The sequence below is a fragment of the Peromyscus eremicus genome, chromosome 1, assembly GCF_949786415.1.
Source record: "Peromyscus eremicus chromosome 1, PerEre_H2_v1, whole genome shotgun sequence".
Taxonomy (NCBI): domain Eukaryota; kingdom Metazoa; phylum Chordata; class Mammalia; order Rodentia; family Cricetidae; genus Peromyscus; species Peromyscus eremicus.
This window is the reverse complement of record NC_081416.1, coordinates 49,088,826-49,233,004: the sequence shown is the minus strand read 5'-3', so window position 1 is coordinate 49,233,004 and position 144,179 is coordinate 49,088,826. Positions and strand designations below refer to the sequence as shown.

At 43.2% G+C, this 144,179-nt stretch overlaps 6 protein-coding genes across 6 annotated transcripts; 4 read left to right on the top strand and 2 right to left on the bottom strand.

The window, feature by feature from the left end:
• Positions 1 to 103: 103 nt before the first annotated feature.
• LOC131909033 (olfactory receptor 5AN6) lies at positions 104 to 1,051 on the top strand. Its single transcript, XM_059260296.1, has one exon. The coding sequence runs from the start codon at positions 104 to 106 to the stop codon at positions 1,049 to 1,051; it is 948 nt and encodes a 315-aa protein (XP_059116279.1).
• Positions 1,052 to 33,851: 32,800 nt separating this feature from the next.
• LOC131920100 (olfactory receptor 5A1-like) lies at positions 33,852 to 35,001 on the top strand. The gene is made up of 2 exons (XM_059274769.1): positions 33,852 to 34,089; positions 34,301 to 35,001. The coding sequence occupies exons 1-2, from the start codon at positions 33,852 to 33,854 to the stop codon at positions 34,999 to 35,001; spliced, it is 939 nt and encodes a 312-aa protein (XP_059130752.1).
• A 6,911-nt stretch (positions 35,002 to 41,912) lies between these two features.
• On the top strand, positions 41,913 to 44,301 carry LOC131897237 (macrophage-expressed gene 1 protein-like). Its single transcript, XM_059248170.1, has one exon. The coding sequence runs from the start codon at positions 41,913 to 41,915 to the stop codon at positions 43,971 to 43,973; it is 2,061 nt and encodes a 686-aa protein (XP_059104153.1). The 3' UTR covers positions 43,974 to 44,301.
• Positions 44,302 to 63,299: 18,998 nt separating this feature from the next.
• On the top strand, positions 63,300 to 66,741 carry LOC131909020 (macrophage-expressed gene 1 protein). Its single transcript, XM_059260271.1, has 2 exons — positions 63,300 to 63,417; positions 63,696 to 66,741. The coding sequence occupies exon 2, from the start codon at positions 63,725 to 63,727 to the stop codon at positions 65,867 to 65,869; it is 2,145 nt and encodes a 714-aa protein (XP_059116254.1). The 5' UTR covers positions 63,300 to 63,417; positions 63,696 to 63,724; the 3' UTR covers positions 65,870 to 66,741.
• A 4,689-nt stretch (positions 66,742 to 71,430) lies between these two features.
• Dtx4 (deltex E3 ubiquitin ligase 4) lies at positions 71,431 to 102,411 on the bottom strand. The gene is made up of 9 exons (XM_059260258.1): positions 102,149 to 102,411; positions 93,115 to 93,838; positions 87,883 to 87,944; positions 86,623 to 86,784; positions 84,455 to 84,516; positions 83,422 to 83,574; positions 80,459 to 80,620; positions 75,670 to 75,759; positions 71,431 to 72,124 (listed from the first exon to the last, which is right to left on the bottom strand). The coding sequence occupies exons 1-9, from the start codon at positions 102,357 to 102,359 to the stop codon at positions 71,891 to 71,893; spliced, it is 1,860 nt and encodes a 619-aa protein (XP_059116241.1). The 5' UTR covers positions 102,360 to 102,411; the 3' UTR covers positions 71,431 to 71,890.
• Positions 102,412 to 118,557: 16,146 nt separating this feature from the next.
• Positions 118,558 to 140,237, bottom strand: LOC131919324 (serine protease FAM111A-like). Its single transcript, XM_059273869.1, has 4 exons — positions 140,100 to 140,237; positions 123,244 to 123,341; positions 122,759 to 122,834; positions 118,558 to 120,303 (listed from the first exon to the last, which is right to left on the bottom strand). The coding sequence occupies exons 1-4, from the start codon at positions 140,235 to 140,237 to the stop codon at positions 118,585 to 118,587; spliced, it is 2,031 nt and encodes a 676-aa protein (XP_059129852.1). The 3' UTR covers positions 118,558 to 118,584.
• Between the last annotated feature and the right edge of the window lie 3,942 nt (positions 140,238 to 144,179).

Sequence of the window (144,179 nt, the reverse complement as noted above, 5' to 3'; positions counted from 1 at the left end):
AACAAGGAAGATCCATAATGTTAAATAATCTTTTTTAATTCAAGTATCTGTCTACAGGTTTAAGGTTTAAACCTATCTATCTGGTTTAAGGTGCTCCAAGACGATGACCGGAGGGAGGAATAGTACAACCATCACCAAGTTCATTCTTGTGGGATTCTCAGACTTTCCCAAGCTCAAGCTGGTTCTCTTTGTTGTCTTCTTGGGAATTTATCTCTCCACAGTGGTGTGGAACCTGGGCCTCATCATCTTGATAAAGATTGACCCTTATCTACATACACCTATGTACTTCTTCCTCAGCAACTTGTCATTTTTAGATTTCTGGTACATTTCCTCTACAACCCCTAAAATGCTCTCAGGATTCTTCCAGAAGCCTAAATCCATCTCCTTTTTGGGGTGCACCATGCAATACTTCTTCTTCTCAAGCCTGGGTCTGGCTGAGTGCTGTCTTCTGGCAGCCATGGCTTATGACCGGTATGCTGCCATTTGTAATCCTCTGCTCTACACAGCCATCATGTCCCCTTCCCTCTGTGTGCAGATGGTGGCGGGAGCCTATATCACTGGTCTCTTTGGTTCACTGCTACAACTGTGTGCTATACTTCAGCTGCATTTCTGTGGGCCAAATGTTATCAACCACTTCTTTTGTGACCTCCCTCAGTTATTAGTCCTCTCCTGCTCTGAAACTTTCCCCCTGCAGGTTCTGAAGTTTGTAATAGCAGTGATTTTTGGGGTGGCATCCGTCTTGGTCATCCTGATATCCTACACTTATATTGTTGCCACAATTTTGAAGATCAGCTCAGCAGATGGCAGGGCCAAGGCTTTCAATACCTGTGCCTCTCACCTGACAGCAGTCACTCTCTTTTTTGGATCAGGACTCTTTGTCTATATGCGCCCCAGCTCTGACAGTTCTCAGGGCTATGACAAGATGGCATCAATCTTCTATACAGTGCTGATTCCCATGTTGAACCCTCTGATTTACAGTCTCAGGAACAAGGACATCAAAGATGCTCTTAAGCGATGTAAGAAGAGGTGCTTTTCCCATTGCCACTGTTAAAGATCTGTCAGGATCAAGACTCTGTTGACTGGAATTCTTTATACTTAATGTAATTCAAATATCCTGATGCTGTGGTGGAACTGCAAGTGAGTCACTCCATGGAATTCCAGGGCTGGCACATGCTATGTGAATCCTGTGTCCTGTCTCCTCTTAGTCTTGAAGTTGATTCCTCTCCTGTGCCAGCATGGCCTTACAGAGCAGTTGATACACCATTTCCTTTTTTTTTTTTTTTGTGGTAACAGTCTTTTGTTCTTAAGTTCTCAACTCTTATTCTTTCTTTCAGAACTTCAGATACTAAGCCAAAGAAAAACAGGACCAAGCACAAGGCCAATGGTCCTTCTCAGTCAACACATCTCAAACAGGATAATGGCTGCTTTGTCTGCGACATCAGACTCTTGAGATGTGTCCTGGTTGATTTTTTTTTTTTTTTCTGGTTGCTAGTTCTTTTTTTTTTTTTTTAATTTTTATTTTGCAATACAATTAAGTTCTACATACAGGCACAGATTCCCTTGTTCTCCCCCCTCCCGCCCCCCTCACCTTCCCCCCCGCCCGCCCCCCATTCCAATCTCCTCCAGGGCAAAGCCTTCCCCACAGACTGAGATCAACCTGGTGGACTCAGTCCAGGTAGGTCCAGTCCCCTCCTCCCAGGCCGAGCCAAGCGATCCTGCATAGGCCCCAGGTTTCAAACAGCCGACTCATGCAATGAGCACAGGACCCAGTGCCACTGCCTGGATGCCTCCCAAACAGATCAGGCCAATCAACTGTCTCACCCACTCAGAGGGCCTGATCCAGTTGGTGACCCCTCAGCCATTGGTTCATATTTCATGTGTTTCCGTTTGTTTGGCTATTTGTCTCGGTGCTTTATCCGACCTTGGTCTCAACAATTCTCTCTCATATAAACCCTCCTCATTCTCGCTAATTGGACTCCCAGAGATCCACCTGGGGCCTAGTCATGGATCTCTGCCTCCAGATCCCTCAGTAGTTGGATGAGGTTTCTAGCACGACAATTAGGATGTTTGGCCATCCCATCACCAGAGTAGGTCAATTCGGACTGTCTCTCGACCATTGCCAGCAGTCTGTTGTGGGGGTATCTTTGTGGATTTCTGTGGGCCTCTCTAGCACTTTGTTTCTTCCTATTCTCATGTGGTCTTCATTTACCATGGTCTCCTATTCCTTGTTCTCCCTCTCTGTTGTTGATCCAGCTGGGATCTCCCACTCACCCAAGCTCTCTTTCCCTCGACCCTCGCCCTTCACTACCCCCACTCATGTCCAGGCTGTTCATATAGATCTCATTCCATTTCTCTGTCATTGGGCGATCCCTGTGTCTTTCTTGGGGTCCTGTTTTCCAGGTAGCCTGCCTGGTGATGTGAGTAGCAGTCCAGTCATCCTTGTTCCACATCTAGTATCCTGTTATGAGTGAGTACATACCATGTTTGTCTTTCTGAGTCTGGGATACCTCACTCAGGATGATTTTTTTCTAGGTCCATCCATTTGTCTGCAAACCTCATGATGTCATTGTTTTTCTCTGCTGAGTAGTATTCCATTGTGTATATGTACCACATTTTGTTTATCCATTCTTCAGTTGAAGGGCATCTAGGTTGTTTCCATGTTCTGGCTATTACAAACAATGCTGATATGAACATAGCTGAACAAGTGCTCTTGTGGTGTGGTTGAGCATTCCTTGGGTATATGCCCAAGAGTGGTATAGCTGGATCTTGGGGGAGATGGATTCCCAATTTTCTAAGAAATCGCCATATTGATTTCCAAAGTGGTTGTACAAGCTTGCATTCCCACCAGCAGTGGAGGAGAGTTCCCCTAGCTCCACATCCTCTCCAGCATAAGGTGTCTTCAGTGTTTTTGATCTTAGCCATTCTGACAGGTGTAAGGTGGTATCTCAGAGTTGTTTTGATTTGCATTTCCTTGATGATTAGGGATGTAGAGCAATTCCTTAAATGTCTTTCAGCCATTTGAGTTTCCTCTGTTGAGAATTCTCTGTTTAGTTCTATAGCCCATTTCTTAATTGGACTGTTGGGCATTTTGATGTCTAATTTCTTGAGTTCCTTATATATTCTGGATATCAGTCCTCTGTCAGATGTGGGATTGGTGAATATCTTTTCCCATTCTGTAGGCTGTCGCTTTGCTTTGTTGACCGTATCCTTTGCCCTACAAAAGCTTCTCAGTTTCAAGAGGTCCCATTGATTGATTGTTTCTCTCAGTGTCTGTGCTACTGGTGTTCTATTTAGAAAGTGGTCTCCTATGCCAATGCGTTCAAGACTACTTCCTACTTTCTCTTCTAGCAGGTTCAGAGTAGCTGGATTTATGTTGAGGTCCTTGATCCACTTGGACTTAAGTTTTGTGCACGGTGATAGATATGGATCTGGTTGATTTTTAAATCAACTTGACACAAGCTAGTGTGATCCAGAGAAAAGAACTGTAATTGAGAAAATACATCCATCAGGTTGCCTGTAGGCAAGTTTGTAGGACATTTTCTTGATTAATGCTTGGTGTGGGAGGGCCCAGCTCACTGGGGGCATTGCAACCCCTGCACTGGTGGCCCTAGGTACTATGCAAAAAGTAGACTGAGTAGTGGGGAGCAAGACAGTAAGCAGAGTCTCAGCCATGGCCTCTGCTTCAGTTCCTGCTTCCAGGTTCCTACCTTGAGTTCTTTTCCTGATTTCCCTTCATGCTGGACTACAAGACATAAGCTGAAATAAATCCTTTTGTTGTTGGTTGTTTTTTTACTCTTTGACTCTTTTGGGGGCTGCCATCAGCTCCCAAATAAATACAGGCAGAGGCTTATTCTTTCTTATGAATGCCCCGCCTTAGCTTGGCTTGTTTCTAGCCAGCTTTTCTAACTCAAATTATCCCATCTATCTTTTGCCTCTGGACTTTTACCTTCCTCTGATTCTACATATCTTTTCTTTACTTTTATTCTCTGTCTGGCTATGTGGCTGGGTGTCTGGCCCCTTCTTTTCTTGCTCCTTGATCTCTTCCCACATTTCTCCTCCTATTTATTCTCACTGCATGCCAGCCCTGCCAATCCTTTCTCCTGCCTATTAGCTGTTCAGCTCTTTATTAGACCAAGTAGGTGTTTTAGATGGGCAAAGTAACACAGCTTCACGGAGTTGAATACAACATGAAAGAATGCAACACATCTTTGCATCATTAAACAAACACAACATAAACACATGTAACACGTCTTAAAATTATATTCTACAACACCCTTTCCTCCCCAAGTCACTTTTGGTCATGGTGTTTTATTACAATAGAAACCCTAAGACATGGTACTTAGACAAGTTCCAAAAAAATGAAGATATGAGAATGTGGAGAAAGTGTCATTCTAAACTTTGACCTGAATTATCTGCCAAGAAAATATGTAATAGAGGGTTTGTTCTGGAACTTGTATTCTAGGCTTTTATTTTCAGAATGATACATAAATAGCCTGCAAGTGAATGGAGAAAAGGATTTTAATGATATGACTCTACACTTGGGTGAGATCATATCTTTGTTTCAGTCATTGGTGATCTATCTGGAATGATGTTGTGTGATACTGTTACTGGGGAAACCTGAACAAATATCCTCTCACCTCTAATACAGAACTGAGGACAGACTGAAATACTAATACCAAAGTCCAACTTGGTGAACCAATGAGTTTTATTGGGGTTACTTACAAGAATATGAGGGATGGATTACTGACATAAGCAGAAATGACACAAAGAGAGATGTATCACCAAAACCCACCCCAGCATGGATGACAGATCACAAAATCTGGGAACCTGGAGCATACTGCACAGACTGCAGATAGCTCACCAAGTCTGAAGGTGTTCTTTCCAGGTGGCACATTTGTTCTGAGCCTCTTCCAAGCAGCTCGGCTAGTCTCTGCACGTTCCAGGAGCCTGGGATTGTTTGAGAGTAACTTTTAGCCATTTTTATTGCTTATAAACTTTTAGTAAGGGAGGGACCCAGTGAGTTTAGTCAGTTTCAGGGACTTCCTAAAGCTATTTTGAGTTGTTTACTTCCTATATTAAATGAACTTCCCTGCAGAATGAAATGTTTCAATTTCTTGGGAAACTGCTACACAATAGGTGAGTGGACATTTGTTCATGTCTCCCAGAAAATGTTTATAAAACCCTTGGTGCTCAAACATGGGGCATGGCAGAGCCCAAGCTTAGTTAGGAGGAGCACTTTCACTGTCTCTGCTGTGGGTGATGAGGCACGAAACTGAAGCTAAGTTTCCTGACGGTGGAGCAACCATGGGGCAATTCTAATGCAGCCATTCTTCCTAAGGTGGCATAGAATGGCATGCATGCATCTTTGCTGCAGTAGTAGTGGCACCATCTCTGCTATGAATGAGAAGACATGTAACTAAGACAAAATTATCTGAAAGTGGAATATCTGTTGGAGGAAATCCTAGAGTTACTGTCTTCCTATATGTGGAATGGAGTGTCAAGACTCCCTGTAAGTATGAGGAGTGAATATGTGGATGCCTCTCAAATGACTGGTGGACTGAAATCCCTGAAAGCAGCCTTATTGGGTGGGATTGTAAATAGACTGTGGCATCAATTACGTGGACCTTGCTCTTGGAAATAACACATGTAACCAAGGCTGAACTATCCACTCATAAAGTACTTGCCTGTGTAAGCAATAATTTCGATGAGAAAAAGGCACGCAGATGCTACCCTCCACAGCAGCCTCTGAACTGACAGAAGAAAAGGAAGATGAGGTGGAGATGTTGGCTTCATGGGTTCTTTCTGGGAGATATAAGGGAAAGAGAACACAACTTAGATCCATGGTAAATATACCCTCCTGGGATCCAAAGACATGTAACCCAGGGGAAGAATTGGATAGTGAAGAGGGAGAGAGTGAGGGAGACATGATAGAAGATAATGTAAAAAGGGGGAAATCCACGGTACAGCATGCAGACGCCCTGTACAGGAAACTATGATAATCAGAGACTATTTTTGTCTAAACTGCTTGAATTGGGATAGACTTTAAACAGGAAATTAAAGAAGCTCTTGTAGGATATAGTATGTTAAAATCGTGAGGATAGATGGGATCGATCTGGTTGCTGTGGAAATGACACAAAGTTCCAAAGACAAAGGCTGAATAATGAGTTAACATGAGAAAAGTCAGTATTTGACTGCCTGTCTCATCTGAGCCATATGGAACACTGGAAAATTCTAGGGCCCCATTTGTTGAGAGCTGTGCATCTTAGTCTCTGATCAGCATATGACTACCTGTCCAGTGGGTTTCCTCTGGGCAAGGCACCTGTGGAAACAGACTCTCACTTGGCAAGGACCACTAAGTAGTCCATGAGATAGCATAGGAATTTACAAAATTCATTTAGTTTGCAGGCTCTTTTCTTTCTCATTATATTGGTGATTCTTTGGGTGGTTTTTAGTTTTACTTTGTCAGTCACACATGCAACAGCTGTAATTTTCCCTGGAAATTATGTTCCTTTTCAAATATTTTCCCCCATGTTTCAGTAGGGGACTAATGCTTTTCAAATCTCTTATCTGGAATTACTAACTACAACTCTCAATCTTGGGAACTTTTCTGACTCAATAGAGATAGTTAGGTATATAAGAGAAAATATTTGGAACATTAACCATGTCCCACAGTTCTGGAAAGGAGAGTAAGCACAGAATAGAGAAAAGACCTTAGGAATATACATAGTGCCAACTGTCAAGAGTAAGTTCTCTGGACACCAACCACAGAATCATTGGTAGAATCTGGTATACACCAAGAGGAAAAACTACAATGTAAAATGCGGGATGGACAGATCCTTCTTTATCATTCATAGAAGCTTATATTGGTGGAAGAAGTATGATATGGTGAGATGGGGGAAAGGTGCTTTGTCAAACCCTGCCTTTTACAGAGAGATTGAGACATTGGACCCTCTTATGGAAAAGGGAATTGTCTAAAAACATACAGACATGAAAGAACTGTCTGGGTTTGAATATCGTTGTCCTTAAAGCACTATACGCACGTCTATTACTTTTTAACTTTGTAACCGCAAGCGGCGGCCAGCTGACATAAGTGCTGCGAGAGCAGGATGTGTCTGGCTCGATATTCAGTTAAGCTGCAAAAATGCTGAACTCTGTGTCTAGAATAAGGCTGTGCAGGGGGTGGGAAGGTGTATTTGGGGAAGCATAGAGGGGAACAATGGGGACTTTCATAATGATCATGATGTATTCCTTAAATTGTCATGTATTTCTTAAAGTCAACAGTAGAAGCCAATAATAAAGCTGTCTGTGTAACCCTGGTTAAAAAAACCCAATTCTGTTAAGTATAAATAAAGACGGCCTGAGCTATTTGGGGCCAGTTGAGTGCAGTCCACTTGGTGGTCAGTTTTTCATGCATCAGTGTCTCTTCCCCATGAGGCTGGACTCCAGCAGAGTGGCACCACAAACAGGGACCTGAAGGTGGTATGTATTGGGACTGAAGGGGATAGGATCCTGTCTAAGGGTGCTGCAGACCTGCCAGGAGAGCCCCTGGTTTAGGGAAGGACAGGTAATCAAAGAACTTTGGAGAAGTGAGTGCCCTGTTCCAACAGAAATGGGACAGTGTGGTTCAAAGGAACCTGCTCTTTATACAGATTTTATTAAGCATATGGTTAAAGCAAAAGGTTTAAAAGTTTCTACTAGTCAAGTCATCGAGTTTTTACAGTCTATTTAGAAAGTTTGTTCTTGGTTTCCTACAGCGGGAACACCCCTGTTATATCATTTAGGATCTAAGAAGGAGGCAGCAAAGTATCATAATTCTGATTGGCACTCCCTGCAATGCCTGACTATAAATCACCCCACACGACCCCCTGAGAAACTTAAAAAGGGGCCAGTGGTGGATCTCTGTGAGTTTGAGGCCAGCCTGGTCTGCAGAGTGAGTTCCAGGACAGTCAGGGCTACACAGAGAAACCCTGTCTCAAAAAGAAAAAAAAAAAGGTGGGGGGTGGGGCTGGGGTGGGGGGAGGTGGGGCGATGCAATGGAATTTGCTGCCATTGTGCTGTGTGTCAGGCCCACTAGCAGGATGATTCATTGAGGAAAGAGAAGAAAGAATTAACTTATGAGATGCTTATGGGTGTGGGCAAATGGCTTGGAATGGTTGCTTGGCTGAATTAACCAAGAAAGCCTTGCTGACAGTGTCTATGGTGCTCTGCCATGACCCTGACACTAAATTAGAAATTCCAAAAGGCGATCCCCTGTTCCTACTTTAATCCCAGCACTTGGGACAATCTTACTCATTCACCTCTCCAGCTGTTTGCTCCCCTTCCTGCTCTAACCACTAGTCTCTCCTCCTACTCCCTGCTTTGTTTACTTTTACTGTGACAGCCAGACAGGCGTGCCAGGAAGCTTCCTTTTGCCCTACTGGGCTCCCATCATGTGGAACATGGAGAGGGATTCCTTTTCTCTGTGATTTGGGAAATTTCTCTCTGAGAAATCTTTCAGTCCGTTTGGAGACAACTGGGCTTGAAATAAGTTGCCACTTACATCCTCTGCTTTCTCTTAACTATTCTCAGCTCTTTCCTGGAATTCCCTCACTTCCTGCTAAGAGCTGTCTGCACTCTCCAATTCTCATTTAAGCCTAAAATTCTTTCCCTTGTCATCTCTCCCTGCTTTCTCAGGAGACAGCCTTGGTAGTTTGGAATGAACATTTTCCCTTTTCACCTGTGGGGCAACTATTTTGGTTTCTTTGCTGAGTCCATTTTTCATTCATGGTGCATTATAAAAGGGTCGGTAAGGTTACCAGTCTCTCTATGGACTGTATCTATGATTAAAAGTTTTACTTTGATACAAAATAATTCAAGATAATTATTTTTAAAGGCTAATCCTAACAGAGATGACACATAAAGTCTTGGTATTATAAAAGCTATTAATTTAGTGTAAACTGTTAAGGATAATTAAAAAATACAAGTTAATGGTTAGTCACCTTATAAATGATCAAATTCTTTAATATGTTCAAAATTATGCTATAGTCTTGCTAAATACTAATTTTATTAATTATAAAAATAAACCCTACTTAGCCCTCTATATATGTTTTCAAAGTTAAGCCTAAAACAAGTAATTAAAAATAAAGTTTCTATTAAAATATATGCTTCAGAGATCTACAAAATACAATATTTAAGTTTCCAATAATAGACAGAACTGCCCTACTTAGCAGGAATCCTTAAGGTATTCAAAAGGAAAAAAAAAATTGGGCATGACAACTCTATCTGGATTATGGTAACACTAACCACTGGGTGAAACTGTCCCATGCCTCTCTTGTTGCCAGAGCTTTGCTCAAACTGTGGACACTTTTGGGCTGATCACCCTACTTTGCCTGGTCAAGGTGAGGCCAATGCTTTAAGTAGTTCCTCTACAGAAAAAAAAAAAAATCTCAGACCTGGTTCTGACAACCAAAGGCCTACGCTGCTCTGTATGACAGCTAAAGATCACAGGTTGTCCTGTATGACAGCCAAAGAATTATAACTACTGCCCCTAACGAAACTATGGAGATCACCAGAGCCTTGGTTAACCTGTCTAAGGAATGTGTCTCAGCCATTTTAATTGATACATAGACTATTTAGATTATATTTCCAGTTATAATTTGTCCTTTTCAGATCTCTGAGGATATTGACTGACTGTAGCTTTAAGAGCATCCAGAACCCAGTTCCTTTTGCAAGACTTCAGGTGCCTTCTCAGTTCTCTTTTTTTGTAAAAATCAGGTCACAAGGCTCATTTCCCTAAAGCTATTACTAGGTCTTAAAACAGTTTGCTTTGCTACCAGATTCCAAAAAAGAGAAATCCAAACAGGTTTCAAAGTAACTTTTTACTATTCCTTTATTTAAAATAACTTGCTTAACAATAAATATTTTAGTAATCAACCACCTATGTCTCATGGTAAGCAACTGAGTAAAAAAGGTGAAAAGTTTATACAAGGTCTAAAGATATAAACATAAGCTATAAAGATCTAAAACACGTTTTAGGTCTAAATATATATGTATATATATGTGCATATATATATATAACTTAAGGTATGTAAATACAAGTTATAGATGTCTGAGGACATGAAGGCTTGGTTGATGAGGGTCTAAAAAGTGTTTTGAGGTATGTGGATGTAATTTATGAGGGTATAAAAAGATGGCTTAAGGTATATAAAAATGTTTCAGATTTTTTTCCCTCACTATGCTATTTTTACATTAAAACTTCAAAGGTTTAGAGTTCTAACATTAACAAATTAAGTTCCGATAATCTGTTAATCTAGCTCTGATAAACACTGACTACTATTGTCATAGTCACAAGCTTAAGATTTTAAATTTCCCTTTGGTTGTTTTCTAAATACAGAGTTAAAAATGTTTCTCATTGGACTAAAACATTTTTCTAATCTATATACACCCAGTCTTCTAAAAAATGTTAATGCTTTGAAACAAATTTATTTTAGGTTCACAAACTTTTACTATGACTCAAAGGCATGAGTCTACTGCCTTTCCTACAATGTGAATTTTAGTACAGACTACAAACAACAATAACGCTAACATATCTAAAACTTTTGCCTCTAAAAATAAAGGTTCTTTTAAACTTCAGGAGATCGACTTGGATTCTCCTCTCACAGGTCAAAGTGATTTCAGATAAGTATTGCCAATCAACAACCTATTTCCCCATCTACCTATTCCTGGTGGGGTGGGAACTCTTCTCCTTTCCCTGATTTTGGAACACCCCTCCTCCAGCTGCCAGGACCATGGACCTGGAAGTTTCAAAAGTACACTTAAGAAAAAATCCCCCCCCCCCCCAAGTCCTTAACTTTATTTCCTGCCTTTAATATATATCTTTTCCCTATGATTTTGGCCAAACATTGACCTCATCCTGTTCTTCAAAGACATTTATTCAAGTTATTTACAGCCACCAATTATACTTATGTTAGAAGGCTTCTATGATCCTCCACAATCATAAGTGGTCTTCAGGCCTGTGTTACTGCTCCTTTTGCTGTGCTGACAGGTGGAGATTTTGGTTTTTTTGCATATTGTAAAGACTAAAGACTTCTCCAACTTTGCCTTCACATCCCTAACCTCAGACGGTCTTGCAGAGCCTAGGCAGCGAATGGAGCCGCCTGCTCTTCCAGGACTTGGCCAAAATTCCAGTCTTTTGGGTCCCCAGCGATGCGTCAGTGTCAGCAGGAAGTGGTCACTCACTCAACAGGAGGGCTGGGATGTTGAGTTCCAAGCCAGGGACATAGGACTGAGGATCTTGTGATGGATCAGGGCGGTGAAGTCACTCCTCCATCTCTGATTTTGGCTGTGATTGCTCTGCTCCCCATGCAGGTACTGCTATCTTTATTACCAATGTGTGCTGCTCAGGAACAGTTGTGGACTTACGTCCTGGAACCACCTCTGTTTCACCCTGCAGCTTGGGATTTTGAGGAAGTGAGAGTGACGGTTCATGACTCTAAGCTGATAAGGGCAGATAGAGAAGCTGTTGTTCATCATAAGATTTCTGGTCTCCTAAACTATACATGACATGCAGATGCCTGGCCTATCTGCTTCTCAGTTGATGTCACTTCTGAGCCTGCATGTGTTTCCCTCTCTTGTGGGACAAAGGTGGCTGACTCCCCTAGAAGAAATAAGGATAATAAAAGGGATATTTGTTTTATTCTCTTTTGTCTCAGGGGCTGATGAAACCCTCCCAACTCAATTGGCTACCACTAAAGAGAGAGCTCCCCCAGGGGTTCCCGATTGCTTGCCCTAGGACAAATACAATTATTCATGGGAGTCTATTGGTCCTGTTAAGGGTGTCCAAGTTGGTTTCCTTGTGTTTTTCTGATAGGGTGTTGTTTGTTCCCCTGGGGATGTCCAAAATAAAATTTATGATGGGTCTGTTTCTAGTCCTGCCCATGATTATACATGATATCTAACTATCAATAAACAAGGATTTTCTCAGTGGAACAAACAATTTTTAATAGTAGGAAATCTGTATTGGTTTACACCTGAATGGGTTTTCCCTATGTTTCTGGCCAAACATTGACCTCATCCTGTTCTTCAAGGACATTTATTCAGGTTATTTACAGCCACCAATTATACTTATGTTAGAAGGCCTCTACAATCCTCCATAATTGTAAGTGGCCTTCAGGCCTGTGTTACTGTTCCTTTTGCTGTGCTGACAGATGGAGATTTTGGTTTTTTGCTTATTGTAAAATCATATATTTCCTGTTATTACTAACTGTATTGATCATACATTTACCCCAGGTAATTTCCTGATTGTTAGACAACCTCTTTTTGTTTTACTTCCTATAAACTTACCTTTTCCTTGGTTTGATGATCCTGATATTTATGCCTTAGAGACTGTTTTCCAAGCTCTTTTTCATCCAAAGTGATTTGTTGCAGCTTTGATTTTTGGGCATTACTGCCCTGATATCTATTGTAGCTTCTGTGGCAGCATCTACCACTGCTCTGGTACAGCAAGTTCATAGAGCTGATCATGTTAACAATTTATCAAAAACGTTTCTCTGGCACTTGTTACACAGAAAGGCATGGATTAAGTGTTAGTGGATAGGGTTAATGTTTTAGAAGAGGCTATATTATACATGAGCACCTAAATTTGAAATGTATGTCAGACTCACGGTCTCTTGTCATGCAGCGTAAAAATAGATTTGTGTTACTCTCTTGCCATATAATGGCACTGATTTTACTTGGAAGCAGATTCAGGCACATATTAAGGAAATTTTAAATAGTTCTGATTTAGATATTAATATTCATGATTTACATCATCGGATTTCTACTATCTCACATGCTCACTTACAAATTCCTTCTCCAGAAGGAATTGCTGCCTCCTTCCTTTCTTCTATCCAGTCTTATGTTTTTTTCTGAGGATTTTCGGCCTTTTATTGTTAATCTGGACATCACAGTAAGATTATTTTTGATCCTTGTTGTTCTTTTTCCAGTCATCATCAAACATTTGAATTCTGCATTGCATGCTGTGACCTGTGACACCTGCCTCATTATTTTAAAAAATAAAAAAGGGGAGATGCTGGCAAAAATGCAGTTTAGTCTCAGATCAGCATAAGACTGCCTGTCCAACAGGTTTCCTCAGGGCAAGGCACCCGTGGAAACGGATTCTCACTTGTCAAGGACCAGTAGTCCATGGGACAGTGCAGGAATTTGCAAAATTCATGCGGTTTGCAGGCTCTTTTCTCTCTCATTATATTGGTGATTCTTTGGGTGGTTTTTAGTTTCGCTTTGTTGGTCACACATGCAACAGCTGTAATTTCCCCTGGAAATTCTGTTCTTTCTTTAATATTTTCCCCTTAGATTCAGCAGGGGGTTAATGTTTTTCAAATCTCTTATCTGGAGTTACTAACTACAACTCCCAATCCTGGAAACTTTTCTGACTCAATAGAGATAGTTAGGTACATAAGAGAAAACAATATTTGCAACATTCACCATGTCCCACACTAATGGAAAGGAGACTAAGGCATGCATACACAGAATAGGAAAAAGGCTTTAGGAATACACACGGTGCCAGCTGTTGAGAGTAAGTTCTCTGGACACCAACCATAGAATCATTGGTAGGATCTGGTATGCTCTAAGATGCAAAACTGGAAGAAGTATGGTATGGTGAGATGGGAAAAGAGTGCCTTGTCAAAGCCTGCCTTTTACAGAGAGATTGAGACATGGGGCCCTCTTGTGGAAAAGGGAATTGTCTAAAAACATACAGACATGAAAGAACTGTCTGGGTTTGAATATCGTTGTCCTTAAAGCACTATACGCACGTCTATTACTTTTTAACTTTGTAACCGCAAGCGGCGGCCAGCTGACATAAGTGCTGCGAGAGCAGGATGTGTCTGGCTCAATATTCAGTTAAGCTGCAAAAACGCTGAACTCTGTGTCTAGAATAAGGCTGTGCAGGGGGTGGGAAGGTGTATTTGGGGAAGCAAAGAGGGGAACAATGGGGACTTTCATAATGATCATGATGTATTCCTTAAATTGTCATGTATTTCTTTTTTTTTTTTTTTTTTTTTTTTTGGTTTTTCGAGACAGGGTTTCTCTGTGTAGCTTTGCGTCTTTCCTGGAACTCACTTCGTAGCCCAGGCTGGCCTCGAACTCACAGAGATCCGCCTGGCTCTGCCTCCCGAGTGCTGGGATTAAAGGCGTGCGCCACCACCGCCTGGTTAAAAAACAAAAAACAAAAAACAAAAAACAAAAAACAAAAAACAAAAAACAAAACAAAACAAAACAAAACAAAACAAAAAACAAAAAACAAACAAACAAACAAAACTCTGTTAAGTATAAATAAAGATGGCCCAAGCTATTTGGGGCCACTTGAGTGCAATCCACTTGGTGGTCAGAAGCTTTCCTTGTGCCGAGGCTCCTTCCCCAGCTCAGGACCTGAACTTGAGCTGAGGCTGGACCCCAGGACCCATGAATATCAGGGACTAGAGAAGAATAAATGAAAAACAAGCATTATCAAGAGAACAGTTCACGGAAGCCACACCTCCTTCAGTGTTGTACCTGCCCATAGTTGCCCATAGTCTTGTGTATAATCCTCACCCATGGTCCTACAAGCAGCCCTTATAAAGACAATGATTCACCAAGTTAGACTTGAGTGGAATTGGTACAATGGTCTTTCAGCATGCTCTATCTGGGGTAAAAAGATACTTGCTCATCTTCTCCAGGCAAAGTTCATACACCATAACTTCTATAAAGCAACAAATGGTACTGGGTGGAGTAATTTTCAGAAAATACCTTAAAATATATTTCTGAGCAAACAAAAATGGAAATTTCTAGCACATAAATTTGCATAATGTGAAAACAACAATCCTAAGAACACATATAGCTCTGAAGATAGCTTTCACACATGGGAGGAATCTATTTAACTCTAAAAATATTGGGTCCTGACAGAACATATGGAATTCAAGAAAATGGGGCTACCTGAGAGCCTGATAGGAGACCCATTCACACGTCTAAGAGTTCAATGGAATTACACCTCAGTGTGTTACAGAATTAAGAGAAGCCTTTGCACAAGAAAGAAAATTGTGATTCTCTCAAGGCTTTCATTTGGGTACAAAGAAAAGTAAGCTGAGATTTTGTAACCATGCTTCCTAGTGGAGGTGTGTGCTCTAATGTCACATGATCTGTCAGGGGACAGAATTTGTAATGGAGAAACAATTTGACAGCATTCTGATGGTGAACATCTTTAAATACAAAGTAATCGAAAACACAGTTAAATCCTCCCTTAAGACTCTTTTTTAAAGACATATTTTAATTTCTATCTAAGTGTTTGTATGTGTGATGACACCTTATGCAGGTGTCTGCAAAGGACAGAAAAGGATGCTGGATCCTCTGAAGCTAGAGTTGCAGGTGTTGTGAGCAGCCTTACAAGGGTGCTAAGAACTGAATTTGGTTCCTCTGGAATAACAACCAGTGCTTTTAAACAATGAACCATCTCTCTGGTCCCATCTCTTAAGATTCTTATCAGACTTTCTAAGCCTAGAATAAAAAACAGTTCTCTCAAAAAAATTTCTAAAGAAAATTAGATTATGCAAACCTCAAAATGTGTAAAGGCCAAGAAGACATGCACATTAAGCCTAAAAAACATTTATGAACAAAAGAGATAGCTCAGTGGTTAAGAGTGTGCTTGACTTCATTCCCAGCAGCCATGCTGGGCAACTCACAATTGTTTGCAACTCTAGCTTCAGAGAATCAATCACTTCTGGACTCTGCAAGTATCTGCACTCATCAATGCATAACTCTCTCTCTCTCTCTCTCTCTCTCTCTCTCTCTCTCTCTCTCTCTCAAATAATACTAACAGTAAATCATTTTAAATTTTTAAGATAAAGAATAAAATATAGTTAAGAGAAAAAATGAGGTTTATTAACGATTTCTGCATCTGGTAGTATTGTGTATATTCATATGTGTATGTATGGCCCTCATATCTAGATTAACTGAAGGACTGGAACTGGAATAAATTTTATATGTATTATATGTCCTCTGACTTTGTGAAAATGTGGCATCAGCTAGACCCAGATAAAGTACAACTGGGCAACCAGGGGAGTAAACAAGTGGGTTTTACAGAGTGGAGGTGGGAGGAGTCCTGATGAAGCTGTAGATTACTAGGCTGAGTACACTGTGTAGACTGTCTGGGTGCTGAAGGGTTCAACACCAAGTCAGAATATGACCCAACGGGTCTGAAAGATCACCTTCCTGGAAGTTCTAGACATCCTACAGATTGTGTTCAAGAAAACAAATGGCTCATAGTAAAAAGAAATACAATATGCAGCTCCAAATGCTCATAATCAGGAGCCTGGCCATACAAACAGAACTGCGAGATCCTGACTGCCAGAAGGGAAGACCAATACAGAAGGAGAAGGAGGAAGGAGGGATAAAGAATACTAATGGTGTTTGACATGAGCCATATGGAAACATAATTTCCCATTGACTTAAAATGCACATATATTTTAAATGAAGCTACATCACTTGGGATGATAATGCTAACCCAAAGAGCCATTTAATGACAGGCATAGGAAACCTCCTTTGGAGTTGTTGGTCAGGGTAGCCTACGAGACTCCCTAAACAATGTAATATATTTCTGTGGTCCTTGTTTCCCTCCCAGAATTTGCAGGTAAGACTCTATTGCTGAAGACAACACACACTTTAGATACAGGACTTTGAAGAATTGAACTGGAACTGACCTAGAAGCCTTCTCCCTGAAGACTATCTCTCATAATATCTGAAAGTGTTATACAAGTTGTCAAGGGAGAAAAACAAACACTACCCTACCCAGCTGTACAGTCTACAAGCTACAAAATTGACCAGTACAGTAAGTTATCCCCAATAGGTTCAATAGAGGCACTTGTATCTTGGGGGTAACTGAAAGCCATCTAATTGGACTTAAGGCCCAGTCAACAGGAGGGAATTCATGCACGGCACTGTAAATCCAGCCAATCAGCCATGGTCGGTGGGGTCATTGCCATAGAGGAGAGTTTACTACTGCCACTTCCTTAAGCCATTGTAGTTTGGTTTCTAACTGCATTCTAAATACTTATCCTTATTTCTACAGATAAGTATAAATCTCATCCCTTGTCAAAGAAACTTCTTTGCTTAGTAAACAGAGTCCATTACAAGAATGTACAACTAGCAAAACTGCAGAGAACAATTGGCAATGGATTGCCCAACCTCAAACAATATATTTACAACATAGCCCCCACACTTAAAGCTCAGGAAACGTCATAGAAGAGGAGGCAGAAAGACTGTAAAAGTCAGAGATTCAGGACTTCTGCTGTGAGATAGTGTCACACACACACACACACACACACACACACACACACACACGAGTTTTGCCCATGAAATCTCAAAAATATGGTTTCCAAAACAGGGCAAAGACAATGACAATACCAGTTGACATGCCAACATGGATGGGGAAATCTCACAAGGACCCACTCCTGGATAAAGAGCTACCTGCAATTAATGGCCTCCAAGAGAGGGAGAATCAATCTTCTCTAAAGATAAGCCTCCGCCCGATAGATGATTAAATCTGAGGTGTCATCCCTAAATGCATATATATATATATATATATATATATATATATATATATATATATATATATGCAATACTAAATGGACTTAGCAGGCTACATACACATATATATTACATGTAACGATAATTAAAGAAGATGTCATGAAGTTGAGAGAGAGTTGGGGGTATAGGAGAAAACGAAAGGAGAATTAAATGGAAATGATATAAATACAGTAATCTTATGAAATTAAAAAAATTTTGTTAATAAAAATCTCCAGATACTGGGAGGGGCCCACAGAGATCCATGGAGATACCCCCACATCAGACTGCTGACAATGGTCGAGATACAGCCCGAACTGACCTACTCTGGTGATGGGATGGCCAAACACCCTGGTTGTCGTGCTAGAAACCCCATCCAATGACTGAGGGATCTGGATGCAAAAGTCCATGGCTAGGCCCTGGGTGGATCTCTGGGAGTCCAATTAGCAAGAATGAGGAGGGTTTATATGAGCGAGAATTGTTGAGACCAAGGTTGGATGAAGCACAGGGACAGATGGCCGGACGAATGGAAACACATGAACTATGAACCAATGGCTGGGGGGTCACCAACTGGATCAGGCCCTCTGAATGGGTGAGACAGTTGATTGGCTTGATCTGTTTGGGAGGCATCCAGGCAGTGGGACCGGTTCCTGTGCTCATTGCATGAGTTGGCTGTTTGAAACCTGGGGCCTATGCAGGATCGCTTGGCTCGGCCTGGGAGGAGGGGACTGGACCTGCCTGGACTGGGTCTACCAGGTTGGTCTCAGTCTGCGGGGGAGGCTTTGCCCTGGGGTGGGAATGGGGGGTGGGCTTGGGGGGAGGGGGGACCAGAGAGGGGAGAACGGGGGAGTCCGTGGCTGATGTGTGGAATTGAATTGTATTGCAAAATAAAAATAAAAATTAAAAAAAAAAGAAAAAAAAATCTCCAGATACTGGAATTATCATTAAAGAGAAAAAGGCAGTTGAAAATATACGATAAAACACAGAGCAAATGTCCCCTAAAAAACCTCATCTTCTCTAACAATGTCTTCCAGACACAGCAGGACTGATGTACATATGAACTCACAGAGACTGGCCGCATTCACAGGGTCTGCACAGGGTCAGGCGAGATGGGGCCCTAGCACAGGAAATGGAAACAGCCTCCCACTCCTAACCAAGAAGCTATCTTCAATTGATGCTCACTTGCAAAGGAAACATTAGTTTTCTCCAGTGGAGTCTCACTGCAAAGTGTATATCCACAACGGGAAGCAAAGAAGAAATGGAAAAGGAAATAAAGAAAGGCAGGGTGAGGGGAAAAAAAGGGAGGAAGCAAAGGGAGAAAGGAGGAAACCAGGAGGAAAGAAGGAAGGAGAGGAAGAAAGGGGATGGAAAAGCAAGGGGAGAAAGAAGGTAAGAGAAAGAGGGAAGGGAAGGAAAGATTGGACCTGTATCAGATCAAAGGTGTGCAGCTTGGGCAGGTGTCATCCTGAGGTGAGTATGCTTAGAGTTGTGCTAACAAGGGAACAAAAAGAAGTAATCCATGCAAACAATAGATTTAAGCAAAGTTTTAAAATCAAGTAAATTGCTAACCCTTAAATCATCAACTAAAAAAGAAACTTCCCTTCATCAGCAGAAGACACATTTGAATCAACCATTCAGAGAAATACACAAGCCACATGTTCTGTGTCACCCATGGAGCTCTGATGTCTCGTATCTCAAGCCTCAGAAGAGCCGTGACCACCTAAGACTATGGGATTCGCAGCATCCCCCACCTATTGTGTTATGGAGCAGTCTGTACGTGTCAGTCATTGGAAAAGAGTGTTCTGCCATAGAACGAGCCAAATGAGGAAGGCAGGAGGAGTAGCTAGAAGTAGATAGGGTGAAGCTAACGTAAGTTCCCCGGAAATAGTCATTGCTTTTTATGAGTTTGAAACATAGCTTGACCTGCACCAATTTGGGTTACTTTTGGGCTATCTAGAGGAACATACAATTAACCAATGAACAAGAAGCACTGCATAAAACAGAGCAAGGTTTTCCGTACAACTTCTTCATTTGACATAGCGAGCTATCAAAATATGAAATCCTCTCAGCCCGAATCAGAGAAGCATCTTTGTGCAGTGGACAGTGGATAATACGGAACGTTACAACTGACCAAAGTACAAGGAACAAGTGTCTGTGGAGTGTCCGGTCATAAATTGGACATCTGTATTGTACCATCTTCCCCAAGACTCAGAAACCATGGAGGAAGATTCTAAGACCCAAAGGTTGAAGAAGAAACGGTGTCTTCTGGACACAACAGGACTGTTGCACTCAGGAACCCACAGTGGATGTGGTTACCTGCACAAGATCTGAACAAGATCAAGCTAGTAAACATGACTGCATGGAGCAGGGGCACATGAGCCTCCACTCCTAGCTGAGGAACTATCGACAGCTGATGGCTGCCAGAGGAGGGAGACTCAGTTTTCTTCCAGGGTGTGGTCCTTGGTAGGTTGACAAAGTTCTAGTGGATGGCCCAACATTCATGCCTTTATGGGCAGCACTAGGTGGACTCAGTGGGTTATATGACATGAAGTTGGGAGAGAGACATGGGATGAGTTCAGAAGTTGGAGAGGGGAGAGGGGAAGGGAATATGATAAAAATAGATTGAATGCATATATGATATTCTAACAAAACTAATTTAAAAAATTAATTTGAAACTCTGCTAGGCTTTTATTAACCAGTAGAGAGAGGCCCATCCTGAGACTCTCCACTCACAAATAGCACAGACAAAGGCATGGGAGTCTGTGTGTAAATAGTGCTTAGTTCCAAGTCTAATGTTTTGTTTTTTGTTGGTTTTTTGAGACAGGGTTTCTCTGTGTAGCTTTGGCCATCCTGGAACTTGCCCTGTAGACCAGGCTGCCCTCGAACTCAGAGATTCATCTTCCTCTGCCTCTTAAATGCTGGGATTAAAGGCATGTACTACCACTGCCTGGCCTAAGTCTAATGTTTTAAATGATACTATGCTAAATTTTATGTGTGTGATCCTTTGGGTTTTATATCCACATAGCATCTTCATGACACATACAGGTGAGATAGCAAAGGCTCAGCTCACACTTGGTGAGAGTGACCTAGCAAAAGAGCTGCAGATAAGGGTCCAGACACGAATATGCACCAGTGTCACCCAAGGGGAGAGAGAATATGAACATTCCTATCACATTCATGCAAACAGCATACTATTTTTTCTAATTAGTTGCTAGTTCAGATGATATTATCCCTACAAATGTCTTAGCATGCATTCCTGAGACATCATGCATATATTGTCCTCTCTTCTTTGTGTTGTGTGGGCTCGTGATCTCTTATTCTCATACCTTTAAATAAGTATCAAAACTCGAGCTATAAAAAAAATCCTCGAGTTAAGCCTCAATCATTGCTCAAATGGCTTCACCCTTTGACTTCCCCAATTCTGCAACATGAAATCAAAATGGCCCCCTTTCCTATCTCAGAGGATGCCAAAGGAGACAGTTTTGTTCTTGAAGTCGGTGTTAAAGCACCTCAATGTCCTCTGCTGCTAAAGTATGCTAATCCATTATAAAGTAACAGAAAATGACTGTCCCTCATGGCACATTCTGTGACTATTCTTCACAAAAAACGACTCCCTCCAAAGTTTGCAGCTGCTATTTTAACTAGAGTTATTGTATTTTTTTTTTCAAAAAAAGTTCCTTTGTAGAGTAAAAATCAACACAAAATGGGGTCAAAGATACGAAACTTGGAAACTGCGAGTAGGAAGCACTTCAAGATGTAGGCAAAGGCAAGAACTTTCTGGAAATGACTCCATCTGCACAGGAAATCACCCCAAAGCTTGATAAATGGGAATTACATGAAATTAAAAGCATCTGCTCAGCAGAAGAAATCATCACCAAAGTGAAGATAAAATCCACAGCATAGGGGAAATCCTTGTCAATTATAAGTCAAACAGAGAATTAACATTTAGGATGTACAAAAACTCCCCAAATTAAACACCAACATTCTCATCCCATATCTTCTAGTCAACAAATGATCTAATTACTAGGGTATAACTTAATTCGGTTGTTTATTTGAATTGACATAGCACAAAACTGCCTTCTAAATATGTATACTTATACCCATAGACAATTGACACTATCTCTCCTAACTACAGAAGCCTCTTTTTCCCCCCCCAGGGAACTTCAGGAGAAGCTGAGATGCATGGCTGCACAAGGTTCTGAGAATAAGTGACTGCTGAGCTCATTTATCCCATCTCCTCTAAGGCTCAGGGAACATTGTAGAGAGAGAAGAGAAAGAATGTAAGAGCCTGAAGACAAGGAGAAGGGCTGTGAAACATCATCCTCTGGGCAAAACGCAGTTCTGGGTTTTCAGAAGAACGGGCCAGTCAACAGTCGTGCATGGATAGAAGAATTATGTCCTACATAGATAGTCAGGGAAATGGAGTCATTGACTTCAATTGTGTACCCCTGATGATGTCATCAGGTTTCAATAGTCCCAATCCAATGGTCACACAGACAGGGCTTAACTGAATGGCTTACACAATAAAACAGAAAGTCATGTATCTGGGGAAAAGACCGGCAGGGGCAAGTGGTGTTCTTGAGGTGGGGGAGTAAGAAGAGCAAGTAGATGCAGTATATATGTGTATCAAATTGTCAAAGGACTGATTTGATAAAATAAGGAACTGCCTAGATAATTCTCTGAAGAAGAAACACAATATATATTTATAAAATCATTTAATATCTTTACCCATTAGGGAAATATGAAAAAAATTTGCTTCAAGATTCTACCTCACCTCAGACAGAATTGATACTATCAAGAAATCAAAGCCTGAAAGATACTGGCAAGAGAAAGAAATCCTTGTTCACTGAAGGTGGGCGTGTAAGCTAGTGTAACACTATGGAGATCAGTGTGGCGGTTTCTTTAAAAACCAAACATAAAAATACATATGGCCTGGCTATACCACTCCTGAGTATATTCCCAAAGAACTCAACATACATCAGAGATACTTATACAACTATGTTTGTTGTTACATTATTCACAATAGCCAAGAAACAGAATCAGCCTTAGATGCCTATCAACAGCTGGTTGGATAATAAAAATGTAGTAATACACAAAAATAGTATTTTATACATCTGCAGAGAAAAATTAAGTGGTGACATTTGCAAGAAAGTGGGTCAAGCTGGAGATGGTTATGTGAAATAACCCAGATTCAGACAAATACTGTGAGTTATCACTCTTGCAAATTCTAGATTTTAATGAATGTGTGTGTGTGTGTGTGTGTGTGTGTGTGTGTGTGTGTGTGTGTTGAGGCTATAAAGGGAACTATGAGAGAGGAAGATGAAATCTTAGGGATTGGTGGGAGGGTAATGGAATGCATGGGACATGACAAACAGCGGGATAGCTACTGGGGCAGGGAGGTAGAAAAGCTCTCCTTTGAAATTCCACATCTACCTGATGCCAGATACTGTGACAGGCACTGAAATGCAGTGATGAGCAATCATTCCTAAAGGACCACAAAGAGAAATGGCATACACAGACACAGCTATTATCTGAGCCAGAAATTGATGAGAGGTAACAGGTGCCCATTAGGAGAACTGAGAAGAAAGGGAAGGCATAGCTAGTTGAGAGGGGTCAAGAAAGGCTATCCTGGGCTCACCTATACTTAAGCAGCACTCATGTATATATCCTCCAAGTAGAATCAATACAGATATTAGCTAGGAATAAAGAAAATGGGGATATATATATATATGTATATATATATATATATACATACATACATACATATATATATATATATATATATATATATATATATATATATATATACAATGGATGCTTTTATTTAAGATTCCCTCCACCATTTTGTGTGTGTGTGTGTGTGTGTGTGTGTGTATGTATGTGCACGCTCATGTGCACATACTCCAAAAGACCAAAAGAGAGTGTTATATCCCCTGGAATTGGAGTGACATGTGGTTGTGAGCTGTTCAGTGTGGGTTCTGGGAACTAAACTTGGTCTTCAGGGAGAGCAGAAAAAGTTTGTAACTACTGAGCCATTGCTTCATCCTCACAATGGAGTGTCACCCACCTACAAAGAATGAAATGATGTCTTTTGCAGGAAAAGGAATGGATTTAGAGATCATAGTATTCAGTGAAGTAACCTGACCAATAAAAATAAATATTTTCTATTTTCTCTTATATGTAGAACCTAGAACATATCACACACACACACACACACACACACACACACACACACACACAGGATATGAAAATATAAGAGGGACTATCTGGGAAGGGAAGGATTTGGGTAGGGAAGAGAGGAGCAGGAGATGAGGAGGAGGAATAAATACAGTCAAAGAAAATGATATATTTGAACAAAGGTCGTTATGATGCCCATCACTTCATATAATAAACATACACCAATTAAAACAAGTGGTTGTGCTGTGTGTGATGGCACACACCCTTAATTCTAGCCCTCGGGAAGCAGAGGCAGCAGATCTCTGTGAGTTTGAGGTCAGTCTGGTCTACAAAGTGATTCTAGGACAGCCAAGGCTACATAGAGACCTTGTCACAAACAAACAAACAAACAAACAAACAAACAAAGAATAGTTGTGCTAACATAGCTAGGGGGCATGACAGGGGGTTGACCAGAAGTTCAAAAGAGCTTGTGTGCAGCAGTGAAGGTCATCTTGAGTTGAGAGACTGTTAGTTTCTAACCTGTTATGCCCACCAAAAAAACATCCTGACTAAGTTTAATAAAGTTCCTGGGAAAATGAAAGAAGTACAAAGCCTTTTTGCAGGAAGCTCTTGCAGCAGAGATGATAAGTTTAGGACATTGGAAGGATATAAAAGCACAAGAAGTCATGAAAAAAAAGGTCTCGGTGAGATATCCATGATAGGAAAAGGATATCCTAGCAGAGAGACATCTTGGGTTTGAGATCTTAGCAAGTGGTTTCCCACTATGGCGAAGTCTGGGGTGCACCTCACTGGCATGTCCTGCGTCTGAGATGGGGCAGTCTTAAGTCAGTGGAGACAGAGTTAAAGACAGTGAGTGCCCCGCCAGGGGATTCTGAGAGACAGCCGCCTGGAACCACGGGCTTTGTGTTTCTGGTTCCCATCCCACCTGCAGTGTACTGTTCATAGAGGACATCAAACCACAGAAGGCTAGAAGTGTGCAATAAAATGAAACTGTTCCAGAGAGGAAAGTCAACTTACAAATATGTGGAGATTGCAATTTGGTCTTGAAGAGAGGACAAGAAGTCATCCTTGGCCAAACCTAGTCATGTGATTGCTTCTAAGCTAATACCCAAACACACTGATGATTAGTTTGACAAGAATAATGCCTTCAGATCATAATCAAAGATACAGGCAGTGTGCAGAAAGAAACTCGTCTTTGGTGGTTACTGCTATGTGTCCCCCCCCCCCCCCGCCCTCTCTGCTCCATCTGGCAGAGAGAATTTCATGGTTAATTGTTTGGGGCTGGTGACTTTGTCCAGTGGGTGTAAATGTTTGCTGCAGAGGCATGAAGACTTGAGTTCTGATCCCAGCACCCATGTAAAGCAAAGCTGGATATGGCCACATGCCTGCACCAGTAACCCCAGAGCTGTGGCAGGAAGAGACAGGAGGAGCACTAACTAGGTCTTGTTATCTATCTGCCTAGCTCCAGGTCAGTGAGAAACCCTGTCTCAAGAGAATTATTTGGAGAATGATAGAGCAGGACACTTCAATATGTAGCCCTGCATACACATTACACACATCACCACACACACACACACACACACACACACACACACACACACACACACAAAGACAGTGACTCACTTTGTATTTTCAGTGCTAAGTAATAATTACAAAATAAGCAGATGCTTGAAATGTACAACTGCCATCTCTCCTTTTCCCTACTAGCCTTCCCAAACAATCTATCTCCATGTCAACCCAAATGTCTTCCATTTGCCTGGGTCTTTGTGGCTTTCTATAGACAAGGCCTTTCCCACCATCTGAGCTCCAGCTGGGCAGGCCTCTCCAGGGACATCCATTAATGCTTGCCTCCAATCATGGCTGCCTCTTCTTAAAATTGAACCCCACTAGCAAAATGTCACTGTTAAGATCAAGCAAGTTGAGGGCGGTTGTACTTTTCCAGAGACACATCATGTTCAGCTCTATTTTAGGGGACGACTCAGTGTTGCAATGCCAATTGTGCAATGGAGGCTCGATTCCCAATAGCCACAAGCTTGTTGTATTCCCAGTTTCCACATGGCTCTTTAAAGAAAAGTTAAGCAGGCTAGGCTCAGTTGGTAAAGCACCCATTGCAGAAGCATGAAGACCTGAGTTCAGATTCCCCAGCACCCACATAAAAGGTGGATGTGGTCACAGAGGAGACAGAAAAAATTACTAGAGCTCACTGGCTAATCAATCTAGCCAGTCAGTGAGCTCTGGGTTCACTAAGTGACCCTGTTCCAAATGACAAGGTGTAGGGCAATAGTGGAAGACTCTTCATCCTCAACCTCTGGTCTCATACACATGCACACACATATGCCCATGCACCCCAACACATATACACATACAATGAACACTCACATGCAGTATTCTACACACAAAAAAAGAGAAGTGGAGAGTGGCCTGTCAGTGGGGGAATCTCACAGTATTGTGGATTTCCAGAAGAGGCTCTTCACCTTCACTCTGAGAAGGATCAAAGGAACAGTCTCTTTGGAGAACAGATAATAGGCCCATTGTGTGTGGTGCCACAGATGCTTGGCAGATGTGGCTCGCAATTCTTTGCTTGGTTTTCCCATGACTGCCTACAGCACTGTTCTGAGCAGATACAATTTCATGGAACTTTTCCCCCTTTGCCCTTTGATTTAGCAAAATATATATAGATGAATTGTTATATTATTTTCAACGATCTGAGACACACAAGGCTCTGAGGAAAAGTGTAACAGCCTACAGACATCTCTATATGACTGTTCTAAGTCCTTGTCTGATCTGTGTTCTGTTCTTGCTGGTGTCTTTTTTAGGGAGCCATCTTCTTTCATATCCAGAGTCACAGGAATTTCTGGCCCTGCCAGTGACAGGATATGACCTAGTGAACAGCGTGGGCTGGCTCATGCCCAAGAGTCCCTCTTTATGGCCCCTGCCCTTCTCTCCAAACTTGCTCTGGTTTTGCCAATCTGTACAAACTACTGACTGCACTTACTTTTCCATTTCCTTTTTTAAAAAGATTTTTACATTTTTTTTAACCTAGGTATATGCGTCTACCACGTGTATATGGATGCCTGTAGAGGCCAGAAGAGGGCATCAGCTCCCTTGGAGCTGGAGCTACTGGTAGTTATGAGCTTCCTGAAATGGGTCTGGGAACCAAAGTCTTCTGGAAAAGCAGCAAGTACTCTTAACTGCTGAGGTGTTGTTCTAGCCCTGCCCCCATTCCCTTCTATTCTTGCTAAACTTACCTGTCACTTTCTTTAGTACCCAGCCTCACTCAAGTACCTACTGAGCCCATTGCTGCACCACTATTTGAGACTGCCTAGCTCCATTCTTCACTCTATGAACACAAGCTTGGAAGACCACAGTTTCCTACCTTCTTTCCATGTCTGTTCACACTTTTCCTCTTTGATTTCCTAAAGTATATCACTAAGCACCAAGGCCTCTGAGGATGTTTCTGGGACATTCACAAGCAACAGACTAAATGCACATTCTTCAGTAAAGAACAACAAGGTGTGGAGAGAGAAGAGGGAGTAAAAAATACCAGTTATAAATTTGTGCCAGGCTGTGAACAATCAAATCAAAGTTTTCTGACCCCCTCAAACAATTGCCTGGGGGCAAATTGCATGAGAAGAGATCTCCCTCATGGTTGAGAATGGTTCAAATAGGAAAGAAAAGAAGAGGAGGGAAAGAGAGAGAGAGAGAGAGAGAGAGAGAGAGAGAGAGAGAGAGAGAAAATATTTTTTTCTGAAGGAGGAAGGGAGACAGGAATTGTAAACACTATAGTCTTCTACCACCCCACCCATACACATTTCACTCTGCAATAAGAAAAAGAAACCAGAAATTTGTTTTGGTTTTGTTGTGGTTTTCTTTTTCCTAGAAAAGATTTAATTACATAGAAACTACCACTTTAACCATGATGCTCCATTCTTTAGCATCAAGCTTGAAAGAGTCCCCCAAATGTAGGCATAGGGCCAAGAGCTGGGGATCTGGGGGAGAGGTTATACTTTGTTTGGCTTTATAGCATGAGCTCCTGGCCCAAGCGAGGGGAAGCTGCTCAGGCTGTGGGAAGAGAAGCAAACTTGCAACAGACTTCTCTCGTCTTCATGGAAGTCAAAGCGCAGCCAACACAAATCGGATGAGGCACAATCCATGAGAGAAGCCCAGTGTCCTGTGGGTTTGCACAGTGCCCACTTACTTCTATCCTGGCTTGCTCCTCCCTGCAGTACACAAACACTCACATCTTTTCAAGCCAGATGTTTGAGAAGTCAGAAGCAAAGTACCCACAGGAGGGAGGTCCTGCTCTGGTCAAAACCCAAAACTTTTCTTTAAAATTCCCACTCGTGGGTTTTTTAAGGCTATTTTTGTTGTTGTTGCCATCTCTCTTCTCATGAGGCAGTGTGGTGCAGAGGACCAAGAGTGGCCTTTTGATACTGGAAGGACTTTGTTCAAGTTTCTGCTTTGCCAAGAGATGTTTGTGTGACCTTAGGCAAGCTACTTCTCCAAAGTTCCATTTTCTCATGTGAAAATCCACTGCAGATGGCTTTTCTTAGGGGTTCTCTGAGGATATGATGAAGTAAACTATGCAAGAGACACTGTTTGCTGTCCATGCAATGAAAAATGTTGGCAACCATCTGTGTCTTTTCCTCTTTATTTTGGTGAATCAGAATCCCAGAATTTAAAAAAGAAGCCACAGAGTCAATTAATTTAGATTCTTGAATGCTAAACCCCTTCATTGCCACACTCTGTGTGTACTAATCCCTTTCTGGGACATCCATTTCTCTTTGGGACTATGCTATTGTTTTCCTAAAATCAATCTCTCTCCCTTTCCCTCTCCCTCTTCTCCTCTCTTTCTCCCTCTCTTTTCTTCTCTCTCTCTGTCTCTCTCTGTCTCTGTCTCTCTCTCTCTCTCTCTCTCTCTCTCTCTCTCTTTCTCTCCATTCTTTTCTGAGGTTTGCACTAATTTATTCCTAGTTCTGACGTTGCATAATTCAAGTAGGCCACAGAAAACACCCACCTTTCTACAAAGGTAACTGTTACTATAGGGAGCTGGTGCCCATTGAAGAGCTACAGTAGAATTGTGTTCACTGACTCCAGGGAGCTCTCACTGGAGCCAGATGAGGGACTGGGAATATAAAGAAAGTAGGGGGAGTTGCTGATACCAACTTTATTCAGACAAAGCTGGCATCCTTTTTACTCCTGAGCCCAGGTAGCCAGCCACACTGCCCATTAGGACTCTTGGGGACATATCTCCACCTAGAGAGACTCAACGGCACCAGGAGACAACCTGATTTTCTTTAAATTCCCCCATTCCAAGCCCTTCTCTTGGCAGTCAATTTAACATGGCTACATCCAACGCTTACTTATCTCCTCCAATATGACCTGTCTTCCAGGTTCTGGCAGGAAAGGGCTTTGTTCTCTCTTTGAGTGTCTGGCCTCAGTCAGCTAACTGAAGCACAGAGTTGGAAGGTATTCCAGGTGAGTCACCCTTCCCCACTTCCTTGAACTGGTTACCTGTGAATCCTTGGATGGCAAAGCCAGTGACTAAGAGGGAAAGGCGGGCCAGGAAAGATGCTTGGAACTTTGGTCTTACTGCTCTGAGTTTAATGAAGGGAGCTGTGTTTTGACTATTTGGGATTTTAGAATTTGGAAAGTGTATTATTTCTTCGAAAGGTTTCTATTACTTACAATTTGAAATGCGAAGAGAAATGAACTAAGTTAATCATTTTTTTTTTCACCTTCAGAAGAGGAGGAGGTTAAGATTCAGAGAAGGAAATATGCTTTGCAAAGGTCACACAGTAAAATGTAGGCAAAATAATAATAACAGAATTTAAAAGCCAGTGCTTTTTATGTTGCTATAGACTCTTAGGGGTGTGCAATCATGAGTGTGTCTGCAAAGCAAAGGGTCTTTGTGTCTCCCATTGAGACGCCAGGCTTTGGAAGGTGGAGGGTAAAGGGCTCTTCCTAAAGCATGAGACACAGGTTCTAATTTCTCCTCCAGTACTAACCAGCTATATTGACATTCCCTTTATCCACTTTAGTGGGGAAAGTCTCAGCTGGCTGATTTCCAGCTATGATATTTTATTAGCTTGAATATATTCTCAATAATTTTGTATTTCCTGGAAATGTGTGGAAATTTTGTATAGCTGGAAATGTGTGGTAACGCTTATTTGGCCAGTGAACAAAATATCCACTGGGCATCTGTAAAATCCAAGCACTCTGATAAATGATGGAGAGAAAGTGATCCATGTAAACACTTTTTCCTCTTGTTGGTCTTTCTATTTCATTCACCACATCCTACAGAACCCACTAAACTACAGGTGCATGCTGCGTGCCCCTCAGAGAAATCATTTATTTGGAAATGACCACATCACAGATCTATTCCTTTTGATCTTGACACATTAACTTCATTGTTAAAAGTTAATCACGCTGCCAAGATTGAGGACAAGAAAACTCTTCATAATCACTCTCAGATTCTGGTCCTGTCCAGTCACATGGGCTGGGTGAAAGATCACACCTCATGCAGTTGTATGAATGGTAGAGTACCATCAATTGCTCAGATCCACCTCCAGATGGGTTTAGGCATCAGGAAAGACAACAAACTTGGGAGTCAAGGAATTGGAAGCTTAAATGTTGACTCAACAGTTTAATAATTTTAATATATCTCTTGTCAGCAATATATATTTTTAAAAATTATAAATTGATGCCATTCAGGTCTGCTAGGTGCAAAGAACTTGGGTTATAATGCCATTCCATAGCTTATAGTTAAGGAGAAAGGATCTAACAAAAATACAAAACATGCTAAGCGTTGTGAAATGAGCCAATATGATGCTATACAGATTGATAACATGAAAGGAAGTGCCAGTGTAACCATTGCTGTGCTGCATAAATGCACATAGACTCAGATACACAGACACACAGACACACACACACACAGACACACACACACAGACACACAGACACACAGACACACACACACACACACACACACACACACACACACACTTGCGTTCAGTCTGCAGATGCAGATGAGAAGTAGGCTGTGTAGAGATGGAATGATTTTGGTCAGAATCCTGATAGGGCTGATCACTAGTGAAATAGTGAAATTATTTTTTTCTATTGCTGTCCATATTTTAAAGTTAAGGGAAATCACAGGAAGAGATTTATGTGTGATGTGTCAGGAGTTGAGGATATAGCTCAGTAACAGAAAACCCACCTACTGTGCAATAGGCTCCAGAGCCAATTCTCAGCACCACTGGCTTGTCCAGTGTGATAAAACTGATGAATTGAGATGCAGAGATTAGAGACTAGCTCTGCTTTGTTTGATTTCCAAGCCCTGCTTGGAGTAACCACAAATAGGATAATTGCTGTAGAGATCTAAATAAGCTCAAAACCACGGGGGTGGGGGGTGGGGGGGAGAAAACACCACCATCACCACCACCACCAACAACAAAAATTTAACAATTGGTGGTAGCACTCAGGCCATGACAAAGATAGAAAGTAGTATTATAAGGGAATGTAGTGGGCCTCGTATACTCTCCTATATCATTGTCTGTAGATAACTTAGGTAGAAACAACCAACCTGCCTACATAGGAATTGTATAAATTAATTAGTGGTTAACTCTTACCATATTCTAAACATGTAAGCCTAGAAACCATGTCTCAGGGCTGAAATAGGAAAGAATCATATGTATCTGGGTAAAGTAAACCTTTGATAATCACAGCGAATGTTGCACAGTAAAGATGGGCAGGCCTTGCCAAGGGTTTAGCCCCGTGTGGTTTCTTTTTCCTACAGGGAAAGGCTTAAAGGAGCATCAGTTTGTAAATCTGCCTGTCTCCAGCCAACTGTTGTTAACCTTAGCTATATATTTTAGAGCAACTTTCTGGTCATCTCTCTCTGTTCCCTTTGCTTCCCAGTCATCTTCCTTACTACGTCTGTAAATCCATTACGCTCTGAGTTACACTGAGGTCACAAGTGTTTAGTTGTGTAGTCACACTCTGAGTTACACTAAGGTCACGAGTGTTTAGTTTCGTATTTGCAGCTAGTTACCTGTTTACAGTAAGGAATCAGAATGTTTAAGAATCCACAAAGATTCATGTTCTCTCTCTTGACTGCAGGGAAACTGTCAAGCTCTTTAACATCGTATTTATCCACTAGATATTTGGGAGACCCTGCTCTGTGCTAGGTGTAGGTTTAAGTGTTTGGGGTATTTAGTTAACAAACAAGAAAAGAATTATAAAATTAACTGTCTTTGTTACACTTCTGTTCTAGTGAAGGACAGAAAAACCAAGAAACAAATAGAATCTATGCAACATTCTAAGGTGATTGCTTCTGTCTAAAAATGGAACCACATAAACGGACAGAGCCACATAAATGGATTGGAAGTCTGGAAGTGGGGAGAGGCTGAAATTAAACAGGAATGTACACATGTATGTGATGGCATACAGTTTATGGGATTACATATGTATGTATACTTGCACGTTTATGATTTTGTGTGTTTGAAACAAATGTGTCTTTTTCACCTAAGCTTTCAATGATCTTTCATAATTTGTCTCCCCACCTCTGGCTTTCAGAACTTCCCTTCTGTGTCTTCTATTCCCCTTTTTATATGCCTTAAATACTAAGCTTGCTCCCCTGTAGTTCTGCAAATGTTCTCCTCCTGCTTAAAATGAGTATTTCAGATCTCAGAGCCACTCCACCCTCAGCCCCACCCCCAACTCCGCCAAGCCTCTCACAGTGTCTTCCATCCTGGCACTCCTTTACTTACCTTTGCAGTTCTCCTCACAGAGAGTTTAAAAAAAAAAGCACTTTACCTACTATCTCCAGGCTCCAGGACAGTGTATAAAAGTTTCTCTAATAGCACTTGTTAGGCTGTGCTAATGATCACCTGTTTTCCTGTCTGTGCATTTTGTTGAGTGTTCTGCACTTAATATAATGTGTTACTAATATCTACATCATCAGCATTTAGCTCTAACAAGCACAGAGTGCGAGATGGTCAGTTGTTGATAATCTTTGTACAGAAAATGCATTCAAATTTCGCATGGTTAACGTTTTTCACTCTCTGGTTTAGTCAGTATTTTTCCAAGTTTTATCTCTATATGCTTCACACTCTTGAGATAGAGGGGAGAGGATAAGAAAAAAAAGAGGGACACACACACACACACACACACACACACACACACACACACACACACGACGGGGTCCTGTTCATGAAATCTGGTTATAACTATAATGATAAAACTGCAACAGGAAAATTAGTTCTCTCCAACGGAATCTCACTGAGTATATATAACACATTTAAGGATAGGTCCAATGCCCAGGAGTAGACAGCCAATACAAAATGAACTCAATAGTGTTTTGTAGATTTTTTTTCTCATATACTTTGTTTGGGCATTTTAAAAACATCCTACTGTTTTTTGTCTTTGTGTGTGTGTGTGTGTGTGTGTGTGTGTGTGTGTGTGTTTTGTGCTGTTTTATTGTTCTTCTAATTATTTATCTTTTTTTGCCTATCTGTTTTCTAAAGAAAGAGAGCAAGAAGGTGTGGAGTTGAGTGGGTAGGGAAGCATAGAGGAACTGGGAGGAGATGTGGGAGGGGAAACTGTAATCAGAATATATTGCATGAATTTGCAATAAAAAACAAAACTAAGAAACACAATTACCTCTGCAAGCATTTTGAGTTTTGATATATTTCTTCTCTTTAAAAAGAAAAGAATACATGTCTAAATCTAAGTGATTTAATAGTCGAGTGCAACATATTGAACAACTTAAAAGAAGAGAGAGATTGTCAGCCCAAATACTACTACTAAGTAACTCCCTCCATTAACATGGTAGTTGTGTTGGTATTGATGCAAAGACTACTATCTTGATATACTTTTACATTAACAAGTTCATCAGATAAGTGGGATAGTGACCTCCATATGCTGTGGAGGGGAATTCTGCATCAGACATTTATTTCGGGGAATGTCTTCTGGTTGTAGGAGTCTATGATTCTTTGACAAAGCAGAAGAGTTTCTTCACCTGGATTTCGATTGCCCCCAGGATTCTATCTCTGGGACTTTGAAGACGGCAGAGCTGATACATGGCTGTGGGAAGGAATATTAGCATGGTGACCAATTTCATCCTTTTGGGATTTTTAGAACACCCCAAGCTGCAGGTTATCCTTTTCCTGTTGTTTCTGGGGATCTACCTGGTGACCATGGCTGGAAACCTGGGCCTCATTTTCCTGATCAGGACGGACTCACACCTCCACTCTCCCATGTACTTCTTTCTTAGTAACCTGTCCTTTGTTGATGTCTCATACACTTCCTCCATAGCCCCTAAGATGCTCTGTGATTTCTTTTTTTTTTTTTTTTTTTTTTTTTTTTTTTTTTTTTTTTTTTTTTTTTTTTTGGTTTTTCGAGACAGGGTTTCTCTGTGTAGCTTTGCGCCTTTCCGGGAACTCACTTTGGAGACCAGGCTGGCCTCGAACTCACAGAGATCCACCTGCCTCTGCCTCCCAAGTGCTGGGATTAAAGGCGTGCGCCACCACCACCCGGCTCTGTGATTTCTTTAGGGAGCAGAAGACTATCTCCTTTGTAGGCTGTGCTACACAGCTTTTCTTCTTTATTGGAATGGGAGGCACTGAATGCTGTCTCCTGGCAGCCATGGCATATGACAGATATGCTGCTATCTCCAATCCTCTACTCTACCCATCCCTCATGTCACCCATCATCTGTGTGGGGATGGCTATCACAGCATACACAGGAGGGTTCCTCACTGGGTTGGTCCAAACCAGCTCCATATTCCAGCTTCATTTCTGTGGGTCTCGAGTCATTAACCATTTTTTCTGTGATTTGCCACCCCTGATGTCCTTGTCTTGCTCTAGTACTTTTTTTAGCCAAGTAGTGAACTTCCTGGTCGTGTGTGCAGTTGGTGGGACATCAGCCCTGGTTGTCTTGGTCTCCTATGGCTACATCATTGCTGCTGTCATGAAGATTCATTCAATTCATGGGCGGATGAAGGCTTTCAACACCTGTGCCTCTCATCTAACTACAGTGATTCTTTTCTATGGCTCTGGTCTCTTCTCGTACCTCCATTCTAATGCTGGCTACTCAGAGGACAAAAATAAGGTGGTGTCCATATTCTACGGTGCAGTGATCCCCATGTTGAACCCTATCATCTACAGCCTGAGAAACAAGGAGATCAAAGAAGCACTGAAGAAACTCAAGGAGCAGAAGAAGCGGATGTCCTGTCTCCGTGCTATAATTTCTTAGGTATAAACAGAAGAAAAAAACAACTTAGGCCTTTTGTTAGATGTAAGTAATAAAATAATAGTGTGGCTCAGAAAATTGATAGTAAGTTAAAGAAACTATTTCAAGAAAAAAAACCCTACCTCAAATTGACATATGTACTGGACAATTGTACTCAATGGATATTTATTTATTTATTTACTTCTTTTTTATGGGCTGGTGTTAGATTTTACATTTGGTCATTTGGAAGGTAAAATAAATATGGTTTTGATGGTACTCCTCTACCATAGAGTACCAGGTGCTAAGTTCAAGATGCCATGTCTTAGGGATATGAGCCAAAACCTAGTTGTAGGGACATAATTCATTAATGTGTTCATTACAATAAAGCATGGTTCTTGCCAATTCACTTACCTATTGGGATATAGTGCCTGTTCCTCTTGTCTTAGATTACTACCTATCCAAGGGTTGGTGCTAATCAGAAATATTAACTTTGGATTAGGAACTCACAAGTCCCCGCTGACATGAATTCAACAATGATGACTCAGAGGCAGTAGAGTAGTAGGGTGTGTATAAACTATGTTTAGGAAGAATCAAGGATAATGGATGTACAGTCATAAAGTCTTTGGAGGCCAGATACAAGGAGCTAAGACCACCAACATTTATATCTATAAGCTCATGATGAGGAAAGAGTAGGGATAGGACATATGAGAGGCCCTACACTGAAGTATACAGGGGTTACCTGCAGCCAAAGATAGTAATTGATATGGCCCAATGCAAAATTGCAAATTTACTTAACTATTATAAGATATTTTTGGAGAATTTTTAAAAACTCAGTTGTATTCTCAATTATGGATTTTGTAGATGATTCCATGTTACAATATCAAAAGTTTGGACATACTTGTAAATAGAAGGGCATGAGGTTCATGCCGGAAATCTTGTGACTAAGCATGATCAGTCGGAAAAGAAAAACTTCATCTGCTCACTAGATCAGTTTTCACTCTTGACCTCATATGGCTGTTAGTTTGTGTCCTGTCTGCAGTCTCCCTGAATCTTGATGTCCGGCTTTCTTGCTGTTCTGATAGCCTTGACTCAATTTCTACATATTCTCTAAGAAGTGTCATCACTTCAGTGGTGTCTGCATTCCAGAGCAGGATCCCAAATAAGGCACTTATGTTGGAGAATTTGCTGCAGAATGGAATATGTCACTAAAACCATCTTTAACCACATTTTTCAAGATAATTCTAGAGTAAATGGTAAATGGAGTCTTATTTCTTTCATGATTGTGTAAATAAACCACAGTGAGTTACAACAACCAACTCTGAATCACATCTGTCCTGATTATCAGTATTCTGCCTAGTACTCTTGCATTCTACAGTGTTCTCATTTGATCATTTCTACGACTAGCTGAATAATTAGCAATATCTATGTGGGTGGAGATGATTTAGTCAGTATTTTCCTTTGTCAAGCCTTCCTTGATTCTAGAGTCCTACAGACCAGGTATGGAAAAATTCCACTATGGAAATATATTCTGATAAAATACTATAGGAACCCCCTAATTCCATCTGACACTATGTTTTTTTTTCTGATTATGTCTTCTCCTAAGTTGTTAGCATCCATGCCTAAGCTCTCCTTAACTCTTTCCTCCAAAACACTGGGTAGAACCTTCCATGAACTATGTGCTTAATAAGTATCTGTTCAGTAAACAAATAAATCCAAGTTTACCTTGTATTTAGAGATGTGAACCAAGGGAAGGAAACAGATTCTTACTAGAAGCTTATGATATGCCAGGCATTATAAACAGCATATTTAAAAGTTGAGTTTCAAGTCAACAACATACACAAATCCCTTTGTTAAAAAATTCAGGACTGGATAGATGGCTCAGGGCTTAACAGTACTTGCTGTTCTTCCAGAGAACCCAAGTAGAGAGTACTATGGAGGTTATTACAGGTTAGGAAGTGAAGAAGGAAAGATAAAAGAAGTTAGATAATAAGTCAAATAGAAGGAATTTATAGTTATCTTTAGCATGTGTGAAATTGATGGTAATTTATGTTTTACTCTCTTTTATTAAAAGCCCCAACATAAAGCAATGGTATGTTTTGAAAGGATGAAATGTTAATAACCTGTTTTGAACATTAAAAATTATGTCTTGTATCAAATTATCATACAATATCTCATAAAAATGCAGTTACTATGTGCCAATTAAAACACAAAGACAACTAAATAACAAGAGTTTAGGACAAACCAGTGGCTACTTAGATGCAATCATTAAGCAGTATTCAAGTTATATAAAACCCACTGTCCTAGCCTTAACTTCTAACATTCTTTCCCTGAGTTTCAGATGCCTATCTCTTCCTTGAGTAGACCTTTGCAAGGTTAAGTCACAGGTGTTGGTCCCATCATTGAACAGTTTTCATGGATCATCCCATAGATGATGGTCATACCTTTGGACAGTCTGGTTGTGGATGCTTCAGGAGTCTAGTAGTGAATGTTGACCCCCAACTCTGATTAACCCCTTTTGAGGTCAAATCACAGAGCTCGATTCTACCAGTTTGCAGGGCTTCACATGCCTAACATACACCTCCATATTGGTCGCACCTCAGCTGTCCTTCAGGGGCCAGGCTCTAATGCTCTTCTTCCTCCTGTGTGTTCCCTTGCAAGGCCAGATTATGGAGTCTGGTCTTGTCTTCACCATCAGTTTGACAATGCTGGCCCTGCCCCTAGACAGTTGCCTGATGTCTGGCAAACTGATGCTTAGAAGCTGAATCTGTGTTACCCTACAGACTCCAACTAGGTTTCCACCTACCTGAATACCATACAGTTCTGATGTAAAGTTTCTTCCTATGGTCTAGAATAATTCTACTGGCTACCCTTTAGCTTACAACGCTGGTGAAAGGTGTTCTTGGTTTCCCAGGAGTATGGTTTATAGATAGTCTGGGCCTGCTAAGCCATGACTCAGCAGGGGTCTTTTTAAAAATGATGTCTTGCTGTTGATTTGGTAGAGGGCTGAGTAGGGAGGGATTCAGAGACTTTTCTGTTATTGAGTACAACCTTTCTTTCTGTCCCTTTCTCTTTAAAATGTCTGTTTGGGGAGTATAGTGTCAGTTTTCTAAGGACCTCTGTCTTAGGCCATAGCTCTGGTTATGCTTTTAGTGGGAAAGGAGAGCTTGCTCCCTAGACCATGCAAATCCATCCAGGACAGGCTGGATTCTCCATGTTCTGCTTTGTAAGTTTCCTTCTTTACTTTGATGTTAAACTAGAGATTCCTGGCCATCACCCATTTCTTCTGTCTGACAGCTGCTACCCAACTCTCCCAAGTTTATTCACTAAAGATACAGGCATGACATCTGTCATCTTCTGGAAATTGAACTAGCTTTTTACATAACTGCAAAGAAGCATTTCCTATCACCTTTCTCTTTCTACCCTCCATAATAAGAGAGATTGCAAACCCACTGGGCTCGTCTTTTAGTAGACAAACAGTCCTGGTGGGAGAACTCCTGCTGAAGGGAAAGAGTGGACCAGGCAAGTCCAAGAACATCAAGTTAGGCATCAGCTATTGAGAAGAGAAAAATGTCACTGCCTCACTGGTACATCCTTCAGTCTAGACTGGAGTTTACTGGAGCTACAGAAGTCCCGGCTCCCTGTTTTGTGTGCTGAGTTTCTAATGAGCCTCTCAGATTCTTGCAGAACACATAAAATGGGATGATCACGGCCCATGAAATCATCCCAGATGGATGATGAACTACAGGGATTGGAAACATCTATTCTGGTTCCAAGCCTGCACAGGATGAACATCACACATGAATCATGGTTCCTCATGACATGGTGTCAGAAGCTTGTACTTGGCTTCCGGTTTGTTAGAGGAAATGCAAGTGCCTTTTAGCACCTTAGATGCATATCTTGTGTGAAAGAATCACTTCTCTCTGTTTGAGGCCAGGGTTTAGTGTGTAGCCCCTGGCATTTACTCAACCTGAGAGAATATGTTCTTGCACATATAACTTAATGCAAGAGAGCAAAGGAAATTGTTAGTGGAAGGGGAGAAACAGGAAAATGCCTGTTAAGAACCAACTTACTGCCCTGGTGTGCAGATTTGGGTTGTGTCCCAAATTCCCATCATTTACATGAATTGAAAACACAACTCACTAAGCAAAAGAATCACAGAGTCCATAGGCATTCAACAGCCTCAGGCATATGAAAACCCCCAAAGTGATCTGTTTCTTTTTAAAAAGTTATGCATTTCTTGATTATTTTACTGAGTATTGTTTGGCAGTTGCTACTTACTTTTTGCATTATTAAAAACTAAAACAAAAATAAAATTGATAAAAAAATCAAAGCAATTGAATAATCCTTACCAATCAGATTCATTACCATGAATGGGCTGGTGTAGATGCCTCTAGTAGTGGATATTTGTAAATATCTAGTAATATTGAATGCATTTCAGCATTATTTAATATGTTATTAAAATTGTTTGAATAGGTTGTGTTGTAGGGCTAGAGATATGGCTCAGCAGTTAAGAGTGCTTTCTGTGTTCTCAGAATACTGAGTTTTGTTCCTAGCATTCAGGTCAGGCAGCTCATAACCATCTGTAACTCCAGTTTCAAGGGATCTGATGTCCTCTTCTAGTCTACATGGGTACACACACACACACACACACACACACACACACACACACACACACGCACACACACAGAGAAAGGGAGAGAGAGGGAGAGAGAGAGAGAGAGAGAGAGAGAGAGAGAGAGAGAGAGAGATACACATAAATAAAAATAAGTCATTTTAAAGAAATTGTGTTTTCTATAAAATGTTTTTCTTAAAAATCTTAGTGTTTATTTTCTAAAATTTAACTATTTTACTAGCATATATCAATTATACATAATGGGATTCATCATGGCATCTTCATACATAATATACTCTGGTCATATTCACTTCATCTTGCCCTCTTCCTACTAAAATATTTTGTCATATAACTCTTGCTGGCTTTCATAACTATATTAATTTTCATTGCCTATGCCAAAGATGAGAAGGAAGACTGTAGCAAAGAAACAAAAAGGCAGACATTAAGTGTTTAGAAATATTTAGATTTAGAACTGCCTACATTTACCTGCTGGTATTCTTTCAGAAGAGTGAGATCAAGAAAAGAGAAACAAAGAATGAGAAATCGGTAGCCTGTCTCCACATGAATGTAGGAGGGAGAGTATTCCACTACTGATGAGCATCCCTGAAACAGTGTGAAGAGGAAGACTCAAATACAGAATTATTATGACTGCTCAAAGGCATTTGATGGGAGGCTAGTACCTCCCTCTCCTGAGGTATTAGCACATAACCATCTGATTATAAACTAAGGACAGCATCCTCTGAGGTGCCTGAGTTTTCCAGCTAAGCATAGGCTAGACATTGTTCACAAACTCACCCTTTTTTGTCAGTTGGTATAAGTCAGTTTCCCTAAGCAGGGTTCTGTGCCTGAACAGACGCAAAATGTGGTATTTCTGTATTTACAGAACACAATTATGGTTTGAATAGTGACTAGAGTAACTCAGCTGTGAAGGCCAGAAACAGGCCCCATTCCTTCTAAAGTTGCTTCTCTGCTACATCAGTGATGACCCAGGATTATTCAATTCCCTGAAAACTTCAGGTCATACAGGTGACAATATCGATCTATGAATTGAAACATGACTGCATGTTGGCTGTGGTGTGGTTTGGGGAGCCATGACAGTGCAATTCAAAGTGTTCTTAGTTCCTCTAGGTTCTCTGACGATGAGTTAATGTACAAAGGCACATTCTAATTATCCTAAACAACTGGGGGAGCTGAGCTTCCTTTAATCCTGATCCTTCACCACTGGGTCTGAAGCATCTCTCCAAATCATAGTTTAATAGAACCGGCATCAGCACAAAAAGAAAGAGGCAAGGAAATAAAATTATGTTCTTCAAAGCACATAAAGATAAACTTTAATTTCTTTAATATTATTAGGAAAAGCCACATTCCTTTTTATATACCTATGGTGGGTTGAAAATTTTAAAAGTGCAAAAGGTACACTGGCAAATTGAATATACAGAACAGAAAAAAAGTGTTTGTACACAGGCATACATACTTCTTGGTCACTGTATGTTTTTGAGAAATTAAAACTGAGAAAATGGAGTGGCTTTTGCCTTCTTCGTGATATTTTTTATCTGAAAAGAAACAACTGCTGTGTAAGGTTACTCACTCACATGGAATGCTCAGGACAAGTCAGGCTGAAGTGTCCCAAGCATACTGCAAGCAGAACTATCTTCATCCTTAATCTCATCCCCAGATAATATCATACATACACCAGGACATGAGAGCTTGTAGCAATGAGACATCATAAAACGTGCATTAGTGCTACTCTGCCCCATTTTTTCTGGGAGGACAGCCTCAGCCTCAGTAAGCCAATGAGAAACCTAAGGCTTGTCCACGAGGTAGAAGTACCCTGGATCTGGTGCAGATAAAAGCGTGTCAAGAAGGGCAGATGTTGCTACTGACCTCTTCATTTTCAGCAAAAGAATCTGGCACTGGAGGCTGACAAGAGAACAGAACAGTGAGCCAAGAGAGTGGACAAAAAGCCAAAGCAGCCTTTCCAGGTAAAGAATAAGGGAGATGTGGGGTCTGCTTCTGAGGACTCATCACTGCGGCAGAGTAAACAGCTAGGTTGGAGAAAACAAGGGCATGAAATGTGGAGATATGTGTTCACATGTATGGTATACTGTATTTTGTTGCATGTCCTAGTGGTCTTAAATACTCCAACCAACTCTCCTTTGCCAATTTCGCAGTTAATATAGCCTGAAGAGCAACTTATGGTTTTTAGGAGAATTGTTGAATTTTTCAAGCAACTACTGTTTAAGCAACTGCTTTCCTTCCCATCTTTCTGTTTGTCCCAGGCTCTCTGGTCCAGGACTGGTGTGTGACTGAGACTGTCTGCATCATGAAAAGCTTCATTGTCACAATACTCATCTGGACCACAGCAGCACATGCTGAAACAGACAAGCTTCTCGGAGAGATCAGTGAGACTGGTTTTCTAAAGTGCCAGAATGCTTTGAATATACCTGTTTTGGAAGTGCTACCTGGAGGTGGCTGGGATAATCTGAGGAACATAGACATGGGAAGGGTGATAGACTTGACGTACACCAACTGTAAGACCACAGAAGATGGACAGTACATCATCCCCGATGAAGTCTTTACTATTCCTCAGAAAGAGAGCAACCTGGAGATGAACTCAGAAATCCTGGATTCCTGGGTGAATTACCAGAGCACCACCTCATCTTCCATCAACATGGGACTCGATTCTCCTTTCAAAATCAACGGCAAGTTCTCTACTGAGTTCCAAAGGATGAAGACCCTTCAAGTGAAGGGTCATGCTGTAACTGCAAGAGTTCAGGTGAGAAACCTGGTCTACACAGTGAAAAACAACCCAAATTCAGAGCTCAGCTTGGGGTTTAAGAGGGAGCTCATGGAAATCTGTGACCATCTAGAGAAAAACCAAACAAAGATGGCCACCTACCTGGCAGAACTGTTGGTTCTCAACTATGGCACACACGTAATCACTAGTGTGGATGCTGGGGCTGCACTGGTTCAGGAGGATCACATAAAGTCCTCCTTCCTTAAGAACAGTGAGGGAAACCATGCTGCTGTGAGTATATCTGCTGGAATTACCTTCAAAAAGATGGTGAACTTCAAGCCTGAGGCAGACGTTGGCTATCAGAATGGGTTGACCATAGGCTACCTTGCTAACAGAACCAACTCGAGGATGCAGAGCATCGGAGGCATTCCATACTACCCAGGCATCACCTTAGAAATCTGGCAGAAGGGCATCACTAACCACCTGGTGGCAGTAGACCGTGCTGGGTTGCCTCTGCATTTCTTCATCAAGCCCGACAAGCTGCCTGGTTTTCCACACCACTTGGTGGAGAAGCTATCAAAGATAGTGGAAACTGCTGCGAGAAACTACTACGCCTTTAACACATACCCAGGCTGCACAAATGTCGATTCCCCCAACTTCAATTTTCAAGCCAATACAGATGATGGCTCTTGTGATAGTAAGGTAGCCAACTCCCCCTTTGGAGGCGTTTATCAGATGTGTTCTCAACTCACATGGTATGGTGAACTCTGCCCAAAATTGGAGCAGAAGAATCCACTCACTGGTGATTTCTCCTGTCCCTCTGGATACACCCCTGTCCATTTGCTGACTCAGATCCACGAGGAGATTTTCAAGCACAGGGTATGTAAAAAGAAGTGCACCCTCAAGATCTTCTGCAAGACAGTATGTGAAGATGTCTTCCAAGTGACCAAGGCTGAATTCAAGGCTTATTGGTGTGCAGCCACTGGCCAAGTACCTAAAAACTCAGGACTTCTTTTTGGGGGAGTCTTCACTGACAAGAGCATCAACCCCATGACAAATGAACAATCATGCCCAACCAGCTACCTTTCACTGAGCTTGTTGGAGAACCTCAAGGTATGTGTTTCTATGGATCATGAGTTGGGGCACAAGTTTTCAATCCCCTTTGGTGGGTTTTTCAGCTGTACAACGGGGAACCCCTTGGTTGATTCTTCAACATCCAAAGACTTAGGGGAAGAATCATTTCCGCAAAAGTGTCCTGGGGGCTTCAGCCAACAGCTAGGTATTATCAGAGATGGATGCCAAGTGTCCTACTGTGTCAAGGCTGGGGTCTTTACAAAAGCATCCCTGGCCCCTGTTAGACTACCACCTTACACTCAACTACCCGTTATGAGTCAGTCTGATGCCAGCTCCGTTGGAGGGACAAGGAGTGAGAGTGCCAAATCCTGGATTAAGGACTCCTACACCCAGGAGTTGAGGCTAGAGGAGCCATCAAAAGGCATATCAGCAGGAGCCACTGCTGGAATCACAGTTGGGGTGATCCTAGCATTAGGGATTTTAATTACCTTGGCCATCTATGGCAACTGGAGGCTTAAGAAGAATAAACACAAAGGAATTGCAAGGGCTAGAGCCCTCCCTGATGGAGTGTAAGGATCCACATCCAGCTTAATTCTTTCCTAAAGAAACAGTTTCTCTCATCTCCAAGCATCGGTTCAAGCATCTCTTTCACTCCTTTCTCCTCCATGTCTGCCCTCCTAAGAAGTACAGCAACAGTTGCAACCAAAGGAAAGTTTTATAACTTTGTGACTGTGTCCATGTCTCTCCATTGGGAATTAAAGAATCTATGCCAACAAGGAAGAGGAAGGAAGACTTGTAACTAATTCAGCAAAAACCAGCCCTGGTTCTCAGCGGTAATGGGAAGTGCTCATTCCCAAATAAGCCACAGGTTGCCTTCATCTGAATCTCTGTGTGAAAAGAGATGGGCTGGGAGCAACAAGAGATTTGGGATGAAACCGCATTTGATCTGAAGTTGGCAGAAGTTTCCAACTTATGTGCTGGAAGACTTTGCCTTCCCTGTATCTTGTTTTGGGTTTTATGCTCCTAGAGGCAGTCAGAACTCTGAAAAGACACGGACAGTTCTGTTCAGGCAGTGTTGTGGAGCCTCCTGAACTCTGAATTGATGACCATGTCAAACCCCTGTGCACCTGGAAGGATTTTGGGCTCATAGCAAGTCCACTTTCTATGTCTGCCCCACAGTTAGGATTTATTTTGCCCAGACCACTTTTAGACTTCTGAGTAGTGTCAACAAGTCTTCAGAAAATATTTTAACTTACAAACTTCTCACAGGAGGTCAAAAGCAAAAGGGTGGTGGGAAACTGGAAATAAATGAAAAAAAATGTAAAAACTGAAGAGGACTCCAATGTTCTAGGAACTGGCTGATTTCTTCTAGCCAACTGATGTCTACCTTATCATAAATTAGACATTGAAAGGGACTGCTATTTAGATAGGTCATTTATTATGGTTTAATGGTTTAACCTTTTATGTTACCAAAATTATAACCCTTTCTTCTTCTGTGAATGACATTCACCCTTCATGCCTTCTCATCACAAGTGTGGGAACAAATACAAAGACACATGCATAGACACACCCCATATTCCAACAAGTCTATTTTCCTAGGGGTGAAAAATGCAAAAGTCAAAATAAGCCCCCATTTAAGTATTAATTACTCCCTAAAATTAAAATTAAAAACAAGAAACATTATGCCCTGTCCTTTTAGTTTTGGCTTGCTTTCATTTTTAGAAACAGGGCTGATGTGATAAAAGGTTTATGTCATTAAGTTAACTGGAAAAGGCATCCAGTACCACTTGTGACATCTATTTCAATTGCAGGATGACTTCCTTGGGGCATCTGGCAGGGTACATGATTGATATCTGGCAATAGTTGGGGTTTTGCTCAATTTTAATATCTGACTTATTTCTCACAACACAGAAATCCCTCCACAGCTGCTTTAGAAATTATGTATCTGTTCACCGCAGCACATCATCAATATTATATTATCTATGAAAGATAATATGTTCTCTCCTTAATGTTTACAACCAAGGACTTGTGCACACAGTAGGCCCTTCTCAAGAGCTCCAAGTTTCTGCCTGTGGGAATGTGGGGAAAATTCCTCATTCATTTCCAGCTGAGATACAGAGAGGAGTGAATAGCTGAATTTGAACTCTGCCCTCCCAAGTGGGCTGATTCCATAACTTCTTCACCAAACTTGCCCCTTTCAGTATTAAATGTTCAGTATTAAAACTTTTCCCTCCATGCTTTGTGGGTTCTGAGTGAGTTTTATATGTTTCAGCCAAGCTAATAATTTTTCTTAAGTACTGACTTTCTTCTGTAAATTCTTTTAAGGATTACTGAATTGGCAAAGCACAGTAGGAGACTCCTAGACATTTAAAGTACAAACTTCTCGTTTAGACAAAAGTATTTCACTAATATATTTCTACTAACAAAGATGTATGTAAATATTCATTAAAATGTGCACCTAATAACATTCTGTCTGAGTGCTCATCTTTATGATGTCAGAATTTGGGGTTTCTGCTTCACTTTCAAGCCATTTCACAAAGCCACATCCTGAACCCCAAGTGGGACTCCTGGCTCTGCTGAGCTCTGGGTTCCTAAGGTTGGAGTCTGTGACAAGCAAGGCCTGGCTTCTGAGAAAGCCAGATCCTGTAGGATATCAGAGATGGAGAGAGAGTTTGGCGATAATGGAAACTCTTCGTTTCTCCCTTATTGTGTTCTAACCAGTGTTATAATCATTAAAACTAAACATTTACTTGAAGGAAAAAAAAATCCACCTACAAATGATGAAAGCATATACTCTATTGTAGTCAAGCAAAGTCACTTTCAAGAATTTAGCATTCAGGCCCAGAGAGATGACTCAGCAGCTGAGAGCACTTGCTGCTGTCTGAGGTTGTATTACTACTACCCACACAGCAGCTCACAGCCCTCTGTAACTCCAGTTCAAGGGGACCCACTGCAGGCAAAACACTCATCCACTTAAAATCAAAACAAGTAACTCTTAAGAAAAGAGAAGTTAACATTCCTGGTTTTCAAGATAACCATTCTTCCACAGTTCACACTTATTTCCTTTGCCATGTGGTCTGTCTAATTGGGAGTCAAGCCAGGTCAAGTGTGTGGGTAGAAGAGATGTGGAAAGTTTTAGAAAATAAAAAGGGAGTTTCCCTTTATCTAGCTATTTGGATTGAGGTTGCCCACACATAGAGGAAGTAACCCACATGCTTCTGAGACAGGTGCCAGACCACTTCTACAAAAGCAGGCCCTCAGGAGTAACAACAATTTGTGCTTGTTCATTTGCAGTTTATTGTTCTGCACATACACCTCATGAGCACCAGGGGGTGATGTCCTCTCATAGAACAACACCAAGAACTTCAAATCACAACAGTTACACACAGAACACCTGACATCTGGACATTCACCAGCACTCTCTCAGACACCGCCATTCAGATGCTGTTGGTAACAGACAAGCAAAGGAGGCAATATTTGTTCCCTGTTCTGGGTGGATGTGTTCTCAATGCTCTCATGCCGCTGCATGCCAATCTCCTCTGAGAAAAAAAATTTCCATCTCGGAGGGAAGCTTCATAAGACACAGAATATTCTAAGGGGAAAGCAAACATTCCATCTTGTATGTCACACTCATCCCTGGAGGTGGGGAGAGGTCAGGGCAGGAACTGAAGCAGAGGCCATAGAGGAACACTGCGTATTAGTGTGCTTCCCATGGCTTGCTCAGCCTGCTTTCAACCAGGACTAAAAGACCAGGGGCAGCCTTGCATCAATATGGGTCCTCTTACATCAATCATTAATCGAGAAAACACTTCTCAGGCTTGTCCACAGGCCAATCTGTTGGGACATTTTCTTTAAGTTGAGTTCCCTCTTCCCATGACTCTTGCTTATGTCAAGCTGACAAAAAAACTAACCAGGACATTCCCTAAGCTTGGGAAATAAATAACTCAAACGTTTCAGGAAGTCCCCAGAATTGACCAGTGTGCTGGTTTGAATGAAAATGCCCCCCAATAGCCTCCTGGGGAGTAGCACTATTAGGAAGTGTGGTCTTGTTGGAGTAGGTGTGACTTTGTTGGAGGAACTGTGTCACTAAGGGTGGGCATGGAGGTTTCAAATGCTCAAGCTAGGCCCAGTGTCTCACTCTCTCTTCCTGCTGCCTGCAGATCCAGATGTAGAACTCTCCACTACCTCTTCAGCAGCATGTCTGCCTGTGGGCTATCATGCTTCCCACCATGATACTAAACCTCTGAACTGTAAACCAGCTCCAACTAAATACTTTCCTTTACAAGAGCTGAAGTGGTCATGGCATCTCTTCACAGTGATAAAACCCTAACTAAGACAACCAGGTATATATAAACAGTAAGGACTGCTGAGAGACATTCTCAGACAAGTTGACTACCTAGAAGAGGCTCAGACCAGCTAAGCTGCCTGGAAGAGCCAGGGTGATCCCTGCAGAGTCACCTGGAAGAAGTTCACATCACCTGAAACGGCTAGAAGAGACAGTCTCCAAACTGTTGGGCCACCTTCAGGCTGTACACTGTGCTCTAGGTTTCCAAGTTCTGTGAGCTGTCACCCATGCTAGGGTAGGTGATGCTGTTGTCTTTGTGTCATTTCTTATCCTATAGGTAAGCCCTCACTCATATTCCTGTAAGAAAACAAAAACAAAATACAAACAAAAAAAAAAAAACCTCCTTGGCTCACCAAGAGAGACTTTGGTGGTATCCATACTTCATTGGTCATTAGTTCCACATTTGGGATGAGTAGACATTTATTCTTGCCTTTCCTGAAACAGTGTTGCACAACATAATCACAAAGCAGAGCAAGACTGGGGCAAGGAATTTTGAACAAATTTAAAACCACAAAAAGTCTGAAGGTTGTAGTTGAAGTTTTCCTGTGTCCCGCCTGGTCCACAGCTGCTGAGACCCAAGTAAACATACAGAGGCTTATATTAATTAAAACTGCTTGGCCATTAGCTCAATCTTACTACTAGCTAGCACTTATACTTAAACTCAGCCCATTTCTGTTAATCTATATGTCACCATCTTTTCCACGGCTTTACCTATGTGCCATTACATGCTGCTCCCTGGACAGTGGGCTGGTGTCTCCTGACTCAGCCTTCCTCTTCCCAGAATTCTCCTTGTCTGCTTATCCCACCTATACTTCCTGCCTTGCTATTGGCCAATCAGCGTTTTATTAAACCAGTGTACAAAAGCATTATCCCACAACAGAATGTTACAAAAAGGAGAGGGGAATGGAAACACAAAGGCACAGACAACCACAGATACACCACGTAACTTCAAGGGATCAGCATCTCCCAAGGTGTGTCTCCAATCCTATTTGTCATCTCTGGAGCCTCGGAGAGGGAGCACATGGCTGCTGGTGCTGAGACTGTGAAAGGAAAAGCGTGGGGCCCCCTGCTTGGCCCTGCGGAGCACATTAGGACTTCTTTTGGGAAACAAAGTAGCTAGTGCCCAGGGATTGATCTCCTTAAAATCGCAATTATACTTTTATGGGTTGGCATAAGAGAAGGGGTAAGAGATTCCTCCTGACCCTATGGGACTTTCTGAGCCAGGCCAGGGTACTTGGGGCCTTAAAGGATGTAGGAGGGACATAGGCCACTGGTCTTATGTTCAGTGTTCCAGGGGTTAAGAACTGCCCCCGAAGTCAAGAAGACCTGTATCAACACAGATGTGACTCTAGTTCCCATTAATCCAAACCAAGGAATTAGCATAAACACCGTGTGAGTGTCTTAGGCCTCTCAGCAAGAGGCAAAGCTAAAGACTCAGCGACAGATACCACCACAAGCTGGGCAAACCACCTCACCACAAACGGTTCTGGTGGAAATAAAAGTAAGATGCATAAACCACACATCACCCAAAGGAACAAGTCACCAAGAGGAAGTGTTAGCAGGTGCGCTAACGGTGATGTCCATGACATAAATTAAGAATATCTTCAATTTGACCAAGTGAAGTATCTCAGCTGTAGTTTCAAGTGAAGAAGATTGCTACAACTGCCTTGCAGGTTCTGGGCCATGTGTCACAGCCACACTGGAAACGGCCTTCGCAGATCTGCAGATAGGAAAACAGAGACTCAAAGGCAGAACTGACTTCCTTAGAGCCACCAGCAGCTCAGTGGCAGAATGAGGAACTGAATCCAATCTCCAGGTTTTCAGCTAGCTCTGTGTTACTTTGTGTCTGTATTAGGGGGAGGGGTGGTATTCAAGTGTATATGAGTGTGCACAGTTGTGTGGAGGCCAACTGAGGATGTTGGGTATTCTGTCTTTCTCTATTTTATTTATTTATTTTTATTTATTTATTTATTTATTTATTTATTTATTTATTTATTTGAGTCAAAGTCTCTGACTGAATCTGATGCTAATCATTTTGATAGGCTGGCTGGCCAGTGAGCTCCAGGCATCTACAGTTTTTTTGTTCCTCACTCAGCATTCAGTTGAAAGACCTGTGCCCCTTTGCTATTCAGTCTGGCTAGTATAATAATGAGTGTTGTGTTACTATGAATAATCCTTCTGTACACTGTGAATATGTATTACTCTCATTGGTTAATAAAAAGTTGACAGGCTGGTAGCTGGGCAGGGAGTTAGGCAGGAAAGCCAAACTGAGAATGATGGGAAGAAGGAGAGAGAAGTCAGAGAGAAGGCAGTCAGCTACCCAGGAAGCAAGACATGCTAGAGGATAGGTAAAGCCATGAGCCATGTGGCAATACATAGATGAATAGAAATGGGTTAATTTAAATACAAGAGTTATCTAGTAACAAGCCTAAACTATTGGCCAAGCATTTGTAATAATATAAGCCTCTGAGTGATTATTTGGGACCAGGAGGTCAGGACAGGAAAAGTCCATTTACATTGGGTAGCCAAACTCAGGTGCATATACTTACATAGCAGGCACTTTATTGACAGTCATTTCCCCAACTTACTGTGATATTTTTATGCATGCATATATTGAGCATTGATTGTACCTTCCTAATCTTCTACTCTCCCTCTCCCTAGAGCCTTTCCCATTTCTAAAGCTTCCTCCTATGGAGGTAAGGATATAAGAGCTAAATGATGGAAAGGAGGGCCTTGACACACTGTCTTAGGGCCATGACATGACCAGGGCACTCATGAACTCATGACAGCGGCATTTGCTAGCACAGGGACTACACAAGACTGAGACAGTAAATATTCAGCCATAGGTGGGGAAGGAGCTCATAGCGCCCCACTTGAATTCACCCAGGGGAGCAAAGGGCAGCTAAGGATTGCTGGAAGAGAAGAAATAGCTGTTTTTCATGAAGTAACCACTGGTGAGTTCCTGTGCTGCAGTGAATATTTTCACACCCAAGCCCACATAAGTAGCCCTGATGAAGCTTGGTGGGTCACAAAACAAAATCAAAATCAAAATCAAAATGGGACAGGGACTTGGCAGGGGGGAGGAGGAGGACTGGTGGAAGAAAAGAGAGGGTATAGGGATGAATATGACCAGAATGTGTTATGTACAAATATGACATTGTCAAAAAATGAAGCTTTTACATAAAAGTCCCTCCTAATCTCTTCTTGCCCTGCTTGTCTCTGACTCTTCCCATCCCTAGTGCCCACCATTCATTCTGTGCATCTACAAGCTTGCTGCTTTTCATAAATGAATGAAAATTTAGGTTGTTCATTTTTCTGTGTCCATGTAGATTCGTTTACTATAATGTTCTCTAATTCTATTCCTTTTGCTGCAGAGGACATGATTTCATGCTGTCTGAGTCATTACTCTAGTTTCTTTATTCACTGGGTGAAAGGTGTTGGGATTTGTTCCATGTTTTGGCTATTGTGGGTAGTGCTACAGCAAACATGAGGTGCAAACATCTTTTTGGTATAAAGATTTCATTTCCTTTGGGTATATACCTGGTGTGCTAGAGGATACAGAAGTTTTACTTTGAGTTTCTTGAGAAGTATCCATACTGGTTTCCATATGGCTGTACTAATTTCCATTCTCATCAATAGTGCTTAAGAGTCTCCATTTCTCTGAGTCTTTCTCAGCATTTATTTCTTGTCTTTTATTGATAACCTTCTCGCTGGGGTGAAATGAGACCTTATGATAGATGAGTAGAATTGAGGTGTTTTTTTTTTCATGTTCAAGTTTTGATATTTTATAATACAGTTATTCTTAATAAGGGGTCAGTAGGCAACAGAACCTAGGACAAGTCCACTCTGACACATTTTTGTAAGTAATAACGTACTGAACACAGGCATGATTGTGTTTTTACACATCACATACCTTGCACAAAAAGACAAAGCTGAAGAGACTATTTGCTGGCACAGCCTGAAATACAAGCTGGTTGGTCATTTACAGGACAACTTGGTCTGCTCCATTCTAAAGGAAGCCTAGAATGAATTATCTGAAAAAGCAAGCCATCAGCAATTCTACTTGGCCTGTGTCAATAACCCAAATGTCACTACAAGCTCACCATTTTCCTTTGTTTAGGATATTAATAAAATATTCAGGCATCCTTCTGAGTTAATATGGTGCTACGGGCCACAGGAATATATTAAAGAACTCAGCTGGTCATGGCAAAGCCACTACCTGAAGGGATCAAGGAATTCCTTCAGAGGAAGCCAAATTCCAAGGAGCATTTGGTGTTATTTGGCTTGTTATAAATCAGCTGTCTTCTGTTATGAAAATCATGTGTGCCTTCATAATTTTTTCAATTGATTTTTCCCTAAGAATTGCTAACAGTGTGGACTGATTACTCTTTGGACATACACATTCAAGGTATTGGAGAACAGCCTCAGGGAAGGCTTCCTTTCCTCCTGCCCAAGCATTTCTCCCCTTTCAGCTCTGGAATCAGATATCTCCCTTAGCCACATTCAAGGACTAGCAGAAATAACAGCCCAGAGCACCACATGCTAGTCTCCTGACTTAAGGTAAATTCCACAAGGAGACACCGCCTAGGTCAGGTGGACCTTAAGTAATAGCTTTGCACAGTTTAGCTCGGACCCTCCTTTTCTTACAGCCTTACTAACTTTATAGACCTCTAACTCCTTACCTAACCACTTCTGACAGCGATGCACAGCCAGAACCCCAGTTCAAGCCTCCCTGTAATTATCATCATTGGCAGCATCTGGCCAGGTCCATCGCCAGATGGAGGAAAGTACTTTATCAGAGATACCTCTGTACTCTCTAAGAACAAGACTTAAGTTTCCAGACCACCTGTTTGAGAAGGCCTGGAGGATGTGCCAATTAAGCTTAACTTCCTCCTTTCCCAAATCTTACCTCTAGTTCCAGATTTCCCTTTAACTATCACCAGAGGCATCTAGCTATACACAGATTGCATAGCGACTGAGCACATTTTCCCCTACCCTGCAGAAAAAATGGCAGATAGCTTGGACAGATAGAAGCCACAGGAAAAAAAGAAGGCAGTTTTATTTTCTCCCATTGACCTAGCAGTTTATAGATTCTTAACATTTTCTACCATACATGTTTAAGATTATAGGTGAGCACATAAGATCCCTCTTCATAGCTGTTACCCGAATTTAGCCTTTAGTTAATTCATTTCCCCATTAGTCACTTCCCTTTTGGGTTGCAAATGATAATTAACAATTACTGCCCCTCTTTGTGATTCTTATCACTCCTCCATTTGACCCTGGAAGCCTGGCTTTACACTGGCTAGGGATTACTGCTTGTAAGTGTATATATTACCGGGACTCCCAGGGCACAGGAGGATGGAGAAGAAGATTTGGAAGAATAAATGACTGGACTAAGAGCTCAGTGTGCTGAGATTCTATTTACCAAAAATAGTCCTCTCCATTTGTAGTTCTCTCTCCTGAGCCCCTGGGATGTATAATATTAAGGCAGGTCCTTTTAATATTATACAAGAATATGGCTCCCTATACTGCCATAACCAGGAAAAGCAGGATCTTGAGGTCCTCTAACATGCTCTTTTCCAAATCTTGGAAAGAATGAGCTATTACAACAACCATCAGACTTCCTAGCAAGGTCAGAAAGCAAAGGCTGATATCCATCAAACTCCCCCCTGTACCATGTGAATGTTCCACTGGTGTCAGAAGCCAGTCCTGTGAGCACCTTCATCTATGCCTTGCAAATAGGTGCTACTATTTATTTCACTGCTGTGGGGGTGAACGTTTAGGGAAAACCCAGAACTTGTGTGATGTCAACTACAGCACTAGGATATTAATGTTATTTCAGTTCTAAAAAATCTCCCTTTTCACATCCTTATTTGTCAAAATAGCAATTAAGAAACTTGAGTGACTACATAAAACCAAACAAAATCTAGGAACTGAATAAAGCCACAACCCAGCACACACTGTTAACCTCATTTTTGTTTTACATGCATATACATGCACATGCACACATATGCATACACACAAACACTCCTCTATTTCAACAGAGGACCCAAAGTTCCCAAGTACATATATCCTGAGATGGAAGAACCACCCAAGCCTAAGCTAATGCTCTTGTTTTTAATCTTGACCTATTCTTGAATGTTTTGGGTAGAAAGAAATATGGTGGTAACTTTGACTTTGCTTCATCTGAAGGCCCGTTGGAAGGTGATGATAAAAGAAACATTGAAGAAAATGGTACCTCCTCCCACGGGAGCCATTAAGAGTCAATGATAGCTCCTTGGGGAGGGGTGGAGTCTCGAGGGCTTCTCTACTGATGATGGAATGTTGAAGGGCCCAGTCTTATGCAGGTATCTATTGCTGCTGTGTGTTCATGATTGCAAAGGCTGTGTCCTTTCTGGATGACAGCGTTTCATGGCATTCTCCCTGTCCTTTGACTCTTACATTCTCCCTGCCCCCTGCCAAACCTTGGGCCCACGTGGTGGTGGTACTGATAAAAATGTCCCATTTAGAGTTCAGTACTCAATAAATTAAAAAAATTAAACAGAAAGAAACTATAATGAGTAAAATGCAAAGAACTGCAATCCTATGTCAACAAGGGAGGAAATAAAACAGACTTGCTACGGTTCAGAATATTTCCATATGTTTACAAAAATTATCTTACACACTTCAGAACCTACTGATTATAGTAAATGATAAAAATTTAAAAGAAACACTGACTGTTATTCTGAATTTTCTTTTGTATTACTTGGTAATAAAACATACATAGAAATATGAAGCTTGACAACAGTTAACTCAGAGAAACCCAAAGTTACTCAATCACCTCTTTTGCCCAAATCTTCCTCAAATAAGAAGTCAAATAGTCAGAAAGATGTGAGAAGAAATGAAGACGGAATAAAGTTCTGTGCTCCCCAGGCCAAGGTCCTGCTTCCTGCTACAGGAAGATACTTTTCATAGTAGGCTCTCAGAGCATCACTCAGAAGCCTGAAGAAAAGTGAGGAGGAAAAAGGAGTCAGTTGTACTTGCTCCGGCTTCGTAGACTTGAGTTTGAAGGGGAGATGAAAAGGAAGTGGGTTGGGGAGATAGAGTTGCAGTTGTGATGGCTGAAAGTCACATCCCCAGGACCTGCATAAAGGCTGAGAGGATGTGGTGGCTCATCTGCAATCCTAGCATGCAGGAGGCAGAGACAGGATTCATCACAGCAAGCTGGCTAACTGGTATAGCAAAAACAGTGAACTCTGGCCTCAAAAGAAACCGTGCCTCCATAATACTAATTAAGTAGAGCGCAATCAAGGAAGGTGCTTGACGTCAACTCCAGGCCTCTATACACATGAGTACGCACATACATCCATACAACACACAAACACACATACATAACCCCCCCCCCCACACACACACAAATATCTGAAAAATAAGGGGAAGGGGCGACCCTAAGGGTTCACACTATCCTTCTGACTTTTATAGCAACATTAAATCTGACGTTGGCGACTGCACAATGGCACCTATAATGAATGCTTGATCAACAATACACACTCAGTTTCTGTTTACCTCATGGAACAACGAAACAGGTTTCCATTAGAGTGTTCTGAAAATGTGTATTGGGACTGTGCTGAGGTGGCCTCAGAATTCAGAGGCAATCAAAATCTAGTTAGCAATGTCTGCTATTGGAATCATGGAGTGGCAACTAAGAATACCTCTTCAGTCTGTGAATCTAAGTGCCTAGAAAACAAAAACAAAACCAAAAAAGTACCCATGCTAAAAATTCTACAATGCTTATTGATTGTGTAAGAATATCTATGATTAAGGACAGGTAAATGTTACATGTCCAGATCCAAATTATCTTGAGTTATCTTTAGCCTCCTGGGCTGCTACTTAGCATCTGTCTCTGTTTTTGACTTCATATGCTTGTGGCAATCAGGTGAAAAACTGTTTGGAATGTACACACAGACCACCAGTTTCCACCGACTCAGAGGGTAAGAACGGCAGCATCTTCAGACAGCATCTGAAGCTTGTAGCAAAGACTTCCCTGCTCTGCTGTAACCCGCCTATCTACCTACCTGATGTTCCTACCAATGTATCTGAAAACCAGCTTTAATTATGACTTTGTTCTGCCGTTATAAAAAGTTCATGAAGTCATTATCACAACGAAACTTAAGTTAAGCTGAATCTGTTTCCCCAGCACACGGCAACTTAGATTTGCCTTCAGAATAAACTCTCATTTTATCTTTCAAGTAAGAGCTCTGTTTTTGCATGGACAGTTTTAGCACCTGAACATGAGAACTCAAGGGTGATCCATTTTCATTGGAAGAGTCATGTAAACACCTGTGTGTGTGTGTGTGTGTGTGTGTGTGTGTGTGTGTGTGTGTGTGAATGTAGACTTTTTAGGGTGAGTTTTGACTGCTCTTTTAAAAACAGGTTTTTCAAGATCCTTATCTTAATCAGACCTAGTTAAGATATAAGTCTAAAGTTTGGGGACTAAAGAAAAAAAAAAAAACCAGTCATTTAAAACCCTACTTAACCTACATAAAGGCTTACATTTGTATGATAAGGCTTATAGTAGATTCCAACATGTTTTACTATTTCATAAATGTAATTTTTCTTTTACAGTGTATTTAGGACAATAACTAATCTCCGTGCCTTTAGCCTTAAGAAAGGAAAAACCACTTGAGTAGAAGGCCTATTAAATGACTAATATTCTTACCACAAAGGTAGAAGACAGCTGACTTAAAGTGAAAGAACCAAAAACAGGGTGGAGACAGAAATGCCTGGTTCAAACGAGAAGGACCCCTCCCCCCCCCCACACCTTTTACAACAAAAGCAACTTCTAAATGGCGGTTATAATAAGATTTAGATGTTTAAGAAACAGTTTGTTTAAATTTATTAAAAGAACATAGAAAAGGCTCACTGTTTTGCCTGTATTTGTAACTTCTAGATATTTAAGATACATTGTGTATGTTTTCAGTTGCTGTAATTAAAGGTCCTTAAAAATTACACCCTCACTGTCAATTTCTAGATCACTCTTCTCACTTGATGGTTCATCCATCTTTGTGTTTTCCTCTGTCTTATTATCGCTTTTTTCTTCCGTGGTATTTTCTTCTGACTTAGTTTTATGAGTAGCAGGTGGTACTTTACACCCCCCACCCCCCCATGCTCTCCACCTACTCCCTCAGGAAATGCATTTCCTCTGTGTGCAGGAGGCTGGGATCCTGCTTACACATCTTCACGAAGGCCCAAAGCTCGCTCACTTTGCAGGGATGCGTGGGGTCGGGAAGTGGGAGGCTGGAGGCAGTGGGCGTCGGTGGAGACGAGAGGCCAGGCCCCATACTGGGCACTTTTAACTAATTTTTGTGCTGTAAAACTTTAAGAGATAAATTCATAGACTCATATGTCACACCTCAAATTGTGCCAATTTCTGAAACACATCCACAGAGACCTCAAAAAAGCTCAATGACACCTGTCTTTGACTGTACTGGCACATTCTTGTTAGAACTGATTATTTACCCGTAACTCTTACCTTACTGAAACAATGTTATCGTGTTTGAAAAGACTCAAGTATTTTTACTACCTTTGTAAAATAGTGTCTCTCATTATTCAGTATAATTCAGATTTAAAATTTTAGTTTATATTTTTCATTGATAACTTATTTTAAATCTTCCAAGAGGAACTCCATCCATGTAAGTACCTCTATTTTGACTCAAAACTCATATCAAATTCTTCCTACTTAAGAAAAAAAGAATACTAACTAGATCCAAGTAATTGGATTATAAGTTCTTAATATTGAGATAAGACATTCAGATAATACAAACTGAACTTAAAGCATTAAGATAAGACAAATTGAAGGCTCTAAGAGCCCTGCAGTATTTTCAGATATTTGACTACCTTGAAATAGCTTCAACTTTTAAAACTGACTCCTGTTAGACATATTTGGATTTAATATTTATTGTCCAAATTACAAAAAAAGCAATCAGTGTCCAATGGCACAATCTTTATGGTATTTCATACCTCAATAGAGCCCCCCTTTTTAATGTAATACTTTTATTAGTTCTTTGAAAATTTCACACTGTGCATTTTGATCATACTCTACCTCTACTCCTCTGCCGACTTCACTCAGATACACACCCTCCTCCCTGTACTCCTCCACTTCCTGTTCTCCTTTTCCTTCCTTTTTGGAAGTCACTACCTCACACTGTCCTATCCCTCTGGCTCTTGCAACACCCTTCTTCCCTCTTCTGCAATGTCCTCCGAGCCTTAGGTGTAAGAGTTGTGTTGCAGATGTATCAGCGGGGGTTAGGCACCCCACAGTCAGTTGTTTCTGTGTTTTGTCCAGCTGTGGCTTTCTGTAATGGTGTTTATCTGCTGCAAAATGAAGCTCCTTTGATGAGGAATGAGGGTGACACTTACCTGGGTATATAAGGATAAGTATTTAGAATTCAGTTAGAAAACAGAAAATGTGACTTTCCATTTCTTTTCCCAAACTATTTCTGTCACAATACCAAAATAATAAATTCTCCTTTAGGTTCCATGGCTTCAGCAGGCATAGGTAGTTGGCCAAGTTTATAGCATCCGGTGTGAATTCTCTCCTATTGAGTGAGCCTTAAGTCCCATTAGGTGGCTGTTGATTGCCTCCGTGATATCAGTGCTGCTACTGGACCTTTCAGAATGTCTTGCAATGATGATCATTGTGGTTTGTAGTTCTTACAGCCACAGAAGATGACTGATTGCTTTCTTGACATCTTTCATAGCTTCTTCTAATGCTGGAACAGCTACTCCTCAGGGTGGAGGTTTTCAGGTCAGATGCATATCAACCAATTCCTCCAAGTTCTGTGTCCAACATGTGTGGTATCTTTAGTAATAGTCTTACCTTCTTTTTTCTGGAAGATAACTGAGGGCAACAGTAATAATCTATATCATTTGAGGTGTCTCTTGGACTCTCCTAACAATGCATTTTTGGATAGATGAATATTTAAGGTATCCTATAGAATAATTAGAAAGGGATTTTTAAAACTGAAACAATATTTTTTATTTTTAAAATTTTATGTGTATGAGGGTTTTGCCTGTGTATATGTAAATGTACCATATACATGCAATGTCCACTGAGGTCAGAAGAGGGCCTCAGATCCCTCGAAACTGGACTTCCAGCCAGTTATGAGTGGTCATGTAGGTGCTTGGAATAGAACCTGGGTCCTCTGGAAGAGCAGCTAGTACTCTTAACCTCTGAGCTATTTCTTCAGCCCTCCCGTTTTAATATGGTGGAAGCTCTGTGAGTTCAAGTGCTGCTTGGTCTACACGGAGAATCCCCGGTCAGCCAGGGCTACACACTGAGACCCTGTCTCAGGAAAATAACAGAATAAAATGGCTTGGGCTGCCAAATTCTGGCCTCGCACTTAACATGACTATGCAGAATTTCCCACGTACCTTCTGTTTTTGCCCTCTGGAATAAAGGAAAGCATGAAACCACTGAGTTCTTATTTCTTTGTGGTTAGTAGACAAACAGTCTTGACGCAAAGGATTTCTTCTGAATTAACAAAGCAAAGCTCAGAATGTCAGGTGAGAAACGAACTGCTCAGACATAAAAACCTGTCACCGTGCTCTGTGCCACACAGGCCTTCTGTTTTCATCAACATTTACTCCAGGGTCTACAGAAGTCGTGGTTCTAGGTTCCATTTAGCAGTGCTCTGTGTGTCAGGGTTCAGACTGGCCTCCCAGATCCCTGGCAGACAAAGCGGGCTGATCCTCGCTAATGTAACCATCTTAGACCACTGGTGACACCTGAACAGGCCCCAAGGCCACACAGAAGTGAACCTCAGACGTGAATCATGGCTTAACTCCTCATGACAGTGTCAGAAGTGCCGCACGTGTTCAGACTGGGAAAGAAAGCGGACGTGTGTCTTCCCTCTTGCTGGAGGAAGTGAAATTGCTTTTCAGCACCACAGACGAATACCTTCTGTGGAAGAATTGCCTCTCTCTGCTAAAGGTCAGAGTTCAGTGGTTTGCCTCAGCCCTTCACTCCCTCAGAGGAGCCATCTGGAGAGAACATGTGTTTACACGCATATTTCAGTATGAAAAAAAGCAAAGAAAGTTGTTGGTGGGAGTAAAACAGAAAAATGGGAGTGAGACACAGTAGTTAAACCCTCCTCTGCCCATTCTGAGCCCCACTCCCCAGCCCTGGCGTAGAAATGGAGGCTGTGCCCTGAATTTTCCCCGTTTTCGCTTCTCCTTTCCTTGTTTCCCACCAGCTGAAAAGAGAACTTCCTTGAGCAAAGGGATCATACAATCCCTGTGTTCAACCACCCCAGCACATGAAAATGCTACAAGTAATTTGATGCTTAAGAAAAAAAAATAAGGACGCACCAATTGGTTGTCCAAGTGTCAAATGGTCATCCCCGAAAACACAAACACAAGTAACATCACACGGATTGAGCATGTTATATTTATATATAGGAATATATATGTATACACATATACATATTTGCATGCAATAACAATTAGTGAAAAAGAGGCCATAAATTTGAAGAAGAGTTGGGAAAGGTATATGGGATGGTTTGGAGGAAGGAAAGGGAATGGAGAAATGTTGTAATTATAATCTCAAAACCAAAAATTTATGAATATACATGTTATATTCTGAATTATTTTACTTAGTACAAAATGATATCCACTGTTATTTGGTACTTAGTAAATACTCAGTAAAAACAAAACAAAACAAAATAAAGAAAAATCTCAAATAGGTAAGACATTCTCTTGTTGAAAAATCAAGAAAACCAAAGAACCTCTGGAAAATTAAGAGTAAAAGAATTATTAAAAAACAACAACAACAACAACAACAACAAAAAAAAAAAAACCAAAACCAACTCTATTGAGCAGATGTAGCTGCTGTCAATGGGCTGGTGTTGAAACCTCTAATTTTATATATTTGACCATATCTAGAGTCATGCTGAAGGCCTATTATTGTTTTTGTACATCATGATAACACAAGGATTTCTCACTAAATCAAAATTGTTTGAAAAAACTGTTAGCTGTAGAATATTCTGTCATATAATTTCTTCAGTTTTATGTAATATTAGAGTGGAAAACTGTACTAAAAGTAAAAAGAATAAAAAGTGATAATTTAGAAAGACTTGAATGTAGGACTGTTTACTTTGCTTGTTCTCTCGCTCCAGGACATCAAGGTCTCAACAGTGTGTGTGTGTGGTGTGGTGTGTGTGTGGTGTGGTGTGTGTGTGGTGTGGTGTGGTGTATGTATGCTGTGGTGTGGTGTGTGTGTGTGTGTTGTAGTGGGTAGCTGTTCCAGCTTTGACCTGGAAGTACTACCCCCATTGAGGCTTCGGTAACTGTCACGCCTACAAGGCAGGGCCGAGACAGGAGCCCTTAAGACCCGAGATCCAGATGTGCCGGCTCTCTTGGTTCCTGGATCTTGGATGCTGGAGGTAGACTGAGCAGAGTTTTCCAGAGAACACAGCTGGACTGCACCTCACCTCTCCTGGACCCTGTAACCTATCCCTTTATTTGTAAGTTACCCCACAAAATAAACCTCCCTTTTAACTACATGGAGTTGCCTTAATACTACAACCAATATCAAAACATCCAGATCTCGGGTCTTAAGGGCTCCTGTCTCGGCCCTGCCTTGTAGGCGTGATAGTTACCGAAGCCTCAATGGGGGTAGTACTTCCAGGTCAAAGCTGGAACAGCTACCCACTACAGTGTGTGGTGTGGTGTGTGTGTGGTGTGTATGTGTGATGTGTGTGGTGTGTGTGTGTGTGTGTGTGTGTGTGTGTGTGTGTGTGTGGTGGGTGTGGTGTGGTGTATGTGTGTGTGCGGTGTGTGTGGTGTGGTGTATGTGTGATGTGTGTGTGTGGTGTGGTGTGTGTGGTGTGAGTGTGTGTGTGGTGTGTGATATATAGGTGGATGTGTCGATGAGCTCACCCAGGCCAGCATATATGAAGGCCAGAGGTTGCCATCAGGATCTTTTCTGGATTGCGTCCCCACTGTAAGCTTTTGAGACAGGGTCTCTCGTTGAACCTGAAGCTTCCCATCTTGGCTAGACTCACTAGCTAGCAGACTCTAGGGATTCCCTAGCATGAGGCTACAGGCATGCACTGCTGTGCCCACATTTTAGGTGGTATCTGACAATCCCTATGCATAAACACTGCACCCACAGGACCACAGTCCCAGCTCTCAACAGGATCTAGAAAAGAGAGAACAAGGAGAAATTGCTAGACTTTCTTCAGATGAGTATACATGAAGCAAACAAACAAAAAAAAAATGAAGAGTGCAAATATTGAATTATTCCAAGTACTAAAGGGCATTCAACTTTCAGCTTTTTAACTCTGGACTCTCTCCTGAGGTTTGACTATACAACCCCTGATTATTTATAAACTAGAGCATTCTCTGCAGTGGCTGGGCTGTGCTCTCCAGCTTAGGATAGCTTGGACATTGTTTGCAAGGCTGGTGTGAATTGTTTTCCCCAAACACCTTGGCATGAACAGACCCACAGAGAGGTCTTTGCGGATTTACAGAGCATCACTGGGGCCCAAAAAGAGACTAGGGAAACTCAGTCTGTGAAGGGCAGCCTTGCTCCTTCTAAAAAATGTTCTCTGCTGTTTCATTGACAGCCTGAGATAATTCAGTTCTTTGGGATCTTCCCAGCCTGTGCACACTGACAGTAGCAACCTGTGGCTGAAACAGGATTCTTTTTCAAAAGTCTTAGCTTTGCATCTTGCTCATAGAATGATCTGGGATGTCGTGAGGGTGCCATGTGAAGCTTTTTAATCTGTTATGGAGTCCCTGGCTGCCAGTAAAATATACTGAGACCACTCCAATTGTTCCAAGTATGTATTTCATCTGCGTTCCCTCCATCCCGATACTTGATTACTGGGAAAGAATACATCTCTCTAAATTGTAAATCTAAAGGAGATAACTCCCAAAGGAGGGGAGAACGAGAAAAGAAAACCCCTAAGATTATGTTTTCCTGACAATATAAGAAATGAATGCTAATACTTTTAACCTGAGTCATAAAGAACAGCTTTCTTGATTATATATACACTCAATAAAAGGGGTGGAAAAGTTAAAGGCATGGTCAGTTACCGCTTACTTTAAAATTGTACACCCAGGGAAGACCGGACAAGTGTGTGGACACATGCATATACCCTCCTGAGCCACTTTATGCTTTGAGTAAAACAAAATTTATAATGTGGCTTTTGTCTTCTCGGAAATATTTCTATTGGAAAGGAGAAAAACAGCCCAGTGTGGAAGCCCTCACCCTCACACAGGATGCTCAGGACAATTCAGGCTGAGGTTTCCCAGCATATGGCAAATGGAATGTTTTTCTAGATCGCTGAGTTCAGCCCCTGATAACTCCATATCCAAAGCAGGACTGTGAAAACTTGTAACAATGAGACCTCACAAAACAAGTATCTGAGTTTCTTTACTCTTTCCGCCCTCAGAGGACAGCCTTCGACTTCAGTGTGCCAATGAGATACCTAAGATTTGTCCTTGACACAGAGTAGCCTGCTTAGGGGAGGCGGGGTATGTAAATAAGGCCAATGTTGCTACTAACTACTGCATTTCCAGTAAAAAGAAACTAGTAAGGTGATTCCACAAGAGAACAGTCAGGCAGTTTTGAAATCAGTCAAGCAGAGTGAACAAAAAGCCAGACCAGAGCCTTCCCATAGAGACACGGTAGGTGTTGGATCCATGCTTTTACTGGGTATCTGCCACTTTCGGCAAAAGAAAGGCAGGGTGGAGGTCACAGGGGAGTAAATGGTAAGGAGTCTATGTTTGCCTATTCAGTGTAGAATAATTTTTACAAGGCCCTAACGGTCCCTAATATTCCAAACAGCTTTCGTTTCTCTGTTTTGTAATTAGAGCAGCATAAACAGGAACTGATGGTTTTAGGAGAACTGTAGAAATTTCTGTTTGAGCAACTGCTTTCTTTCCTATCTTTCTGTTGACTCCAGTCTTGTCGGTGAATGCTTGGGGCTGGAACATGGCTGCAGCTGTCTGCACCGTGAACAGTTTCATGGCCATGGTCATCATCTGGACCATGACAGCACATGCTGAAACAGACAAGCCTCTTGGAGAGACGGCTAAGGCTGGATTTCAAACATGCAAAGACGCCTTAAAACTACCTGTCTTGGAGGTCTTACCAGGAGGGGGCTGGGATAATCTGAGGAATATAGACATGGGCCGGGTGATGGACTTGACGTACACCAACTGTAAGACCACAGAAGATGGACAGTACATCATCCCCGATGAAGTCTTTACCATTGCCCAGAAAGAGAGCAACCTGGAAACGAACTCAGAAATCCTGGATTCCTGGGTGAATTACCAGAGCACAACCTCATTTTCCATCAACACAGAACTCTCCCTTTTCTCCAAAGTCAACGGCAAGTTCTCTACTGAGTTCCAAAGGATGAAGACCCTTCAAGTAAAGGACCAAGCTGTAACCACCAGGGTTCAGGTAAGAAACCTGGTCTATACAGTCAAAAGCAGCCCAACTTCAGAACTCAGTTTGGGGTTTACGAAGGCACTTATGGACATCTGTGACCAGCTGGAGAAAAACCAGACAAAGATGGCCATGTACCTGGCAGAGATGTTGGTTCTCAACTATGGCACACACGTAATCACTAGTGTGGATGCTGGGGCTGCACTCGTTCAGGAGGATCACATAAGGTCCTCCTTCCTCCTGGACAACCAGAACAGCCAGAACAGAGTGACTGCCTCTGCTGGGATTGCCTTCTTAAACATCGTGAACTTCAAACTTGAGGAGGACTACACCTCCCAGAACGCTTTGACCAAGAGCTATCTTTCTAACAGAACCAACTCCAGGGTGCAGAGCATGGGCGGGGTTCCATTCTACCCAGGCATCACTCTAGAAATCTGGCAGAAGGGCATCACTAACCACCTGGTGGCAGTAGACCGTGCTGGCTTGCCTCTGCATTTCTTCATCAAGCCCGACAAGCTGCCTGGCTTGCCAGGTCCCTTGGTGAAAAAGCTGTCGAAGACAGTGGAAACTGCTGTGAGACACTATTACACTTTTAACACCCACCCTGGCTGCACAAATGTCGATTCCCCCAACTACAATTTTCAAGCCAATGTGGATGACGGCTCATGTGATGAGAAAGTAACCAACTTCACCTTTGGTGGAGTTTACCAGGAATGCACTGAACTGTCCGGGGATGTTCTTTGCCAAAACCTAGAGCAGAAGAATCTGCTCACTGGTGATTTCTCCTGTCCCTCTGGATACACCCCTGTCCATTTGCTGACTCAGACCCATGAGGAGGGTTACAGTCGCCTGGAATGTAAAAAGAAGTGCACCCTCAAAATCTTCTGCAAAACAGTGTGCGAAGATGTGTTCCGAGTGGCCAAGGCTGAATTCAAGGCTTATTGGTGTGCAGCCACTGGCCAAGTACCTGAAAACTCAGGACTTCTCTTTGGGGGAGTCTTCACTGACAAGAGCATCAACCCCTTGACAAATGCACAGTCATGCCCAGCCGGCTACATTCCACTGAGACTGTTTGAGAACCTCAAGGTATGTGTTTCTCTGGATTATGAGTTGGGGTACAAGTTTTCGGTACCCTTTGGTGGGTTCTTTAGCTGTATAATGGGGAACCCCTTGGTTAACTCTAATGCATCTAAAGATATAGGAGCACCATCTCTGAAAAAGTGTCCCGGGGGCTTCAGCCAACACCTAGCCATTATCAGTGATGGATGCCAAGTGTCCTACTGTGTCAAGGCTGGAATCTTTACAGGTGGGTCTCTGCTCCCTGTAAGGCTCCCACCTTACACCAGACCACCCCTCATGAGCCAAGTTGCCACCAACACCGTCATAGTGACCAGTAGTGAGACTGCCAGATCCTGGATTAAAGACCCCCAGACCAACCAGTGGAGGCTGGGAGACCCACTGGAGCTGCGCAGAGCCATGACAGTCATCCATGGAGACAGTGGTGGTATGCCAGGAGGAGAAGCTGCTGGAATCACTTTGGCAGTCATTGTGGCATTAGGGGTAGTCATTGCCTTGGCCGTCTACAGTACCCGGAAGTACAAGAAGAAGGAATACCAGGCAATTGAGGAGCAACAGAGTTTGGTTGGAAGTTTAGCAACAGAGGCATCAGATCCAAGTCCAGCTTAATTGTCTCCAGAACAGTCTGTGTCATTTCCAGCCACAGCTTCAAGCACGTTTTTCTTGGTTTTCTCTGTTTCTGCCTTCCTGAGCACTGAAGTGAAAGTTCCAACAGAAAGCAGGTATTAAGCTGTGGGACTTCTTGTTTAGGCCTCTGCACCAGGAAATTAAAGGGGCTGCTTTAAGGAGGTGTGGGGGAAGGGGATGATTCATTCAGAAAAAGCTGGCCTGGGACCAAGGTGTGAAGGAGGCGTGTATCCATTCTCATAGATGTCCTTACCCGAATGTGTGTGTATGAGAAGAGACTGGATTTGGAGATTAGGAATTTAGTCTGAATTCCAGTTTGTGAGGTGAAGGGGTTTGTGCTTTAAGTACCTCATTACTTCTATTTTGTTGTTAAGGAAGCTCTCTGGGTTCCACAAACCAAGAAGCAGACATGACCCTGAAATGCCACAGGAGGCCTACATGGGCACTACTCTTCAGCTTTAAGGGCTCTGTGTTGATTTACAGACTTTCCTCTCACAGAGTCATCCCCAGGCATGCAAGGGGCTTATACAAATTCCACTTTTCCCAACTTCCCCACAATTAAGACTTAGTCTAGATCAGTCTTGGGCTTCTGAACAGTGTTAACACGTCTTCAGAAAATATTTTAACTTGTAACTTTCTGCTGAGTGAAGGATGAATGAACTGTAGGGAAGTAAGTAACACATGAAGGATAAAAACTGTGGTTCTGGAGACGATGCCACCATTCCAGAACTGAATTTAGATCTGTCCACTAACAGCATTATACATGAGGAACTGAATGGAGCTGTACTTTGGGTAGACCAAGCATTATGGTTTCATGTTTATGTTTCAAAAACATAACCCCTTCCTCTCTATCCTTCATCCTTCTTCTCTATCTCTTTCTTCTTTCTGTCTTTTCATCATGGGTGTTGGTGTAGACACACAGACACTCCCTATATTCCAACAAGAAGCTTTTACTTTCCTAGGGGTAAAAAGCGCAAAAGTCAAAATAAACCCCCATTTGAGAATTACTTCCTCCCTAAAACTAAAACTATAGAAAGCTCCATCTTCTGTCCCTTTAGGCTTTGTTTTTTTAATGCTAGAAACAGGGCTGATATGATTAAAAACAAAATAAAAAACTTACATCATTAGCTGGAAAAGGCATCCAGAACCACCTGTGACATCTATTTCAATTGCAGGATGACTTCCTTGGGGCATCTGGCAGGGTACATGATTGACACCTGGCAATAGTTGGGGTTTTGCTCAATTTTAATATCTGATTTAATTCTCACAACACAGAAATCCCTCCACAGCTGCTTTAGAAATTATGTATCTGTTCACCACAGCACATCATCAATGGGCTATCGTCTATGAAAGATAATATGTTCTCTCCTTAATGTTTACAACCAAGGGCTTGTGCACACAGTAGGCCCTTCTCAAGAGCTCCAAGTTTCTGCCTGTGGGAATGTGGGGAAAATTCCTCATTCATTTCCAGCTGAGATACAGAGAGGAGTGAATAGCTGAATTTGAACTCTGCCCAGCCAAGGGGGCTGATTCCATGACCTCTTCAACCAAACCTGCCTCTTTCAGTATTAAAATGTTTTCTGTGCTCTGTGGGTTCTGACTCAGTTCTGTATGTTTCAGGCAAGCTAACAACTTTTCTTAAAGTACCAACTTTTCTCTGTAAATTCTTTAAGGATTATTGAGTTTACAAAGCAAGGCACAGCAGGAGACTCTTAGACCTTTACTGCACAGGTTTACTACTGAAAACTTTTAATATTTGTTCCATAAACATGTAGTTCTACTAACAAAAAATGTATGCATTAAAATGTATATTCAGCAACATTCTGTTTGGGTGTTCGTCTGTGTGAAGTCAGAATGTTGGGGTTTCCAGTTCATGCTCAAGTCACTTCACCGAGTCCTAAGTGGGGCTCCAGGGCTCTGCTGGGTTCTGACTTTCTAAGGCTGAGTCTACAGAAAGACCAGGGCTGGTTTCTGAGAAAGCCACACTCCATGGGATAGCAGAGATGGAGACACAGTTTGGTGACAAAGGAGGCTGGACATTTGCCTCTTATTATTGTGTTCCTATGATTACTCAGATGCTCAATAAGAATTATTTGAAAAAAAAAGTGCCTGAAAATGAAGGTAGGTGTTCAGGGATAAGAAAATGGTTCAATAAAGTGCTTGCTACTTAGTCATCAGAATCTGAGTATATATCCCCAACATCCATGTAAAAGATGTATGGTGGCATGAACCTGTAACCCCAGCACTGGCAGGTAGGGGCAGGCGGCTCGTGGGGCTCACTGGCCTGTCAGCCAGCCTATCCTAGTCAAAATGGCAATTTTCAGGTTCATTGAGAAAAAACCCTGCTTCAAAAGGTAGAAGAAAATAGAGGAAGATACCTGATATCAACCTTTGACCTCAGTATGTGTGTACAAAGACCAGCACACACACACACACACACACACACACACACACACACACTTCTCTCACACACACATGCATCCCCTCACACATATGCACTTCCTAGATACATCCCCTCACATACAATGCATCCCCTCACATACATGAAGCCAACGTCCATGTTTTTCAGGATCACCCTTTCTCCGCAAAGTTCATACACTTATTTCCCTTGCCATGTGTTCTGTCTCTTTGAGGGGAACCTAGAGTCAAGCCAGGTCAAAGGTGTGGGTAGAAGAGATGTGGAAAGTTTTAGAAAATAAAAAGGGAGTTTCCCTTTATCTAGCTATTTGGATTGAGGTTGCCCACACATAGAGGAAGTAACCCACATGCTTCTGAGACAGGTGCCAGACCACTTCTACAAAAGCAGGCCCTCAGGAGTAACAACAATTTGTGCTTGTTCATTTGCAGTTTATTGTTCTGCACATACACCTCATGAGCACCAGGGGGCGATGTCCTCTCATAGAACAACACCAAGAACTTCAAACCACAACAGTTACACACAGAACACCTGACATCTGGACATTCACCAGCCCTCTCCCAGACACCCCCACTGAGACATAGGTGGCCATCAACAAGCAAAGGGGGGCAGTGGTTGTTTCTTGAGCCAAGTTAGCCTCCTCCCAATCCTCTCACGCACACAACAGTGCATTACCAGGGCAAGTGCTTTTGACCAAGTTTAAAACCACAGGAAGTCTGAATGTTACAAAAAGGAGAGGGGAATGGAAACACAAAGGCACAGACAACCACAGATACACCACGTAACTTCAAGGGATCAGCATCTCCCAAGGTGTGTCTCCAATCCTCTTTGTCATCTCTGGAGCCTCGGAGAGGGAGCACATGGCTGCTGGTGCTGAGACTGTGAAAGGAAAAGCGTGGGGTCCCCTGCTTGGCCCAGCAGAGCACATTGGGCTTCTCTTGGGAAACCACCCTGGGTCAAAGTAGCTGGTGCCCAGGGCCCAATCTCATTGAACTCAATTCTGTAACTTTGGGGGTTGGCACAAGAGAAAGAGCAATAGTAGCCATTGCTTTGACTGACAGTACACTGTTTCCAAGGTTCCCTCAGCCCAGAAAGAGTGAAAGATGAGGGTGAGGTGCCCCTCAGAGCATCCTCGGAGACGGAGGAAATGAGCCACAGACACTTCAAAGTCCTCTGCGGAAATTCTCGAAGGCATGAGGACTAACTCTCAAAATGTTTTGTTCCGTTTTTCCTCCAACAATCACTCCCTTAGATGTCCCCTTGGGTCCTTTCTTCTGCCTTGTGCTACCCCTTTCCTCTGCTTTGTGAGAACGTCCCCCGCTGTCCATTTCCACACCTCAGAGCCTGTTTTCCATTTCTTGGCTTCCCACTGCCTCATTTTCCTACCCATGGACTCCCATCTATCTTCTCATCCCTGTTGCCAAGAAGCAGGGCAGGTAGGTAACAAGGGTACTGAAGGCAAAAATGACTGTAAGCCCTCAATGAGGCTCTGATAACTTCTGAAATGTGTTGACCTGATAAAAGGCATGGGTGTGACTTTAAATTCCATGAGATATGCCTTCCATTTAGTTCTGATGCTTCTTTCTCTGTTGTGGCAGAAGCTTTGGCCCAGGCTCAGTGATCTCAGCAGTCTCCTGGTCAGCTAGTGAGACAAAATGGCCTCCCCATGATAGGAGGGCTTGGATTAAAATGGCTGAACATTGTCTCCTACCACAGCTCCCCCTAGTGGAAAGCAATTAAAGTTCCATTAGTCATTTGTAGAGAGAAAAAAAACTCAGCACCAGCATGTTCCAGGGAACTGATGGGGGACACTGGAGTGAGTCTACTGGCCACAGCAATATCAACAATGCTGGAGGCCCAAAAGGAGGTGTCTCTGGAGCAGGGTGTTGTGAAAGTGTAGACTCCAGTTCTAATGTAAGTACCATTGTTGAAGGTTGTTTTATTCCTTTTTTTTTCTTTTTACTTCAAGCATCAAAACTTTCAAATCTTATACATATCTATATATATATATATATATGCACATATGTATATATACACATATATGTGTGTGTATATATGTATATATGTCAAACCCTCAAAACATGAGGTATATAAATTCAAATTAGTATCCAGAGGAACTTTCCCCAAACACAGTTCAAAGAACCTACTTCCAAAGGGGAATTGGTTCCCTCTTGACTCTTCATTCTCTTACCAGACACCTAATCCATTCTTTAATGGAGCCAAAGGTGAGAAGGTGTTGGGGATAGACTGGATCTTGGGACAACACCTAGATGCAGGTTAGAGAAGACTAAAATGTGTTTCTAATCATGTTAGGAATGAACTAAAGAGGCTTCCACCACCATGCTTTTGGTCAATCTGTACTAGATGGGGGCTGGAGAAAGGGAGACCAGTAACATCTCTGGTCTTGAATTAGCAAATCTGCATGGAGATGAATTGAGCTCTCATATAAACAAGACTGGATGGAGGTTGGCTCCGATCTAATATTAATAAGAAAGAGAAGGGTCAGTCTAGCTCCCACATCAACACATCTTCCCAAGTACAGGTCTGTGCACATCAGGGTCCAAGTTTGTCATGAGATGGGCTGGCAAAGGGTGAGAAAAACCGAAGGGCCACACATTTACTATTGGATCCACACTAGAACTGGGATTTGGAAGGGGAAACAGAATTCAGAGACACGATGGGACTTTCCCAACAACCTAGCCCAGCGATGCGCACACACCCACACAAACATATGCACAGATGACACAGAGCCCAGCATGGGCTCCAACTCACAGTGACTTCATGAAACTGAGCTGGTCTGAGATGAGTTGGGAAGAAGGCTACAGGCTCCTCTCCCTGAGGACAGTGCAGATGCTCAGTGGGATGCAGGCTCTGGTTTGATCAGAGAGGGGTTGGAAGCAGCATCACAGGATGCCACCCCAGAGAGGAATCCCTGAGTCCTTCCATCCACTTGAGACAACCAGATGCCCATGGACAGGTCAATGGCATGAGGAGGAGAGGAGGGCCCAGAGAAGCCAGGGACTATAAGGAGAGCTGAACATGCTCCCAGAGGCTTTTGACTCTGACCCTCTTAGCAAGAACTGCCTCCTTACTCTACACCAAGGCATTTCTGATTTCTGATGTCTACACCTCTCTCCCCAATCTTGCACAGTGAGAGCTCCCTGACTCCAGTGGAGGAAAAAAAATGCAGAAACTCTGCTCTCCAAGCAGAGGGGAAGCAGCAAGAAGCCAGATGAGGCAAGGGATCTCAGCTTCACAAGGCCAGGGTATGGAGTGCCTCAACACTGCCCACACCTTAAGTGTGCTGACCATACCCATACTCAGGGGAGGTGAGAGGTGCAGGTTCTTGCCTACCCAGCACTGAAGACTCCATAGGGACGAAAAGGGGGTGATCCTCACCCCACATCCTGTTTGTGTTGGATAAAATTTATGAATGACATCACCTTAATCTAGTCCCCTCTGTGACTGAGAGGGATGAGAGATGGAGACAGAACAAGAAGGGAAATGAGGCAGTCAGGAGGCATGTCATCAACGTCCACCTCGACTCTCTCCACTTCCTGCCATGACGTCCCCAGTGCCCTCCCACCTCAGTCTTTTTCTGGGGCAGTGCTGTCTTCAGAGATACCCTGGGCAGCTAGTTCAGCCAGCACATTATCCAGGTAATTGGCATCTGGGTAGCCATGGCCAGTGAGGTTAGAGCCGAACTCTGTCTTGTGGTGCACCTCATTCCAGATGACAGTATCAGACTCGCCCGTGGTGCTGGAGGTCCCAATGGCAAAGATAAGACGACGATCCCAGGCCACCAGAAGCAGCTTCAGAACCTAGGGCAACAAAGTTGAGAGACCACAGGCAGATGTTCAGGATTGGTCTTCAGATGGTGGATTCATCCCAAGGTCCCCCACCCTTCCTTTTTTTTTTTTTTTTTTTTTTTGGTTTTTCGAGACAGGGTTTCTCTGTGTAGCTTTGCGCCTCTCCTAGAACTCACTTGGTAGCCCAGGCTGGCCTTGAACTCACAGAGATCCGCCTGGCTCTGCCTCCCGAGTGCTGGGATTAAAGGCGTGCGCCACCACCGCCCAGCTCCCCCACCCTTCCTTTATCATGATGCTCTAAACAACCCAGAAGAAGAGGAAGAGATTTGAAATTGGAGTCTGGGCACTACAGAGTGAATCTTGGCTCTCTAACTTCTGACTACTTCAAACATCTTTCTGAGCTTTAATTTGTTTACTTATAAAATGGCAATGGGATCACCCACCTCAAAGGTTGTGTGCATGTGTAGCATATGCATGTACACATGTATGGGGGCACACAACTGTATGTGTGTGCCCTTGGAGGCCACTGATGAAGCGGTGTGTTTTCCTGGAGTGCTCTCCACCCGTTTTTTTGTTTTTGGAGACTGGGTCTCTCACTGATCCATCATTAGTAAGTGGCAGCACTAAAAGTATGATGCACTTCAAAGACCTCATTTGTATTACACCCAGCCTGCAACAAAGCCCAAGGTTAGGGTCCCGGACCTGTGGATATGGAAGACATCTACCAGTAATGGTATTGCTAAGGGGACTGTTGAGAGGAGGTGGTTTCAATCCATCCTGTAAGGTGGAGACTTTTTATGTTAAGCCAAGACAAGTATAGTTTGTAAAGGAGAAAGGGCAAGGCCATTGAAACATCTGTGTGTTACTTTAAGTTTTAATTACTTTTAAACAAAGGGGCTTGATGTCAGAAACTGTGCTTTGGGATAGCCGACATGGTGTTCGGAAAAAGATGAAGCAGCCTCCTGGAGGATTAGCAGAGGGGTACATGGCTTGGGAGGCAAAGCAGGGAGGAATGAGCTGAGTGTATCTGGTCACTGAAGGCAAGAGCTCAAGATGGTGAATATGCACAGCGTGGGTCCCAAGGATTCGGGGTCTGTTGCTATATCAAGACAAGGTCAAAAGGAGCATCCCTCAGCAACAGGAGTGTAGTCTTGTGCTTGTGTGAGACAGTCTCATGTATCCACCCTGGCCTCAAACTTAATAGGTTCAATGCTGAGATTCTAGGCAAGTGTAAGGTGTTGAGGATGGAAGCCAGGGTTGCTCAGATGCTAGGCAAGTGTTCTACCCACTGAACCACTCCCCCAGCCCATGACTGCAGTCTTAACAGGAGACTTCCCAGTGGAGATATTCAGCTGCAGATCTTGGGCTGAGTGGGGCACAGAAATTTGTCTCTGGGTGGAAAACACTTGCCTGCCTCACTTTTCACTCTCAATTTGAGAAAAGGGCACTAGTGCATCTTTCTTGATGTTGTCCTTGTTACAAACTATCCTTTTCCTTCTTGGGAGGATAGAACACATCCACACCCCGTGACACTGAAGCAGTATGGAAAGATATGGCATATTATGAGATACGGGAAGGAAATGGAAGCCTCCACTTTGGAGTCTGGTTGAAACCTCTGGCTAGCTGAGAATCAAGAATTCCAGTACAATTTACATTTGATGTAAAGGTTGCACACACAGATATATTTCAAATAAGAATGTTAAAATAGCCAGGCGGTGGTGGCACACGCCTTTAATCCCAGCACTTGGGAGGCAGAGGCAGGCGGATCTCTGTGAGTTCGAGGCCAGCCTGGTCTCCAAAGCGAGTTCCAGGAAAGGCGCAAAGCTACACAGAGAAACCCTGTCTCGAAAAAAACAAAAAAAAAAAAGAATGTTAAAATAGCAATAAACCAGGCTTAAGGTTGGATGTACATGACCTGGGGTAGGAATCTTTTCCTGACTATTTTCTGGGAATCTCAAACTGCTAATTTTGTTTACTATGATGACACCCTGCCTTCCTGTATCCTTGTGGTCTAGAGTTTTCCTTATTTCAACTGGAATTCTGTCAGATGCCCCAAAGGACCACCCGATGGTCTCATTTACATTTCTTGGAAACCCTGCGGTCTGGCTTCCAAGGAAAGGACACATGGCGAGTCTGGGGGTAAATGCTTATGCACCCCCTAAATTCACGTGAACTTCTCCTCACCTCCCCCAAAGAGAGTATTAGAATATGGAACTTTTTGAGGTTCACTAAATCATGGAAATGAGTGTCAATGAATGAGATCCACACTCATAAAAAGGGACTGGGAAGAGAATTCTTGCCCTTTCTTCCTGGCGAGGACACAGAGAGAAGAGGCATTGTCTATGAGCAGGAAGTGAACCCTTGCCAGATTCTGAATCTGCCAGCACCTTGATCTTGGACCTCCTAGACCCCAGTACTGAAAGAAATAAACATCTGCTGTTTGTGAACCACTCTGCCTATGATCTGTGGCAGTTTGCTGGAACTCAAATATTCTCACATACGCTTGAACTTCGTCTCCACGGCAGCAGCAACATAGCCATTAACACTCAAAACGCAGAAAGACAGACATGTGTTGAGTAGGCTTCTCAGATCTGGAAAGGAAGCTGACTAAAAGCATGCCTCTTGAATTTCCCCAACACATCCCCAAGACTAATGGTCTTAGTTCTCTTGACATCAGGCAAGATTCTGAAAACCCAGTCATTCCAATTAGAATATTTAGAAGTCTTGATCATGAATTACAAGGAATCCAGAAAACCAATAAAATAATTTCCCACCAATTAAGATACCAGAACACTCTGCTCGTGCTTTTGTGTGTATTCGGATTAGACCCACCAGGCATCCTGAGAAGATGAAATGGGCTCCAGTTCTGGGTTCCTATTAAGCTCTTAGGAGTCAGCACTAGTGTTTCCCCAGGACCAGCATTGAACAGCGGGCTCTAGATAAGGATCCTAATATTGGTGACTTATTGCCAATAATACTCTGAGGACAGGGAAAAGCCATTCCACTCCCAATCACCTGACTCTAGCCAGGCTGGTGAGAGGGCTCAGTGGGTGACAGCATCTGCTACGCAAGGCTGATGACCTGAGTTCAGATCCCAAGAGCCCATGCTAAAAGTTGGATGCAGTGGTTCACATCCTAGTCCCAGCACCCCTGTGGGGAGATGGGTGGTAGAGACAGAAGAATCACCTGCAGGCTATCAGGCCAGCTAGTCTGGAGTAAGTGATACAGCAGTAAGACACAAGAGAGGCCCTGCCTCAAAACAAAAGGTAAGAACTGACTCCTGAAAGTTGGCCTCGGACTTCCATATGCACTGTGGTACAGCAGTGCCTGTAATCCCATGTAACATGTAACACACACACACACACACACACACACACACCACTGAAAAAGAAATCAAACAAAACAGCATCCTAATGATACCAATTCTTACCAATGGTTGACTCCGATATGACCTCATTACGGCATATACACAATTAAAAGAAACCAGTTTCCTCCACTCTGTTCATTGCAGAAACAAAAATCAACCCCTATCCAGACTATAGAACATCTGCTCTTACTTTTCTCCCTTTCTCGCTGTCTGGAAGGTAGCAATGTCGTGGGAAGCCACGGGCGCTGAAGCTCTTCCCAGGATTTGGGTGTTCTGGTCCCTGAAAGCAGAAAGAAAACAAAGGCATCTTGCAAAACATTTCTGATGAGAAGCTAGTACAGACTTAGTGGGACAATAACAAGAGCCACAGGGTTCAGACAGAGGACAAACGAAAAAAAAATCGGCCTAAGTTGTCACACATCATGTGACCTGAGTTTGGACTGCAGCTGCTAGCTCCCTGCTGGATCGTATGGAATTTCCCTTTCTGACTCACCTTATGGGGTGTTACCAAGGCTCAAGGAACTTGGTGCCCATATTCAGGAAGAGCACAGTAAATTTTATCATTCGTACCAACACCACCTAGTCTACTGTTTTATGAATGATGAAAAAACCACAGCCCACAGAAGCTAACTGGCTGCAAAGTGTTACTGGCTTTGCCAAAACGAACTTAATCCAAGGTTTTCTGAGGCCTGTGCACTGAACTTTTAAACCAGTTACTCAGAACAATAAAGTTCTCTGAGCTACAAGCCATACAGTCAGAGCAGGATTCTTGTGGATTTTCTTCTTTGTCTCCATGGGTTTTGCTTCCTTAGTCAACTACACAGAGTCCAATGTTCAGGACAGAAAACCTTGTGGCACTTGAGCTATCCTTACCCAACACTTCCTTACACCAGCCATCTCAGGACACTGAGTGGGAAAGACATGAGAGGAGAACTGAGTCAGAACCCTGACGCTATGCTACTGGGAATGGTTTGTTCCTCCCAAACTCTTGTTGGAATTTGGCCTCCACTGCAGCCTTGTGGGCAGGTGGGGCATCTAAGAGGCAATGAGGTTGTCAGAGGGGATGAATGCCTTTCTTCGGAGAGTTCTCATCTTGTTCTCAAGGGCCTGGGTTAGCTGGTGTGAAAGCATGCTGCTTACAAAGCAAGGCCACTCCTTGTGTTCTCCTCTTCTGAACACTTCTGCTTGTCTATTTGCTGCCATGAGCTGAGGTACCAGGAGATCCTTGCCCAATGCAACCAGACACAACTGCTGGACTTCCCATCCCCCAGAACCATGAGCCACATTAACCTCTTTTTTTTTTTTAATTACTCAGCTCAGAGATTCTGTTATGCTACAGCAAAAAAGAACAAGAAACTAGGCTTCTCAATTGGTGTTGTCTTGGTCTTGTTTTTGTTAATATGGCAAAATACCCCCAACAAAAGAACTTAAGAGAAAGGGGTTTATTTGGCTCATGTCCGTTCTTGTGGGGAAGTCGGAGTAGCAGGAACTTGAAGCGGACAGTCACATTACATCCAGGCAAGAACACAAAGCAATGATTTAAAACATGCATGACAGACTCACTTTCTCCCCTCTTACATATTACAGATCCCCCTTTCCTAGGGAATGATGTCACTCACAGTGGGCAGGTCTTCCCATCTCAATTAATATATTCAAGAAAATCCCCCAGAGTCATACCTATAAACCAAACTAATCTATACAATCTCTCATGGGATCCTCTTCTTGGGTGATTCTAAATTGTGTCGCATTGACAGAACTATCACAGACCTCAACAGTTTCATTGGTCCCTTTGCGAAGTTTATGAAGGTTGACTCAACAACTTTCCACCTATACAAATGCTTGTCTATAATTTCTGAACATTCCTGACCCCTTGGAAGTAGACCCTTATTTAAAACTCTTTATAAGTGCAAGCCATACAATACTGACAATTCTATGCAGTTGTTGGTTCATGCTTTCCCACAGGTCAATAAATGCATACCAGCTACGTAATAAGTGAGCAAATGAATGAATGGATGAAAGAAATAAATTAAACTCACTGGCTCAAAAAAAAAAAAAAAGAAAAGGGATTGTTGGGGGCAAAGATTTGGTAGGCAAGCGAGAGGGGTGTGAAAATGCTCAAACTCAGTGTACACATGCATAATACTGCAAGAGTAAAACTATTACAAAATTTTAAAGTATATTTTTATTTATTCTTTGAGAATTCCATATGTGTACATAGTATATTTTGATCACAGAAAAAAAATGTTAGAAGATATACAAATGTCACTGTGAGCTAAAAGAAGCAGTGAGGTTCTTTTGGAACAAAAGAATCCGACAGTTGTAACTTCACATTCAGACTAAACCTCTATAAATGTACAACATTCCCATGGCCACACTTCTCTAAGGCAGCCTTCAACACTGAAGGATAAGGCAGCCTTCAACACTGAGGGACCAGGCCTGACCAGAGCTCCTACTGCTTCTCTGATGCCTGGGGCTGCTGGGTGTGTGTCCAACTCAGCCTGTCTGGCAGTGACCCAGGAAGGCTGTGCATTCTGGGCCTGTCGCCAGGCAAAGCAGTCACGACTCTGCCTCAGCCGGACCCAAAGCTTCTCCCAAAGGGACTCACTCTTTGCGGTGAAAGCGGAGTTTGAAGACCTGGGCTCACCGAAGCCCAATCCTGCATTGTCCCTGGAGCTTCAAGGGACACAGCACAGATCATCTTGCTACTGACTCACAGTAATGAGTCTGCAGAGCACCTGACTGTTTAGAGATGTATTTGCTTCCACAAGCCAGGGTGTTGCTGGAGGTGCTAGGCCCCTGCACAGGCAGCACTGGCCCCTCTACAGAGGCTCTCTCTGTTCCTTAACCCTGGAGGCTTAAAAATGTGGACTTCTTCTCAACGGATGCCCCACCTTGACCTTTAGTTCTACTTTCACCCTTCCTGGACTTTTTTCATTTTCTTTTTAACAGTGTGTGTGTGTGTGTGTGTGTGTGTGTGTGTGTGTGTGTGTGTGTATGTGTGTGTGTGTGTGTGTAGGTCAGAGGACAACTTGCAGGACTCAGTTCTTTCCTTCCACTCATGGGTTTCGGGGATTGAACCTGGTTTGTCAGGAGGGGCTCTCAGTTGTCAGGACTGGCAGCAAGCCTCCTTACCAGTGAGCCAAGCCTCCAGCCCACTCCCACATTTTCATCCTTCCCTACCACTCTAGAAGCCACCCCAGAACCATTTGACAAGCATCTCCTGAGCAACAGCCAACCACATCTTACTTTCTTAGCCTGGCCCTCCCGTTATTCAGGAGCCTGACATGCTGCAGTGGTCTTATTCCCACTCATCTCCGGTTCTTAAGTCACACTGGCTTTGTAAAGCATAATGTCAATTACACGATGCTTTATAATCAGACGAGCAATCTCCAGGCCTAAGTCTCCATGCCTGGCCCTGGCATTCAAGGTCTTCTGTGACTGTCCCCTACATGCTCATCATGTTCTTTCTTCCATGCCTTCTGCAAGCCTCAGCTCCCAACCTCCTAACTGAGTACATGTGACTGTCCATACACATGCAACTTTTTTCAACAACTGTTACCTCTTCCAGCTAAATATGTACTCTGCACTTTTTTATGTCTTCCATAGCTTCACTAGAGAGTGTCCTGCACCAGAAATTCTCCTCCCACCTTCCGGATAGACAACACATAAACACCTCTTCCTCACCCTAACCTATCAGCTAATTAGACAGCAGGAAGCAAGGTCCTGAGCCCCTTGGTTGCGGGCCCTGAGATGTGCACACGGGTTGGATCTCCAACCCTTGGCTCTCTGCCTAGCAGATTCCCAGCAAATACAGATGGAAAAGACGCAGGCACCTTGAAGACAGGAAGTGGGACCTAGGGTCATAAGACTTTGAAGCCCTGCACTTCCCTTTGTCTGCTCACTTTCATCAATGGTGCACATCCGTTTCTGCTCTCCAGATTAGAAGTGAAAGGTATTTATCTTGCTCTGCCTCGTTACCAAGTGCCCCAGGGAAGGTGCATGTTTTATGAACTATCACACTTTTCTGTTTTATTTCCTCGTAACTTGCTATTATATGGAAGTGCTCTGTCATTTATTTGCTTATCATCCTCCTGGCCCCAGTGGGGCCTTCAGGGATCAAAGACTGAGCCAGCTCCAACACTAGTTTCACCAGAACCCAACACACACCTGGGCAGAGCCCACATGCAAACATCTGTCAGACAAAGGAAAGCAGGAGGACACAGGTGGGAGTGAGAGAGGGTGAGCTAAACAACGTTTGCTAAGGGATGAGTCCAGTGTGCTCCCGAGGACACCTAGGAAAGGCTCCACCGTAGGAGCAAAGGGCTACACTGCACTTACTCACAGGATTATTATTCATAACGTTCCTGAGGGCTGACTGTCTTTCAGAAACCAGAGAGGAAAGAAATGTCACCAAAGACAAAGCCAAGCATAACCATCCATTTTTTTTAAATGCAAATAACTGACCAAGAATTTCTGCCTCCAGGAAATTATCCTACAGACATGGTCACAGGTGTACTAGGTTATTAGTGATAACACTATCTGCTCCAGCAAAAGATTACAACCTCAACAGACAGCTAATGGAGGTGTTGAATTAAATTACATATATATATATATATATATATATATATATATTGGACTATTACACAGACATAAGAAAGAATAAGGACATTCTATATGAACAGAAAAAAAAAGCTAAGGTCCATATTATGAGCTGAAAAGGGCAGAGTGTGAAACAATGTGCCTAAGTGCAGCTCTTTGTGCAGAAATGGGAGGGAGGATGCAGTGTGCACTGAGTATATACAAGGAATGCTGGAAGGATACAGAAAAATTAGAACAATGGTAGTGAAGGGAGAGATCCAGGGGAGTGAGACACATGATGGGGACAGGATGGGAAGGAGGCTTTTTCTAAAGGATAACATTTTTACCCACAAACATTCAAAGTTGAAATAATAAACGTCACCATCCAAGGGTGGGCTCACCTGAATGCCAGGTGGGATACTGTAGATAATCCGGATGGTCTTGCAATCTGGGTGGCCGGGCAAGGAGTGGGGGATGAGGTGGTACTCCATCTTCCCTGGAGGCTGGGTGCCTGTCTTGACACCATAAATGGTCTTACATGTTGGACACTGTAAACTCCCATCCTAAGGAAACAAGTTTCAGGACGGCCAGATTAGGAAACTACTTTGATCATGACCTTTCCCTCAGCCCCCTAAAGCACCAGAGACCAAGGTCTCGAGACAAAACTCACCCAATGGATAACAGACCTGAAACCCTCTCAAGCTACTTACGCCATTTAGGCTTTCTCTAAAACAGCAGGAAGAAAATGACACAAGTAGCTGAGGCGCACAGATGAGACACCCCTGTCCTTGAGAGGAAGCGCTAACTAGGGCAGGAAGCCTAGACAGGGAACTGCGATTTAACTAATACCCACGTGGGCGGAACACACAGTTACTGCCTATGATATACCCACGCAGGGCTTGCCCTCAGTGATGGACTTCCTCCATTCACCCCTCATGTGCTTGTTGCTATGGTTTGCCTCATCATAAGCCCACAGCAAAGAACTCTGTCAACCACAGACTATACCCCTGAAGTGATGAGCCCAAACCAAACAACAAAAACCAACCCATTCCTTCCTTTTCTGATGTTTTCTCACATGTTTGTCACGGCCATAAAAACGGACTTGAATGTGGGCTGTGGAGACAGTAATGCAAACAGCTGTAGTTTCACAGGAGGAGCTGGCGAAGCATCACCTGCTAGGGCTGACAATAACCTGCAAGAGGTCCCAGACAGCGAAGGAAAGTCTCAGGTTCAGAGAAAAGGAAGCACGCATGGGCAGCAAGCACATGTATGCAGAATGCGACGCTGCTCAGCTGGGACCAAGGCCCTGGCCGACAGACACCTGGAGGCTTTGTAAGAAGGAGAGGAGACCCTCTTAGGGCTATTCAGGCATGTTTCCAGCCAAGCTTGGCTCGTTTGAAATAACAGCTCATGTTCATAGTCACCGCTCTCTGAAACCAGGGCCCTGCTTTCTCCACTAGCCTTAATTTGCTTCAGGACCTGGGGCAAATGAGTCCATTCTCTCTCATGTTTTTCTTCCATGTGCTTAAGAGAATTAAAAACACTTCAAAGTACTGTTGAAAGGGAGAACAAAGGGAGAACAAAGAACAGTGGCTTGAGAAACATGTTTGGAGCCCTACGGACACATAGTAGAGTTACCGGGCAGTCTTGGAGTGTTACCATTTCAGCCCTTTGTAAAGATGAAAGGGGGAAATGAGAGCCATAATAAAAAGGAGATACCATTTTGAGTAACAACAGTCATAACATCTGTGATGTAGCCACTGGTCTGGAAGGATGGCACAGAAGGTAAGTAGTCTGTTTACAAGCATTGAGTTTGATCCCTAGAATGCCAGAAGTGATGGCATGCACTTGTAACCCTGGTGCCTGAGAGATGGAGACAGGAGGATCCCTGGCACTTGGTGGCCAGCCACCCTAGCCTAATTTGTGAGCTATGAGACATCCTTGTCTCAAAAGAGGTAGGTAGTGTTCAAGATGTAACACCAGAGGTTGTCCTGCAGCCTCCTCATGTGCATGTACAAACAGGAACACACACACACACACACACACACACACACACGGGGATGGGGGGAGGAGCAGCAGCTACTGTTTCATCTCTGCTTTGGAAATGGAAAGTGAAATCTTGAAGAGGTTGTGAGTTATTCAGCTCCTAAGCCAAGATTTCCACACAGGTGTGTTTCCTGTCATGCCTCCCCCACTCTTCCCCACTACATAAGACATAAGGAGCAGTCCCGAAGGCCCAGACATGTTCTTGGGTAAGAAGCTGAGAGACATCATGGAAATCTCAGACTGGGATACAAAGTGAGCTGAGTCCAGAGACATGAGCAGTACTCAAACTCACAGAGAAGAGGGTGAAGGTGGTTCCAGACAGGGGCAAGAACGCAAGTCAGTGACTTCGAAAAGCCCAGCTACTGAAAAGGGAGACACCCAGATTTCTGATACCAACTACGACGAGGGGCACCCTATGTCAGTTAGTGGAGAGAGGCCTTGTCTCAGTCTCCAATAGTTGACGCTAGGGGAAGGGATCACTAGGTACTTTGATAATGCCTTTGCAGGGACAATCAAAGGTGTTTGGACTTGTCCAGAGAAGATGAATTTCAACTTGAGCCACTGGCATGAAGAATGAAGCTATTGAGAACCCACTTACAGTATCATGAATGAACAAATGCTCACTACGTCCACAGCACTGTGATGAAGGCCTCCTTCACTGATGGGAATCCACTTCAATTAGCGGTGGACCATTTCCCTCAGAACCTTCATGGACAAAGCTCACCTCTGCTAGACTACCATACATACCCAAACTAGAGATGAGGGGAACCTGGCCCAAAGGGAAAATGAAGACAGATTTTGCAATGTGGGGGCTGGCTAATCCTGAAAACAGCGAAAATGCTCACTCCTGATGCGCGCTGATATGAAGGTTAATCCCGACTGTCAACCTGATGGGATTTAGATTTACCACGGAAACATGTCTGTGAGGGAGTGTGTAGATTGGGCTGCAGCAATCTAAATGTGAGCAGCTCCATTCTATGAGCTGAAGTCCTGAACTAAATAAAAAGGAGAACGTGAGCTGAGCACCAGCGTTCATCACTCTCTGCCTCCTATCTATACATGGATATGACCAGCTACTTCAAGCTCCTTCTACCACCGTGACTTCCTCACCATGACAGGCTGTCTCAAATTGTGAGCCAAACCAAACCCTTACTTCTGTAAGTGGCTTCTGCCAGTAGTCTACCACAGCAATAGGCAGAGTAGCAAACATACCTGGAGTACCGGTTACATGTTCCAAAGCATTTTGTGGGAGAACAAGGACACCGAGGAACAAGCCATGGCTGACCACCGTCCCGTCTCCTGCCCCATGGACACTAACCTTGTTCCCATTGTTGTACATGGCCACCAGGCAGTAGATGTGGTAGATGTGGCCACACCTGGACAGCTTCCCCACCAGGTCAGGCTTGACTGTAGGCTGTGGGCCCTTGTAGCCAGAGGGGGCTGTGAGACGTTCCATACAGATGGTGCAGTCCTGGTAGACGAAGAACAGAGAGGGATCAACTCTCACCCAGCCAGGGCATGAGATGTTCCTGCACCATGGCAGGCATAGAGGAGTGGTTCATCCCTCTTCTAGAAAGTCCACACATCTGGGGTGCTGTGTTTGGGGGGATTCTAAATATAGTGCTGTCTTGCTTTACACAGCAGAGAAATTCCTCAAATAATTCCCGTACATGGCAACTTGGACTCACTGACTACATTATACTCTTCACGCGACATTGCCTTTGCTTGGAGTCTTCCAGTTGCTTGTCAACAGATATCATGACAAGCTTTGCTTATGCTGCACATCTGTAAAGGTATTGTATTTCAAATGTGTTAGAGAGGACTTGTATCTAAATAAATCTATGGCCTGTTTCCCAACCTCATCACTGTTGACATTGTGGTAGGGTAATTCTTTGCTGTGGATACTGTTCCAGGCCTTATGAGGTGCTCAGAAGTGTCTCTGGTGTTTACCCACTAGATGTTAGTAGCACACTCCCTAGGCAATCACCACAACCCAGAGAATCCCCACACAAGGCCCCATCTTCCTTCAGGGGCAAATCATTTCAGATGAGAATCGCTGATCCGTATCAAATCCTTTCTAAAGGGAGTTCACATGGCTTGGCACACTGTTTCGCTTAAATTCAGACAAGCTTGGAAGGTAGCTTAGAATCATTTAGAATTCTGCTAAATAGGGCAAGTTGAACCATGACTGCAGCTTGAAACCTTGAACCTTGAAGGGAAGGCATTAGCTAAATCTGCTCTGTGCCAGTCAGGACTTAGAAAGCATCACCTGCCACATCCTGCAGAACATGGAGACAGAGGACGCACTTGGTGACGGAGAAAGTGAACCTTACCCTATCTCCTGAACTCACCTCTTCTGGGGGATGCCGGACCTTCTGCAGATATTTCTTTAGCACTTCCTCTGGGGTTTTACCTATGGAGACAAGAGAGTCACCATGTCACTGAGGCAGAGGAGATGGGATCAACCAGCCTTGCCATCCTATGTGTCAGAGAGGAAAGTGAGAAGCAAGTTCAAAGAGAAAAGGGGCTGGGAGGCAGCTGAGTCAGGAAAGCGCTTGCCTTGCAAGAACAGGGACCTAAGATGGATCCCCAGAAGCTAAGCGAAAAGCCAGTGCAGTGGAGCATGCTTACAATTCCAGAGATAGGGAACTGAAGACTGGCAGATCTCTGGGGTTTGCTGACAGCCACTGTAGAGTAACTGGCAAGCCCCAAGCAAATGAGACCCTGTCTCAAAAAACAAGGTAGATGGCATCTAAGGAACGATGCTGAGGATGACCTTTGGGGTTTCCACGTGCAAACTTACACACACACACACACACACACACACACACACACACACACACACGAGAAAAGGAGGTCAGATTATATGGCAATGATTGAAGGGGCATGAACGAGAACAGAGGTTCTCCCAGATCAATCATAGTGGCCTGAGGAAGGATGAGATGCTCATGTCTGCCTTGACCTCTTCCAGCCCACTCTCTGACATGTCTGCCTATTTCAGCAAACCTGCATTTTAACTGAGATAAAAACTGAGTTTCTCCTCCTGATAATCAAAGAGCCTAGACTTGCCTAAATGATCCCTTGAGAAAATAGAAATGAAAACACTTTGCCCCACTCCACAAACACCAGTCAGTCGGTCTGCATTCCTTTTACAACTCGTTAAGCCCTAGCTCAGCTTTGTGACATGGTGTCACAGTCAAATTATTTCTATGGGAAAGCAGGAAGTTGTGACCCCCCGTTTCAGGACAATCCTCCCTGGCTTTAGATAAAGCTGCTGCTGCCAGCAGATGCAGTCCAGCAGTGGGGAAAGGGGAAGGCTGTGGGAAGCATCCTAAGAGCCAGAGGAATCAAGGATCTTCCGGAGCTGGATCCTTGGGAAGTAAGCTAACCCGAAGGCATAGGATAGGTTCACACGGGTTTATAAGAAGCTACAGAGCTTAAAAAGACCCATGGAATCTTGGGCTACTCCCCTGACTTCTCCAAGCTGTTTTCTTACCCATACAATAAGGACGCATTGGTAGTACCTACCGCAGTGGGTGCTTTGATGACTAATTAGCTGATGGATGTACAGCCCGATCGCACTCTGCCAGATAAGGAGACAGTATGCGCTATTAATAGTGCCAGGAAGAGGGCAGAAGTCTAAACCCCTGCCTGACCCACTGGGCGAAGAACAAGGCATGTGAGTTCACTGAAGCAGGGAAATTGAAACAGACAGGAAAAGTAGGACAAGGGTTTGAGGAAGTTTAGCGGACAACAGCCAAACGCGGAGATGCAGGCCCTTCCCTCCTAATGTCCCGCTTCTCTCAAAAGAATCAGGCTTCTATTAATGGAGAGCCTATTTCCTATTGCCAGACCCTGGGCTAAGTGCTACACACATACACTCTGACTCCACTTTCATGAGACGTTTGTAAGATGAAGGCTGGGGAGGAAGCAGCAGGTCATTTCATAACCAACAGCAGCTAGCAGGATGACCAGCCACAGAACCAGCCAAGCCCAAGTCTCTGAGGTCAAGGGAGGAACCTTTCCCTTAGTCGCTGGATGATGGACAGAGAGTTCATGGGGCCAGAGGTCCAGAGAGACCTAAGACCGTGCTGGCTTTCCAGTCGCCATGGGCACGTTCCAGGATCTACCTGCTGCTGGTCACGGGTGTTACAAAGACAGGAGAGCGGACGCTGCACCCGACTCGCTCGTGACAAAGTCAGGACTTCTTGGTTCACGGCGTCTGTTCTGACATCGGTTCTGTTTCTCTCCTGACACGCTGTTCTTGCACAGCACTTAACACTTTGATGCCTCTGCCACCGTAGGCTTGCGTGTTTATGTGTTTCCAGGTAGTTCTTTCTGACCCACACCCAAAATACTTTGGTAGACTCATCAAAATCTACGAGTGAGGCCTGCTTAGCAGCCGGGGAAGTGACAGCCCAGGGGGGTAAGCCACGGCTTTGACCTTGGTGCAGGCAGAGCCCGGGCTGGAGGCCCAGCCTTTCACTCCAGAGATCTAATCAGAAGAAGAGGCCTGTACCTTTCTTGGCCTGCTTTTTGGTGGTCTTGCGGCTTGTGTTGGACACCCCTGGGATGGACTTTATTTCACTCTTGCTGACAGGGGGTGGGTGGAGGACCAACTTTGGTGGCCGAGTGAGGCATACAGGCAATCCCGCTGCACTCATGAGGATCCCGGTGATTCCTGGAAGGGGCAGGGCAGGGGTGAGGAAGAGCTGAAGAATGTGCTCCCAAGACTCCCTCCCTCCCGTTTGCCCACTCTCCTCCTCTCCACAGACAGTTCTCATAATTCATGCATTCTCTACACACACACATATGCAGTGGCATGCTTGGGTGCATGGGTGGATGAAGGCCAGAAGACAGCTTTGTAAATTGTTCTCAGAAGCTAACCACCTCACTTAAAAAAACACCCCCCCCCCACAAAACTAGTAATTAAACGTACTTTTGCTCTAACTCTTACCCTGTTAACTCCTTCTCCCTTTATCCAAAAGTCTCTGTTCCACATTCGTGTTTTTCTGTTTTGTGAATCATCGATTTTGACCAGGGGCTCGTGTGTGACCATGGGTCTGGAGTAGCCATTAAGAGCTTGGTGGGGCCCATAACTGAAGGTGACGACTCTTCCTTCTCTCAGAATCTATCAGTAGCTATCAGTTCAATAGGGGCATACAGGGCCCTCTGGGGCCCCTCCCAGTCCATGCCTGACCAATTACAAAGTCATTCTTCTCTAGGCCCGGTGTAGGCAGCCACAGCCAATGTAAGATCATGATTAAACTGTATTATACTGACAAGGTGGAATTTTACAGCCCTTATCCCTATCTTTCACATCTTACATTCTTCTCACCCCCTCTTCCATGATGTTCCTTGAACCTTAGAGGATCACCTTGTGTTTTGAGTCAAGGTATCAGTGGCCTGGGCCTCACCAGGAAACTGGTGGCCAGAAACCTCCAGGAATCTGCCTATCTCTGCCTCTTCAGCAGTGGGATTATACGCACCCATCACTATTCCAAAATTGTTTTTCTTTTCTTTTTTAAACAGGGATTCTGGGATAGAACTTTTGCTGTCATGCTTGCCTGTCAAACACTTTATTACATGAGCTATCTCCCAAGCCCCCTGACATGCTCTGCTTTTAGTACCACCCCAAGTCTTCCTGTTCAACTCCTAAGATCTCATTTTCTTCAGTTAGCACCCACATTCTCTCCTCTTTATAAGTAAGTGTTCCTCAGCTAGTCCATGACTGATTTTTCAGCCTAAGCCAGTCCAGCCCAGGTTAGTTAGTTCTTACCTGCCAAGGCAGGGTTGACAGGGCTGGACCCATTCAAGTTTTTCACAGGCACAGTGGGGACCCTGTGGAAGGAAAGGGCACATATAATATGGCTTTGACAAACAGAACAAAATGAACCCGTGTTTAAACCTACCAACGTGCAGCAGGTTCTTAACACATCAGTGAGAGGGAAGAGGTTCAAAACTGAACTCAGGTCACAACACCCTCCACTCAGAACCCGAGAGTGCAGAATGGGTCCAGTCAAAGCAAGGGCTCCTGGCCCTGCATGATCCGCCAGTACCTCCGCCCTGATTTCCTTAGTCCACTGCCAGGCTCTTCTCAGCACTTTACTCTCTGCTCTTGCTGGTCCTAGCACCTGCCAGTCATGCTCCCGCCCAAGCCCCTTTATAAACGTTGTTTCTTCTACCTAAAACGTTCTTCCAAGTCACTGCCCATTTCCACCTACACTCCCTTAGTGTTGGCTAAAACACAGATCTTTAGCCAAGATCACAGTCATAACCCTTCCCCACAAATTCATGCACCACAGGAATCTGCATCTCCCCAGCACCCCGCCCCCCCCCAAGCCTCTCAGAATGGAGATGTTGCAATCCCTGGTTCAGTACTTGGAAACCACTGCTTGAACAGCTGTCACTTCTCCTTGTCCCAGAAACTTATAAACACAAGTCGAATCTCCTCCCCTCCCTGTCCTCCCCATCTCTGGAGAGGAGCCCACACAGCTGCCTGGGAAAAGCGAGGCCGCCCACAGCGAAAGCACCGACAGAGAAAATACAGGACACGTAGAGATGGGACTTGTGCCATTCCAGGCTTCTTCCAACCAGGCTTCCACAGCTGGCTTGGAGAAGCCAGTGGGGCTAGTGATAGATGCCTGGGAGCTAGGCAGCCTGAGAATCCAGCTGGGCTAGGGCTGTGCTGGGAAGTCAGGAGTCAATATTTATTTATTTATCTATTTGAAAAGAACTTGTTGAACCCATGTTGGGACAATTATGCTTAATGTTGGGGGTGCAGCTGTGAACATGACATCCCATGGCTCTTACTCTATGGGCTATGATTCACAGAACTCAGATCTGGCTAGGGGGTGACCATAACTGCCCACAACAGATAAACCCACCCAGTCCTCCCAACAATCTATGTAAGAGGTACCATTGTCAATCTCACTGCATAGGTAACAGCGTTGGGGCACACAGAGGTTAGGACGAGGCCAAGATTGCAACTAAGAGTCCAACACAGTATCCGGCTCTAGGGTCCTTCCACTGTGCCTCCCATGATGCCAAGCTCTCCACTGCCCCATGCTGCAACGAACAAAGCCACCATTAGGACAGAAGAGAGACCCAAGAACCAGGTCTCTCTGTCCCACACAGGCCCAGTATGATGCGACTCCTCTCTTGCCTTGACCACAGAAGCCATGAAGCTCATAAAAGGATGTTATGTTTATCTATCTGGCCAAACCAAAAGGCTACTTTTCTTTCTGAACTGCTCCCTGAATAAAGCAAGACCGGATGTGGGCAGGGAAAAAGATGTCTTTAAATAAGAGTCACCAGACCAAGGAAAAAGGAACAGTCTTGATTCCGGGTTCTGTAAAGGACCAAACACTGCAAATAATATGAAGTCAGCCAACTGCCTCAATGGTGTGGGGCTAGAACGTGTCCCCTTGGCAATTTCCCATAAAACTACTTGAGAGGAAGGTAACTCGGAGGCCCTGGGCCCTCTCCAGGGCAGATTCACCTTCCAGACTCTACCTGAAAAGGCTTGAAGAGTCTGCCTGCCTCCTGTGGTATGTTCCCTGGCTTCCCCCAGGGGGACAGCATGAGCAGAGCCTTGCACCTGCCCCTTCACTGTCTCCACAGCCCCCACTTCAGCTGATAAAATACTGTGATCTGAGTGACAAAGGCCACCTTTGTTCCCACAAACTGGACTGGCAGGTTTCCACATGCTATCTGGTCAACCAGGAAATACTCCAACCCTCAGAGCAGCCCAAGAATTGTGGAGTGTGGGGGTCTAGAGAGACATAGGGGAAGTCCGCTTTTGAAACCCCTGAACAGTTAGGAAGATCGGGGTCAACTGGTGGGACCACCCTGCCCCTGTGTGTCCGGAAGGGGGCCATGTGGTCCCTCGTCTGTGGGCAGCAGTGGAACTCAGTGCAGTCCGGGGCTGTGTGCTTTACTAAACACCAAACATGGAGGAGAAATGCAAAGTGCCTGCCCCATCTGTACTCAGCCTGCTTTGCCTTTGGCGGCGCTGGCGAGCTCCTCTGTATTCTGTGATCACATCTGCCTGCCTTTACCCCAGCTGTAAACAAGACCTGATAAATGTCTGCTCCCGTGGGGTCCCTGTGAGGCTGTAGCATCTAGGTCAAGTAGTTGGTAAACAGCGGAGCCTTGTGCAAATTTGGCCAACTGTTTACACTTGTATTTTCCAATTGTCGAAGGACTTGATTTCTGCCACTTCCTGCTTTAATAATCCAGTTGTCTCACATTCTTGAGCACAGGGTATCAGGTATAAAGGGCAGAGTTGAAAGCCCAGCAGTGCTCGGGACTGTGAGCAGGCAACACCTGCCTACCCTGCCCCCACAGTTCCAGGTTAAAATGAAAACCCCAGAAAACCTGTCCTCTGCCCTTGGGGCCTCAGCCATCTGAGCATGAGCCCCTCCTTCTAGGAAACAGCAGTCCAATCACAAGCCTGCTTCTCACATCCTCCAGGCAACTCAGCCAAAGCCTTTGGACCCAGTCATGTGCTGGCCAATCAGAAGACAGCCCTTCCCCCATCCTCTTGGGCTGTTACCAGTTATGGGAGGGTGGAAGTTTTTATTTCCATTGATAAAATAAAACTGAGGGGAGAGAAGAGCTAACACAGTAAAGGGAAGGGGCCTGAATGGGAGGAGGGGATATCCCTGCAGACCCCATGGTAAGAAAGCTGGTGTTTCTGAGTTATTCACCAACCCAGGAAACCTCATGAAGCACAATGGCCTTGTCTCTAAGGCAACCAACAACCATGCCTGGCTGGAGGTACAGAAACCTGGACTCTGGGGGGAGAGGGGTGATTGCTGCCCTGCACAGACCTCCCTACCCCTTTTAAGAACCTCCTGCTTGTGTCTCTGAATAATTCACTGCATCTTTTGTTCCCTGCCAAGACTTTCTCTTCATCCCACATTGCCTGATCTTCCTTTTATTTTTTTTCTTTTCCTGTGGGAAAGTTGCCTGAAGAGGTCACGGGCAGAGAGGATGGGACTGGCTGTGTAATGACAGAAGGTTGATGGTGATGCCAGACAAAGGGGTGACACACGCTCATTAGTGGCCAAGAAAAGCTGGAAGAGATGGCAGAGGGGCGTGGGAGGTGGGAAAAGGTGAGAAGAAAGGGCTGGAAGACAGAGAGAGGTGGGAGGGGCCTCCCTTTCAGGAAGACAGAGCAAAAGCGACTCATTTCCATAGCCCTTTTGAAAGTGTACTGCCCCACTCCTTCGTCCAGCTTAGGAGAGGAATAAAGGAAAGAAATGAAGCCTGTTGACTTCCTGGGACTCACTGCAGTTCAAGGGGCATCTGCCTCCGTGATGGCACAGGGTCACGGGGGCATTTATCAAGGGGGACAGAAATGAGGTGTAAATTGGATCAGTTCAGCTTTGTCTTCAGTGCAGTAACAACACAAGTGTATAACCGTTAGATACATCATCATCCGTAGCTAACACCCACTGGATGCCATGTAGTCTCCAAACTGAACCGGCGTGGCAGCCCTAGAACTGAAGTACTATTATAATGCCACTCAACAGCTAAGAACACTGAAGACAGTGGATGCAAAACTCACTCCAAGTGGCACAGCAAGAAACTTGGGTTCAAGCCCAGCAATCAAGGGCTCCTCTTGTGTGCCAGCAATCACCCTGGAACTCTGCTAGAGCACCTAGAACTCTACTGTGATCCAGGGTAGAGGTGCAGAGGAGCAGCAGGGTCCAGGCACCTCTTCCCCTGTCCCATACTTCACCATGGAGGAAGTCATGAGCGTACCACGCCTCTGACTTGCATTATAAGCTGCCTTCACCGTCACTGAGGCTTCAGTCAAAACAATGATGGAACAGTGGACAAAATCTCGTGTCCCAACTTCTCTGCACCACATGAGCTGGGTGGCCCTCCAAAGAAAGATAAATCTTAGCAAAGTGCCCATCCCTAAAACACATCAGCGAAATCAATGGGATAACATGGACAAGCACATCTGGGACTTGTCAAGGAGTCAACTCTATCCATGGAGGTTTGTACCGTGTTCCCATGAGCAGGTTATGTAAACTTGGAATCGTCATTTGACACACAAGGACACTGACCCTTGCAAAGATCCTAGGGCTTACACAAATGAGAGGCAGGAACAGGCTGTTCCAGCCTAGTGCTCCCGCTCCAGCTGCATCCCTTCTTTCACTTCCTTTCCCTGTGCTAAGACGTTTGCAGACCCAGCTGAGCATCTACGGCACTGCCTCGGGGCAGCCTAGGTTTTCAGTCTAGGGACCCATTCCAGCTCTAACGCCATCTCAACCATTTGGGGCACAGGGCAGCAGCAGGGCCAGACCTCTGGGGACAGTTGGGGGTGATGGTTGACAAGAAGCCAGCATGTCAGGCAAAGGCTGCAGGGCCCGGGCACTCCTATTTGGTGGATGAGGGATATCAAGAACATAAGAATCAATAATGGCACCTCCAACAGCACCAGCATGTCCTAAGAATGCTAAGATGCGGCATGGAAGAAGCAATCCGTGCTTGGCACCTACTGTATGCCTGTACTGACATAAATGTCTGGTAGGGAATGGGTAAGACCGGACTCCTATAACATACCTGATTTTCTTTATCCGTGAAATGAGATAATGTCTCCAGAGTCATTTTAAAGATTATAAACGAAATGATAAAACCATTAAACCAGAACACAGTGGAAATTCAACCAATGCTGACTAAGACTTCCTAGCATGGTCATCTGTCCTCACTTGGGTTGTAACATGGGTATGTCTGCAGCGTTTGCTAATGATGAAGTCAGAGCTTCCTGTGTGGGTCTTGCCTCAGATCACATGTCACCTAAGAAGCAAAACCTCAATATATCCAGACCTCTTGGTACCCCAATGTGAAATCCCTCCCTGTCCACACTCAGCTCAGCCTGAGAAGACTAGGTATGCCTGCCTTAGCCAGTCCCTCTAGTTGTCTGACCCAGAGGTGAGTCATGTGCTATCTCTGAGGTGGGTAAATGCTCTGTGGCAGCCATGGGAATACCTACCCCGAGGCAATCAGCACCCGGGACTGGGCAATGGCCAGTCGCTGCAGGTTGGACCGATTCAAAGTGGCCAGTGCCACCCTTCCAGTCTTCCTGTTGCTTCCTTGTGGGCTGGTGGGGGAGCCTACAGTCGCCCCAGCTGGTGTATTAGAGACTTGTCTCCGGACCACCTGTGATGGGGCAGACTTCCCTGGGCCCCGGATGGTGCCTGCAGTGTCTAGTGGCTTTGCCCCAGGGCCCGGAGGCGGGGGCAGCTTGCCCGCTCCAGAGGGAGCCATGTTCTTGCGTGTTCCTGGAGGCTGAAGGGGCCCAGTGCTTCCATGGACCACAGCGGCCTTGACACTCATCACCAAAACACATTGTGGACAGGAGCAGGGGGGTGCAGGCGGGGAGGTGGCTGTTCCAGGACTGACTGGCCAGGACTGAGCCTTAGGCATAGTGCCTGTGACCATCGGGTAGATGAGGTCTAGTCGGCGGCGGACACGGCGCTGGCGTTGGGTTTGCCTGTTGATCTGGCCCATGGTGCTGAAGTCAATGATGTAGCTGAAGCCAATGGAAGTGAGGTCGATCCAGGGGTGCTGCTTCTCGTAGGCATGCTGGATGGTGATACCCACTTCCATGTCATAGGGCGTCCAGGAACCATTGTCGTTCTCCCACTCCCACACCACACCCTTCCCAGGGGCTGAGGATGGGTCGTAGTAGTTGCGGCGAACTGGTCGTAGGGTCCCTGTCAAAGTAAGGCAGAGGAGGGGTCAGAGCTGGTAGAGAATACCACTGATTTGTATTAGATTCACAGGTAAACATAACAACAGTCCTACTGTGTGATCAGCCTTGTGCTGCCTAGTAGGGTTTTGAGTAAGACTCATTCAGGGTCTACAACCTCTCCAGAGCAGAAGCAGATGAAGCCACATGGAGGGCATGGGAAGCATTGCCAAGCAGCAGAACACACCTCCAAACTCAGGGTTCAGGTGTATTGATTTGCAGACCAATCAATTTACCTTCCAGCTAATAAGGATACTCCATCAACTCTTGCTCAGAGAAATGGGATAACTACTCCCTGGAAGTTTTGATAATCAAACACTAAAGGTGATTATATAGTCAACGCATAGAAATTCACATGTCTGGTAACTCTCACTTGGCAGAGAAATGACCTCACACAGACAAGTGCTCATAGGCCATCTCTGCCTCTCTGAACAGCCCTGCACTCAGGGCTATGGAGGAAAAGAACACAGAACCATCCAAGTCCAGAAGAAAAGAGGACAAGTTTGCTTCTATCTAAAAGGCCAGAGGTTATGGCAATTAAGCTGACCATAGCTCTCTCAGAGCACATTAAAAAGAAGGAAGAATTGGGATGATGAGATGGCTCAGGGGGCAAGGGAACTTGATTCTAAACCTGATGACCCGAATTTGGTCCCAAGGACTCACATGGTGGAAGGAGAAAACCAACTCCCACAACTTGCCCTCTGACCTCCACACCATGCCATGGCTCAACCCATCCTCTACCCTGCCGAAACAAATAAATGTAAAAAAAAATTAAGATGAAAATATGTTATTGGGAGATGGGGCATCATCTTGAGAGAACTCTCACCCATTTCCCACTATTAAGTCTTTTATCAGTAATAATAACATTCTCAATGGTCACGAGAATCATTTCATAATTATCTAAGGTTTTCTTCCAAGAAACGCAACCCTTCTAAAGATAGCATCCTCTTCATTTTAATGGTCTCCCTGTGGGTTTGCAAGAGCCAGGGAGATAACAAGATAATGGGACAGCGCAGATGACCCAGCAGGCCCACAAGAGATCTGGACTCCAGAATTGCTGCCTCTTTTTCCTCTACCCACCCTAGTCCCAAATTCTGTCTCCAACCAGGACTCATTTCATGGCATCAACATCAAGGCTCAAGGTTGAAGAGGGCTCTGAGCTGCTGGGGGTCCCTGCATCTGCCAGCTTAAGCTCTATCTGAGGAAGTGGTGGGAAAAGGCTCCCCTTTCCTGGCCTCTGACCCGCCCCCTCCCCCAACCCAGAGGGAGACACCATGACTGGGACAGAATCCCATTCAAGGGGGAAAGAAAGGAACAATGGTTATTCAGGCCTTTGCCAGGGTCATAACCTACTCCCCACCCCATCTCCAAGCCCCTTAATAACCCAAAACATCAACATTCAGAGGCACAAGGGAGAAGCAGAACAATTCTCTATTCAGTGCCAGGACCTCTGTTGGGGGCCCTGGGGTATCAGGACGGAGGGGGGAAGTGCCCGGGTTAGCTTCCATTTCCTTCCTCAGCAGCAGTCTGGGGAACAAAGCCCAGGGTCCACGGAGGAGGTTCCATCCCTTCCTGCAGTGGAAGGAAGCCTCCTTTCCTCCTCTCTTAGGTCTCCGCATAGCTGTAACAGGTGGATTTGAAGATTGAACGGAGAATCCAGTATAAAACTACAAATAGGAACCTGTCACACAGCAAGTGATTATGATTGTAGTTCATCCTTGGGATGTTATAGGAAAAGTGCAGTTAGAGGACACAGCGCACGTGTGTGTGTGTGTGTGTGTGTGTGTGTGTGTGTGTGTGTGTGTGTATACAGGGGGGAGATACGGAGGAAGAGAAAAAAATACATCACCCCAGAATATTTGCACAGTCTTTACTCTTGGTTGCTCACAGATACCCATTCTATACAATTTCCATGGCAATCCTATAAAACACCTTTTACAGATGAGAAAATTAAGTTCAGAGAGTTTTCACGGCACTTTTGAAAATTCCCTCTAGGGAGTAGGGGCAATGCACTTGATCAGTGCTTACAACTGTACTTACAAGACATTTTTGTTTGTTTGAGCAACTGGTTTTTAGACAGTAAAATTAACGATCCTGGAAAAGTTTGAACAGTCTCTGAACTCTCTAGACCATGTCCTGGCTCCATATACACGTTCCTAGTTTATCTTCTCCTATCCTTTGCATTTTCCACTATTTCTGTCAAGTCCAGAACCCCTTAATTCTCATGCATTCCTAACTATATTTCACATCTCCACACCACAACCCGATCACTTACAACTCCTTGTCATTTTCACTTACTGAAATTCTCTTTTGGGTTCTTAGGCCACTTGTTCACCCATTTTTGAAATGTTTTAGTCCCAGCCTCACCCCCCAGGAAGTTTTAGGTGCAGAACTGGACTGATGGTTTTTAAATGTCTAAGCTTACCCTCCTTTTAGGTGCTGAGTGGGGGCAGGGATACAGCTGTGTGGCTCTTTGTATTCCACTCCCCAACGCAATGTCTGGCAGTTATAAAAGCACCATAAACTGGGCCATGATTGATTGAACAGTCTGGCTACTATCATATTTTTCTCATTGATCGCATATTGCTCAGCATCCCATTAGTTGCTATGGAGAACGTAAAACTCTTAGGCCGAGTGCAGTCTCAAAAGGAGTTAGTAGGCAAATGTGTGAGTGGCTGTTTATGATGCACAATGAGCCAAAGGACATCAAGGAAATGCAAGTTGTCTGGAAAATGACTAGACCCTTCTCTGCTTAAATCTTCCCAGAATTTTTTTCTTCGGCCAGGACCCAAACCCCCGGCCTCACCCACCTCCACAGCTCCTTCCCCCACACACTCTGCACACATTTCTTTCACAGTGGCCTCCAGTCTCTCCCGTTGCTATTCTCTGACTCTGGGACCCTTCACCATGCTAGGTCCCCCCTCCAAATTAACAGCACTGATCTCAATGTGCAGTTTGCACATTTATCTATGTGGCTAGTTAGAGGAGGACCTGCCTCCCTCCTTAGATCCTCAATCCGGTGACAGTAAGCATAAACTATTTACTCTAGCACTGTCCCACAGGCCTGACATTTATTGAGCCTGAGGGAGCGGGGGCCCAATTAATAGTGATTAATATCTGAAGTGGTGATGGTTTGCAGAACTTTTGAAGAAATAGATGATAAATAAGACCTGAAAGATAAAGAGAATTTCAATAGTCAAATAGATAGAAAGGGCATCCCTTCAAGGGGGAACCATGTGAGCAGGTAGGGTGGAGAAAACCTCAGAACTACTGGGAAAACGTAAGGCACAGAGGACCAACCTAGAGCTAGGGCCTGGAAGGTCCGGAACACCAAGCTGTGATGGCATTGTTTTTGAGTAAGGAAGAGATAGTGAAGGGTTTTAAGAATAAGTGACAAGACCAAAGCTGCTCTCCTAATCAGTTCAGAGTGGCAGACGGACGTTAGATAAAGCAAAAAGAGAGGTGGGGAGATCCTACAGAGCGGACTAGGAAGGACTTGAGCATGGGCAGCTGGATTCTCTGAAAATGATGTTTCAAGGCCATTTGTTCACAACCCCCAGGGGCACAGCAATGACCTCAAGACCCAAGAGCCTTGGTCTGGGAATCCAGTTCTCTTCATGCACATTAAAATTTCAACCAACGGCCGGGCGGTGGTGGCGCACGCCTTTAATCCCAGCACTCGGGAGGCAGAGCCAGGCGGATCTCTGTGAGTTCGAGGCCAGCCTGGTCTCCAAAGCGAGTTCCAGGAAAGGCGCAAAGCTACACAGAGAAACCCTGTCTCGAAAAACCAAAAAAAAAAAAAAAAAAAAAATTTCAACCAACGGGCTACACATTTTGCAATCCTGGACATACTAGCCGCCCATGCTCTCAATAAGAGAATGAGTCAAAGAATCCTGAGGATGACCAGGAGGAAACTGCAAAGTGGTAGCAAACAGAGGCATGCAAAGATGAGCTAGTCTTTTGGAGACAAAGTTATTGAATTTAGTTCAGCCCTACAGAGTAGTCATTAAAAATACATAACCTCAGCCGGGCGGTGGTGGCGCACGCCTTTAATCCCAGTACTCAGGAGGCAGAGGCAGGCGGATCTCTGTGAGTTCGAGGCCAGCCTGGTCTCCAAAGTGAGTTCCAGGAAAGGCACAAAGCTACACAGAGAAACCCTGTCTCGAAAAAACCAAAAAAACAAAACAAAACAAACAACAACAACAAAACCTACACACAACCGCAGAACCAAAAATTTGGGAGAAGAGAGAAGGTGAGATTGTATTTCTAGAGACTATTTGGAATAGCCTAGCCCTAGGATATTCTAGAATCAGGACCATGGATTAGACAGTCTGGAGAAATTCCATCTTATACTATGGTGTGACGACCCAAGGAGAAGGTTTCCAATACGGCAGCCATAGAGAATATTCACAAACCAAAGAGGAAGGAAGAGAAGGAAAAATGGCTTTCTCCCAGCTACCCAGACACCAGCACCCAAAAGCATCAAAAAAGTTTTGTCTTTTGGGAACTAGAAGACAGTGCTCCGGGCATGGGCTGAGGTCTCTGACATGTAACCCAGACCTGTGTTTTTATAGTCTATGCTGTCAGATCCTCAGCCTCTCTTACCAGCAGGACTTCACCTCACCCTCAGTGTAGAAAGCTCCATGAGGGTAAATGCTTGGATGTTCTCTTCCCGATAGGCCCCACACGCCTGCCACTGCACATGAAGTCAGTCCACCATGTTCACAAATGCAGGAAGCAGACATGGGACACTCCATTGGACTCTTAGCTCAGTCACTGACAAAGTAACTTGAACTCCTGACCAATTTAAGTTCTTTCAGCTCGTTCCTTTTTCTATAAAATGGGAATAATTAGTCTTCGTATAATCCTTATGAAAATTGAATAAGACACCTGTGAACTTGCTTGGCATGTCATAGACACATCTCCTCTTTACTGAAGCATCCACATGGTAACCACAATGTCCGCCTCCTCCATTCCTGTGCCCACACGAGGTAGGAAGCAATAGGAGAGATTTTGTCAACTCTTGTAATCCCACTCACTCCACTGGACCCTTTACATTGAAGATAAAAAGAGACAGGCTAGTACTGAAAACGCTGAGCTGGAAACACTTCACTCTTACATCCATCTATTTTCAATAGCATCACTGTTGGTGCAGGGGGTCCAGACCATGCACCTACAGATGCCTATGCTAGAAAGGAAAGGGATCTGAAGACTTCTCTGCAGTCTACAAGGGGAAAGACCCGAACCGTTATGGGAAGGCCTCACTGCAAAGGAACAGAAAAATGACAGTGGAGGACTTTGGATGGAGAGGCTCCACTAAGGCAGACTGCTCCCGAACCTCCTCCCTCCGTACCTTCTTTAATATTCTCCAGCCCAAATGCCCAGAGAAGAGTAGCCTAGAATGAAAATCAGCTCCTATCTGCAAAACTCTGGGGAAGGAGAACCCAGGGCAAACAGAAGCAGGCAGATGGGTGTCTGCAACCTCCCAGCCATCTCCCTGGAGACAGTCTGGATGCAGTCAAGAGCTCTGAGGAATGGAGAGACCAAGCTCCCTAGGTATCCAGGCATACAACTCTGAAAAGAGAAAGCTCTCATGTCAAATGCCTATAAAACAAGACAACCAAAGAGAGAGGAATTGCCTCTAGGCAGGGAACTTCCAGCTTGTCTGTCTCTATAGGGATTTTTTTTTTTTTTCTGGTTCCCAGCTTTACAGTGTGGCTTGGGGACAGTGAGTAATTTAATTAAACATTGCCGGGGCTTGGCTGAGGTTGCCTGGGAGCTGGTGGCTTAAAGTTCCTACCACGTCACAGTCTCATCAATGGTCTATATTGAGAGGAACCGAGTTCTTGTCTGGACGAGGAAGGGAGCAGAAGGGGTCAGAGCTGACATGAAGGGATTCTAATCTGCATTGACAAGCTCCTTGGCAGACTCAGCCTTTCTAGGAATTCAGCCTTATGGATGCCTTCAGCATCCCAGCCCAGCACTTGACATGGTTAGAGAGGTGCCTCGGAAAGGGATCTTGATCCAGGAAAGAGGAGATGAAGCCAAAGCAGCGTGGACGTGACACCCACGAGGCAATCTTTAAAAGGATTCAGGCTGGAGGAGGAGGGCACGCCCGTAATCAATGCTTGCACTTGGGAGGCTAAGACAGGTAGTTGGCCAGTTTGAGGCCAGCCTGAAGCAAAGACCTAGATCATATTTTTAAAAAGGCAGAGGCAGAAGAAACAGTTCAGTGGCAGAGTTTTGCCGAGGATCATTGTTATTTCTCAGCCTCAGACATAAAACAGAAGAGGCTCCAGTGTTGAGTGATCTGCTATAACCACTAGTAACCAAAGGGTTACTGCCCGGAGAACAGCGCCAGCGGACAGACCTTGGGAGGAGATACTGTCATTCACTCCTGGTTCTCCAGAACTTCACTTTTGTCAAGAGCAATGTCTAGGTCACGACTGCTCCTAGTTCTACGTCCATCTTAAGTAGCTCCAAATGCAGGTGAACCCTCTGACGTCCTAACAGTGGGGCAGGGGATGGGGGCTGCCCATTGCTAGAATGGCTCTCCATATGCTGCGCAGACTTAGTCTGAAATAGAAGAGCTAAACTTGCTGTTTTATTTTGAGCAGGCCTGGAACTCCCTGTCAGGTGGTCTGCTGATCCCACCTCCACAGCTCAGCTGCTTCCTCCACACACACCCCACACATGCTCGCCCTCCATCTGAGGCCTCGCTCGCTCGCTCGCTCGCTCCACCCCTTACTTCCACACGCTGTACTCAAATGCACAACGGCATCTTATATTCCTAGTCTCAGGCCACGTTTCATTCTCTTCCCCCACTTCCCTTCATTCCTCCTTATTCTCTTCCTCTCAGCTCCTCCTCCCTGCTTTCTCCATCAAGGCTCAAGCCCGCCAGATGCTAAAACTTCTGGAATTTTTTTTTTTACCCAAAAAAAAGTTTTCCCCCATTGGCCAGGGTCATACAGTTCTTGGCAAGGCAGTTGTTCAGAGTTATGACTACAGATTACAAGAGGAAGGAATAGACTTCTTTCCCATGACAATTCCAATTAGCACACAGGCTGTGAGGGTTTTCCTAGGCCGTTCAGAGGACCTGTCCAGCAGCTGTTCCCTGGGCCACAGGGCCCCCTCCTCCTCACACCCTCTTGCCCCTCCCCACCACACCTGCTTCTCCGGGCTCTGCAGTTACACCCTTGGGAAAGGCCAGCCAGAATTCCAGAAATGACCCCCAACTGAAAAGATTACTCTCTGGAGACACAAACTTATCCCAGGTCACCTGTTAAACTTGAACACACTGGACCCAGAGGAGAGAGCAACTGCTTTCCTTCTCTCTCCAGGGGCTCCCAAGCCACGCTCTAACCTCTGCAGCTCCATTCCTGGCTAGGATCTACAAGGGCTGCACAGCTGGGAGGTCTGGAGTGGTCCTGCTGGCAACTTGGTTTTTATGTAAAGACAAGAGTTTAGTGCCTGGGGAGGCCATAGTGACCCTTGTGTGCTACTTTAAGAAAAAACCTGGGGACAGTGTCTTCTTAGCCTTCCTCCTCCTTCCTCCCTCCTCCTCCATGGACAAAGGGAGCAGCTTCCCTGGCAGGCATTCCAGAGCCCCGTCCTTCCCCCTCCTCTCTCCATCTGCTCTGGCCTGTTGCTTCAGTGCTTGGAGGATACAAGTAGAGGCATCTGTGGATGCCACCACATCCAGGGTGTTCCAGCCCTCGAACCCCTGGCTCCATTCTCTCTTCCCAGTAATGTTCCCGCACTTCCACACACTAGACTGTCTGTAATTAAGCCAGGGGAATCCCTCTGCTCCCCAAGTCTTACACCCAGGAGCAGGCAGTGGGAAAGCTGGGTCCACAGAAGAGAGCCAGAAACAGTAAGGCTAAAAGGGACATGTGGTAGCCCCAAGGGTGCTTGAGACAAAGCAGGGTCAGCCAAGGTGTGAGCAGCCAAGGGGCTCCACAATGTCTTGCTTGCTAAGCATTGCTTGGGGGGCTGCAAAGTCCTAGAGTTCTTGCACAAAGGGCTACTAGGGGCAGAAAAGGGGATCTCCTGCTGCTAGGCTGCAGCTGGGTTTGCACAGCCAAGACACTTGATCAACTACTTGGAAGGACATTTATTTGGAGGTAGTCATGGGATCCTGAGAGAACCTAGGGAAGGGAAGCACCTGCCCTCAACACCGATCGCTGACACCAGTAAGAGAAACTGCCCACGACCCACGACCCACGACCACGAGGGCGGTAGCTCCCGGGATAGACAAGGGATGTGGGCGGCTCACCCGTGTCTTGGCGGAACTGGTTCATGGACTGCAGGTCGATGATGTAGGGCGCCAGCCGGCTGTCCACCTGGCCCAGTACCACGCTGCCCCCGGCTCGGGGACCCGCGCGCACCACCGCCTCGATGTGGTGACTCACGGCCGGGCTGTAGGGACGCCAGCGGCCGTGCTCGTTCAGCCATTCCCACACCACCACGGCCGAGGCCAGGAGCATGGCGAGCCCGGGGCCGTGGCGCGGCGCTGCCCGCCTCCCGGGCCCGGCCTCCTGCGCTTCCTCCGGCGCCGCCGCCTCCGGGCCTGGACCGCGCCCCCCGCCCCGCGCCCCGCCGCCGCGGGCAGTCTCAGCTGCGGCCCATGGGGGAGTCCGCAGCCGCGCAGGCACCGGGACGCGGACCCCGGGGCCGCCCGCCTCCGACCGCGTGCCGCCGGGCTCCGCCGCTGCTGCCGCTGCTCCGAAGGGTCCAGCGGCTTCATGCAAAGGCCCGGCCCTGCGCACTCGCCGCCCCGCCTTGCAAAGCCACCCGGGGGCGCGCGGCCCGAGCGACGCCGCACCCGCCTCGCACCAGTTGCGCCTGGGGCTCCGCGGGCGCCCGCGTGGATCGCGCCGCTCGGTCACGCCCTCCGCCCTCTCTCGGTGCGGAGCGGAGCGGCCGCGGGGGCACAGCTCCCCCTCCCTGCGGCTCGGCTCAGTGGCTTCCAGAAGGAGTCGCCCCTCCCCGGCAGTGCGCCAGGGCGAGCTCGCGCCCGCGGACGCTTCCCTAGTCCCCGGGGGCCGAGAGCACGCGCGCCATCCCGACCCCAGCGGCCACGGCCGGGCCTTAACTTTGCAGTCTCTTTAAAAATGGAACTTTTGTCTGTCTTTCTGTTTTCAGCGCAGAGCGGGCCGTGTCCGCGGTGCGAGCTCCGAGGCTCGCATTTCTCTCCGGCTCGCGCACGCACGGACACACTCACACTCGCGCATACACACACAAGCGCACACACACACACACACACACACACACACACACACACACACACACACACACACACACACACACACACACACACACACACACACACACACACACGTAGGAACAACCCCACGCCCTCCTCGTTCTGCCTGCTATTACCTCATCCTCGCCTGCATCCTTCCTTAGCTGTCCGTCAAGGATGCAGAAGCCACGCCCCCTGGCCGCTCGCACCAGAGCTCTAGCGTTTCCACGCCCCCTGCTGGTCGGAAACCTCATGTGCAGGTCAAAGGCCACACACCGGTGACCAAGGCGTTTATTTAAGCTGCCTATGCAGAGAGCAGAGAGGTTCTTGTCCGGCCATTATTCGAGTTAGAAGGCACAGACTAAACTGGTTCATCCTGCAGTGTCTCGGAGTAAAACCATGAGGGAGCAGAACAAACACAAGCTAGACTCGCTTACGTTGGTCATTAACGGCTAAAGAAGAAAATATTCTGAAGTGCATTCTCACTAACCGGGTTTGAAGTCTGGATTGCACATTATTGCTGGGCGTGGAATGTCACGCTTGTCACTGCGGCACTTGAGAGGCTGAGGCAAGAAGATGAGAATTTCAGGCCACATAGCCAGACCAGGTCTCAAAAAAAAAAAACCATTACATTTTTAAGAGAATTACATATGAACCTTGTCAGGGAACACACACTTCGTTTCTCTGTGGGTGAAGCCACACATACAATGAACTCATTCTGATAAAGTGAAGACTGAATTTCGAATAATTTTATATTGGTAGTGAGATTAATCTTTTTTAGAATAGCTTTTTCAGAGTTTCATATACTCTTTTTACGTTTGAGGAGACAAGTAGAAAACTGCTCCTGAGCAGATAAACTAGGAATTCCAGGGTGGAGCAAGCTTAATCTAGGCAGGGGGGGGAGTATTAAGAAACAGCTGCTTGAAAGACAAACAGGAAGAAATAGACTTCTACTTCCTGTGTCCACGCTAATTTTGCACTTACTCCTCTTGTGTCTGCCATGCTAACACGGCAGGGTATTATAGCAGAATTTAAATGAATAATCACACAGGAGAGCATTTGCAGCCTGGATAATTTGCTAGAGGGAGAGAATATACAGGTAAATTTACATTAGTAATTAGTTGTTAATATTAATTGTTAACTAGATTAACAGCATCTAGAGTCATTCAGGAGAAAAGCTTCCCAGCATGCCTGGGAGGACTTACCTAGAATCTATTAAATACAGTGGGAAGACCCACCATAACTGTAGACAGCACCATCCCAGGGGCTGCAGTTCTGAATAAAAGGAAGAATGAGAGCTAAGGGCCAGTATCCATCAGCTTTTCACTTCCTTGTCACAGTGTACCCTTGAACTATGAACCCAACAGTAGAGCTTCCGCCATTCTTTCAGATATTTTATCATAGAAACAAGCAACTGATAAGCATTTAGAAAGCCACGCTAACTTATAGTTCATAAAACCAATTTTCAAACAATAATTTCTTTGTGTTGTTGTTTTATTCATTAATGTTTTGCCATGGGTGTTGGATCCCCTGGGAACTGGAGTTACAGACAGTTGTGAGCTGCCATGTGGGTACTGGGAGTTGAATCTGGATCCTCTAGAAGAGCAGTCAGTGCTCTTAACCACTGAGCTATCTCTCAAGCCCTCAGATAATAACTACTAATTTTAAGTCAATAATATGGATACGTCAATATCTTAAAAATACTTCAAAGATATCCCAATTTCAGCTAATCTGGCCACAAAACCCTAAAATTCAAACAACATCTCACTTGAATGTCCAAATTATCTATCTATCTATCTATCTATCTATCTATCTATCTATCTATCTATCTATGAAATTGTGTCTTATTGCCATAAGTGGTATAAAACTCCTTAAGCAAATGACATACTCAATATGTAATTTGGAGTTATATGGTGGTTATAATGAAATCTCTCCGAGGTTTAATGGAATGAAACCAGGCTAGAATGGTTCAATTTGGTGATGCTTTTTACAATGCCATTGCTCCCACAAGTTTCAGTAAAGATACACTTCTCTTTTTCCATGGAGTATTCATAGCAAACGTCACCTTTTCCCCGTCATCCATCACTGTGTAATAAACCACTCTGAAACGAGTGACTAAAAACAGCAGCAAGCGTTTCCTTCACACCAAATCTGCAACTCAGGGGAGGCTTCTGAGGACACTTAGTCTGGCTCACACTGAGTTAGCTCCAGGCAGCTGGGAGTCAGATGGCTGGGACTGGAGTCGTCCAGGCTTGCTTACTCACAGACTGTCATCTGATTACTCACATAGAGCTTTCGAAGCTCTAGGGCTTAAGCAATGCCCATGGCATCCTCACTGCAAAGAAGCTGGGTTCCAGCTATGTGAGACCCCAGATAAAAAGCCAGATAGAAGCTGAATTACCCACTTGTTATTTAAATTTTGTTTGTAAATCACCTTTGATTGAAAAGACAGAGATTCCATGTATCCCCTTTCCCCTTATTATCTAATTATAAATATCTAAATACTTACAAAACTATGATATAGATTATTACTGATATCCACACAATTAAAATACAGAAGTTACTCCATGATTCTTTATTGGTCTATCCTTGTGTTATACACTGTACATTTTATGTTTTGCACACAATGTGCAGCAGATCCCTCATGCTGTACTTCTTCCAAGTTACAGTGTTCAAACCACATCCACTGTCATCCTATCTGTGACTGTCACCAACACACTATACTTTCCGTGTGTATAATCTTGTGATTTTAAAAAAGATTTCATTTTATTAATTTTAATTATGTATAGAGGGGTGTGTGTGTGTGTGTGTGTGTGTGTGTGTGTGTGTGTGTGTGTGTGTGTGCAGGTGCCCAAAAAGTCTAGAGGCATTTGATCCCCAGAAGCTGGAGTTATAGACAGTTGTGAGCCTCCTGACAGGTGCTGGAAACCAAGGCAGGTCCTCTGAAAGAGCATCAGCTACGATTAGCCACTGAGTCAGCTCTCTAGCCTCTGGTTTTGTGTTTTCAAAATGTTATGTAAATGGAAACTTGAGTGCCTAGTCTTTGAGGGGCTGTATTTTTACACTAAGCTCAATTCTCTAAAGATTTCTTTGAGTTATGTTTATCAGTTATGCACCTTTTCATTGCCAAATACTGTTCAATGGTATCAGTATGTCAGTTTATTTTTCTGTTTATTCATGCAAGAACTTGTGAATTGTTTCTAGTTTGGGCTATTATGAATAAAACTTCTTTGAACATTCTCATAGATGATTTTGAGTGAACATTAAACTCCATTTCTTTGTGGTAAATACTCAGGATTATAATTCGCAAGGTAATAAGGTAGTCGCATCGTTCATATATATTTTTTTAACACTGTCAGTTTTCCGTTTTGTACTTCCTCTTAACAACTAATTTATAATGCCTCTACATGCTCACAAGTATCATTTAATGCTAGTGTATTTTGTTTTAGCCTTTATGATAGGTGTGCAACTTCTGCAACCTCTCCCCATGTGTGTTTAATAGTGGGGATATTTAACAGCTCCCTGAGTGACTATTTACCATCTGTATAGTCTCTTTGATGTCTGTTCATGTTTTTGGCCCTTTTTTGTTTGCTTTTTACTGTTGAAGTCCTAGAGCTTTAGAAAATGTTCTAGATTTGAAAAAAACATCAGATACATGGCTTGAAAGTACTTATCAAACTGTAACTTATCTTCCACATTCTTTAAGGAGTCTTTCCCAAAGTGAAAGTATTGCTTAGATTTTCAGCACTATGCTGAATCCAGCGGTGATAATGGGCATTCCTGCCTTGTTCTTAATCTTACAGTGGTAGCAGCTGGTCTTTCATCATTAAGAATTACAGTAGCTGTGGGTGTTTCTTTTAGATTCTTTTTTTTTTTTATCAAACTGAAGAATGTTTCCTCTAGTCTAATAGTTTTAAAACCATGAATAGGTATTGAGTTTTATGATATATTTGTTGCATTTATTAATAGAATCATGTGATTGTCTTTGATATGATTGCTTTCCAAATAATGAAGTGTAGATTTGTTTCTCTAGAATAAAACTTATTTAGTCATAGAGTGTAATTTAAAAATTATTACTGAGTTCTGTTTAATATTTTACTAAGGAGTTGGGGCCATGCATTTATGAAAGATACTTTTCTGAAAATTTTTATTTCTTTTTTTTTCTTCCTTGTACTGTCTTTGTATGGGTTTATGAATCCAGGTAATATGAGCTTCATAACATAAATTGGGAAATCCATGATCTTCTAAATCCTGGAAGAGCAATGTGACTTCTTTAAAATATCTATGCTTGGAAATTTCTTTTCAGAAACATTTTAGTTATGAATTGAATTTTCTCAGTTGTTATAACATGAATCGTTAAAGGTCTTATAATAATAATAATAAAAAAAACCTCAGAGCCAGATATTGGGGTGAAAGCTGAAAGATCAGAGAAAGAGAACAAGCAAGTCACGTTCTTACCTCTATGAAATCCTCAGTCTCCAGAGAGAGAGTTCCTGTTTCCTCACTCCTTATATACCTTTCTGTGTCCTGCCATACTAGTTTCTGTGTTTAAAGGCATGTGTCCTTCTCAAGCAATGACATGAGATCTCAAGTGCTGGGATTAAAAGTGTGTGCCACCACACCTGGCTCTGTGTCTAATCTAGTGGCTGGCTCTGTCCTCTGATCCCCAGACAAGCTTTATTGGGGCACACAATATATTACCACAAGTTGTCATAGGGTAATCCAAAGAGTTGTCTTGGATTGTACATTTTAAGGACTTAGTTCATTTCTTCAAAGTTGTGGAATGTATGTGTGTGGAGTTGTTCACAGCCCTTCTTTGTTATATGTGTGATGTCTTCTATGCCTATCATGGTCTTCCATTCCATTCATGATATTGGTATTGGAAATTCATATCTCTTAATATATTTCCTATTATCATCATCATCATCACCATCATCATCAAGTAGTAGTAGTAGTAGTAGTAGTAGTAGTAGTAGTAGTTCATTCTTCATCTATCCATTTTGTTGTTCCCCTTTTCCAAGCTCTGTGTATGTGTGCATGTTCTTGTTCCTTTGTGTGTGCGTTTGTGTTTGTGTGCTTGCGTGCTGTGTGCGCGCGCACGTGTGAACGTGGAGGCCACAGGCTGATTTCAAATATCTTCCTTAATCATTTTTTACCTTATTTCTGGAAACACGTTTTCTCACTGGCCCTGTAGCCCAGCTATTTGGCTTGGCTGTCTTGTCAATGAACTTCAAAGATCCATCTGTGTCTGCACCACCACTGTTGCTGCCCATTGCTGCTCCCCACCCCCTCATTGCTGGAGTTATGGCGTGTGTCATCATGCCTGACTTCGATATGGGTGCTGGGGATCCAAACTCAGGTCCTCCTGCTTGTTGTACCCACTGTGTCTTCTCCCCAGCTACTGTTTCCACACGGTCAGTTCACTGTCAGATCTGGGAAAGGGGAACCCAGAGAGACTCATATACATCACCTGAATGGCAGTCACATCCTTCCTTCTCTCCCAGTGTCACAGCAGCTCTACATGCTGCTTGTGAGCTGGGTTGGTAATCTGATGCTCCTTAGATGCTAAGCCTGTGATGTCACAGGCAGAGGCTACAGCTTCTAGAGTTAGTGACATCTCTCCATGTCTCCTGGTAGAAGACTACCAGTCTCTCTACTGGGGGCCAGGACCTGGTACCCTGCAGATCTCTGCACTAGGGAATAGGAAGAAGGGCCAGGAGTGTGTCACTGCAAGCAAAGGTAAGTGAGTCTCTCTTGTCTTCATCTCTTGCTACCCAGGGATATGTCAGAAATCTGATGTGGGCCCTACCAGGCTAAAATCAAGTTAACTGATGGTTACATTCCCTTCTGGAAGCTCCACCGTGCTTATCTGGTGCCCACTCAGCTACCCAAGACTGTCTGAAAGTCCACTGACTCACATTGTTAATTTCACTGGCAACCTTATTTCCTTTCTTCTATGAAGCCTAACATACTTGCAGGTTCTAGGGGCTGGGTGTGTGTCTTGAGCATCTCCTCTCACATTCCTTATGCAGTTCACTAGAGTTTCTTGTGCAGCTCTTGTTCAGGGCTGAGAGCTCACTGTCCATCTTCTAAGAGATTGTGTTTTGGCCATTCCTGACATTATGACTTGGTAAATCCTGCCACAAAATGGGTAGTTCTGCATGTGTACTCACCTGATTTCTCTTTGTTAGGAGATTCAAACCAAGCCTAAATACCCATGGGTGCTGTGTAAAGTGATTTGGCTCTACCCTGTAGGAAAAAAAAAATAGCCTTACTTCAAAAATCCCAGGAATCTGCTGTGATTTTTTTCCACTTCATGGTACTCTTAGCGACATCTAATAGTTTTAGTACCTACAGAGCAGCAAGGCTGCATGACCAAAGCAGCAGGGCTGTCTCAACCAATGCCTCTTCTGAAGAACTCCTTTATAATGTAAGTCCAAGTCAGTGCCGAGAGGTGTGTGTGAACCTGCAAAGGAATGCCGCAGCACCGCCCCCCCCCATGAGTGATACTGCTTCTAAACCCAAAGAAGCCAGTCAGAGGGCATACCTCCTTCTCCCCAATGAAGTATATGCCTCCCTCTTCCTGGTGGGATACGCAAGATTTGATAGTTTATAGTTTGCTATGGATAGGAGGTCCTAGCATATCTCTGACTTACAGAATTTATGATTATTCTTGGGGTTCGCTTCTCACCTGTCCTTAGGTGCATGCAAGTTGGGGGCTCTGGTGCGTTCTGTTAACAATATCTAAGTAAAATAAAGAATAAAATTTCCTCCAGAAAGACAGCTGTCTTTTTGTTTTGTTTAAACAAACAATTCTAGGAGCTGAGCTCTTGAGTACATCATCTGCAGTTAACTACCATGACCTTTTGGATGCTCCTTTTGCTAGTTGGTGAGTTGCTAGTTGGTGAGTCTCAGTTAATTCATACCAAGAAAAGGACGTATGGAAAAGAAGGCTTCCTAGGAGTCGATTTCAACAGGTGGTTCTACAGGAGGGCGGCTTTTTTTAAGGGTGTACTTGCTGATTATCTCCCCCAGGGGGAGATATTGTGCTATAAATAACCTGTGAATACACTTGCCGCCTTTAGGACTAAGCACAGCTGGACTTTCTAGTTCCTCTTTGTGGTGGATTGCTCTTTAGAGTTTACACAGAGAGGCAGTGGACGATCCATACATCCACAGGAAGCCGATGGTAAACAGGAGGATGCCTTCTGAGATGGAAAAGTGAAGCACATAACACAACATCCCACAACAGCAGCTTGAATCCATCCATATGGCCCCATTCATAAGATTCCTGTGGTTTTTCTTCCCTACTCCAAATCTCAAGTAAGCCAGTTGACTTTTAATTCTTTTCCCAAACTAGGTCACTGGGAAAATCAGAAATTTAGAACAACACTCCTGCACAGGAGCCCAGGGAATGCAGAGATGCTGGCAAACACAGCTAGGGTGCAGCAGGATGGACAGCAGGACGGACAGAGTTTGGTTACCAGCCTCTTTTCTTCTTTAGCTCCTTGCTCCAGAGTTGGCATCCAAGCACAAGCATGCATTTCAGACTTTCAATATTCTCAGCGCATGGAGGGTTTATCAGGATGTAATCCCACCTCTACTCCATTCTCACTAATGACTTCCTCCCTCTCTTTTGTTTTCCCTGTACTTGAGAGGGTGCTTTCGGTGAGATTTAGAGCCATGCAGTTAATTCATGATCATCTAATTTCTAGATCCTCAATTATATAAATATATAAAGTCCCTTTATCTAAATAAGCTCACTTACACACATCTGATGTTGGAACACGGTCAGAAGTATTATGCCTTGGAGAACTGTGAGAGAGGCTCCAGGAAAAGAGGCAGAGGGTCTTTTACATCAGCTGTATTTGTTCCCTGGACTGTTCTTGGACATGATTTCGTTCCTCCTATAACAACCATTTAAATTCAGTTTGTAAGACATATTTATTCTTGTTGGATGTCAGAACATAGCTATAGAGCCTGAATCTGGTCAGTGAATCTGCACATGGTCTTCTGCCTGGCTTCATGCTTTCCCAGATATAACCTATTGTAAATGCCAGGCTATTGTGTTTAAATTGGTCTGTCCTGAGAAAGTTCTGGGGAAGGGCTGCTCTATTAATATTTAGTATGTGCTTATGATGTTTATTTACATGCTTTTCTGATCTCCAACAACCTTCCTTGGATCATTACTTTCTTTGTTCCATCCATGTATAAAAGCACACTGAAACTGAAGTAAGGTTGTCTACAGCATTAGACTGTAGTCCGCCCCATTCTTTCAGGTCCTCAGATCCCAGGTCCAGTAGATAAAATCTGCATAGGTCTGCCAAAAGTGAACAGTCCTGAGTTAGAACTCTGAAAAACTTCAGAGGGGGTATGATTCTACACAATACAATCCCTTTCTTCCTACTATCTTGATTCATTTATATATATTTATATATATATATGTGTGTGTGTGTAAATATATACATTTCATATATTAAGGTTTATTTTTATATTAAGATTTATTTTCCTTTTAATCGTGTGTGTATATATGTGGAACTGAGTGGGTATGTACACATGTGAGTGAGTTGCTTCAATATATATGTATTTCCCTATGAGGTAGATAAAAGTCACTATTTTGTTAGGAACACTAGGCAAAATTTTAGGATTATGCATTGAAAGCACTTAAACAGAAAAAATCATCAACAAAAACATCATAAAATACAATGACTGTGTTACAAAATCTACAAGGAGAAGGACAGATGTTCCTAGTCAGAAGAAGTTATAATGTAGTCTCGTTTCACCTCCCCTGGGAGACTGCATTAGGCATCTCAGTCTTCAGTTCTATTTGTAAAATTTCAAATGAGGAAGAACACCAAAAGAAGGATTTGATTTGGCTGATTTTAGGGAGTTTAATTAATTAATTAAGATTAATGTTAGGACATGAGTAAATTTGAAAATATGGGATCTGAACTGAAAATCCCAACTATCAGCTGGCTGAGATGCTCCTTATTGGGTTCTGTCTAGCATTTCATGAATTGCCACAGTGGTTGCACTGTATTTGGATTGTGCTCCAAGAATACATCCGCTGGTGATGAGAGAGAGTAGGAGAAGCATCTCATCGTACACTAGCAGATAGTTTGAGAATAAATGGAACTGTGGGAAAGGATTCTGTGAGCTTGTAATTGCTGGGTGAGTCTTATCTCTTACCCATCTTACTATACCCTCTTATCTACCTTCCACTTTCTCTAAGGTTTGTGAACAAGCAGCTCCCTCAGTGTAAACAAACTTGCCTTCTGATGCTTTATTATGGCTGTGAGATTGCTTCCGGATCACACATCCTTCCATTCTCCCCCAAAAAGCCAGACTTCTGAGAGCACACACGTGAGGACTTCAAACTGAAAGAATTTTTTAAAAAAAGTGCCTACCCTATAAACATGCTTCATGGGTTTGCCTTTGTGTGTGTGTGTGTGTGTGTGTGTGTGTGTGTGTGTGTGTGTGTGTGTGCGCGCGTGTTTTCGAGACAGGGATTTTCTGTCCTGGATCTTGCTCTGTAGACCAGGCTGGCCTCGAACTAGAGATCTGCCTGGATCTGCCTCCCGAGTGCTAGGATTAAAGGCGTGCACCACCACCGCCGCCGGCGGACAGGTTAGCCTTTTTTTTTTTTTTTTTATCATGTTTGTTGTTGCTGTTGTTGATTTCTTTTGTAAATTATAGATAAAAGTTTTAAGTAATATGGGGTATACAGATTGGGATTGTTTTCAAATTTTGAAATTTAATTTTTTCTGGTTATCTCAAAAATTGTATAAGGATAAAAACTGGCAAAAAAAATTAAGGTTATATGACTCAGTATGAAATGTGTAGAGGGATAAGGTAGTGAAAGTAAATATTTTGGAAATAATAATGGTAGAAATGACAAATGAGAGAAAAGGTCATATTTAAAACATTTGTATGTATATTAGATGGGAATAAGTGTGGGCAGAGATCTGGAAACCAGAAAGGGGTTCTTAAGAAGAGAGAGTTTTAGGAAAGAGGGTTGGGAGAGTAATAGAAAATATGGTATAAGGACTCCTGTGAAGTGCTCAGCAGGTAGAAGCACTTGCCACCAAACCTGAAGGCCTGAGTTCAAACCCTGGAATGAATATGGAGAATGAACCACTCCTTCTCCAAGTCGTCCTCTGATCTCCACCCCCAACCCCCCCCCCCCCCAGTATGGTACGCATATGGCCACACACGTACACACTACTGTATGTGTGCATAATAAAAATATGTTCCAAAAAATACGCAATATAAAAGCAGAAGGGGAAATGTAGACGGCATGGGGCGACTGGGAGCGGCGGGGAGAAGGAAGGGAGGGGTGTGAGGATAAGAATCAACCCAAACTTAGTATGTATGAAATGTCCTTAAAAAATTCGCTACTTTGTGAAAGGAAGGAAGGAAGAAGCTGGAAGAAGGGATGGGGAAGGGAGGGGAGGGAGAGAGCAGGCCTTTGGAGACAGCGGGGCATATGTAGCTCCGCTGGCAGAATGCTTGCATAGCAAACATGAAGCCCTGGATTTGATCCCAGCACCTCATGAACTGCATATGATGGCACAATCCTCCAGTCCCAGCACTTGAGAAGTACAGGCAGGAAGATCAGAAGTTGAAGCACTGCTGAAGAGGAAGCAGAGCGATTAGAAGTTCAAGGGCTGGGGAGAAACTCAATTTGTAAACCCTCGTTGTATAAGCACGAGGACCTAATTCCCATGCACCAGAACTCCCATTTAAACAAACAACAAACAAACAAACATACAAAAGCTAGGTGTCCCCTAGCTTGCCTATGATCCAAGTGCCGGGAACACTAATGGAAAATCCTTGTGGCCTGCTGTCCAGGCCGTCTAGCAACATGAGCAGTCTCCAGGTTCAGTGAGGGATCCTGGATCAAGCAAATAAGGTGAAGAGTGGTTGAAGAAGACACTGAGACCAGACTTCTGGCCTCCTCCCCCACCATGGATACAAACACAGTATACCCAGAGAAGTTTAAGGTCACCCTCAGCTTGAAGCCTGCCTGAGATTTAGCCCCTATATGAACAAATAATACACAAATCAGTTAAATAAAATGATAGGAAGTAAAGTAACAAAACCTTTACAGTTCAATTAAAATATCTATGTAGAAAGCAATCAAAGACGTAAAATAATGAGGTCATGTGTTATTTCAGTAGGAAAAAGGAAGAAATGGATGTGTGTGTGTGTGTGTGTGTGTGTGTACATATTTCAATTAGAGCGTGATTTTTTTCTTTGATGTTTCTAAACATCCTTAGTATTGTTTTTTCCTCCCCTGTTTGCCTTACCGTCCCCTTTCCATTTGAAACTATCCCTTAATTAGTATTATATACTTTTCTCATTGGCATATATATGCAGATTATATATATACACACATATATCTGGAGAGGTATACCAAATTATATATATACCAATTTATATATATATATACATATATATACATATATATATATATATATATATATATATATATATATAGAGAGAGAGAGAGAGAGAGAGAGAGAGAGAGATTCAGCACACACACAAGAGAGACAAAGACAGAGAGAGGGGGGTTTAAGTGGAGTCACCCTACATAGGGACTAATGCTTCTCCCAGAAGCCATAGTTTGTCAAACAAAATTCCAAGAGCCAGGTGTGAAAGACCTCCCTTCAAGTTGGTCAGGGAGTTTCCAGAGACCCCTAAAAGAGCACAGGCGTTTGCCATTGCTCTTGGTTACCTGAAAACACTTGATAAGACTCTACTGCTAAAGACACAACACACTTTGCTCATAGGACATGAAAAAAACAAACTGGTGTCAGCCTGGAAGCTTAGTTCCTGGTGGTTAGCTGTCACAGCACTGGAAAGTTTCAGGCAGGCTTCTGGGGGTGGGCGGGGGAGTCAGCAACATTCTCATTTGGGTGAGAACCACGTGAGCTGCAGCAATGATTGGCCTTGCAAGACATGCCCATGTGTGCAATGGTGGTATGAATGTTATGAGAGTTATAACTAGTTTCTGGTTTGGATTAAGACGTGTTTCAGAGGAGGAAACTCATGCCTGGTACTGTAAATTTGACCAAGAACCTGTGCTTGGGGAAACTCATATGTCTTCGAGGAGAACTGTGTATCTTGCTAAAGGGGTACAGTATCAAACTGTCTTCTAAACTTACCTCTGTACCCATAGATAAACCCAGTTGTCAGTCTCGATCAGAGAAGCTGCTTCCGACAGTGTGCAGCAGTTAATGCAGAGACTTACAAGTTGTCAAAGTGCAGAGAACAAATGTCTGTGGAGTGCTCAGCCCAAACGGGACATCTCTATTATATGCCCTTCCTCCAAAGCTCAGGGGATACTGTGGAAGAGGAGTAGACAGAATTAAATGCCAGAGGTCAGAGAGGACTGTTGTGAAACAATGTCTTCAGGACATGACATAACTGTTGCCTTGATGAACTCACAACAGCTATGGTTATTTGCACAAGAAATGCACAAGTTCAAGGCAGACAATATGCAAGCATCAATGAGAAGGGGGTTCATGAGCCCCCGCAGAGTTGAGAAAATGTTAGCAGTTGATGGCTACTGGGAGAGGGGGCACACACCATATAACTCCAGTGATAGGACATTCTGAAAAGGTAAAACTACAAAGACAATAAAATAAAAGGACGATTGTCAGGGTTGAGGAAAGAGAGAAGAGAGAGACGCAAGAGGCATGGTTTTCTTCAGTGATGTAATCCTAGGTAGGCTGACCAAACTCTAGTGCAGTGGTTCTCAACCTGTGGGTCTCGACCCCTTTGGGGATTCAAATAACGCTTTCATGTATCTGATATTCTGCATATCAGATAGTCGCATTACAATTCATAACAATAGCAAAATTACAGTTATGAAATAGCAACAATTATGAAATAATTTTATGGTTAGAGGTCACCATAACTTTTAAAGGTTTGCAGCATTAGGAACATTGAGAACTATTGGGGTGGTGGATAGTTTCAAATCCATGTACATTTTGGTAGTGCTAATTTTGGACTCAGGGTCTATGAAAACAAAAAGAAGAAGAGGAGGAGGACACATGAGGTTTCGAGAGATCCAGAAAGAGTTAAATGGGCTTGTGGGTGTGGATATGATAAAAAAAAAATACTTTGTATTTGTGTGTGAAACCCTTGAAGAATAAAGTAAACATTAAATTTTACAAAAGAGAAGAAATGTGGAAGATAGAAACCAATTATTTTTTGGAAGATTATGGGTGGAAGCTAGATAGGAGTTTGTAATATCTGTCTTGTAAGTTGGGTCTAAGGTGATGGCTTTGCAATTTCTGCATACATTGCTAGTAGTGTCACAGTGACAAAACATGGCATCTCCACAGACATCTACACCTCCGTCAACAACTTTTCTCCCTGCTCCAGGGCTTTGGGGTGACATCCCCTAGTTGCAGTTTTATAGAAGCTATTTTCTCCTGTTCCTCTTACACTCCAAGAGCCTCTGATTCTGGTAATGTCTATGATAGTTTAGCTTCCCTAAACTAGCCTCAATTCTTTAATACACCTTGTAATCCTCAGAGGGTCTCCATCCTTCCCAGTGCTGTGCCTCAAATCCAAATCAAATAAACCACAACACAGAACCAGATGATACCAAATGTTGGAAATGGAGGAGAGAACCTCTCTCATTTGTTATTGCTGAAATATGCAAAATAGTAATTACCTTGGAAGAATTGTGGCGGATTTTTACAAAACTAAATATTGTCTTAGTATAGATTTCAATTATACTCTTTGGCTGGTTGGTATTTGGCCAACAGTGTTGAAAATGTGTGTCATACAAAAACCAAAACACAAAACTGCTACACAGAGGTTTTGTAGCAGTTTTATTAATAAACACTGAACATTTGAGGCAAATGAGATCTCTTGAAAAAGAAAGTAAATAAACAAATTGTGGCAAATCCATGCATCACTATGCAGTAATGAATATAAATGAGCTACATATGCAGGCAACTTCAACGGGTCATTGATAGTCTTGAGAGGTATAAAACACACTACTCCACTTATGTGACACTCTGGGGAAGGTAGAACTAGGAGGACTATGATGAGATAGATGATTACCAGCATTCAGGAAGAGGAAAGGACAGAGCAGGGACTTGAAAGGACAGCCAAAGGACTCTGTAGATAGTTTAGTAGACATGGGACATTACACATGTGCTAAATCCAGTAAGTGGCACACTGTGAAGTTTAAGTTACACAATTTTACAAAATCATCCAGGAACTCAAAGGCTCAAAAGACAGCATGAATGTGGGATATCCCAGGGGAATTTATTTTTTGTGTAACTACTCCAAATGTTTAAGGAATCTCACCCAATGTGTGTAGGGTATGTGTAGGGTGGGAGGAAGACCTGTCTCAACTTTGGAAAGGAAAGGCGTATGTCAGATTAAAGCAAAAGGAATTGCACAGGTGCATATTATTTAGCTGATAAAATGTTATTTCTCATCCAAGTACAGATGAACAATTTTGCTATATATGCTATTGCTCTGTATCTATCATCTGTGTATTTAGGCATATATCCATGTAGCTACAAACATCTATCTATTATATGTCTTTATAATATATACATATATGTGTATATATATATATATGAATTTATGGCTCTGGATTTATAACTATGCATTTGTTTATCTATATCAGCTAATTATCTATGGGTCTATATCTATGTATTTATCTATTCATATATTATTTATGTCTATGTATATATCATCATGTATATATGCATTATGTATATATCTACCTATATATGTATCTATCACCTATGTATCTATGTGATTATCTATGTAGCTACTATCTATGAATCTATACTTTATGTATGTATGTATGTATGTATTATCTATCTATCTATCTATCTATCTATCTATCTATCTATCATCTATCATCCATCTGTCTGTCTGTCTACATAATCTCTGTATTTATCTATCTATACTCTGATTAATCAATTAACTAAATGACTGAGATATGGTAAGATCCATATTTCCCACAGTTGGAATGGGGATTTATAGAGATGCACTGAGAAGAGGCAGAAATGGTCTATGTAGTTATGAATCAGATTTGGTAACATCCATGATAATTCTGTAATTTATTGTAGATATTGTTATTAATAACAAAAAATAAAAAGAAGACATGAAAGTGAGATAGAGATAAAGGTCCTAGAAAAGTTGAATGAAGGTGGCAGTAGATGGATATGATCAATATGTATAAATGTGTGAGACTTTCAAAGAATAAAAATGTTATTCTTTTTTGGGGGGGGGTTTCGAGACAAGGTTTCTCTGTGTAGCTTTGGAGCCTGTCCTGGAACTCGCTCTGTAGACCAGGCTGGCCTCGAACTCACAGAGATCCACCTGGCTCTGCCTCCTGAGTGCTGGGATTAAATGCGTGCGCCACCACTGCCTGGCTAAAAATGTTATTCTTTAAAAAGGAAAAAAGAGTGAACGCTCTCCAGTCCTCAAGGATCTTGACTTGGCATTTCTTCATCCTGCTTATTTACACATTCTGTATCATACCATGTTCTATGGTTTGTCTTAATATAAGTGAAGATAGGTTCCATAGCACAGCCAAACTCTATAATACTGGAAACACCACTTTCATACTCATAAATGATGCCAGCAGTGTGCATGGCTATGAGTGATCCTTTAGAATCGAATACAGGAGATCCCGAAGACCCACAATAAAAAATGTTGTCCCAGGTAAGCACACCAGGTTCATGGACAGTTTCTTGGAAACTTCTCTGGGTGTACATATAGACAGACTGTGGAGGGTTGCTGCCACCCACTGCTTCTCTTTCCTGAATGTGCTCATCTCGAGAAACCAGAACACAGCCATCACTAAGCTTCTCTTTTGTATCAGGATGACCAATCATATAAACCAATCCACTGGATGGTACAGGAGCTATTCCATTATACAGCCCTGCAGGGACTTGTTCATTTTCTTCCAGTTTCAGGACAGCGAAGTCAAGGATTTCATCATGTATCTCAAACCAAGATTCAATGGAAAAGCAGTTGTCTTCACTTGCATCAAATGTGACTTTTGCACATTGACTAATTTTTTCTGCCCACTTACTTTGCTCTGTGCCTTTACCCACAATGTCATTTATCACATGCATGCAAGTGAAAACATGCAATCCTGTAAAAACAAAGCAGGTGGCATACCCCTCATTTCCGTTGTTGTTCCAAACTATGAGCCCAACTGAGTCACTGAACTGTGAAAGAAGTTTGAGCACTCTAGTTGGGGTGGAGTTTTTTGTCAGTTTCCTGAAGTTTTCTCTGTGCATTTCAAATGAGGAAGTTTTCTTACTTTGTTTTTCACTTTCTTCCTTGATGTATGCTCTGAGTTTTTTACACTCTCTCTTCAAGGTGGGGTACTCGTTCACAATGTATTCTTTTAACTCATAGTAAGATGGCTTCTCTAAGTCAGTGAAGTCTGCTGCCTGAGGACAACTTTTTCTCTCAACCTCGACCTGAAAGAGCTTGCCCTCTAACTCATCAACTGGCTGGGTGTTTTCTATGATGGTGTCCAGGTCACTAATGAGCTTCCAATGGTCACTCTCCACAAAGGAGTGAAACCTGCCGTCCTTCCTCAGAGTGTCCTTGATGCTCTCTCCCTTGAAGCCATAGACACAGAGTTTGTTCCCCTCTTGGTGAAGGTCTCTGCACTTGAGAATCCTTTCGTTTCTCTTCCCAACTGCGTGAATGTAAAATTTGACGCAGTCTGCATACACCTGGTCCTGCGAACCAAACACTTGCTTACTTTCTCCCTGCTCCCTTTCGGTTTTAAAGAATGTAATGATCACGTGGCTGCCTTCTGGAAAACAGCAGAGAGGCATGCCAAGGTTTATGTACCCTTCGATTCCTTCTTTCCCACACACCAGCATTTCTTTGCCTTGTTGATTTTTCATCTCTTCTTTGACAGCATCGAGAGTGTTGAGTGCTGTGTATAAGCTATCTGTCTTCCTATGTGTGAGCAAGTATTTCATTTTTTCATTTTTCTTGTGATTTCCATCTAAGGTGATGCTGACTGTCTTATATGGGGAAGTAATCTGATCTTGCCGACATTTCTTAGTTGAATATGCCCATTGTTCCTGTGTGTTGGTTTGCTCACTTGCTCTTTTTCTAGATTCCACTTTACTTTGATCAATATTGAAATCACTCTGTTCTCCTTTGGGGACCTAAAAATAAATGGTAGATAATGTAATGTTTCCATTTTTGTGTGTATTCAAATTCACAGAATTCCTGTGGGAAACTCAGTACCAACCTCAAAAGACCAATGAGTAGAAATAATCAGAGTTTAACTTGGAATCCAAAATACAAGCTCAACTTCCTATCAAATCAGTCAGATAATCTCCTCACATTGCGTGTGGTACATTTCCCAACCAATAAGAGAGAAGACACAAGTTATTCAGATATTTTAAATATGTTAACTTCCTGATGGAGCATTTTAGGTCTTGCTTATTATTTAAACAATAGAATTTTCATCTTTGTCAAGCACAGTGGTATATTGCACTGGCAATTGTATTCATTTGTTTATTTGTTAATGTTTTTCTGTTATACAGCTTCATTATGTATGCAAGGCCTCCCTGGAACTCTTCAGTTAGTCCCTGTTGGCCTCAAACATATGATTGCCTTGCTTATGTCTTCCAGTGCTGGAATTTTAGAGATACCTCACCATGCCAGGCTTTATAATTTTTAGTTTAAAAACCTCAAAATCAGAAAGAGTTCAGTGCAATGATTTAGTATCAGGTATTCAGCACTAATACTAAAAAGATCATTAATTAATTATTTGCTCATAAAAATAGTTATTTTTGGTAATTGATACCTTGACTCACCCAGCATCTAACATGCAAGAACCCACCACAATCCACCATTACATCAATATCCAAATCCTATGTGGAATATTCTTTCACATTGTCTGAATAGATGATGCTGTGACTGGTTTTATAAAGAAGCTGAATGGCCAATAGCTAGACAAGTGGAATTTATAATTAATAATAAGTCTCTGTGTGGTTATTTAGGGAGCAGCTGGTGGGACAGAGGTGATCAGCTGTCTAGATGGAAAACACCTACAATAAGTGGGGAAGAAAAAGACCTCCCTGAACTTTTGATAAACATATTGACATGCTGAACATTTCCCTTTTGAGTTCCTTTCCTATTATCACATAATAACCAGCAAAGGAACTGATCATGTGAATGTTAATACTCAGTTTCCAATCATCTCCCACTAGCCTATGCATTCTTTTTTGTAAACTTTGTGCCCACATTTTCTATTTTTATAAGATGTTATTTCAAGGACTGGGGAAGTGTGGTGGCTGGGATTAAGGAGGACTGATTCAAACAATGTAAAGAGAAAGCATCTGCCTCCTGTGTTTGGAAGGTTCATTTTCCCTAAGTCATGCTATCATGAAAATGATGCCAACAGTCACCCTTCATATTCCAGCAATGCTACACACTGGTAGTAAGGATAGCAGTGACAAAGCATGGTAAAGATTAAACCTGTTATCATTTGAAATAACACTAATATTCTCAGATTTAGAGATTAAGAAGACTGTAAGATAACATAAATTTACTCTGGCCGTTCCTAGAAATTCCCTAAAGCATGTCTGCAGTCTAAGTGCTGTCACCAGCAATATTGTTGTCATGCTGTGTGGAGTGCTGTAAAGGATTTTCAACTTTTCAAAGACATTTGGGTCAATTTAGATACTTTTCCCTGTGAGTGTGTGGTGTTGTGGTTATTGCTGTTGTTTTTTGGAACATTATACAGCCCTGATTCAGCAGGAATGTGAAAATTTCCTTCCTGCTTACAGAGTGCTGGGGTTACAGGTCTTGCTTAGCCTGAAACTTTTAAGGGAAAGGGAAGTACTGTGTGTGGTTATCAGATTATTACTCTAAAATAGAGCAAGACAGAGACATATCCAGGCTTGACATGGATTTTCTAGCTATTTGGGTCTTCTAGCTTTATGGAACTTGGATAAGAAGAAATAAGGCAGAGGCTTTGAAGCAGCATCCTCAAATGCCTGTCAATACTCAACCTTTTTGGTATGTTCAAGTGAGCTTTATAAATACAGAAAAGGGTCATTTTTATAGCCAAGCCTGGAGAGGAGGAGGAGTTCTGATTTCACATCAGAAAATTTACCCGTCTTCAGTTTTCCCTCCATAAAAGAACAGCAAACACAGTCTTCCTAATTTGCCTAACAAGATCACAGTAAGAATCAATATACAAAAATATACAAAAAAATCGTCTACTCAAGTAGTATAAGGCTATAGGTTGTTCTGATTCAATAAATCATCTGTACTCAAAACATTTCCATGCTGTGAATTAGTATTGATTTCATTTTCCCAAAGTTTACCTTGCATTTGATATTTTTGTTATTATTATTGTTGTTGTTGTTGTTTTAGGCAAAATTACAATAGTTTCCCTGAAGTAAAAGACTACTTTAATGTGATTTAAACTTGAATTACAAATCCCTTCCCCAATTCAGTGCACTAAAATAGAAAGAATCGGGTAAATGGGGATGACTTCACAGTACACAAGGAAGCAGATTCCTGGCAGGAAGAACTATGCAATTTAGGACCAAGTATGGCCAAGTCTATTATGTGCATGTTTTGTAGCAGGATATATAGACATACCTGAGAAGAATGGTACATGGTTTTCACTGTTCTCCTTGTATCGCAAAGGTTGCTCTGTGACCTGCAGATGGTCCACCTGAAACACTAATTTCAAAATGATTCAATGTGTGGCAGAATCTGTAGATAGGAAATGATTAATTAGGGTCCCGTATCCCACGTTAGCTCTGGTCTTGCTTGCCCCAGTATGCTAAATTAGGAAGCAGCTAGCTAACTGACCAAGCATAACCACTCCAACAACAAAAAGAGAGTATTCTGTGTCAAGCACTACCCTAAAATTTTTAACAGAAATTACCTCTAATTGTTAGCCCCACAATTATCATGAAAAGCAGGCTTTCCTTAGATTTTGTTTGCAGGGAAAGAATACCATTGACAAGAGACATGACATGCCCAAGCCTAGAAACTGAAGTAAAGACCGAATTCAAACACAAAAAGAAAAACCCAACATAGCAGCTTGCAGTCAGGGAATTCAAAAGTTTTCTACCTACCTTGATGTCAAGCCCTGGTTTTCCTTTAAGATGAAGGTAGTAAAGCTATGATAAATTTGCAGAACAGTAAATAAGTAGGGGAAGAACTCGGCAGGACCCTGAAGACAAAAGAAAAAAGGAAAAAATATCAAAATAAGATCTGGGAAAAAATATCCAAAATGATAGTTTAAATCCCTGCTTCAGTATTTTTTTTTGTGTATGTGTGTGTGTGGGGGGGGGTTCTGTCCAAAGAGGTATTTTTCTCTGCATTTTTCTTTTATTCTCTCTCTAAAAGAGAACGTTTTGAATTAAACATTAAAACCTTCATTAGCACTAAATACCATCAGAAGGATCTATGTTTCTTTATTACCTCACCATCTGGACAATACCCAGCATAAGGCAGACCCTTCTGGTACATTCATAAAGAAAGATACATTCATGGAATGGGAGGAGGAGGGCCTGTGATGTGCTGGGCCATATTCCAAGGGCTTTTCCCCAAATAGGTCACACAGCTCTTGCAGTCTTGTGAGATGGGTAATAATAGTCCCACATTAGCCACAAAATAGAACATTTTTCTGATAGAAAAGACCGAGGACGGTATCATGAATTTCCAAATATGTATCACATGACTAGTAGTGTTCTCTCTTTTTGAACATCTATTTTGTCTTTCATTTAATAGGTAACAGAATCATCATGACATTTTAAACCCAAGTCGCTTTCTATCTCTAGAAATGAAGGACCTTATCTTCTACAGTCACAGTGCCAATTTATCTATGCCAATAAAAATAAACAGAGATATAGAAATCATCTTTAGTTAACCATTTTAAGGATTTGTTTATTTATTTTATGTGCATGTGTGTGCCTGGGTACGTATTGCACCATGTAAATGAAAGGCCCATGGAAACCAGAATAGGGTGTACAATTCCCTGGAACTCAAGATACAGGTGGTTGTGAGCCAGTATGTGGATGCTGGGAATGAATCTGTCCCCTGGGGAAGAACAGCGAGTACTCTTAACTACAGAGTAAACTTTAAAAACAAAAATAAAAAAGAAAAAAGAAAATAAAAAAACAAAACCGGATCTTGCCATGTAGCCCCATCTGACTTCAAACTTGTGATCACCATGTCTCATCTTCAGTGGTGGGACTATAAGTGCATACCACCCAATAAGACATAACTGTGCACTTTAACAGTTTTATCATAAAGTTATTAGTCTATTGAAAATAACAGAGCAATTGACTCAAGAATTGTCACCTCTGGGTTGTTTCTTCACATTGTTGTGTAACTGATGCACTAAGTCAAGCAGGAGCCATCCAGAGACTGTAACCATTATCTTAACCCCTCCATTGTGGAACCTGAGCCCTAGAGTTCTGTCAATAACTACTACTGATGAGCGATGATGAGAGAAATCTACGTAACCCATCTGGACCTAGTTTCTCATTGGTAAAAAGCAGGAGCAACTGTAAACCAGACAAAGACATCTTATGAAAACATGCACAGCAATGTCAGTGCCAACAAGTCTGCACTCGCCAGCTTCCTGACCATGAGCACAATGGCTATCTTCTGTGTCTTCCTCACCCTAAGATGAGTGGTACAGAATCAACATCGACTATTGTGAAGATTAAAAATATGTCATGTAGCTGGGCATGGTGGCACACACCTTTAATCCTAGCACTCAGGAGGCAGAGACAGGAGGGTCTCAGTGAGTTTGAGGCCAGTTTGGTTTGCAAATTGAATTCCAGGACTGCCAAAGCTGTTACACAGGCAAACCCTCTCCTCAAAGCAAAGCAAAGCAAAACAAAACAAAATAAATAAATAATAAATAAAATGTGGATGAAGGCTTCAGACAATGGCCATGTGTCTGTCACAGATTGCTCAGGTAACATTACTGCTAGTGCTGTAATCAACACCCTTAACCAAGGACATTCTTAGAACAGTGGAGATTCTGAGAAAATAAAAGTTGGAAAGTAAGTGAGAAACTGGACTGTGCTATAAGATTTCTGAGGGCACAAATTTATTCCTCAATCAGTCAGACAACTTGGGAATTACTGTTATCTGCTGATGACTCATCAGATGGACTCATTCAGAAAAAGAAAGTGAGCAGATATGACAGGGCAACACAGTGCAGATGTTCCTCCATCTTGTAGTCTTGCTGAGGCCATTTTAGGTTTAACTCAAATTGAGCTCTTAGCTGGAGAATCCCATGGAAAATTACACAACTATTCTAGGATCCAAGGCCAAGATGCCCCAGCTAACATAACTTGCGTTGAACTGCCTGCTTGTACAAACTTCCTCTTCCAGCTGCTGAACAAGATAGCAGGTTGTGGTTCTCCTCTTTAAAAGCCCCTTAGTCAGCCGGGCGGTGGTGGTGCACGCCTTTAATCCCAGCACTCGGGAGGCAGAGGCAGGCGGAACTTTATGAGTTCAAGGCCAGCCTGGTCTCCAGAGTGAGTTCCAGGAAAGGCGCAAAGCTACACAGAGAGACCCTGTCTCAAAAAATAAAACAAAACAAACAAACAAACAAAAATAAAAGCCCCTTAGTCTAAATGCTCCAGGCTACTACACTTGGGTCCCAAATACTTGAACGTAGTCTTAGCCAACTGTGATAAAGACTTTCAATTGGCTACACACTATGTCTGAGTAGTCCTCTCTGGTGGGCTCCCCTTAACACAGAGAGTAACCTGAAGTTTGCAGTTACCTTGAAAGTTTTTGAGCAAGAGCTAGGAAGTTAAGAAAATACTCCATATCCATTTCCCCACCCCTGTCCTTTTCAGAATTCAGACAGAACCATGTTATAGCAGAATATTCAATGCTTGCAGGTATCCTATGTTGTGATGGGAGAAGCTAAGATTCCACTCACCTTGATAAAGGACTTGCTGTCTCTTCTTTATTAAAGTAACCAAGTAACAGAGCCTTTTTAAAGTCCCTGCTCCAGCCCCCCTCCAACCCTCCCCTCTCCAGGCCCTCCCCAACCCCCTCAGCCCCCCCCCCAAGATCCCCAGTCACTTCCCCTGCAATTTCTTTTTGTCACTCTTCTGTCCTTTTCTTTTTCTGCCCCACCCTCCTTACTTCTAGTTCATTCTCCCTCCCCCTCCTTCCCCCACCATTTCCTGACCCTTAAAGATCTTTAAAGCTTCCTAGCAGCCTGATTTCTCTCTCTCTCAGTTTCGATTTCCCAGGCTAGACTTTTCAGAAGCAAGATGGACAGTTAATTGATGCCTTCTCCTAATCCACCACATTGTTCCCTCCAGGACACAGTGGGTAAAGAAGCAGTCATCAGAAACCTGTGCTTTCCTGGTCCTCCAAATGAATTACTCTTCTGGCTCAGTGCTTAAGAGCAGACAATCCCAGCCTTTGCAGCCTCAGGGGCTCAGTGCTGCCAAGCTCTTGCCCACCCCAGAGAGCCCCTATGAAGCCTGGGCACTCACCTATCTGCCTGATGTGTTGCTCACAGACAACACCTGCTAGTGTCCACTCCAGCTCCTGGCTCAGGCCAGCTCTTCTAGAAGGAAGACTCAATCACCAGTCTCCCAGAGACAGAGTCTGGCCAATAATAAAGCATCTAAGGAAGCCTTGAAAGCGGTATGGGAGGGTGTGTGAAAGAAACCTCACCCTTAGAAAATTACTGTCTCTGGCCAATGGGTTTGTTTTGTTTCATTACCGCTTTGATTTTCCTTTTCTCCATTTTTTTCCTGGTTTTTAGAAAGGAAGGTGACTATCTCACAAACTCCTGAGTTTCTTTATGACATCCAATTGGTTATTTTCTTTCTCTTCCAAACCTGCCAGGGTTTTCCTCTATTCACCTTCCCACTACCGCTCAGCATTTCCATTTCCCCCAGAATAACTGTAGAAGAGGGAGCCTGGCTATTTCCTGTGTTGCTAACAAAGGGCTGATTTTGTCTGTCAAACATAAAAGTATTTCAAAATGTAATCATATAAAAGAAGTCTTCTATAGCAGGGCATGGTGGTGCACCCAGCACTCAAGAGGCAGAGGCAGGAGGATCTCTATACATTCAGATTCAACCAGGTCAATATAGCAAGCTCCAGGACAGCCAGAGCTACCTACATAATAGAGAGAGCCTGTTTCAGAAACCAAAAACCAAACCAAGCCAAGCCAAAAAATCTTTAAAGGATACATTTACCCATTTTGCCAAATACAACTAAAGCAAACTGAAACTATTGCACCATCCTTCTTCTCGCCTCTGGGGGTAGAGACACCCACAGAGAAGATCTTAGAGTCCTGTACTGGTTCTAGCTGGATGTTGTTCAAATCTTAAATGGTCTTAGAATAAAAAACACAGAGCCAGATATTGGGGTGAAAGCTGAAAGATCAGAGAAGCAGAGCAAACAACAACCAACCTCACCTCGCCAACTCCTTGACTGAAAGCCTCTGAGTCCTCACCCAAAAGGGTCTCAGTTGAACTGCTTTAGTTTCTGTTTCCTCATGCCTTAAATACCTTTCTCAGACTCAGAGGCTTTCAGTCGAGGAGTTGGTGAGGTGAGATTGGCTGTGGCTTTCTCTGCTTCTCTGATCTTTCAGCTTTCACCCCAATATCTGGCTCTGGGTTTTTTATTATGAGACCATTTAAGATTCAAACAACATCTGGTACCCAATGTGGGGCATGAATTCATGAAAAAGTCACTTGCCTGTGGCCTTGCAGGCCCCAGCTCAGGCCTGGAGCTGGAGTCCCTAGCCCACTAGCTAAGTTTCTGTTGCAGCCTCTGCAGCAAACTTTACAGGTCCAGGCTCCAAACACCCCAGAATTAGCTTCTTTTGCATGTTCCCTGGTGCAAAAGCTGGCTTTTTGGCTTCTTTCCTCTCCTGGTGGGTTCTGGCTTTCTTTGAGCCCTCTCTAGGGGCTACTGCCACACCATCATCTGAATTGTCATTGTCAGCAGATTTGATAAGTCAATTAAGATTTCTTAAAGGAAGGAATTAGTTAAAAGAAAGTTTTTTTCCACATTAAAAAATGAGGAATGTTTTTACAACAGAGAGTGTTTGGTCTCTGTTTGATAATTGGATTGACATTCTGAAAATGGAACAATTAAATCAGAGGATAATTAATGTTGATGGGATTTATGTAATGTCAATTATAAATATTATTTGTTTGATCATTTTTGTTTTATCATTAAAAAAGTTGGTTAATATGAGTGCCAAGACAAAAGTTTTAGAAAAACTTATTAAAACAGATCATAGAGATATTCAGACCCAGACAGAAGAATTTAAAGAATTTAAAGGTGAACCAATCTCAGTATTACATTATAAGGATACAGAGAAACACCCTAAGGCTTTCAAACAGCCAGCCTTAATCTATCCGGTAACCTTACAGGAACTGCCAAGTGCCTAAGACTGTGTAAGAGCTGACCGAACTCCTGTGCAGATGTTAGACTTGAGGAGATTCAAAGAAGCTATAGTGTCATATGATATGCATTCCCCATTTGTGAAACTGATGCTAAACTCATGGTCAACTTATAATTATCCCTCAAGACTGGAGAGATTTGGTTAAAGAGGTTTTAGAAGCTGGTCCCCGATTACAATGGAGGACCTGGTGGAAGGATGAGGCTAAGACCATTGAACAATGAAGCAGGGATAGAGGTATGGAAATCTCCCAAGATCAACTTCTTGGAGATTATGCTAATGTAGAAAGGCAATCTGTATATGATGACCACACCCTGGCTTTATGCTGAATAGTGACCTTGAATGTGTGGGACAGAATTGAAGAAGTAGGAAAGAAAATTGAGTCATTTACAAAAAGTTATACAGGGCCCAAAAGAAACCTTCACTGATTTCTTACATAGGCTGTCTTCAGCAGTAAATAGAATGACACCAAAATCAGAAGCTAGACAGATAATAATTGAATCTCTGGCTTTTGAAAATGCTAATGAACAATGCAAAAGGATAATTAGGCTGTTAAAGGCAAGATCAGCACCCTTGGAGGAATGGATCCGAGATAAAATGAATACTGAATCTCATGATCATGACAGTGCTTGGATAGGAGAGGTGATTTCCAGATGTTTGAAGAAAAATAGTAATGTCAGATGTTTCAAATATGGTAAACAACGTCATCTAAAAAGGGACTGTAAACAGGGCATTCCTAGAAACAATGGTTTTTCAAGGAACAATGGCAACAGAATGCTCATCTCTTCTGGATTATGCAGAAGGTGTGGTAAAGGCAAACATTAGACTAATGAATGTAGATCAACAAGTGACAGACAAGGTAATCCTTTGCCTTTGCCATCATGAAACTCTCTGAGAGGCCTCTTGCAGGCCCACGTGTCAAATTAGGTTCAGTCCTTTCCTGTCATCATGGAAGAAACTCCCTCTTTGGAAACTCCTCAAAGTTAGGGTTGGGGAAGTGTTTTCTTTTTGTCTTTCAGAAGAATGAAAGCATCGAGCTAAGAAATCTGAAAAACACTGGACAAATGATACATCTGAAGAAAAAGGACAAATCATCCAGAAAAAATGTTACATGAAAAAGATTTTCTGCAGTGAACCATGACCACGACTAACAGTGACATTTTAAGTTTCCAAAAAGGTCATGTGACCCCACAATGATGATTCCCACCAGGATAATACCACTAAGATGACAAACATCACCCAAAGATTGGTTTTGCACTACAAACTGCTCATGACAATTTCTAGATAGCTAGCTGAGATGATCCAACCTCACAGACTACTTGAACAAGGACTTGAGACAAACCCTGAACTTTCCCATTGTGTAGAAACTGGACAAATGATAAAGCTAACTGGGTAAATGATAAAGCTAACTGGATAAATGATAAAACTCTCCCAGAACTTGATAATTAATCTAAAATTTTTCTTTTCAAGATTCCCTAAAGATTCCTTTGTCCCTAGACAGCAGGAAGTAATTTTAAGAACACGACACCCACATTCCCAAGAGATGGGATAGGTAGTTTTTGGTCATTCAATGGGTTATGGATAATTGTCATTGTTTAGGTGATTGGTTACAAGTTGTTATTGTTAATGGTCAGGAAAAAGGCTAAACAAAGGAGATTAGATTCAGGATTCTTGTTTGAGAAAAAAAATAAAAAGAAAAAAGAGGATATAGATAAGAGATCATTGAATCTACTCTGAAAAAAAGAGATATATAAAAATGGTAGGATAAAAGAGTAGATTATTGAATCTACTGTGAAAAAAAAAGGAAAATATATATATTATAAGATAAAAGGTAGATTATTGAATCTACTCTGTAAAGAAAAAAGGGAGAATATGGATATGATAAGATAAAATGGTAGATTATTGAATTTACTTTTATAAAGCAACTACTAGTTTTTAATATTTTACATTGGATTGGATTTTTATATATTGCATATAAATTTTGTATATTGATGCAAATTTGACATTGGTTTTGTTAGAAAATACTGTACATATATTTCTAATATTGTTCAAGGTATTGTACCTATACAACTCATTTAACAATGTAATACAAATTGCTAGTCCTTGAAAGTTATTATTACCAACTAATTAGGACATAAGAAATGGAAGTTAATAGTCATTACAATCAAACTTGTAGTCATATTAGGTATGTTTTCAAGGTCAAACAAATATATTTTAGATAGACAGGTCATCTTCAAACACTTCAGAGATCTACAGAATATGGCATTTAAGATATTTTAGTAACATAGATTCTTATTTTTTTATGACTATGTGACATGTCTGCTCCTGGCAGCACCAATCTACTTCAGAGAAGATGATGGGCATTAAAGAAACTCCATATGGAGTTTTACTTTCTTTGTGGCAAGTTAGCCACTGGGCAAGAAAATGCCCTTGCCTTGACTGCTGACAGTATGCTGTCCAAAATGGACAAGCAGGACACCAAAGAAAGGACTGCTGAATCTTGCCAAGACAAGGGAGGGAGGCCCTTTAGAAAATCTTGCTTCACAGATGAATCTGTCAGATATGCTAGACCTGGAGGCTGAAGATGGATGCCCCAATGTTGCAAAGGGATCTTGGGTGACTGTCCAGGAAGCCAACTGTTTCTTTCATTTCTCACATTTTTTGGAAGTCACTTGTTTGCATTTCGTTCTTACTCAATTAATATTATTTCCTTCTCAGTTCTCTGAGGAAGTTGAAGATTAGATGGTTATAGTTTTTCCTGTACTCACTGAAGAGATGTAAAGTGTATAAGATTAAAAGACATCAAAAGATATTTTTGGTTGGCAATACAAATTAGGATAGAACATGAATAGTTACAACACTTTGAACTCACCAAAATAGGATAAATAATGGAGTATTTTCTTTGAATCTGTCAAATGTTAATGGACTGGATATTGTTATTCTTGATTGTATATAGTTGTACATACTTACTGTACTTATTGTATATAGTTTTTCTTATATTAATTATAACCTTCTTTTATTATTGTAGACAAAAAAGGGGAAATGTGATGATATATTGTGTACCCTAATAAAGCTTGCCTGAGGATCAGAGGACAGAGCCAGCCATTAGATTAGACATAGAAGCTAGACAGTGGTGACACACACCCTTAATCCTATCACTTGGGATGCAGAGATCCATCTGGATCTCTGTGAGTTCAAAGCCACACTGGAAACAGACCCAGGCAGTGGTGGCACACACCTTTAGTCCCAGTACTGGGAAGCACACACGCCTTTAATCCCAGGAAGTGAAGGCAGGGTGGAGAAAAGTATATAAGGCATGAGGAAACAGGAACTAAAGCAGTTCAGTGGAGACCCTTTCTGGTGAAGACTCAGAGGATTTCAGTCAGAGGATTTAGGGAGTTGGTGAGGTAATAGGTGGTGGTGGCTGTGGCTGCTTCTCTGATCTTTCAGCTTTTACCCCAATATCTGGTACCAGGTTTTTTTTTTTTTTTATTATAAGACCATCTCAAATTCGAACAACAGCTGGAGGCTGATAACATCAAATGGGGGTTTCCAGAAATCTGTTGCTAAATAAAGCTCAGCTTATTGCTCTTTGGGTAGTGAGAACAATCACTTCACAGAATCGTTATAGTCCTGAGGGAGAAAGGTAAAGCTGAGCTGAGACAAAGCACTCTGGGATGCTGAAGTCTGGTTTACTGTGGGAGATTGGTTAGGACCTGGTAGTAGAGTAGATTTGTAGATACAAGAAATCTGACCCTTTGAGACACAGAGTGAAGTAATCTTGGTTTGTAAGCTGTTTCTTATGTTTTCTATTGAAGGATAGTTGGATCTTTGAGGAGCCTACTGGGTAAAAAAGATGTTTACAACTTTTTAGTCCCAGGTAGAACATGCCTAGGATAATACATTTGTGTTGTTGGAAACAGTGGAAAAACAGTCATATTAATGAAGTAGTCACCTAGGGGAGTGTAGATGTTTCCCACTCCTCAAAACACCACACATGCCTGAGAAAGAGATAAATATTTGCCACTTATTCTGTGACACTCAAGAAAACACTGTGGGGCTGGAGAGATACCTCAGGAGTTCCGCAGGCCACCAGCTGCTCTCCCAGAGGGCAGGGATTCAATTTCTAGCACCTGCATGGTGGTTCACAACAATCTGTAACTCCAATTCATGCAGATCCAGTGTCCTCCTCTGACCTCACCAGACCCTGTATACTTGTAGTGCACAAACATAAAGCAATGACTTACACATAAAAAAAAATCAAATCTCAAGAATCACATTTAAAAAAATTGCAATATTTGCTGTACACAATGTTCTGATGGAGATCTCACTAAGCATTTTCATGAAGTGGCCAGAAGGTTTTACAGAAACCCATTTTCAAAAATCTGGAGCGGGTCTCCCTTGAGCAGTGCTGAAGAAATCCTTACAGTGGCTCACTTTGGCTCTTCTCTTCTGAGCACTGCCAACAACACACAAGTGAGGCTGCACGCCCCACTCAGGAACCACAGCACAGGGATGCACAGGTCTGTCCCACCTGGTCTCTAGCAGCCTGAGGCTTTTCTTCAACCTTCTATTGCTAATAAGCGTCCCAAGCTCCAGGCCTGCCCCAGAACCAAAGCGTAGCTCAGAGTACCTCTTCCAAACCACGCTGTCGCTTCCCCTTGCCACACTGCAGGACCTACCTTGTTCCCCAGCTGCAGGAATCCAGCTGCTTAAGAAAACAGAAACACTAATGAACTGCACATCTGGCCAAAGACAGATAGATCTCTGGATTGGCCTTTTTCGGTGGCTAGCAAACTCCTAAGCAGAAGCCTATTGAGTTTGGATGTTCCTTGGAGTCTGGGGAGAGCCTGCACCACCTGGCATGGGCCAGTGAGGGCTCAGCTCCTGCCTTTATCCCCCGCACAGTCACACACAATTTGACATTAATTGTGCATCACTTAAAATTGTTAAAACAGATTTAAATTATGATCGCTTCATGAAACTAAGGCATTAATTATTATATGAATCCTGAACAATTCTCTATCTAATATCGAAATATAGATTGACATGGGAAATCAACTTAGCCCTATAATTTCCAAAGATCTGCATTTCAGACTGCACTTAACCGTGAGCCAGATATAAGAAGACAAATACACAGTGGAACCTGTCTACATATGTTGTCCTTTTCTCCTTGAGGTCATCACGGAGTCCCGTATTCAGTGGAAGGAAATACATTTTTCAAATTATTTTCTATAGCACAAAACTTTGCATGTCCTTCTTGACAGTCTTATACTAACCAGGCTACATGAAGAGCACCTCTGCACATTGAGATCAAGTTTACCAAGCCTCAGCCATGCTCACACTTAATCCTTTTTTAAATGTAAATAGCAATTTCTCCCAGACCCTCTCCATCTCCCCTCCCATCCAAATCCACACCCTTTCTTTCTGTCTTATTAGAAAACGAACAGGCATCTAAAAATTGTAATAAAGTAAAATAAAATAAGATAATATAAAAACAAACAAACCAACTCAGTGTCACTTTTGGAGGTTCTTTGTCTCGCTTATAATGCTTTGTCAGGGCATTTTTAAAAAAATCTTACAGGTATTTTGCATATATTTTATGATTTCTGGTTTTGGATTTCTGTGGGTGTAACATGTGTTTCTGCATCTGTTATGTCTCCCCATTTTTCTTTGGCTCTTTTTCTTCTGTTTATTTGTTTCTATGCTCTGCCTCTTTAGCACAGCATTTGTCTCCCAGAGCAGGGCAGAACCTCAAAACCAGAATGCCCACTGAGTGAACCATGGCCTCTACCTTGCGGGATTCCCCTTTTCTGGAGTACTAGATCAGGCAGTCCTCAGTGGGGATGGGTTGTGGGGAGATGCATGTTTGTATGACTGGGCTTGAGATACTGGGAACCCAACAGGAGGTGCAGGATGCACAGGACCTAGGACTCTAGTGGTGGGAATGGGCTGCCAAAGTTCTAGCCAGGAGCACAGAACAGTTAGCTTCAAGATTGAGGGAAGAGCTTGGTCCCAGAGTTCCCAGACTTCAAGCATGTGGAGGGTTGCCAGCTCCTGTAGTGGCAGCTGCTGCAGCAGGCAGGAACCACTGTGACTTGGGATGGAGGGAAAAGGAGGAGGCTGGGGGTCTAAGGTGCTTCCTACAGGGGATCCCCTGCAGGAGGCAGGCTTCAGGACTCTGTCAATCAGAAGCTTCAGGTGCCCTTGATTTTCTGAATGTGTACCAGTGAGGGCAGTTGTTTCAACCCTGAGGAAGAAGAGGATATTTGGTGCCATTCATTAGTGTGAATAGTTGCTGAAAATGTAAAACAAAGAAACAGAAAACACACCAGTGTATAGAAAGGAACAGTGTGAAAAACATGAATTATCAAAACATGCATATTTATTAGATGCAGAAATAACATTCTGGAACTGAGTTAAACAAAACAAAATATTATAAACTAGTAACCAGAAAGAGGAGGCAGGGAGGAAGAAGCACACCGTTTTCACACGTTATCTTATCCTTCTGGTGGAGGCAAGCTAGAAGTTTTCAGACATCTTCAACCATGCTGAGGACTGTGTTGTAGCCTGACCCAAGAAACCTAGCATCTCAGATAAGCTAGAATGTCTGTGACACAGAAGCTTGTGTGTTTGTGTGAGGGAAATGACCTCTCTTGTTTAAGCTGTCAGTTCTCAGGCGTTGCACCTATGTTGTGATTGGTATAAAGATCTGGAACATCCAAACAAGATCTGAGTCAGATGACAGTTCTTGCACAGTTGAAAAATGTTTGATGATTCAGACAGCTTAACTAGTGTCCAACTGTCCAGGAGAAAGTTCAGTTCAACCCAGATAAAAACAACGTATTGTAAGGGATCAAGAACAGGCAAGGTTTAGGATGCTAAGAGCAGGCAGGGATCACGAGGCAACAATGGGATTACGATGGGTTCAAGAACACATTCTGAAGACTGGAAGCTGCATTAGGAAATAGTTGCCACTACAGTAGCTCTTTACAGCATCAAAACAAATGCCAGACACTGAAACCCTGCCTGAGTCCCTGCTGCTGCTACAGCTCAGGACACCTACAAAGCTGATAGCTCACACCAACACCAAGGGAATCAACATTGTGGGTCCTACACGTTTCTGTAATTTGGGCTGTTTGGAGAAAGAGCAGAAGAAAGCTGACCTGTATTTCATTTACACACACACACAGACACACACACACACACACACACACACACACACACACACACACACCCCTATTTGTATGGATGAATATTTAATAATAATAATGAAAGAATAATAATTAAGGAGGATCACAAATTTGAGAGAGAGTATTGGGGAACACAACAAGAGTTGAGGGAGAAAGAAGGAGGCATGAAAAATACGTAAATAAAGTTCTTGTATATACAATTGTCAAAATATAAAATATTAAAAATTTTAAAAAAGAACAAGGGAAGGAGGAATGTTTAATAAAATACCAAAAACTGAATGAAAATTGAAAACATCTAATTCCAGTGTTTGAAGGGCTCATTTCTCTATGTAGTATTCATGCTGGCAAAGATGCCAAGAGGTATGCTAGCAATGCCACTCTCTAGAAATAATAACAATAATCATGGAGCATGGTGAAGACTGAGCCTGTTGGCATTGTATGACACTGCAAAACAATGATTGACATGTGATATGTTAAAGCTCTTTTTGAAAAAAATCCACTGACATCTAGGTTTAGAAAGAATATAATATAATTTAAATTTACTTGTCCATGCATAGAAACTCTCAAAGTGCATCTCTTTGGAGAAAATGCTGTCACAAACATCCTTGCCACATCCTACTGGAGTACTGTAATCAAATTCCAGCTTTGTAAATAATTCTTGGGCAGTGTTCTAATTTGATATCTGTTGTGATAAATACCACCACCAAAAGCTACTTGGGGGAGGAAAGGGTTTATTTCATTTTATAGCTGACAGTCCATCATGAATGAAGTCAGGACAGGAGCTCAAGGCAGGAATCTGGAGTAGAGACCATGGAGGAAGACTCCCTAGGCTTATGATCAGCTAGCTTTCATAAATACCCCAGGACATTCTGCCCAGGAATAGCACTGCCCTCGGTGGGGTGGGCTGGGTCCTCCTACATCAATCAACAATGAAGACAATTCCTCACAGATTCGCCCTCAGGCCTGTCTGATCTGGGCAATTCCCCAGCTGAGACTCAGGTACCTTTGGACTATGTCGGGTTGGCAGTTGAAGCTCAGTAGACAGGCAAAAACACATAAGCTTTCAGTTCTTTTGTTTGGTTTGTGCTTTGAAATACTTTATAGCCCAGGCAGGCCTTGGGAAACAGGCAGTTTTCCCACCTCTGCCTCTGGAGGGCTAGCATTATGGCATGTGACACTTCTGAGTGGAAGGGAAGGAGTACATGTGGTTATTCGGCTGCTTTGTCATGGAATAGGACACAAACTGATTGAGGCTTGTCATGGATTTTCTAGCAATTTGGATCTTCTAGTTTCCTAGAACCCGGAGAAGAGGAAAGTAAGGTAAATGTTTTGAACTGTATGTCAAATATCTGCCACTTCTCAGTTTTCTTGATCAACTCATTGAGCATTTTAGACTCAGGAAAGGACAGAGTAGTTTGACATGAAACCAGAGCCTGGAGGGTAGAAACAGTTCTCACTGTATGTCAGCAAACTCAGGAGTCTTCACTCCTGTCTCAAGCAACATGCTTCTCTCCTTTCTCTCCAAAATTAAATTGGAGGCAAAATCCTTCTCACCTGTTTAACAAGTTTATGCTAAGAATAAATATCTACAACATCATTTTTATAAACTGTAAAGCACTATACAAGTGTAGGTTTTTGTGGTTCAGCAGACCAAGCCATACTTGGAATGATGCTCCCATGACATGGAACAGTATTGATTTTGTTCAGTCTACTGATTACCATATCACATGTAAATTTTTGTTCTTGCTACAAATTATGTCATCGGAAATTCATTACAGTTCCTCCAAAGAAAGAATAAAATGGTCAAGAAAGTATATGTGACAGATGGTCTCTTGGCAAGAAGAATGTGTGGCCTAGGGCAAAAGAAGGCTAAGTTACTTATGAAGACGTTTCACAATGAGCATTTGTAGACTGTAATGATTGATATGACTGTGATTCTGCAGGATCCTGAGCTACTAAAGATCGTGAATGGAAGTTCACAGAAAGCATCTGGGCCTCCCATTGAACCTTCTGCTGATGCTGAGTAACTGATTAGAACTTCAGTGGCTATGGAGAGGCAGAGTTCCAGGTCCAGACTCCAACCTTAATTACCTTGTGCTATTTAGAGCCCCCTTAATGGCCATTTCTTGCCCATCTCATGGTCTGCCCTAACATCGTGTTACTAACAGCTACAACACTTGGGGATGTATTAACAAAACCCTAGTTATTACCACCTGAAAGGCTAGGAGCGTCCAGATAGCATGTGAGGCCTACAGCTGAGGTTTTCTTGCTTTACTGTAACCCATCTACTTAAATTTACCCCAATGCATTTGAGAAGTACCTTGATTTCTGACTTTCTCTGTTCTGTTACTGTCAGCACTTCATTAAACTATTACTCCATTAGAACATGGAATTTGAGGTAACCTAAAGCTGTGTTCCTAGAACACAGTTATTCATATTTGGCTTCAGAATAAATGATAATTTATCCCCTCGGAGGTGAGATTGGTGGTTTTGAACCCACACTAACTTCAGAGGACAATTGTGAATAATTTCCTTGATGAATTGAGGTGAGACAATCTGCCCTAAATGTGGATGCACCATCCCATGGGCTGGGGTCTTGACCTAGCTGAGCATCAGTAACCAGTTGTTTCTTGGCTGCAGATGCAATGTGACCAGCTGCCTCACACTGGCTCATGATGGCACGCAGTCTCCACCATGAGGGACTGTGGCCTCCAACTGTAAGTCAAATGAACCCGTTCTCCCTTAGGCTGCTTTAGTCAGGTGTTTGTCACAGCGCCAAGGCGAGTCACAAACACGTAGACATACCTGAGGAAAATAGCAGCTGATTTTTCACATTGTTCTTCCTACTAAATGGGATCTTTTCTGATCTGCATTTCTTCCAGCTCATGGTGACTTCGAGATGAAACAGATGGCCTAGCTGAAACACAAACTTCAAAATGGTTCAAGCTTTGACAGTGTCTTCACAGGGGTCACAGACTGTAGAGAGGAGAAGACGAATAGGGTCCCGTAAGTCCCCTTCCTCTTTCAGCTCCAGCCTTGCTCGTGCTGGGATGTTCTGAGTAAGCAGACGGTTTTTACACCAAACATAACGGCCTCAACAATAAAAGCAGAGCATTTTGAGGCAGACACTCATAAATAAAACTTACAGAAATTATCTCTAACCCCATGGATGCTGTGAAAAACAAGTTCTATCCAGATATTGCTTCTAGGGAAAGGACATCTTGGACAGACCTGGGATGTGATGTGCTCAAGCCCAGAGTTTGAAGGAGAGATAGAATTCAAATGTAGTTGTCAATATCTCACAGAAGGATTTGCATTTGGGGATTCAAAACTGTGTCTTTCTTACATTGGTGTTAAAAACGTGTCTTCCTTTAAGATGGAGGTGGTAAGGAGTGGTGAATTTACATGCAAATTTGTGGGAATATAACTGAGTAGTAGTTTGAAAACAAAAGGAATTTGTGAAGAGAGATCCAAAAGCAGTATGGGAAGTTTATCCACAACGAGACATCTCTGTACCGTTTCCTTTCGGACACCCCTACCCTGCCTCCATTCTTGCCTAACATGAGCTGACATAGGCATATTCTAACCGGCCAGCTGCCTGTGCCTCAAGGGGATTGCTGGTGCTTCCTTCCATAAGAGCTCCCCTGATTCAGGGGCTGGATTGAAGCTCAACAGGTGCTAGCTATGAGTGAGGCAAGAGGCAGGGCCATGAGCTGCAGGCTGTGGGGGTGAGTGTACAGGGTAGGGACTGGCTCAGAAGCACTGCCACCTCTGGGGCAGGAAGAGGACAGAGTTCGAGGCCCTGCAGGTCTGAGCTAGATATGCCCCATGTCTGAAGGACACACAGGGCACAGACATATTTTCAGTGGATTCTTTCTCGTTCCACTGTGTGCTGCAGGGAGCCAGGTGGTGGGCCAAGGCAAGGTTTAGACCACCTGGGATCCTTGACTCTTGGAAAACCTAACTGAGTAAAAGCGAAAGTTAAGAGAAAAGTTTCTGTGTGACTGCCACACTGGCCTTAAGAAAACAAAGGAAGTTGTGAGCTGGGAGGGAAAACAAGGAGGTCCTGGGATGGAGGGAGCAAAAACAGTAAGGGAGAAAGAGGAAGAAGTTAGTGGGGGAGGGAAAAACAGGTAGGGGTAGGGGAGAGACAGAAAGTGACCAGGGAGGGGATAAAACGTATTACAGAGAAACTGTCAGTGGGGTGGATATGAGACCTTGAATAGGATGTGTTGCAGTATTGCCTCACAGTAGGAAGGAAAGCAAGTCTTCAGGTGTGGGATCTTGACTTCTCCAAGTACAGCATGGGTTAGTCTAGGGTAGCTACAGGCATGTCTTGGGAGTACTGGTTCATGGACTGCAGGTCGATTATGTAGGGCACCAGCCAGCTGTCCACCTGACCGTCTGACCCAGTATCATGCTGGATGTGGTGGCTCACGGCAAGCGGCCCTGCTTGTTCAGTCATTCTCACACCACCATGGCCAAGGCCAGGAGCAAGGCAAGCCCAGGGTTGTGGCACTGTGCTGCCGGCCTCCCGGGCTGGCCTCCTGTGCTTCCTCCAGCCCTGCTGCCTCTGTGTCTGGACAGCACCCAGCCCGCATCCCCCTGCACTCCTCACCCCACCCCTACCCCTGCCAGGGCCAGCCTCAGCTACAGCCCATAGGACATGGACCCCAAAGGAGGAGCTGGCACTCTGGAGGAGGGCTCCTGTCACAGCTCTTGCAGAGAGCACTACACACTTGCTCAAAGGGAATCCTGAGGTCCCAGCTGGAGAAAAGCAAGAGACACCAGGTTCTGCAGCATTGACACCTCAGGACTTTGACAATCAGAAAGAAGCTGCTGGTGCCCACAGAGGAAATGCCCTTGTCAAGAGTTGTTTTTCAAAACACTCTTCAGTGTTGGCAGACTTTTCAACCCCCATGAAGAGGAGTTGTACACTCCGGAAACATGTGTCTCAAGCAGGCTGCTTACCACTTGCTTCCTGTTAGTCTGAGTGGAAACACGAAAAGTTAAAATATTATGTTGGTGTATTTCAGGGCACTCAGTGAGAAATGCACAAAACGTCTCTTTAGAATACATGCTTATTACATGCTGAAATGCTAACATTTTGGAACTGAATTATTAAAACACACTATTAAAAGTTAATAGCAACAAGAAAAGGGAAGGTTAGGGAGATGGTGAACTCTACTGATGCACATTTTCCTCTTACCCTGAGAGGAGAACAGCTGTGCTGACCGGAAGTGGAACAAACATCTTATCCTGTGTCTGAAGACTGGCATAGCCTGATTGAAAAAACCCAATACCTTGTGTAGGGTAGAGTTTCTATGGCAAAGAAGATTGTAAGTCTGTATAAAAGAAATGGCTTCCTTCCATTTTCAAAATGTGCGCAAGAGTGTGTGCGCAGGCGCGCGCACACACACACACACATCACACACATAATATATTACATTATATGTCTTACTCACCACACATGCATAATACATATAAATACATACATACATTAGACATTTAGAAAGTTAATGACGAAACAAGGTAAATCAAAGTTTACCCCAGATGAAAGAGGTTCAGGAGAAGGAACCACGTGCTGAAAATCCCTAGGATGGTTAAAGCAGAGGGTCCAGGAGACTAGTGAGGTCAAGAAGTCACACTGTCAGGTGCAATTCAAGAACCACCACCACAACAGGCTCCTTGCAGGATCAGAGCCGATGCCAGGCACTGCAGCCTGACTGAGCTACTACTGCGGGTCTGGCTATGCATGGAGCTGGTGGCTGCACACACACACACTGGAGATAACCAACTGTTGAAAGCAAGAGGGCAGGTACATGTGGTTGGTATGACAAAAGCTTTATTTGATTATGCGGAGGGTCATCACACAAGGTTTACACTCTAATTTCCTAACTGTAGACCTAAGGCGATCTCCTCAAGGCTGCTCACCCATAAAATATATCTTAGCCTAAGGTCAGGTCCAGTCTCTAAGAGTGTCTCTTATTTGAGGGTCAGGCCCCCAGAGGAGACTGCTGCAGGGCAGGTCAAGATGGCATCTCTCCAGCATGGATCTCCAACAGTCCTGAGGATGTGTGGAGTAGAGCATTGCTCTTGGTCTCTGATTATATACTGTCCTCATTTCCTGTCCAGTGGGCACCATGGAGGTCTAATAGTGTGTTTGGTTATCTTGAGTGAGTGATGTCACTGGGTTCTGGTTGTTAGGTGCAGCCTTGGGTGTAGTGGGGTTCCTGCCTAAGATATTTTTACATGTCTAAAAGGTATTTTTTTTTTTTGTTACTATGTTCATCACACCAACACTGTTTTTCTGGTCACTGATGTCAGAGGATGGAGAAGAAAGATGGCCTCCACTCTCTTTTTATCTGTCCAAGAAGATGAGAGTTTACTTGCTGTGGGGGTTCCTGCAAACCTCTACTGCCGGAAGAGAAACAAAGAGCAAGAGGCAAGAAGGAAGCCCAGTTTGGCACAACTTAGCTAGCTGATCTGTTCAAACTTCTGGAGTCTGACTCCAAGCAGTTTGTTTTTACATTATTTAAACATAGTACAACTTTGGAAAATTATTCCCGTGACAATGATCACAACAAAGCTTAAGGCTTGGCTATATCGAAACTCCTTTACAGAGTACATGTCCTTTGCAAAGTGCCTGTGATGTCATCCACAAGAATGAGTTCTATTGACTGAGAATGCTCAGGATAAGGGGGATTCAACTGAGGCCTGGCTTTACAGAATAGCAAAAGATCCAGATTTTATTTCTTTTTTCTTTTTTTTTCTTTTTTTTCTTTTTTTTTTTTTTTCCTTTTTTTTCGAGACAGGGTTTCTCTGTGTAGCTTTGCGCCATTCCCGGAACTCGCTTTGGAGACCAGGCTGGCCTCGAACTCACAGAGATCCACCTGCCTCTGCCTCCCGAGTGCTGGGATTAAAGGCGAGCCACCACCACCGCCTGGCATATTTTTTATTTTTTATTCTGTCTTTTACATCATTTATCTGGATGCCACACATTTCCTCTTCCCTTTGTATCCCTCTGCCCTCTCATCCCCACAAATAAAACAAAATTTAAGGGGAAAAATTTTAAAAGGGGAAAAATTAAAAATCTAGCCACCAAAGACTTTCCCCACCATGCTTCCACGATACAGATGATCTCCAGGTTATTAAACAATATCCACAATAACCACTCCTGCCTTCAGGGTGAACAGGTGTCAATTCCTTTTGTTGATGAGAAAAGCCTGTGTGTTTAACAATTCTCATTTCTCTACTGCTATCTGTACATACATGGACCTCTCGCCTTCTCCATCTTGCGTGGACAAATATGATTTATAGTCAGGACAGACTCGTTAGCCTGAGATTCAGCTTTTGGTGTTTCAGACACTGAACATCATGTGTAGAAAGGGACAGAGGCTAAGCAAACTACTCTCCATAGCTGCCCGAGTAGGGTTAGTGACTGCTGAGCTGAAGCAAAGTGCAGATACCCTGGAACATTCTCCCTCTGCTGGCAGGAGATACCACGGAGGGAATGAAAGGAAAGAGATGCAGATGGTCAAAGGATTTTGAAATCTTGTTAGCAATCATGAATCACTCTGCCAGTTATGAAGAGAGAGCAAACTACAGGTTTAGAATAGGAAATACCAAACTTTCTGTAAGAGTGTGTATGATCCGTTAAGTGAGGCTTGAGGTGGCTTCAAAGTTTTAAAAAGCCAGTGAGAACAACACTTTTGGAAACTGATTGGAGTACTAATATTCATTTTTCACTGGGTACCAATCCAGAGTCTCATGCATGCTAGCCAAGTGCTCAACCAGTGAGCCACATGCCCAGCCTTCTTTTCGCATTAAAGTGAATGCTTTGACAGTCAGAAAAAAATGTATTTTTGCCTAAAATCTCAGAAAACTACTGAGAGCTGCCGGTAGCAAAAGGCCATGGGAGTATACAGCAGGTGATAACTAATGTTCAAAAGGTCAACCTATCAGAACCAAGGATTCTGATAGAGGAAACCATCACACAAGGCATTTTGGAATTACTGCGTTTTGAATGAATTGTCTATTTCTTGTTGTAAACTTCTTATGCATTTATACTATTATATCTCCAATCACAATGCATCTTCATGTAATGTATATAGTTAACCTCATGATTACATCGCAATCTTATGAGCACATATATCTGTGGGTAGTCAGGAAGATGACTTTTCATTTAGTTGTATAAATTTGATATATAGAAAATACACTAGGATATGCTTCATAGCCAGATCCATTTCGCCATGATGCTGTTGACACTTAAAGTCTGCTTTGTTCCTTTTGCTCAGACAAACACAGACACAAAACACCCTAAGAAAAGCCTGCCAATTCTTTGCTTGCCAAGTCTGCTGATAAAAAAGCTATGTCTCAGTGTTTGTGGCCCTGGGGACTGTGCCCC

What these genes read in the sequence shown, in the direction of transcription:
- LOC131909020 (XM_059260271.1), top strand. Translation starts at nt 63,725, where the DNA reads ATGGCTGCAGCTGTCTGCACCGTGAACAGTTTCATGGCCATGGTCATC.
- LOC131909033 (XM_059260296.1), top strand. Translation starts at nt 104, where the DNA reads ATGACCGGAGGGAGGAATAGTACAACCATCACCAAGTTCATTCTTGTG.
- LOC131919324 (XM_059273869.1), bottom strand. Translation starts at nt 140,237, where the DNA reads ATGACTGAACAAGCAGGGCCGCTTGCCGTGAGCCACCACATCCAGCAT. An exon ending in AACCAGGGCTTGACATCAAG is followed by an intron (nt 122,835 to 123,243) that starts GTAGGTAGAAAA and finishes TTAGTGTTTCAG; the next exon opens with GTGGACCATCTGCAGGTCAC. An exon ending in CCATGTACCATTCTTCTCAG is followed by an intron (nt 120,304 to 122,758) that starts GTATGTCTATAT and finishes ATTTATTTTTAG; the next exon opens with GTCCCCAAAGGAGAACAGAG.
- LOC131897237 (XM_059248170.1), top strand. Translation starts at nt 41,913, where the DNA reads ATGAAAAGCTTCATTGTCACAATACTCATCTGGACCACAGCAGCACAT.
- LOC131920100 (XM_059274769.1), top strand. Translation starts at nt 33,852, where the DNA reads ATGGTGACCAATTTCATCCTTTTGGGATTTTTAGAACACCCCAAGCTG. An exon ending in GATGCTCTGTGATTTCTTTT is followed by an intron (nt 34,090 to 34,300) that starts TTTTTTTTTTTT and finishes GTGATTTCTTTA; the next exon opens with GGGAGCAGAAGACTATCTCC.
- Dtx4 (XM_059260258.1), bottom strand. Translation starts at nt 102,359, where the DNA reads ATGCTCCTGGCCTCGGCCGTGGTGGTGTGGGAATGGCTGAACGAGCAC. An exon ending in TGTCAACCCTGCCTTGGCAG is followed by an intron (nt 86,785 to 87,882) that starts GTAAGAACTAAC and finishes TGCCCCTTCCAG; the next exon opens with GAATCACCGGGATCCTCATG. An exon ending in ACAGCGAGAAAGGGAGAAAA is followed by an intron (nt 72,125 to 75,669) that starts GTAAGAGCAGAT and finishes TTGTTGCCCTAG; the next exon opens with GTTCTGAAGCTGCTTCTGGT.